Below are 110,589 nucleotides of genomic sequence, written 5' to 3' on the forward strand. Positions count from 1 at the left end.
TGCCAACAACAGTTGCCAGGTAATTGGTAACTACCAGTACTCTTCTTCTGTGCTCTTCTATTAATTTTGTGTGAGCTTTATTCCTATGGAAGGAACTGCAATCGAAATTAAACAGTCGTCCAAATCCCGTCTTTGATAAATAGGTTGAAGCCAGTGCTTTTATTTGGGCTAACAAACGAGAGAACTGAACGTATGGAACACTGCTTTCTAAACTGCGGTTATTACTGCCTGGGGCTATCAATGATGAGCAAGAGTTTCCCGGTCTTGGGGAGCTGCAGGAACTTCCCGCCCGGGGAGCGTGCGAGGGAGCCCAGCGGGCTCAGCCCCGTTCCTGCACGGACACGTCAGGGTGTCCAGGGGCAGCAGGTGGATCCTCCTGTGCTCTGATACCGACCACCTCGATTTTTGAAAGGAAGAGGGGGAACAAGAAATGTTTGGCACTGTTGTTACTTCAACTGTCCGAGCCTCGGTCGCGGCAGCTGTCGCTCTCCGCGCCGCGCTGGCGGCCCGGGTTTGAAAGTAGCGCGCAGCATCACGGCAGCTCGGCGCTCGAGTTTCTCCAGCGTCCCTCGCCCCACCGTCTCCAGCTCCCCCGGCGGAGGCACCGGTGAGCGCTCGGCGCCCACCGACGCTGCCCCGCGCCGGCTCGCCTCGCCGACATGGTATCACCCGAAACCCGTATCCCGCTATGGCGTGGTATTTCCCGGCGCGGGAGGCGCTTCCCTCGGGCCGGTCGCGCCCGCCGCCCCCAGCCCGTCTCTTCCGTGGCGCTGAGAGCGGAGCAGGGGCGCGCCCGCCGCTCCCTCTCTTTGTGTGCGAGCGAGGCAGGGAGCGCGCGCGGGCGGGCCCGAGACACAGCGCGGAGGAGGGCGCGGAGCAGCGTGAGGCCGGGGAGCGGCGCGGGCGGGCAGGCGGCGGTTCTGAGCGCGCCGCGGGGGCGGGAGGAAGGTGGAGTGAGGAGAGCGGGGCGGCGGCGGCAGGGCGGGGGGGGTGGGAGGGAGAGAGAGAGAGAGAGAGAGGAAAGGCGGGCGGCTGTGGCGGCGGATAATGATGGCGTGGTGTGTGCGGCCGCTGGGCGGCTGGGAACGCTGAGGGGAAGGAGGCGGCAGGACCCCCGCCCCCAGGTAGGCTGGCTCGGAAAGTTTGGGGCGAGGGACCGGGGCGGCTCCGCTGCGCGCCCCGCAGGCCCCGCGGCGCAAAGAGCCACCACGGGGAAGCCCCAACTTGGGGCCGAAACTTGTGGCTTCCCCCGTTGCGGGCGGCGCGGGGAGCCCGGGCCCCTCCGTCCTGCCCCGCCGCGGTGCGTGCGCGCGGTCCGGCCCGGGCCCGGCCTCCCCTGGGCGGCAGGAAGGGCTGGCGCTGCCCTCCCCCGCCGCCGCCCGAGCCGGCCTGGCCTGGCCCAGCCCGGGACGGCCCTTAGCGGAGGGGCGGCAGCCGGAGGTTGCGGGGGGGGCGGCCGCCTGCCGCCGCATCCCTCGCCAGAGCCGTCAGGTCGGTGCCCGGGGAGCAGCTGGGTCCGCGCGTCCCGGCCGACACAATGGGCTTTATCCCGCAGAGGGGTCTTGGGCTGCGATTCCCAGCCCGAGTTTCGGATTCGTGTCACACGCCGGCGAGGCCCCGAGTTAATGGAAACTCTCTGTCTCTCTGCAGATGGCTTTCCGGATACCGCGATCCGCGCTGGGGATAACTCCCGATGTGGCCATTCACGCGCTTTGATTTCTTTCTCTCCACGTAGCGTCCCCTGCGTTCCATTTCAATGCGAGCAGGGAGGCTGACTGAGTGAAAGGCTGCTTTTGGGATCTTCTGTGGGATATACACTGCCTGTTTTGGAGGGTGGAAGCTTTGTGCTAGAGAATCGTTCTTCCCATTCTTCTTAAGGAGTGGAGGAAGCTTTCTCTTCAACAATGATGAAAACCGAAGGCAAGGGGGAGAGGACTTTAAGAAGTGCTTCTCCACACCGAAATGCTTACAAATCTGATTTCCATGCTATCAAATGCTCTTTTGATGGTGTAAACAATCCTGACAACGCTTCCAACAAAACAGGCTTGCATCAGAAGCTGAGCACCTCTTCCAATGGAGGGGGAAGTGACACACACAGTCGAGGCAGAGCTGCCACTTACGGTAACAGAGTACACAAGATCAAAAATATGTTTCTGCAAATGGGAAGCTCTTGTGAAAGCAATCCACCGGCTGAGACTAAACTGATTAGCCGGGCCACGGCAGCGGAGTATGGATCTTCTCCAGGTAGTCCATCTTTTCTCATTGTCCAAAAAAATAACCTTCTTAATACAAGTACCAGCCCCAGTGGCAGTCCTGTGGATTCATTGTCCGTGTCTTCTGTTGCTGACAAAGTCATCCGTAGCAACGATGAGGCGGACTTGGACAAAGTAGCCCTGGCAGAAAAATTTTCAGAGACCAGGAAGCTCTTCGAGAGAAATATAAAACAACGGAGCTCAGTGGACAGATATTCCCCCAGCAAATGTGAAAGAAGTGAAGATAAGAGGAGACATGGTTCAGCTTCTGATTGCAGCAATGTGGTGGACCACTTCAGTTTTAATACAGAAGCAAGTCCTCCAGTTGCACTGGAGAAGGCTGAAAATCAAAGTAATGAGGAGTTGAAGCAGCAACATACTAATAGTGGTTCCAAATCTTCCCTCCTGAATGCAGGGCCCATTTCTAGGAGGCTGGAAAGCTTTCTGGGTGACAGTGATACTGAAGAATCCAAAGAAACTTCCAAAAATGATAGTTCTCCAAGTCAGGACCCTTTGAGAGGCCAGCAGACTTTGAATTCGTCTGCTATTGCTGAAGGATGTCTGGAGAAAGGTGCATTCCTCAAAGTGCCTGAGATCTGCGGAGATGAGCCAAGCAAGGCCCTGGGAAAAGACAAAAGAGAGCAACTGGTACTTGAGAGAAGCCCGTGGAATATGGGTAGTATGCCTGCTCAGCAGATATCAGATAGTGTTTGCTCCTGGGTTTCTCCCACAGAGGTGACTTGCACAGAGCTGGTTGCACAAGATGAAACCTCAGGGCATGAAAAAAAATGTTTGGAGAAAGATCACGTTGATGAAGAGAATCAGAAGCTTGTATGTGATGTACAGGAAGGGAAGAGAAGTGACTATGCCTTGGAAGTGGTGGAAGAGTTTATGGATGGCAGCAAGACCAGTTGGGAAGAAGAAGGAGATGGGATGTCTGTAAGAGATGGTCCAGTTCCACAAGTACAAGATGTTCTAGAGCAGGAAGAGCGTACTGAAGAAGAGGAGCAAGTGTTAGAAAAGCAAAGTGAGGACTTCAGTGATTTTGGAATAGAGAATGCAGCTTTTGATGATGACAGGGACACAGAGCCAGAAAACCAAGAGCCTGAAGGCAAAGAAATTTTGGAGGGAGAGGAGGACTATATGTATGACAGCGAATATGAGGAGTTTCCTGGACTTTCTGAAGAGGAAGACCCAGCACCAGACCGAAAAGTCAAGTTCTCAACAGCTCCTATCAAAGTAAGTACATTTGAGGGGTTTTTTTCTTTTTAAATTGTTTTGCAGTCAAAAATACTCAGGAAATAAATTTTGGGTTTTCTGTGGTTTTTTTAGGTTCTAAAAGCATTTAAGAAGTGCAAGTTTATAGCTTTTTTTCAATGCTAAGTATGAGAGAAGTTACTACTTCAGAAAATTTATTCAGAAAATTTAGTTAGTCTCAAGTGATTTCTTAATTACAGCTGCTTCATAAGAGAGTGTAGTGAAGCACATGCGATTTTACTTGCTGGACTTTTTCAGCAGCAGATACAAACACCTTGACCTTTAATACTTTAATTTTTTTAGAATTGAGGCATTGCATTAGGAATTATTATTTTCAGTTTTCCTTTTGGCACAAAAGTTTAAAAAAAATCCAAACACCCCCCCCCCCACCCCCTGAAAACGTTGATATTCAACTTCAGACTTGTTTATGGAATTAACTATAAGAAAATATCAAATTACTGGTTCTTGTATTTTAAGATTCTAGAATTCTCTCCAATAATAATATGTTGTTTGGCTCTAATACTGATAAGGTGAATTAGCCGTAGGAGTGTTAACATGATTGTTTTGCAGTTACGAAGTTGCAGAAGTCAAAGTTATAGGGCAGACTGGCTAATGAGGTGTAGTGTAAGTTCTAACTTGAACAAATTAAAAAGATTTATGTGTCTGATCTTCCCCCACCAAAAATACCCACAAAATAAGTTGCTCCACAACTCAAACTGTTTACCCATAGCCTCTTGCAGACTTGAATAATTCTAGTCTTTGTTAAACTTTGGAAGCAGAATTGGGAGACATGGACAAGGGTGGAATAGGGGACTGTACAGACTTTCCTCAGCATGCTTCTCTTCTACTATCACATGACTGAAAGAAATAACTTTTAATAAACAGCTTTTACACTTTGTTCTTAGAGTCAGGACTCATTTTACTGATCAGAGGGATGTAAAAATTCTGTTGCCTCTTGAACTTCCCACTGCACAGAGCTGTAATTTCCCAGTTTGCTAACGCACACTAGTGATGTACCCCAGAAGATGTTTTGATTGTGGCAAAAAAATTTAGCAAAATATGAGTTTTGTTGGGTGTGGGTTTTTTTTAATAGTCTCTCCATAGACAAGCTGACTTTATATGGCTTTCTTCTAGTTGATGTTGCTTTAGTGGTGACCTGGAGCAGTGAAGGGGAGAGTGCTGCTATTGAAAACTGCATAATGAGTCTGGTTAGGACTGGGAGAGAGCCAGAGGGGCATCAGTCCATTTCTACATGCATTTGTGCACTCAGTATCTGAGCAAAGTGCCGTGTAGAGTCTACTGTAAGTGTGTTAAGTGACTTCCTGCTGTAGGCAGGGTTTTACTGATCATTGCTGATTTCCTACTGGAGCAGTGGCCCTTAACAGACTTTTGCCTTCTTTGCTGTGCCTATGCCAGACGTAGTTGAAAGCCCTAGTAGAAATCTCAGTGTCAACTGTGATGGTAGCTCTTGTGTAGGCAAAACTCAGGTTTTGGTAACAAGCACTGTTGAATTATAGCTGCTTCTCTGAAAGCTACAGGAAGCAACCTGTCTCAGATTATCATTTACACAACAAAGAGATGAATGGTTAGAAGCAACTGGTAGCGGTTTCCTATGAAAAATAACATCGTTCTTGCCAGAATGCCCTACTTGGATTGGCAGAATAAACTGTATTTAGTAGCAATAGGGTTATTGAGATACTTTTTAAGGCCCTTAAATTGAAGCTTGTGATACTTGACTTCTTGTATCCCCCTTCAGTGAAACTTGACTGTATCTTTCCTACATTTGGTGTAGAGATCTCTTTCTGTGTGTCATTTTCAATAGGTTTTCCCTCTTTGTTCCTTTTGCCTAAGCAATGATTTCTGTTCCCATGTCTGCCTTTTTGCTTCATGTTTTCTATGATAATTAGTGGGAATAAGTCCTGTTTATATGGTTTTGGGGATTTGTATTCTATAAAATAAAGAATTCCAACTTTTTATGCCTACCCAGAACTTTCTTTAGTTCTGTATTTTTAATATCTCAATAACCTTTTAGAAAATCCCAGTTTTACCTCACAGAAGGAAATCTCTCCATCTTTCTTCATAGATGGTGCATCTTAAATTGGAAGAGAAAAAAGATCTCAGTGGTAGCTAAAAGAGCAGTGCCATAGTGAGAAGTTTATCCTAGTAGCTTCTTCTTTCAGCTTTAGACTAATAAGTTGAATAAAATGTGAGTGCCATTTTCAGACATTCGTAGCCACTAGAGAAGGTCTGTGATTCTTCTCCTCACAGATGTTCCTGAGAGAGGCCAGGCTGCCCTTGCGTTCTTGCTGCTTTCATTCTGAACCTCTAGTGATTACAAAGAAACCATCTGTGTCTCCTGCAGTTGCTGTTTAGCAGGTATCTAGTAGAGTTGAAGAATTCAAAATGTTCAGAATGTATTGGGCAAGAAAAAGCACATTCTGCAGCATTCTGCAGTGAGGGAGCTTTGACTGTTGAATTTGAAATATGCAAAAGGAAGGTTGGATATGTCTGTTGGTAATGGATAGAACTTAAAACACCTTAAAAATAGCATTTATACTGCTGCAACAAAGAGAACTTGATTAATATTTCTGTTTCAAAGCTTCTAGTCAGTTGTAATATTGGCAAGGTCTTTGGGTAAAAGAAGGAGACTGTGGAGCTCCCAGGGGTAGCTAACACTGTTAGCACTGCATCTGACCTGCGGTGGAGGTCTGTAATTGTTGACATCTGTAGCAGGGCTTGAAAACATAATTTGATCTGATAATTTCAGGAAAGATGGAACATAATTACACAAATACTCTGTTATTTTGTGTTGCCCTGTGCCTGTGAAAGCAAGCACAGATGAAACTTTTAAAAAGAAATGTTTAAATTCCATAGAAGCTGTTGATAAACGACCTACTGGATTTTTTTACTTGCTGTGGGTGACCAGACTCTCTAAGTCCCGTTGCTGCTTGATCTTTCCAGACCCTGGGGAACATTTTATCTCGGTTCTTGTTTTCCTGGAGTAGCTTAGAGAGTGATACAATACAGTTATTAGCAGAACTTTGCAGCCTGGGTTTGTGTTATGGTACATGAGCAATTTTTAGTCTCTTGTTGCCACATATGAAGCCAGTAAGGAATCTAAAGCACACTTGCAGTCCAAGGTATTTGCAAGAGAACTGAATTTGCCTTTGTCTTGAAGTTTTCTGAGTAAACTGTGTAAACAATCAGCATTACACACAATGTAAATAACATCAGGTAATTCTTCTGTCATCCCTTTATATTTCATTTTGCCTTTGTAATGTAGCTGTTAACTTGCTGTCAGTTATGAGATTACCTTGAAAGACTTTAATTAACATAAATGTAATGACTGAGTGCTGTTTGATGTTTGTAATTTTGAAACTTTCTGTTTGGAAAACAAATGCTTGTTTTCAAATTGATTTCTTGAGATGTTTTCACCTCTGACTCTGTCAAACTTTGTCCTCCAAGCCTTTAATAGCACAGTGACTAACTTCTGCAATGATTTATGATCCTTAGAAATTCTGTAGCTCAGGTAAGCTGAAAAGATAGTACAGCTGCTGCTTCTGTTTGCATCTGTTCACTTATCGGTGTTATCTAGTTTATGTTGCATGGGAGTGTCTGTTCCCAGCTTTTTGTGAATAGTAATATATTTTGACCTGGTTTAGTCAAGAAAACAGTTTAAAAAGTAAACAGAACAAACCCCAAACCTTCATAAGGGCATTACTTTTATATTTGTCACAGCTGAGCATAAATTTGTTTCATAGGGAAACTGAAAGCAGTTTCACAGTCTGTGTTGTCCTAACCTGTCTAGTTTTAGCTGCTGCTGAGAGAATGTGGGAATCCTTCATAGTATTGCCATTTGTCTTGCACATCACAGTAAAGCTGTTCTATGAATAGCTGGGCACAAATGGTCGGTGGTGTTCAGCCTTTCCTATTCTTCAACATTTTTAGTACAAAACTGCTTACTGTGGAAGTTAATGAAGAACTAAATGAAGATAACCCTTGAATTAGATTTTGACAGCATACCTGCAAATGCTTTTAGAAGATGCACTTTTAGGACATGGACAAATTTTCTAGGTCAGTATGTAGACTCTGGTGTTTTAACACAATGTTGCAGTGTACTGCTTCAGCTTCATACAGCCTCTGAGTTTGGAACCCTTCGCTTGTGTACTTACAATGCCATACACAACAAGAGGTACAAAATGCACTGCCTGGTTGAAGGTACCCAAACCCTGGGTTCCTTCAGGAATTAGAGAATTTGTGGCTGGTCAATTGTCAGCCATTGCTCAAGCACTTCAGTAAAACACTTCTGTGGCATTAAGAAACAAGTATGTGATGTGGGTGAGGGTTGATGAAAGAAAATAGAGATTTGATTTGAGAGTAGATTTAAACAGAATTGACTTATATGCGGGAATTAATACTTTGTTTCTTGACAGAAGTAATGTGTTTTTCCATACTACTTTGTTTGGGATCTTTTCCAATGTTTGCTTGTTTAAAGTCATAGATTTTAATTTTGAAGCTCTGTTTATCAACATTATGACATTTGTAATGCAACATCAATACAACTTCTCTTCGTATTTTCATCTCAATCTCCCCATGGTGCTTTTTGGTGACTTTTCACAAAAAATAATTCTGTTTTGTTCTGCCTGCATCTGAGAGTATGGCATTCCTGCAACTTAACAGTATGAGAGATTAAAAATTTAGATAATAACTGGAGAAAGAAGGTATATATTTTCATACACATTTGAATTTTTTTGTTGTTTTGGGTTTTTTTGAGAAAAGATAATCTTTAAACCTTTATTGAAAGTTCAGTTTTCATACAAATAAAATGTTTCTTAAGTTAAATGTTTATTAAGCTTAAATGCATTTAATTCCTCTTATAGGTTTACCCGTGTTACAAAGTTCTGTGTTGAATCTTTCTGGTGCCTTTATGGTCCTTGTTTTTTGATGCTGTGATAGTTGTTCAGCTGTTTGGAAAAAAGCTCTTTCAACTCAAGCTGTCTTTGACTTTTTTCTTTTTTTTAATCATACATCTTCTGATTTGATTTTTAGTAAATGTTTGATATGTAATTTTTACAAGAGTAGTTTGATTTGGCATTTCAGGAGTCTTTGGATAAGAGTCCTGTGCCAGGACATGAGGCTGTAGATCAGAAATCTGAATTGGAACAGAAAAAGTAAAGAATTTCTTTTTGTATCCTGGCTCACTGCTGGAGCAGCTTGACTCTTTACATTATTATCTCAGTGTATTTCTAACTGAATTATTCTGCAGATGCAGTTAGACAACATACCAGCTGACCTGCTTAATGTATTTGATTATGCTAGAAAACCATAGAAAAATAAGAAAATGTTGAGGTTATGGAGATCGGGTGAGGTTATCACCTGCCTGTCCTCACTCTCCTTTTCAGTCCCTCCAGCTTCGAACTTCTGGCAATTTCACCTGGATTTATTAGGAAGGAGAGAGGGGTTTGAAAAGGTACTTTTAAAGTACTGATTGGTTTGTGGGAAATTAGCACTTGTATCAGAAGTGCATATTCATGGCCTCACTGAACACAGGGCTGCAGCTTTAGTTTAAGTTACTTGTTCATTTTGGCTTAATGCTAGCTGATCACTATCTATTCCCAGCCTGCATTCCCAGCCTGCACTGTCTTTTACTTTGTCAGAACAGCTGTGGAGAGCAGGAGGGAGAAACTTGATGGTTTCATGGGAGATGATTAGAAGAAACACTGAGGTGGTGGTGGGGATCAGCAAAGATAAGCAGATTTATAGGAGACAAGTTCAGTAGATCAACAGTTGAAGTGCTGAAAGATTCAGTGTCGTTTGATGATGATTAGTGTTGTTAGTATGGGAGAATACATATCCTAGCTGGGTAAAAATAAACCAGAAGTAGCTGAAACTTTTTTGCAGTTTACCTCTGGAGAGATGGAAAAATAATTTATCTCCTTTCCATATTATTCTAACAAAAAGAAAGGTGAACACTAAGAAGGATATCAGTAAAAAGATGCTTGCCTGCATTATCTGAGTACATATTTTGTAATCTTGAGATCATGAGGATTGTGCAGAGGTTATTACAGGGTTCTTACATTTTTATTTAGTAGGAAAGTATTATGCAATATGTCAAATATCCTATTTTTCAGACATTTTCTTTCATCACCCTCTAATGTGACTTGGCATAGTGAATTGACCCTTCTTTTTAGGTCCAGGATACTGATCATTGCTAATGGCAGTATTAATGCAGATTAGTTAATTGAGTTGATCTGGTACCCCCGATGACAGTGTTATTTTGTTGTTTCTTCGTAAGGACTTTACAATACAGGTGGACTATTTTTGTGTTCGCTGTTACTCTTTTGCAGTTCCCCATGGTGATTTGCTTGCTGTTTGGTTTGGTCAGGCCAAGATTTTTGTTTTGGTGAATACTAAATAGATACATGTGTATCTCTGTGGATCACCAGGGGTAAACTGTTGGTACCAAGACACCTGCGAATTTTACAGAGGTTCCTCATTGAGTCACTCTCTTTATACACACAGATAGCTTTCAGAAGCTAATTTTTTTTTAATGTGCTCCCTTTTATGTGGTATTTTGAATAGTTTTTCTTCTTCTGGTCATATGCTACTTATTTTGGAGCCTTTCAGTCTCTTTGTCAGTCAGAGAGCATTGACATCTCAACTTGAGTTGCTGAAGGAATACAGCCAGGTCAGAGCAGAGCTCTTCTGCAGATGGAGATCATGGATTGTCTCTGAAGTTCTCGGAATAGCTGATATGAAATAAAATCAGTGCTCTGAATCTGAATGGATGCTTTTCTTTGTCTTCAATATTTCTTCCACTGGGATTTAAGAAATAAATACTGAAAGTAAATGTTTCTCCTTCTCAAGTAGCTAGCATAACCTGACTGAAATAGATGCCATATTGTCTGTCTTATTCTTTAGCAGGTTACAGTGTTTAAGCTCCTGCAGTGAAAAACAGAACTAAAGAATAAATTTTACTGGTTTTATTGAGAATTTAAGTAGAGAATGAGACTGGTAAAAAACTGATTTATTTATGATGACATTGTCCATATGAAATTGTTTGTATTATAGATATGAAGCAAGATTGCACCTTTGTATTTATGTAAACTGACTTGGTTGGGGTTTTTGATTAAGTCATACCAAGCTGCAGTACCAAGGACATAAGTGTGCAAAGCCTGCCTGTCTACCTGGTTAGTAACAGAAATTGATATTTTGAGTGTAATTGTTTTTAATATCAACCTTTAACAGTTTCCAGCCATTCTGAAAATGTTTTGAAGAGTAAAGGCGTGAGTATTTAAAAAGTCAAATTAAACATGGTATTTCTCTTTGCTACTTCTATGATTATATAGCCTGAATTGAGTTAGATCAGATGTAGGTAATATTGACTTAAAATACACAAAGTAGTGCTAATGAAATACTAACCACGTAGCTTTTGGAAGTAGAGGGAAGAATAGGATAGCAGTAGCAAGATGTCTATTTGAACAGAAGAGGGATACAGTAAGAGTAAACTGTAAGGTGTACATTAGGCTTCAGTCCTACTTCAGTGCTGCTATTTCAAATGATTATTCATGAGCACTTCACATTTTGCCCGGCATCACAAAGGTCTCCGTTTGGAAAGCTGAAGCTGTTTGCTATTGGATAATTTTCCCTGAGCTTTAACTTGTGTTTTGAATGTTGGCTTTATGAAGTGTCAGCAAACAGGCACATTCAAAGTGAGGGCAGGTGAACCAGGTCTGTGATCCTGGCTGGGTGTGCTCCATGCAGGGATCAGTAACGCTCCAGGGCCTCTCTCGGATGTTCAGTGTTGCTGTAACTGCAGGTGTTGCGAGGCTTCCCCACAAATGCTGCAGGATTACATGAGAACTTTAAAGTGATGTCAATGTTGCTTCCATTCTAATTAGCTGGAAGCCCTTCCAGGCAGTTCCTGATTTCCTAATCTTACTGTTTAATTACTTTTGTAATGTTCTGCTTTGCATCAGGCACAAACAAATCTATATACTAGAAATGAATGGTGGAATGGAGGTCTTTAGACTGTGATCTTTTTACTCTGCAGCTCCTCCATGCAAGCACATGGTAAATTAGTGTTTGCCCTCTAACTAATTAATATTCTTCTAAAAGTAACATACATAAGTAGACATTCTGCTGTGCTGTGAAGAGTTTGAAGCATGTGAAGGTCATTGTTGTTTTTCTCTGATAATGCTATTTTCTGTGTTGGCACTAAGATGATACAAGAAGTTTTTAGTTCTGTAATAGTTACAGGAACTGAACAGTAGGATCTTTTAGACAGGCTCTGTTGGTGGTTTTTTTTTGAGTGCTGGTCTTGTCTTGAGGATAAGCATCTTCATAAAAGATGCAAAACCAAGTTTCTCATCTTCACACCAAATTTTTCTGGTGTGAAGAATGTAGCTAGTTTTCTCTGCAGATACATATATATGCTGTTCGAGCACTATGTATGTTTGAAAATTTACCATTATGTGTCTAAAACAATTTAATTCAAATAATTCTTAAAAATTCAGCCTTCTATCAGAACTTTTTTTGATTCAAGTTAATTGTATTCATTCTGAAGGAAAAAGATTTTAACCAAAAAAACCCAACCTTTTCAGCATTTTGCCATTTGTTAGCTTGACAGGATCCAAAAATTATTAATGTTAGGGTAATATCCTGGATATATAACAAGCTATGGGAAAAGGCTTGTGAAATTCACATGGTTTCCATGTAAAATTCATCTGTTTCCCCTGTGTTGAGCCAATAATTTGTGTTTGCTAAAGTATATCTTTTAAAAATACCAGTTGCAGTACTAATAATTTTTAAATCTCTAGCTAGCAGTGGTTTCTGAATAGTAAGATTAGAATTTCTTTTGTCTGTAATGCATTTGATTCAGTGACTAAACCCTGCCAGACACAGTGTAGGGATGAACATGTTTAGCTTTCTCATCAGTCTTCTAAACTGTGAACTTAGATTATTTATTATCCACATTTAAATGTTACTTTTGCTACTTGGCAAGAACAACTTGTTGACCAGTTCTGTATTTTCTGTATTAATATCAGCATTTTTTTCTCTCTCATAAAAGATGAACACAATGTTATGATTCCACATGTACAGAATAAAAATTTCTGTATTCTACCCTTGACTCTTCAGACATAGTTTTTGTAGTGTGCTTTTGCTTTTCTTTCTGTTTTTGCAGTGTTTGGCTTCTGGTTATAAATTTTACTTTTCTTCTGTTCTTTGTAAATTAATGTTTTTCCTCAAAATTATTTTTCTGAAGTTTGGAGAGGGGTGTGTTGTTCTTACTATTTGGAAATGGGGCTATCTTCTTTTAATTGTGCATTTATGGTTTTTAGAATATTACCCAAATGTTCTCATACAATTGTCAACTCTCACTTTAAGACAAAAGTATGAATTCTTTCTCTTAGTGAATTACTCAGGATTGATTTCAAATTGGCTTTTCTTAGAAAGGTAGTATGCATAACTATTAGGATTCTTCATTTGCATAGATATGTTTATGCCATTATTTTATTACTAGCAATTACAAACATTGCTGGAATTTAAGTGACCACTAGTTTTAAATTCTGTTATCCGCTTCTGGTAGATGAACAATTCCTATCATCAATTTTGCATAAAAATGAGCAAATTCCATAAGATTCTAAAATACAATTCTGTTACTTTTAGGTTGGAAAAGTAATAAATCCTTTTTACAAGTTCCAGAGATATTTTAATGCTGGTGGCTCAAGGCTTGCAGTGTACATAATGCTGTTGTTACAGTGCAACTTTGCTTCCCCAAATTTCTAGCACTTTATAGTGTTGTGCAAGCAGCCAGTCTCATCCCTGTGGTAATGTCATTTTTCAGTAGATAATAACTACTTGCATCATCTTCTGCTCTCTTAGACCACTGAGTTGTAAAGAACTAAGAAAATACAGTTGTCACTGTCTCCAAAATGAACTACTGCCATTCTCCACATTTTGCTCAACCATTTGATAGTTAAGATATCTTTTTTTATATTGTAGTCATACTGTTAATACTAGATTATATGTATATGAATTTATATGGGGTTTTTTCTCATGCCTTGGTATTTTATTTGCCCTCAAGAACTCAGATCTTCTCAATAACAAGTTATCATTTGTCCACTCATGAACTTCCTTTTTATTATTAGTTTAAAATTAATCTTAAATTATAATTTGACTGTTTTTGGAGATGCTGCTTTTTTTGTTGGGATGAAAAATAAAGAAACTAGGCCAGTCTTGTTCCAAAGGTTGATCACAAGGAGTTTATTTATTGACCTTTATGCAAGACTTAGGAATAACAGCTTCTAAGGAAGGTTCTTTCATTGTGGAAGACTTAAGATTTCTGAGAGTGGGTTTCTTCCTTCCCTTTCAGCCAAGTGGATCTAATCTTGCTTGCTGGACTGCCCATGCCACATGTCTGGAGTAGGTGTTTTGCAGGGTTTGGGAAAAGTTTGTGAAACTGATCTCAAGTTGTAGTCTGAAGGTGATGCAGTAGGCTCCTCACAGGAAATACTGAATTATATTGGTTGCATTTTGATAATCTGTTTCAAGGACCTTTTTTTGGTGTCTGAGGCTACTGCTCTGCAGAGCTAAAGCTATATACTACTGAATGTAAATTCACAGGGAAAATGTTGATTACAGTTAATGCTGTGGTATTTCTATGATTGCAGTTACCTGTTTAGGTAGTCTCAGCAGAAAATACAACAGTTGCTAAAATATAGTGAAACCAGTGTGAATGAACTTAGTGTCAGTGCTGCATGTTCTTGATTAGGGAGATGGCTGCTGCAGCAGCAATGAGTGCTTTTTGTCTTACACTGAGTGTTGGATAAAACACTCAGTGCCTGCAAAACATTTAGCAGATAAACCTTGTTTTTTAAGATAAATGGGAGTGTGATATTTTTCCTTTTTTTTTCCAAAATTCTTAAAGGCAATTAATGAACATGCTGATATGCCTGTTCTATATAGTTAATTCTTCCTTTCTAGATTTCTGTCTTAATTTGTGTTGTTTGTTTATCTTTTATTTTTAACAATTCAGAAACTCAGCTGGAGTGAATACTAAAAATAGTAATGTATGTAGCAAGGCATTTCCTTTTCCTGGGAAACTGCGTGATTCCCTTGCAAAATCAGAAAACTACATCTGTTTGAAACACTGCAATTGGCAGATGGTGTGGGGGGAGGGAAGAAGAGAGGAAGGATTTGGTGGAATGTAGTCCTAATAAAAAAAGTCACACGATATCAAAGAGGAGCTGACTGATTTCTTTTAACTCTTTGGTGCATTTGTAAGATAAAATCTGTTCAAGTAATTGTTTTGAAACTTAAAAATGTTACATCTATGCAAGCTGGAAACTGTGTGACAGCAGCAGTATTTATTAAATTGATGGTTGTTTAGAAAATTAGATCTCTGAAAATACCACTTTAATTTCCTTATAGATTGTCTTTCAATTGTATGATGTTTGAAAGGAAGTGAGAAGACATTAAAAGAAGTTTTCTGTTACATTTCTTAGGTTTTCAGTACTTACTCAAATGAAGACTATGATAGACGTAATGAAGAAGTTGACCCTGTGGCAGCCTCAGCTGAGTATGAACTTGAGAAAAGGGTGGAAAAAATGGAAGTGTTTCCTGTGGAAATTGAAAAAGGTGCAAGTCAAATCTTGAACATTTGCAAGTGATACTATGGGAACAAAAGATAAAACCATAGCTGTATATTCCTGAAATTTAGGTCTTGAATTTTTGAACATGTGTCTAGCGTTAGATGTGTGGCAAATTCTGGTCTGGTGAATTTAGTGAGTATTAAATGCAGATTGTCATAATGAATTGAATTTAGGAAGGCTACAGGGCAAAAAGGCTTTAAGTAGTATCTACATATAAATATATTCTAATTTTTTCTCTTTTTTGAAGTGAATTTCTATTATCTTTTGTGTAGAAAGACTTGGAATGCTTTGAAACAACTCAATACTGCTAACTGTTACATCATATGTCATACAGCTAATGTTAGATTTTTGAATCCCTTAGGTGACAGGGGTCTGGGCATCAGTATCATTGGAATGGGAGTTGGTGCTGATCAGGGACTGGAAAAACTAGGTATTTTTGTAAAAACAATAACAGATGGTGGAGCTGCTCAGAGGGATGGACGGTGAGTTTTTCATTGAATTGATTATGCTTTTTACAAATTTCCAACTGAGTCCAGCTGATTTCATTAGATATGCTGAATGCTGTGAATAAAAAAAAAAGCTGAATGCAGCTGAGTGATGACTACATTCCTGCTTTATGTTAAATTTTTAAACATGATTTTTTTATTATAGGACATTTTTGCTAAGTAACTTAGATCTACTTACAGCATATATGAGAGATGTTCAAAATGAGCTCATGTGTAGAAGTACCACAGAATCATGTTGACACTCCAGAACACCAGTCACTGTGTAAATAATACAAAAAACATCGAGTCAAATACTGTGTAAATTTGAATTGGTGATCTGCATAGTAACAGAGGATGAGGAGACTATTTTTAAGCAATGAATTTCAATGGAGTCAGAATTTATCATTGTAAATACTAGTGAGTTTTAAGTGATATTTGTCATGTCAAAAATGTTTCAAGCCAAAATACTATTGTTTACCTGATAGCTAAGCATTTATTTATTTTGCAGAATTCAAGTAAATGATCAGATTGTTGAGGTTGATGGCATAAGTCTAGTGGGAGTTACTCAGTTCTTTGCAGCCACTGTACTAAAGAACACCAAAGGCACCGTGAGGTATGTATTTTTTCTCTGAAATAATACTTTCTTTTTGTCGTTTTTCATTCATAGAGAATACAAAACCACAGTATGAAAATTTTACAAAGATATTGTGGAAGGCAACAGTGTAGCAAACTCATTTCCTAAGCATGTCTTAAATTTTTTTGCTGCAAGATAATTTGGTTTTTTCCCTGTAGGTTCCTGATTGGGAGAGAGAAGCCGGGGGCTGAGAGTGAAGTAGCCCGTCTCATTAGTGAGACCTTAGAGCAAGAGAGGTGTCTGTACGAGCAGCACTATGCTCATGATGATACAGAGCAGGTAAAACATTGCTCATGCTCTGCTAGTGGAGTAAACGGTGGGGGTTAATCAAACTGGGGCAAAAAAAGTATAACAGGCAACTTGTTAAAAACAGGAAAAGAAGCACTTCATACACTACTGTTGTTAAGGCACGTGGTTATTGCTTTATCACTAATCCAAAATACGCTTTTAACTGTCAGCTGTACATGATAATTTTGTGCATGTCTTTCTTAGCTCTCTTTTGTGGAACTTTGATGAAGGTGTTTGCAAGTCATCTTTAACACTTACCATAGATATAGGAAATTTAAAAGGAATAGTAACTAGTCAAGAAAAGTTTTGCAGCTGGTTGGATTCCTTGATTGTGTACTTTGGTTATTGCCAAAGTATTACCTTAGTGCAAAAGTGTATGTGTTACAGAATGTCATGATTTTCTCGTTTTGTCAGGATGATGACTATGATGATGAGGAGGAGGATACATATGAGTCACATTTACATGGAAAATCTGTAGAAGTTTTTGATCTTCCTGAAAATGAAGATATTGGTTTACTACTGGATATGGATTCAGCAGAGTCTCTTCTTAAATTTAAAGAGGTGTTGTAGCAGTTTCTTAAATATTCTTTGTGATGCACTGGGGAACATCTGAACCTTGTAGGATTTGGATAGAATCTCCTTCATGTTCCCTCTCGTTGCTGTGGGGTTTTTTTCCAGTGTCACCAATAAATATCTCTGGTAACTGTCCATTGAAATGTAGATCTTCTCTAATTTTTTATATCCAGTTTCCCTATGCATATTTCCATTAAACAATCTTTTGATTTAAATTAAATTTAAAAAGCCCTTGGAAACAGGTGGTAGAACCCAGCCCCAACTCTGTCCGTGTTGTCTGAGTATTGCATTAGATAGATAGGATGGCTTGTGCTTGTTTGCTGCCCAGTGGAATGGATTTAGCTGCAGAGAGCATGGGGGTTATGCAAATATGCCTCTTTTGAATGGTCTCAAGTGTTGTTGTGAGATGTTTTTCAGGAAGACAGGAAATACATATCTAATTTCTTGGTTTAGTCCCTGCAGCCTTCTGAGATATCTGTGTACATAAAAGACTTGGTTTTGTAGATAGGCATATTTTTGGCTTGGAGAGTATTTTTATGGTGTGTCTTTTGGAAGGAATGGATTTGTAAACCCAATAGGGCATTCCAGACTCTGAATCACAACTTAACATAATTGGAAATAGTATGGTTCTCTTTTCCCAGGGTTTTTATAAAGGAGCATATTTGCTTTATTCAGGGCTGTGGGATTTAGTCAGAGACTTAAATGGTACAGACTTCGGCATTTAGGAGTCCAGGCTTCTCTGGTAGATTTAAGTGCCTGTCATTTTCACTCTGGGAGGAGAAAAATATACTGCAAAGAAACTGTTTTATCAGATGCTATTTGCTGCTACATCAGCTTGTTTTTGTTTTGGTATTGGATTGGTATTTTGCAGATCTCTTAAGTTTGTTCTCTTGATAACATTGCCAGAGTCATTGACGAAGTAGAAATTGCAGGCTGCTGATCTCTAGAGAACATTCACAATTTTTCTAGGTTTGGAAGCATTGCCACAAATTGAAGCTTCTTAAGTGCTGTATTTACTTGGGATACAATTATAATCTCATGTAGAATCATTACTGTGCTGTTACTGACATAATCTAAATGCAGAACAGTCATGGATTCACCAGTTTTAATTTGGGATTGGTGCAATGTGCCTTGACAAAAAGAAAATCCCCGCAGGGTTACAGATGGAAAGAGAGATACAAGGAACAATTAATACTTGTTAAAAAAATCTTTATATATGGCTTAAGTGTAGTCTTTTTGATTTCTGATAATCCTATGAAGATTTGTGGTGTAAAAATACATGGCTTAATTTTAAAATAAAGCCAACACATTTATTTTTAAGTGCTGATTGTAAAAATATTTAGTACTGTTAAGTTTTTCCTTTATTCTGTGTCCCAGTTATCATCTTATGTGCATTGCTGCTTTTCATTACCTTGGCACATTGAAACCTTATCATAATCTTTTCAGCTTAATATATAGAAAACAATGGGAGATTTTTAGGGTGGGTATGTATTGTGGAACTTGTTTGAAGTTTAAGTAATTTTTATTTTTTTTAAAATAAAAGCTCATGATGACTTCTCCTGTAAATGACAAATAATTATGTTGACTTTATACCACTCTAACAATGGTTTGGGGAAAAAGGGTATCATGGAGAACTACTTAAAACTAACATTTTCAAATGTAATTTTGTGTGTGCTCATACAGTTTTTTTCATCTGTTCCAGCTACAATTAAAACATGCAGTAACAATAGCTGAAGTGAATCAACTGAAGGAGAAAGTAAGTTTTCAAAGAATATAATTATTGGTAAGGTTTTTTTGTTGGGTGGTTTGCTTTGTGGGTGATTTTTGCTTTGTTTTTGTGGCTACTGATTTTACCAGGAATAGGCTGAATGCAAAAGGCAGCAATCAGTTTATGCCTCAGGCACTCTCTACTTTATGCTGGACAGACATTTCTAAGTGAAAAGCTATGCTCAAATTAAAAATAAAATAAAATAAAGAAATCAACCAAACAAATAAAGCCCCAAAAGTCACATAAAACAACTAGAAAAAACCCCCAAGTCTCCACTTTAAAAGGAACATTTCAGTATTACTGCTTAGAGTAGCTGAATACTGTGGGGAGCTGTATGAAACAGCTCATAAACAAAAATGAGAACATTATCAGTGGATTGAACTTGTCTTATTTGAGATTTGGCCAGACAATGGTTTGTGGCTGTCTTTCTGTTACCAGAAAGTTATTTCTGTTATCCTCTCTCCCTCCTCAAATTTCTGACCTGGTCTGGCAGAGTGTTTTTTTCCAGTAGATTTGTTTTTTGCTGAAGATTGATTCAATGCCTGTGCTTATTCTGAGCACACTCTGTGTTTCTTTTTCTTTTTTGCTGCTTTTTCCACTGATGCAGATTTATACGTGGCCTTTTTCTGAAAATAATGTGTGTGAGCAAGCAGCTTCCTTTATTCTGTTGCCCTTCTGTGTTGCCTTGCTCAGAACGACATATCCTAGGACAACTTGCAGCACATTGCTAGGAACAGGTAGCAAGTGAAGAGGGCATAGTGCTTCAGTTTGCAATAATTCTCAGTAGCAGTACCTATTGGGGTGTTTCATGCACTCTGCAATTGTTGAGGCAAGGCAGACAAAGCTACTTATGACAGTTCCCTTTTTGATTTCTGACAGTGCTCCTCCTCCTCCTAGTATTTTTGGTATGTGGCCCAGCTGGATTGCACAAAAGCTGTTAAAAATGTTGGTGTTAGTACAACTTATGACCCCGTTTTTAAATTCAATAAATTCTTGGTCCTTTCAACATCCTTGTTCCATTGGCAGGTGATCTTAACTGGCTTCAAAAGTAGTGATTTATTTCCTCAGTGGAAGTGGTGTCCCCAGAGAAGGAGGCATGGACAAACTAAGCTGTATCTTGTTTGTTCACTCCTCCAAGGCTTGGAGAGCTTCACATGTTAACATTCCTGTGTGTAATGTGGCTGCTGTCAAGCTGAAGGGGTGCCATCCCTTTCCTTTACTGAGGGGATATTTGATGGTTTTGGACATAAGCTCAAGAAAAGGAAACCCTGCACGTGCCATCATTGATTTGGAAGACTAGGGTCATATAAAGTTACCAGGGAAGATAAGCTGGTTGTGTTATCTTTATTCAAAAAGCTATAGGTAACAAAGTAGTGGGACAGGGAGCTTGTCTTATACAGGTTAAGATTCTTTATCTGCAGTTGCCTTTGAAGGTATTCAAAGTAGGCCTCTCCAGAGATATTAAGTTCTGGTGAGATCTTGAACAATATAAGCTAATAATACAGGTCTTGGTCATTTAATCTGTCTAGAAAGATGCAATACCAATGAGGAAAAGACTCTTGGGTTTCAGTTCTAAACTTGGTTAGATTAGCAAGGGTTGGAAGAGTTGATGTGATTACTTTAAAAGTTGTGTCCTGTTTTCATATTACTGATAAGTATGTAAATATTATTTACTATTCTCTACTTAAAATGTAGAGATCAACAACTGGGTTTTATTTCATCTTTTAGTTTAGATTAATTATGTGTTAATATTTTCAGTTAAAAGTTGTTGAAGCAGAAAAAAATGAATGGAAATTTAATCGAGCCCAACTACAGCAAAACTTGGATGAAAGCAAAGAGAAAATTAAAAAGTTAGAGACCTACTGGTTAGAAGCACAAAATTTATGCAAAACAGTAAATGAGCGTCTTAAAGAGACTCAAGAACAATGTGATGCCCTTGAAAAGAAATACAACAAGGCCAAGAAATTGCTTAAAGACTACCAACAAAAGTAAGTACCCCAAAATACCAGGTCTCTATTTATTGCTTGAGTGTTTTGTGCAACTTGGGGAAAGCTGTCAGCAATACCTAGGGGAATAGGATTTGCTTAACATACTTTCTTTTCATTTATTAGAGTGCAGGGAAGAAGTGGGCTACAAATGCTGAATTATTCCATACCTTACATCACCAACTTCTGGAAAGGCTCTGTGAAAATCTTGCTGATGATTTTGATTTATAGCTAAGGAAAAATTCTTTAATATTTCAATGACAACTTTTAAAAAACAACATCGTTTAAAAGCTGTAATGCATATATACTCTTTTGGAAGGACTACTTGAAATTTGATATGAGGTGTTAGGCAATACCTTTTGCTCTTTGTGAAAAACCCTCAGCTTGGCTGACTTCAATGTTCCAGATAGAGTAGGCATCAAAAGATATTTCATAATAGCCAGATACCTGTGATTTAGTCTGAGTTAGTTATATCTTATAGGAGGAGTAAAAAGAATTTTGAGGGGAATTGAAAGTTTGGGGATATGTATCTCGCCCACTAAAATGGCAGCATGAAAACAGTATCTTCAATCTGTTTAAGGATTTGGGTTTTTTAGTAGAAGTACTATTGCTTATTAGATACATCTGTGGGGGCTACACACGTAGTAGTGTCTAATTGTTCTGTGATCTTCCCTCTTAGCTAAAGAGGAGGTAATTGCAAAATATTTGTAGATGTGTCCTGATAATACAGAACACAGCTGTTGCTTTTGGTAGTTGCTGTGGGCGTGTAATACTCTTGTTCCAAATTTCTCCACTTGCTACTTACTTTTAAAGGCAATTTATTATAATCTTTTGCTCTGTAGTCCACATCCAAAAATGTTACTTTTCACAGTACGTTTTTGTGCTGTTTGGTGAGCTTTTTAAAGGTCTCCTTTCCCCTCTCCTCCCAAGCTTATCCACATGGAAGTTCAAAAGTACGTGAAGATGACTGCTAACATGCTGCTTTCCATTCCCTTGCTGTTTAGCCAATTCCCATTACTCATTTGATTGTCCCTGAAGCTTTTGCATCTGTTGTAGATGTTTTATGCTTATTTTCTGGTTTTGTATGTCATTCCATATGATGCAGGCAAAAACAGCTTTTATTTTTGTTTCCTTCTTGTAGTCATTGTTTCTTTTTTGTAAAATGCAGCCATTGCAATTGCTGTAGGATGAACCAAGTAGAAACTTGAAATGCAATTTAATTTCCAACAAAGAATTTTGCCATAGCTTTTGGAAGGAAAATATACTGTGTGTGCATGTATCTTTGTGGAAGAGAGTAAGATGTAATGATTGGAGTTGTGCATGTATTTCAGGCTTAAATGCATATGCAACTTGCTGCTTTTAAAATGAGAGATGGTTGTAACTTTGCAGAAAAAGTGTTGCCATGCATCCTTTTTCTGTCCAGAGTAAGTCACAGTCATCTGTATTTTCTTTTGAAGACAGTAGAAGCATACAAATAAATACATCATTTTATGACATTATAAGATTAATGAATCAGTTATACCTTGCAGACTGATTTTTGTCACTATTCACTAATGGAATGCTTTTTAGTAAATGCAATTGTGCATATTTCTATTTAACATAGTTTTCTACATTTTTGTACTACTTCATAGACATGTATATATTTCTTTCTGTCCAGAGAAATAGAATTTATGAAGAAAGAAGAAGATCATTCAAAGCTACTTGAAGAGAGAGACCAGAAACATGCAGAACAACTAAAAATCTATCAGGAAAAAGTAAAGCAGTATTATATTTTTAATAAACTTCTGCATTCTTGGAGACATGTATCTCACTTCTGAATTTTAATTCTTGCAGATTTCAGAGCTTGAAAATAAATTGATAGCATATGAGAAAATGCCTTATGTGTTTGAAGGTGGCAGTTTATTGGAAGATGGCTGTCAAAGTCCAGACCAATCTAACGAACAATCAAAGATAAAAGAAAACAATGAAAAAGAAACCAAATCAATAGAGGAAAGAATAAGTTCTTTAGATATGCTGGTTTCTGGTAAGTAGTAGATTGTAGTATTTTTTATTTTTTATTTACATGTAAGGAAAATTAGGAGGCATTATATGTATAGTGGTTTTTTTGTTGTTAAGAGAAGTGAAGTGTTTGCTGTTTCCTTCCAACTGGGTAAATGTTTTAGCTGACTCAGTGTGGATACTTGAGTTTAGGTTCCCCCAGCATTTTCAGTATAGTTGTAATGTATTTCTTACGTGTTGTGGGAAAGAGGAGGCGAATGGAGAGACAACTATTTTAACAGTTATTCAGATTCTGTTAGTGAAACTACTAATCGGACTAAAACACTGAGATATGTCAGTATAAATCCCATTTATTTCAAGCTATAATTTACAGCAAACTTGCTATGATTTTTTTGTCACATAATTTTATGCACAGAATGTAATGAAATATCAGATGGAGCTTTGAATGAGAATGAAATTTTAAAAATATTTGGTAAATTCTTACTTTGTAAAGAGTTTCTGTCCTAAAGAATGATGTTAGGAAAGCACATCTGGGGCACAAATTTTCATCTATTTGAGAACAGAATTCAGTTTTCAATCCATTAGAATTGTATTCTGTTGGATTTTATTATTTTTTAATTGAAGAAGTTGGGTAAAAATATATTTAAAATTAAATAGAAATTGCTATTGCAATGTGTCAAACAGTGCAGTATAATATGAAAATTATTTTCATACAGTAATGGTTAATGGGTAGAGTAATTCTGACTTCGATTCTGAATATTTTTCTGGACAGTGGGTTGTCTACCAGTTTGCTGGGGTTTTTGTTTGCTTTTTGAAAAGTATGTTTCTGTTGCAGATTTTGATGCTTTTGTTGGGGATACTCCCAGATTAGACACCAGTGCCCACAAAGCAAAAGCTCAGCTTGCTTTGAAAGTAAAACGCCAGCCACCTTCTCGGTCCAAGCTGAAAGAATCTCTTGGGGGTGCACAACAGACTGCAAATCTGCAGGTACTGACACTGCTACTGACACTGATGATCGTGTGCTCTGGATACTGACCATGGGTTGAGTTTTATCTGTATTTCCAATTGTAAGTGTTCTTCATGCTTCATTCAGGCTGTGCCAAAGCATCCTTGTTCTATGCTGCATCAAATGAAAAAAACCTTTGAGGGTTCATGACATACATGGGAACTTTGGCATGTTTTTGTGGCACAGTTAATTTGAAGTTAGCAAAGAACTATGTGAGCTTGTGCTGTGCTGCTTCTGCTTGTTGAAAGATTTTGATACAGTGATATGTTGTGAAATATACTCATTTATCTTGTTATGCCTTCATCTGGAACAAGTCAGTTACCAAATTTCTTCAAAAACCAAAGAGTTCTGAAATGCTTCATTATTCTATAAGTCATCATTTGAGTTCACAAGAAGTGTGCCAGTATGTGGGATCTCAGCACATCGTTCCCAATGTCCAGAGATGCCAGGAGAACCCTTGGGGGTCTCGAAAACCCTGGAATGTTGCCAAGAGTGCTTGGTGGCTTGATTTTGATCCATCCACAGAAGTAACAAGAGTCTGAGGACAAGAGAATCACTTTAGAGTAAAAGGTGTAAAAGAGACACATTTAGAGGGTGAGATATAGATTTTAAGGTTTTTGGTACAGGGGGGTTATGGAGACAAGATGGAGAGATCGGGGCGTGTCTTGTCCTTCTTCTTTCTTCTTCTTGTCCTCCATCTCCTGTGATGATGTTGGCACTTAGAGATTGGTTTCTAGTGAAGGTGCACTTGCCAACATGGGCGAAAAGCATTGGGAAATAAAGGTAAATATTGTATACGTAGGTTTTAGTATAAAAAGACATGACCGCCCCGTGGGTGGTCAGAGAGTGCCTGTGACTGCCTGCAGATCAGACCTCTGTTGGGCAGACAGAAAATTTTTGTAGATAAGAAATAATAAACAACCTGAAGACCAAAAGCTGAAGAGTCCAGACTCGTCCTTTGCATCGCGCCCACCAAAGAACCACTCTACCCGTGTCGGGGCAGAGACAGACAGCCGGACCCGACACCAGTAAAATGTTCTCGTGTTTCTGGAAAACAACTGAAGAACTGAGGTATAGATAGGCAATATATGAGAGAGCCTTTAGTAGAAGGAGGACACTGAACTAATTCAGTGAGACTGAAAACTGGCTGCATTGAATTGGCAGGGCTAATATGTACCAGAACATTTCTGATTTGGCTAGAAAAAGTTTTCTTGGGATGTGCAGAAAGATGTGTATAGAGGTGGGTAACACATTCTAAAATCAGATTCATGTGATTCAGATGGTATCCACAAGTATGTAGGTTCAGAAAATTTCCTGAAGAAATTTGCTTAGCATGTCCTTCCACCCTGGTAAAAGAACAGACAGTAAATGAGTATATGTCATGTTTATCAAAAAATAACTTTCAAATTTATTGAAGGATGAAGATTCAGAAGACCATGTTCTCAACAGAGAATCTTCCTCTATGTACCTAACTAAGAGCTTAGAAACAAGTGAAAAATTACCTCTCCCATGCCTGGATGACGCAGATCGAAAGAGTGAAAAACCTGAGAAAAGAGAAAGCACAGAAAGTCCTCTGGAGTCAAGCCCTTCTGCTTCCACACACTCTTCTCCAGTACACAAACCAAACAACGAAAATAGCACAACCACCACTCGGTCACCTCCTCCTGAAGGGATGACTCCAAATTCTCCTCAAGGGTACCTCAAGAATGTTAAGCAAAGAGAAGCAAAAGGGAAAGGGAAGGAAGCCAAGGGTAAGATTTAAGGGTTTATTATTATTTTAATTCTTCAGGATTGAAGTTTTACAAATTTTAGATGTAATCAGTAAAGGTCCTAATACATTTTTGCAAAACACTAGCCTCATAAGTGGCAATGTATTGAAGGGTAAGTCTGATGGATTTCCTGATTCCCAGAAAAATTCATTGTTGGCTTTGTGCTTCCAGACATTATGCAGTGTTTAAACAGGATGCAGATTCTGAGAATTGTGGGAATTGCCACATTACTCATCGTGCCCTCTTAGGATATTTGTCACTAGAAGAAGGTTAAAGGTATTATAATCAGCCTAGTCACTATTAGTCATTATTTGATAGGAATAGTTGGCATTTTTCTTATGAATAATTGAAAAAGGGATCTAATATAATCTTTTAAATGTTTGATATTTTCTGTAATCAGCTAGTACAATTGCATAAATACAGATGACTTTCTGTCTTTGCCCTACAGCTCAGACAAAACCATTCTTTCAATACCTTGAAACAGGATTTGTTTTATACCATCCTTATTTTGTATGTGTCTATAAAGACTCAAACAAAACTAGTCTAAAACAAACACCACTTACTAAGACGTATACCTAATACATCTGTGATTTTGCTTTCTTTTCTCCAGTTTTTTTGTGATGGCAGAAGCATTGTAAACTTTTTTTTTGTAAATTGGCCATGGATTTGCTAATTAATGCAGTACATGAGGATTGATATTGAAAGCTTGCTCTTTGTGAACAAAATGACACTAAATGCTGTTTCTGCTAGATTGTTGCTTTCTAACTGTGTTTAAATGTTTGCCTATTATTTTATTGAATTAATCCTTTCTATTACCTTTTCATCCATTCATGTATCAGTCTGAATTTTAACCTACTGTGCCATGTTTAAGAAATTACCTCCTTCCTTAAAATACTGCCTCTGGAAAAAGAGGTGGAAACAAATGTCAGTATTAAAAGTAATTCTTCTGGTTTTGTATTCAAGCTGATAGGAAAAAAAGCCAGTTTGACTGTAGTTATAAATTGTTGGATGTTATATATTTAGAAAAAGTGCTTAACTAATTACCTGAAGTTCTAATTTTTGTCAGAAACTACTGATTAGATATGCAAAATAAGGGGAAAGCTCTTGACTAACCTGACTGGTCGGGTATGTAATCTTTGAGCTAATCCTTCCTGAAATATATAATTGTTATTTGCTGATGGAGTGATGGGTAGTTGACCTCAGTTTTGTGTACTAAACAGGCTTTTTGGTTGTTATGGTCCTTGAAGGAGTCTGTGTATATCATGTCAGGAGTTGTTTTGAAGGTAGAGCTTAAAATTTACTTTCTTTCTCAAAATGTGAACTGCATCTCTTTGATAGGTAGCTAAGTTAGGAAACACATGATTTGCAACACAAAATGTATTTCAATTATTTTTTTAAAATCTAGTAGCCTGAGAATTTAAAAGTAAGTGCATTTAGGACTTGCGGTAATCTGCCACAGTCCAATGAGAAGAGGTCATGTGGTTCTTGTCACTTAATTTTGCACAGTAATTGAGAAGTTGGTATTGAACATGCTTCCTTTGGCAAAAAATTGGGTCCTAAGAGGTTGTATTCCAGTTTTAAAAATAAGGGCCTTGGAGGAGCTTCAAAGTCGCAGCTGTTTCTTCAGAACAGCCACAGTTTGTATGCCATTTCCAGTGAACTCAGCTTGTCAGGGGCTGTCTGCTCTCCAGGTACTGACCATCATATGGGTTAGGCACAGCTTCTGGAGCGGGCTGCTTGTGTACATAGCCCATGTTTGCAGCAGCTGGCCTGGGCTAGCTACTGAACCAAAAGTAATACCAAAGGAGCATCTGCAATACTGCAAGAGTAATAAAGAAATACTAAATGCTATCTCTTATACTGGTTATGTGGTTGTATGTTTTGAAGTTGACGTTTTGCAAAAGAAAGAGGTACTTTTTTCTAAACCTGTCATAAACTAACTTTTGTTTGTAATTCATTAGAGCAAAAATCTGTGGTAATTTTTACCTTTCTGTAGACTGTATAGAATTACTCTTTATCAAAAGGAGTACTTCCGAATAGTTATCAGCAACTGTTGCCATTTTTCAGTGGCTGGTACAGACAGAATGATGGGAAGATGCCACAGAAAATAACTTAAACTGGCTGATATGGCTGTAGTATTTTCAGTTATTTGTGTGCAGAAACAGTAGTTTTAACACTGTCACCCAGGTCCTAGTATCTGACTTAAAAACTTCATCATTAGTAGCTGAAAATTGCAGGTATTTTTACAACAACATTTTTATTTTTCACCTCTCTATGAAAACAGAAGAAAGGAAAAATGAAGACAGGACAGCAGAAACAAATGAAGGAATTCCACCAGGGAAGTCCAAAAGGAGATTTCCAGATTTTGGGTGAGATTTTACATGTGTTCCTTTGGAAATAAGTGTTGTTCTGTGTTATTTTTGAGAATATTATGTTCTCTAATTAAACCAATGTTGAGGAGTCCAGTAATGCTACTTCATAAGACCTTTGAACATGGGGTAAAGCTTGTTGAAGCCAGCTAACGTTAAAGACTTAGACTGGTACTGCAATAAATGCATCATAACATAAAAATTAGCTGATTTCACACACTGATAGTGTATGTAGTTAGTGACTTTGCTCAAGTTGCCGTGCATTGCTTAGGAGCAGTAATGTAGCAGTAAAACTGTGGTTTTCCTCCTGGTTGTATCCAGTATATGCTAGGCTTCTTTAGGCATTTTCTGTATTTATTTTGGTTATCTGTGGCTTTTGAAAGGGTACTGTCATGATTCTTGAATAGAATATGAGTGCCAGAACTTTTTAAATTGCATGCAGAATTATGCTTTGTGTAACAATATAAATGTGGCTTTTCGTAACTGTTGAAGTCAATGTGAAAACGAACTTGCTGATTTAAAGAAATGTAAATGTTAGTGCTTTATGAAATTTGTGTTTTTTTCACTTCAGTGGATTGCGGAAATCCGGGGGCAAGGGTAAGAAGCAAGAAAAAGAAAATCTAAGAGGTTCTCTGGATAGCAGGTAGGTCTTTTGTTAGTTTATACGTACATGCTGCATTCCTAAAATTTGTAGCCTAAGGACTTGTTTAAAACTGTCATTAATGTTTGATCTTAAAGTAAATTCTTGTATAACAGTGGCAAAAATTCTGTGAAGATTTAATAATACAGAGATGAGCTTCTAATCTCACAGAAGCGAGTAGAGGAGGCAACCTTAAAACTGTATTTTCCTTAGGAAGATGAATGTTGAGTAAATTAAGTTAGCAATTACTTGAAGTTATTTAATTGTGTGAAATACTGCAATAATTTGTGTTGTTATATAACTCATTATTTTCCATGGATATTTAAAGGCAAGTATCAGTTTTCATTGCAAGTATCAGTTTGCTGTGAAACTGGTAAAAATAAGTGGTGTGGTTTGAGTTTGTTCTTGTTTTTAATGGGGTGGTTGTGTATTTGAGGGATGGGATGGGGTTTTTTGCTGTTGTTATTTAAACAGAATTTCGTCTGCTTATCTCAGAGGTTCCCGAGAACTTTTGGATGACTCTGGCAACAATCTATCAGCATCAGATTCAGATTCCCCTGCTCCTACTTGCATGCCTTTCTCTTGGTTTGGAGACAGCCACAAAGAGCCTCAGGTTTCAAGTAGCGGTCTGCAGGTTACTCAGAGTGGGCAGGATGGTTGTGAGCATGGTCAAGAAAAGAACAGAAGCAAGGTAAAGATGACTAATTTGTGCTTTGAATGTTTAAGTGTTGCATTTTGATGAAGTAAAAATATCAGTGGTTAGTGTGTGGAAGCTTAATGACTTAGTCCTTTACCACATCACCTCTACAAACATTGCTGGAGAAGTTTGAGATACTACAGCTCTCACAAGCAGGAATCGTGTGAGTGTTCCTGTTCCCTCCTTCAGTTGCAGCATCAGTAGAGAGCTATTCAGGCTGAAGTAGCATCTAAGGAAGAATCACAGGGCGTGTTTTTTCATGGGTTGGTAATGCTAAAAGTAATGCTAGTTTCAGGAAAACATAGTTTTAGAGCTCTAATCTGTTTTCCAGGCTAGTTCATGGAGGAATTGTGCATAAATAGATGTCAGCTGTCCAAACAGTTGGCCACAAGTTCTTACTGTACTGGAATGTAGGATTGGAGTACCAGACAGATGGGGGAAGATAGTATCCTACTTTTCATTAACAAATAGAATATTAAAAGCCAAGAAACATATCTATAAAACACTTTCTTCCAGGCTTCTGAGTAGCTAATAATCTAATAATTTAGAGCCTTTTAACCAGATCTTGTGAGTGAGGCTACACAGTTCAGTCTATAACCATAGAGTTTAAACTATTTGAAAGAAATAGCTTTAGAAACTAAAAGGTGTAATGTGTGTGCTGTCTGAGTATTTGGTTAAACCTTTTTCAATTTAACACTATTCCCAGCAATTTTACTGGCTGTATTCTCGTTTCCTTTCGATTTTGTCCAATTGAAAATTACAGTTATTTGAGTAAGGTGGTTTATTCTTGAGTTACACACTTTTTCTTCACTTTGGATGGCTAAAATACCCTTTCATGTATTGGTTTTCTTCTGTGCTGTTAGAAAGAAAGGAGTTGCATATATGGAAGAGAAACTTGCCACGTTTTAGTCCATGAAGTCACTGATGTTTTGCAGAGATTGCAGATAACAAGTTTGTTTTCCATGTTTCCAGATGGTGATTGCACTAAAATTCTGTTGTAATACCTTTTTTAAAATACTTTGTTTCACTAGTGTAAATCTGCAGTCCCTGTGATAGTAGTAAATTGTCTGATTTTAGAACCATACGATAACACAGGAACTTAATAAGAGAAGGAATTATTTAATCTCTGAAGTAGAACGGTACTTCACAAAATGCTGCCCAGTGTGCATCAGTCTTGTGTATTTACAGCTCCTGCATTAGTTGCTTCTCTTGGAGCCTGCAGTGGCCAAAAGATGTTTCTGTAAATAACCCAAGAATTTGGAAGGTATATGCATATTCTTGGATACAATTTTTGATTAAATAGTAATGCATGGCTGGTCTCTTAATAGGCTGGTCTCTTGATAGGCTGTAGTTGGTCTCCTAATAGGCTGTAGCAAAGCTGTGAAGAGTTGTTTCCTGTATAGATAAGGAATTAGTGGGTTTGTCATTGATTCAGAGGAACACATTGGTCCCCTCTTCATTGCTCCTTTCTATCTGATTTGAATAAGTTTTGTAAGCATAGTAAAAGTCCCACTGCTGCATTTCTACTATAAGCACCCATAATGTGCTTAAGCAGCTCCTAAAGTTTTCGTATACCTACCATATATACCTACCTTTGGCAATCAAAAAGTTACAGATATTACCAGATTGAGTGCTCTCTTCCTTTCCACATTGTTCTGAAGTAATAGTTTTTTCTTCTTTTTTTCTTACTGGACTATACTTCCCAAGATGATTACTGCATCAACCTTCCAGCTGGTTTCTTGCCTACTGGTTTGGTGTTTTTTGTTTCCTTCTCATGCTCCAGTATGTAATTGTTGTTTGCTGCTCTCTTCCTTAGTTCCAGTTGCAAACCAGCAGCTGGAAGATTATGCAAGTCTCAAGCTATATTCTTGCTTTGTAAAATGGTAGAAGAACAGATTCTCATACATTCATTAATCATAAAATCATACTTTTCCTCTCCAAAGTCAGGCTGGTTTCCCTTTGCAATGTTTGGGGTCTTTTGTGAACATGGTGATGTGACAGTGGTTGCTGCTTCAAATTATGACTAATTGTTTTAGATCTGAACTTAGGGTTGATAATTACATATGTACAGTTACAAGGCTTTGGCTTTTTTTGCTGTGAAAAGACATTAAAACTAACTGCTTGACCACTCAGAAGTGAGTCTTGTTACTAAAACAATATAAAAGCAAAGGACAAAATCACCTTTCCAGAATTCAAGGAAAGAATACTCCTTTTTGTTGATATTAACTCAAAATTTATAAAGAAATATATCATAAATATAGCAATAGCATTTACTCCTTTTATGTTTGTAGTATCCCCTGTGATCATATGACAGCATTTCTTAAACAGGAGGTAAAAGTAGAAAGCCTAAAATAAGAACTTGGTCATTTAAAAAATCTCTGTGGAACCAAGTCCTTGGCATTGTGTATAATTTTTGTAGTTGTGTTTTCGCATTGATGATGCAAGGAATATAATCACATTCCTTATTACCTGGTTTCTGGTTTTGCAAAATTTGCCTCTGAAACTTACTATACTTGAAATGTTTTTGCTTTCTTAAAATGGTTCTGAAGTTAGTTTTAAACTTACAGTTTGACAAAGTAGTGAGTCAGCTTCTTGATCCTTGTGAAAACAAAAACACAGGAACTAAAATCCTGTGTGCTTGCAGACAGTTCTTAAATTAGTCCCTTGGTGTAATTCTCTGATACAATACACACACATAGTGTTTATACCCATTGTTTTTCCAGAATACTACTTAGCTTCTGTAAGTGTGTATGCAGTCTTTCATTTTCAGAGCAAGGAAGAACAGTGTGGTATAAACTACATCCTAGTACCTTAAATGATAGGAAGCATAACTATAAAACCTCTTCTGTCCAGATTCTGTGCTATTCAAGAGTCAAAACCCTTTGCAACTGGCTCTAAATGCTTAAAAGGCAATTACTCCTATTAACTGATTAGGAGCAGAGGGAGAGAAAATATTACAACTGGTGCTCAGATGCTTTACTTTTGGCTATGTTTTTATTATTGTATCTTTTAGTTTTGTTTGTCTGAGTTGTTCTTGATTTTCTCTGTAAAAGTAGGAAGAGTGAACTGAGGGCAGCTAAAAGAAAAGCTCTTAAATAGATTTTCAGTTTGGGTTGAAGTTAATTTGAGAATAAGTTGATGGAAAAAGTATTCAGTTGTTTCTGGTAATAATTTTTACATCTGAAAGACTGAAGAAGACCTAAAATTTAATGTAATTAATAAAATAATCTACATGGTAAATAGAACACCATTTTTCAGTCAAGAAAAGTACTACACAGAGATAGCAGGAAAACTCAAGTTGTGGGGGTTTATGTTTGTTGTGTTGTGGTGGTGATGGCTTTTTTCTTGAGCTTTGGTGTGGTGTTTTACAGGCTGAAAATGTGTATCAATAATTTAGAGTATAAGGGAGTGCACTTACAAAACAAAAATAGAATAATCTGGAAAACAGAGTTCAGGTGAAATTGAAATCAGAACACAAATACAGAAGTGATAAATGAAGGTAACTACAAAAATGTAGTTCTCTTATACAAGCATAACTAAGTGAAGAAAAATATCCTTAAGATCAGCCTTATTTAGGATCTGAGGTTATTTATGCACATAGGGATGTGGTATGGCATCCTTACAAAGTGTAATTGGTTGATTAGAGACTTAGAGAACATTAGAGAAAATACTGGTAAATAACTACTTACTGTTTGTAGGCAGCAAAGAGTAGTGCTGAGACATGCCTCCTACTTTTGCCTTTCTAAAAATGTATGGTTTTGGCAGAATTATTTTTCACTCAGTAACGCAAAATATTCTCAAGGTCACAATCTGAGTTGGAAATGGAGGGAATCAACAGAACGCTACCTTCTGAAACACATTCATAGTGTTTGTGGAGGTTTCAGTTTAATGAAAGTTCATCATGAACAAGTCCAACAAATGCATTTTAAATTGGTTCTCCCACAGTGTGGTATGCCTGGTGAAAAAGTAACTGATGCACTTCCTTGTGTATTCTAACACCATTTCAGGTTATGACCGATTCTCTGCACAAGTTGCTCTTATTGGGGATATTGCTTTAAGTTTGTTACTGCGAATTTCTGAATTCAGAAGTTTAACAAAATACAAGTCAGATGCTTGATACAGTTAGTACATTTCATATGTGTTCTAATGGTAACTGAGTCATACTATTTTTTTTAACCAAAAATCAGAATTACTAGAATGTCACCTAATGACTTGCTTTTCCAAGAAGTGAGTTAATAAAACATTATTTCCACTTGTTTGCAGAGTAGAATTGTCATAGATGATACATACCATAGCAAGCCAAGTTGTGAACTTTCAGGGTTAGTGACAGAACCAAATCTGTCAGGTCGTTCACACACTTTAACCTTCTCTTCAAATGAGGTGAGTTTCAAAGTGTGTATATGTGTGTTGTTGATGTTGTTGTTCACACTACAGCATGTTTCATAGAAACAGATGTGTGTAATGTGAAACTAGATGGCTGTTCCATATTTGAATGTTGAAGAGCACTATAAAGAAGTTGTTAAATGAACTAAGGACATGCACTAGTGAAAGACAGATCAGCCTGTGTGCTCTGAGCCTAATTATATCATAAAAATTGGAATGAACTCACTGATCAAATAGAAGCTTTTAGTTTTAAATATAACGCTGTTCTGTTCCACTGATTTAAAGTAACTTCCTGGGTGAATGAAAACTGCAACATTTTTGACCTCGCCTTCACATCTTGTGCAGGTCTGTTTTATGATAAAATTTCATATCAATAAAAACAAAAGAAAAAAGTCAGAAAACATGGTGGTTCTGATAGGTAGAAATTAGACACCTGAAAGTGAGTTCATTCCCCTAGAGAACTAATTCTTTCGGCTACAGCTGAAACCCAAAGTCCCCACTTTGGTAGCATTCTGAGATGCTGTCTCTTTTGGTGTTTGTCTGATGGACATATTAATAAATTAAATCCTTTCATTTAGGAAAACTCATTAAAAACAGAATATCGTTATCTTATGTAAAATGAATTAGAGGGCTTGCCAGACTGGTGGTTCATTAATGTAATGGGATTTTTATTAGCTGTCTTAAGTCAGTCATTGGTGAAAATCTTACCATATTCCCAGTAATATGTAGAAAGTCACCACAGTCTTACAAACAATGTTATAAATTCACTGACTTAAAAATCTGAGGTGTCAAGAATCATATAACTAGTTTGCAGGTTAAGTTTTTGCAGGTTTGGGTTTTTTTTGAGACTAATAGTCTTAGATCTAATGAAAACCAGAGGAACTCCAGTTAATAATCTATCTTTGCAAGTACTCCCTGCAGTTTTTTGAATGGAATGCTTTGTGAATAGAATGTGTTTCTCAAACTTTCAAATTATAAGGCTTTAATAAAGATGTCTTCCTGAATATTGTTCTTTGATCAGTATTACAAAATTTCAGTAAGATTTGGATTCTAAAACTAAAATGAAAGCAGTTTATGACTAATTGTCCATGTGTAAAGTGATGATTTAAGCCTCTTTTTATTATAGATGAGTTCCAGTGTTCTGTCTAGTTCATATGTCGCTTATTGTCCTGGTTTTGCATGACCAGTGAAAGCTGTTTGTATCTTTTCAGTAATTCCATTGAGTATCAAGGGCCTACTCTGAGGAAAACAAGGAACAAACTCTGAACTGTTTCCTCATTTGGAAAGCAGTATGTGTGAACAAAAATACATAGTTCTGTTCTTTGTGGTTTTTTAAAGTTTGTAGTCTAGATCTGGGAAAAGTAATCAACCTTACAGCAATTTAGGATATTTCAAATCACAGAATCAAAGGGCTTGGAAAAGACCTCCAAGATCATCAAGTCCAGCCTATGACTGGACTTGAACACCACCTTGTCAAGTAGACCATGGCACTGAGTGCCATGTTCAGTCTTTCCTTAAACATCTCCAGGGACAGTGACTCCGCCACCTCCCTGGGAGTCCATTCCAATGTTTAATCACCTTTGCTGTGAAGAAAGTCTTCCTGATGTTCAACCTGAATCTTACCTGGCTAGCTGAAGACTATGTCCTCTTGTCACTGGGTGTCTGGGAGAAGAGGTGGCCCCCCCACCTGGCCACACCCTGTTTCTAGCGCGTTGTAGAGAGTGATAAGGTCCTCTTGAGTATCCTCCAGGCTAAACACCCCCAGCTCCCTCAGCTGCTCCTCGTGGGATTTGTGCTCCACAGCCTTCACCAGCTTCAGTGCCCTTCTCTGGACCTGTTCCAGAACCTCAATGTCCTTTCTGAACAGAGAGGCCCAGAACTGGACACAGCACCCAAGGTGCGACCTCACCAGTGCTGAGTACATGGCAATCACTGTCCTGGTCCTGTTGGCCACACTCTTCCTGATACAGGCCAGGATTGCCCCTGGCTTTCTTGGCCACCTGGGCATGCACTGGCTCATGTTCAGCTGCTGTTGACCAGCACCCCAAGCCCTTTCCCACGGGGCCACTTTCCAGCCACTCTGCCCCCAGTCTGTAGCACTGCATGGGGCTGCTGTGGCCAGTTTGTAGGACCCAGCAGTTGGTCATGTAGAACCTCATGCTCTTGGTCTGGCCCATCCATCCAGCCTGTCCAGGTCCCTCTGCAGGGTTTTCCTACCCTCCAACAGATCGACACTCTGACTAAACTTGTGTTGTCCACAAATTTAGTGAGGGTACACTCAATCCCTTCATTCAAATCACCAGTAAAGATACTGAACAGGATCCTTAACTTAAGCTCTTACTAATTTCTGCCTGATGGTTGTTGTCCAGATTGGTTCATGAGTATGCAGGATGAGTCGTGCTAGCCAGTGTAACTCCAGCTTTCAGAGGAGTGGGCTGTTGAACACTGCCTTATAAATCCTGGAGGTTTTGGGAAACTGGAGATAGAAACACCTCTTAGACACCTACCTAGGGGCAGCACTTTGGGGTCTGCCTCTGCTGTGCAGGTGCTCACAGGCAGTTTGGGCACGTGACTGCCTGCTGAGAGTTCAGTTGTCAGTAGCCAGCTAGTTACAGCAGAGGCACTTCACTCACAGATGGTTAGCAAGCTAGCTTGGTAATCCTTCTAATGTTCCTAATATGCTAAATGGTGTGGTGGCAGTGGTGTTTTCTTGGGCTTTATGTTTTTATCTCCAGAGCTTTTATTTGCTTTCTGAGTCACATGCATTTTTATGCAGGAGCACATGGCTTTCTCACGCTTCCATACCTTAGAAGTAGTTTTAGATCTGCTTTCTGAATTTGCAGCTGATCTCTTTCTTGTGTGTGTAGTGGCTGTTTTGGGGACTCTTAACTTCACTGTACAAACACAACTTGGCATGTTCCTTCTGCCTCTGAATGGACATTTGAGGAAAAAAATGATGCAGAGGTATTATTTAATGACTAATAATCCTTACTCAAAAATCGGTCTTCTTCATCTTATCCTTCTACAGTTTTCACTTTCCTGATATTTTGAAAAATAGTCACAGGTGCTTTCCCTTGTGTAGTAGTGAAAAATTCAAATTTCATAGTATTAAATATCTGTGAGGAGATGATGATGATGTCTGTGTTTTAACACAGATTCAGATGTTGCTACAACTTCTGGTTTTAGGGTTCTGTCTTTACAAATATGAAGTAAAAGGAGTTTGTTAGCAATTGATGATGCTGAAGCTACAATTCATAGCTAAGCCTGTAGAATCCTCCATAGTGCAGTCTGTTAGATGCTCTAATCTGTGCTGCTTGGACAAATTGGTTTAGAGAGTCCTCAAGATTCTGTCAGGGGACACCAATTCTCTGACAAAATGAAAGAATCTGAGTCTCTTTCTTTTTTGACAAGAATACATCTTCAGATACTTTCACTCTGAAATTACAGAAGGGAAGTTCTTGCATGGCTTGCACAGATTCAACAAATCTAGAGTGAGTTCTAACTGGAATAAAACACTTCACACATTTTTTCATGTAAAGGAGATATATAGATACATACACACCCCTATCTCAAATGATAAAAGTACGTAGATACATTAAAAAATATGTATGTGACAGCAATATATTTTAGTATTTCTTCAGTGCCCTTCTCTGGGCCTGTTCCAGCACCTCAATGTCCTTTCTGAACAGAGAGGCCCAGAACTGGACGCAGCACTCGAGGTGGCTGATAGACCACACCTGAAATACAGGTCCAGCCTAAAATACAAAGTGTTTCCCTTTTTTATGTACTATTCATGAACACTTGTTAGTATGAGACAAAGTTGCCAATATATTTTTTTTATTGTAATATCAGGTTGGGAAAGTACTGTTAGGTAAAATTATTTAAAATAAATGTGCATTTTTAAATTCCCCTGCTTATTTATCCAGCTAATCTTCTTTGTATGAAGCATCTCAAGCTTGATAGCTTGGATAGAAGACTCAGTTGTCTTGATACAGATGCTGTATAGAGCACTTCAAGCCAATCCTCTTCTAGAGCCCTTCGCTGTTATTTTATGCAAATTGCTATTCTCCTTTCGCACATCAGTAAGGCAGATGCGTTCATTGTATCTACATAAGCATTTTGATTTGGATAAGGAGTTCATTCTTGAAATAAATATTCTGATTGTTCCCACTTGCCTTACTTTGATTTATCTCAGAAATCAAATCAGATGTGCTCCTACAGTGGTCCTGCTACATTCCAGCTGCTAGTGGCCATTGAGTCTTTGTGATCAGACTCGGGCTATTTGGAAGTGAAAATCCTTTGAAATGCTTGTACTGTGGATTTTCAGACTCAGCAGAAACTGTTCAGCTCTACAAACTCATTCCTATTTTTATGGATTGCCTCTTAATGTAGCCACTGTCCCTTGTTTCACAGACCAGGGAAAGCAAAACCATTTTGAATACGTGTAGTCCTTCACTACATTGGAAATTCAAAAATTCTGTTTCCCCTCATATGTCTTCCATCCTGCGTGCTCAGATCCATTGTGTTGTATGATCAGATCATGTGACAGGCCTACATGTCACTGTCTTTGACTTGTAATCGCCACAATAATTTTGTTACATCAATAAATTCTCCCAAATATTCCATCAAATAAGCTGGATTTTGTGAGATCCCTTTGGCTGGCAGCTGTAGTTGTTCACCTGCGATTTAACATGATCATCTCTCAAATTTGTGACTAGAAAACTCCTTTTTTCCATGTTTTCTATTTACAAATGCATGTAAGACTTGCTGGAAAAGGGGAGCATATTTTCTGCTGTTTGCAAATATCTTGGATTAGAAGTCTGCAAGTCTAATGTAGCCTATTACTCAGTCATGAGCTGGTGAGAGATGATTCTGGATAGTTAATAAAACTTCAGTTAACTGATGTTAGTGATTCAAGTACCACACTGGATTTTCTTCTCTGCAGACACTGAGCTCTGTTGTGTAGCTTTTCTTTTGTGATGAAGTAACAGTGTTTCAGGACAAACAGCAGTACCTTTTCCCCTTGGAAGCAAAATGAAATTGAAGAAGGGTGCCTCAAAAGCTCTGTGAGCTGGCAAAGTGTATTTTCAGTGGAAGTCTACAAGCTGCTGTTTCTGAAATGGTCATCTTCTATTTGGGCAGTCCTTATATCAACCTAATAGCATTAGTTCAAAGAACAGACAGTCTTCTCTTGACAAACGTACAAAATGTAATAAAACTGTACCTAGAACACTCACCAGATTTACTGGCTACTAGAATTGTTTTTATTCTGGATTTCCATCACTTAACAATAATAATAGAGTTGAAGTGTGTGATAATTCTTTATGCAGTGTAAGGTAGCATCTAACATTAAGATAGAGCTACCTTAACCAACTAACTGAGGAAGTGTGTTCATTGTTTGGATAGGTCCAATTTACCATTTATGTTCTGTTTCTGACTTTGTGTTGTATGTTGAAGTGTCTTGTTTATAGTAAATTAGGCAAACTGATCTCAAGAACTTTACTTTTGGAGTAGAGCATGTGTAAAAATGCACTTTGTTAACCAAACTCACCTGACAACTGGAATTCAACATACAGTCAAGTAAAATATTGCTTATGGTGACTTTTCTCAATTGGTTAGGCATTGGATGATGAATTTACAACAACAGGAAAACAAAATCAATGGCACAGTAGACCTATTTCTGAATGGACCACCCAGCAAGTATGCCACTGGTTAATGGGAATGAACATGGAGCAGTATATCACAGAGTTCACAGCTATGAATGTAGATGGACAGCAGTTGATGCAGCTCGACAGTGAGAAGCTGAAGGTATGTGTATTCATTGCTTATTTAGACATATTTTTAAATTACAAAGTCAAATTTCCTGGTTCTGTGGCTTTTTAAGGGATAGCTCTTGTTATTTTGAGTTGCTTTTTAAATATTTGGAGAGTATATAGTTAGGTGTAGTAATTGATTGTAGAATTAAATCAAGAATTTAGATTAATTGTAGATTAATTAATTGTAGAATTAAATCAATTAAATCAAGAATTAAAAGGCTGTTTGTAGCCAGAAAAATAACAAATTTTACTTCCTTGGAAATGAAAGGAAGCATATTTGTCCAAGGAGTCTTGATACATCTGTCACCAATCTCAACTAAGGTCATACCAAAACAAGTTCTGTCCAATTGAAATAGAATTGCAGGATCCAGTTTTAGAAATCTGTTCCTTCAACATTTGCTCTTCAAATGGGAAGGCTGAAATCCTATCTGGTGACATTTTAAATGTTTCAAGTTTTTATTCCTGCTGGAAATACATATTCTGCATCTTCTGAGCCTTTTCTTGCCATATTGCACCTGGAAGCTGTAGTACATATGTATCCCTTATAGTTCTGGTAAATTCCTGCAGTTTTTCTTTCTTATTAGATTATGAGACTGCATTATGGACAGGCAAGATGTGCAGCTAGAAGAGGTTCATTGGTCTGCTCTGGAGTAAGGCAAATTATTATTAATGATCAATAGCAGAATGTGAGGGGCTTAGGGGGAAAAAAGGTGTTCTAACTTCAGTCTCCAAAATGTTCCTGCATTTCAAATAGACATGCAACACTAAATGTCCTGTATTTTATAAAATCGCGTGGGAAAATAGCAGTGGCTGGCCTGTCAAAGGCTGTCCCCAGCTGCGGAGCCTTGGGCGCTGTGCCCAGAGCTCCGTGCGCGCCTGCTGCCGGTCGGGTGGCGGGATCGCTGCTGCCACCTGCCGCTCGCAAGCGGAAGCGTGCCGTCCGCTTCCTGAGCCGCCTCCTAATAACGCACCTTAAAGACCTTCAAATTAAAGAGTTGTTACCGAGTAAAAATTCCACCTGTATAAAAAGAGTTAGGAAGATATCTGGACACTAATACCAATGATGTTATTTTCTGGGAATTCCCAGGGGTTTACATGTTTGTAAAATGCAACACGAAACTGTTATTTCACAGCTGAAGAGCTAGCCTTGGTTTTCTTACCCACCTTGTTACCCAGATGATTATTTGCAGTGTTTCTGCGGCCCTGAATCTTTATTTTTCAAATAAACAGACTATCTTGTCGAAAAGTGAATAACACTTTCTTATACTGTTTATGCACAAGATCTGTTAACAGTACTGTTGAAAAAAATTACTGATGAGGTTTTGTTTTCCTCCTCCAAAGGCTTTGGGAGTTACCAGTCAAAATGACCGATCAACAATAAAGAAAAAAATTAAGGATATTAGAAAAACACAGGAAAAACTGGAAAAGCAGAAGGAAAAGGTTCAAAAGAAGGAGAAAGAAGTTCGCAAGACTGGCAGAGTTGTGGCCACTCTTGAATCAAGCTGCTAAAATGACCATTTTATTTTAGTGCAGACTTGCCTAATCTTGAGGAAGTTCAGCAGATTTGTATATAATTGTACAATTGAGGGAGGAGGGAAAGTGCAACAGTTCAATGTGGTAGGTGGTTTTTTACTTTTTAATTGTGGTCCCTCCCCATTACAGCCCAATAAAATGAAATAATGTTTCCAGTATTTTTATTTCTAGTTGACTCTGCCTGTACTAATGGACAATAATTTAACTTTCTGCCTTAAGTAGTATTTCTGCTTCTAAGGTGTCATATGCCCTTTTCATTAAATCGATGTTTGTGAAAAGTAGAATACTGTTTTAAAAATCATTCCAGTATTAGTCAACTAGCATTTGATAGAGTTGAAGGTGATAGAGGGACAATAGAAAAATCCTGCCAACAAATTCAGTCTGTGACAGTCTGTTTATCTGTTGCCACTAAAGATGTATAGTAAAAATTAAGTTTAAGAAATGGTAATGTCAAATTAATTTAAAAAGAAAGCATGTATTTCGAATTTAGGATTATTTTAATTCTTTTACTTCCAGAACTTCATTCAAAGTTCACTTTAGTAGCACATCATTTTTGAATTCTATGTGTTGCAATTTACTGAGAAAATAACAAGAAATACTAAGTAGTTTTCACAAACTACGTATCCTAAGCATAATACTGAGTTTTCTGTACACTACCCATGTGGTGTTGGGACAAGGTTTAAGCCTATAAATAAGATCCTTTTTAACCTATTTTTCCTAAATAATACATAGTTTTATAGATTTATGCTATGAATAAGATCAATTTGCAATACATGTATTTCTCTTTTCTACATGCGACAAGATTTTTTGCGGACCAAATTTATATATTTGCTAATTTTAAACAATACTGTTTTTCAGACTTCAAATACTGAGGGAAGAATTGTAGGAAAAATTATCACTGACACCCTGGGTTTCTGCCTTGTATTTAAATGTTCAGTTGTAGACTACAGATTATTTCTCTTTAAAGGAGGATTTGATTCTTGACATAGCTTACAACATGACTTGGTGTTTTGTATATTTACATACTATTTTCTAGACACACTACAAGAGCACTTCCTTAATTTAGATTATTGCAGAAATATAGACTAGATTAAGTATCAATTCCACCCTAGAATGGACTAGAACAAAACTTACATAGTTCGTTTATGTGGACCAAGTTCTCCTTTAAATCTATGGACTGTTTTTCATTTTAATTAAATGAATGAACTTCACTGTTGGTGTTTCACATTTATTATTTTTTTGTATAAATGTCTTAAGAATTTCAGCAAAAGGACTGTGTGGAAATGCTTCTGCACACCAAGCATTTCCAAAATAAAGTTTGAAAATCTTGGTAATAAATACTTTTTAAAAGAGATTATATTCCAGTTTTATGCATTCTTTGGTCAAGATTTAACTTATTTACTTTGTTTACAGTAGCTTTCAGTTGTATGCCAGACTTACAGACCTTGAACCAAAGAGGAACACTGCCCTACTGATGAAAGAGAAAGGAATTAGAAGTATGGAATCATCAAATGCTCAAGATCTCCCACGTAAAACCACCATTTAATTAATTCAGTCAAGAAAGTTGAGTGTTTTCACAGCTAGAATACAGAATATTGCTAGAACCCCATATTACCTTTTTTCTTTAAGCGTACTGTTGCACCCTGGGAAGAGTTTTCTCCTGAAGGACACTAGTGGAAATGATGGTTTCAGAGGTTTCCCTGTGTGCAGAGCTGTTACAGGTAAGGAGGGGCCACAGCAGGGATGATAAACTCCCCTGGCAGCCGAGCATGAGAACACTGATTATCAGAGCCCACAGCATTTAACATCTGGCGGATGTTGAACGAGAGGGCTGGATGCACTGAACAAGCTCATTACCAAGCTACACAGTCACCCGACAGAGTTTCATTTTTACAATAGTTTTAATGAATAAATGCAGCAATTCTTTCAAAAAATTAACACAAACCAAAATTAACTTTACAGTGCAAGACTGAGCTAATTTGCATACAAAACTATTAATCTCAGCATTTTGATAGTATACTACTTTTCTGTAGTGATTCACTTCAACTTAATCACTGTGCTCGCAATGACTTCGGTAAAGTAATGAAAATACTAAACACAAAAGTTGTCTTCTGCACTTCCATTTAAAGCAAAAGTTATCAAAGTTCAAAACTTTTTAAACTATGATTAAATATTGTAAATCAAACCACGGTGCATTTGTGTTTTCACCACAATTGTTTGGGGTTGCAGGCAAAGAGATAACTACAAATATAATTACACACCAAGTTGCTCTGGTAATCAGAATTCAATTGGTAGTTAGCTGAGAACATGAAAGAGACTTCATTACGGTAATATCTAAAATACTTCATAGATTTTGCAGAAAACAAACTGTTAGCTTTTCTTCAGAAATACCGTGTAGTTGTCCGATGTTACTAAAATCAGTTTAGTTAGTTAAAAGGTTTAAAGGCTAGAATGCTCAGCTTCAGACCTGATTTTTTAAAAGCCCTTGCTGTAACTTTCATCTTCAGTTTAGCAAAAGCAATAGCTGCAAGTGTCCCTTCCCGCATTCATACAGGCCCCATTTTACACTATGTGGCATTTCTCACATCCTGTTGCAGGGCCAAAGAAGAGAACAGCTCTTGGTTCTCCTCACTTGTAGCCCTACAGACTGAAAGGTGTGCCAGTTATCAACTCACATCCTTGAAAGGAAGAATAGGGGCCTCAAGGTGCCCACAAGCTTGAGTGGAATAGGTAACCTTACTGATTTGGTGGCAATTAACACACAATAATACTCCCTCAGGCTGTCAGTTTAACTGCATACAGCCCAGTCTGTAATGCACTTCTGTTAAAGTTATCTACAGTAGCTTAACCAGGGTATAAACCATTTTGTTGTTTTGCAGAACTTGGCTAGGGAAGTAGCAGGTGATAAATCTTGAATCTCGCTCAGCTGCAGCTAGAGTAGCATGACTTCAATTTCCAACATTCTACCTATCCCCTTCACTTGTGGTATCTCACCTTCTGCTCTGCACAGAGATAGTAAACTCGCAAAAGGCTAGGCTTATTGTTTCTGAGACTGATTATGCATGTCTGCTGCAGAACAAAACCCACAGACTTACATGCAGTTTAATTAACTGAGAAAGGCATTGGTTCCCAATGGCTTTAACTGCATCACTCCAAAAATGCTCAGGAATGACAGGGATTGAGGTGCAACACAGATGCGTATGATTTGAACAAAGCTCATATAGTAGGCGTTAAGTTGAATTCTTAATTGGAAGGACTCTGAAATGTAAGATTCATTCCCCTCTCTCTCTTCCCCTGTATGTTCTAATTTGTCTTTGATTAACATATTCTGGTTATCATGTTTATGTTATAATGTGACTTCCAGTTACTACAAAAACAAGGCCAGAAGCATATTACAAATGCAAAGGTATTTTCAAAAACTGTTAATTCCACTTATTTTTACTTACTCCTGAGAAGACAGTTTATACTGTCAAAGTAATAGAGATGCCCTATTACAGACAAACTTTAAGAATCTGTTTATTAAAATAATTTCATTTACAGCTGTATCTGACATACCCAAGTCTGAGATCTTACAAAGGCTAGAATGTTGATACTGCATTTTGGTATGACCTATCGAATACAGCAAATGCAAGACTAACATTTCTCTACTGTATACAAGCCAATGCTATTTTTTCATTCACAATGATCAGGGCAAGGTAAGTTTTTCACATCTATTATATATTCACATTACAACCAAAGAAATAGAACTGATGCCACCACATACCTGAGATACGTTATACCAGTAGTAGCAGTTAAAAACGCTTTTTAAAAACTTTTATCCCTACAGAGATGTGATTTCTACAGCTGAAAACGCCACCTTGATGTAGGCAGTGTATGTAGGCAACATATCTAACTTTGCAAAATTAAGCTTCAGCATGCTTAAGATAAAATAAAGTGCCATACAGTTGCAAAGGTATAGCAATGAGCTCAATATTTCTTACACAAATTTTTCATTAATCTGTAGAATTGTATAATGGAAGAATGTTCCAGTGAGGTTTTTAATAGTTTTCTAATAAAATTATTTTTAATAATACAAATTAATACCAGATGTGATAGCTGTGGCATTGATCCCTATAAAAACCAATATATTGTTCCTTTGACTTAGCTCTGAATGCAGTCATAAATAGAAAGTGAAACAAATGAAGTATGACCTTTTTTTATACGTGCATGTTTGGGGGTTTTGGTGGCTATTGTTTTTTTTTTTTTCAGAAAAGCCTCATTACACTCAAATTTAGAATTACTTTCACATAACAGAAGTGGCTCAAAATCATAAATCAGGTCTTCTAAATTCCCTTTACAGACAAACCTACTTAGGAGCTGCTGAGGAAAAAGCTACATACTCCGAAAAGTGGTCATGTCCTTTGGCTCACTGCTTGGCACACACCAGTCATCAGCTTCATGGTTTGCTTTATAATGTTTCCAGGCTGCTTTGTTGTATACAGGGAGTCTTTCAATTGATTCTGTTGATAAGGCCTGTAAGGAGAAAAGGCTCTAGCTGATGATTCTTTTTAATTGAAGTTACCATAACAGAACAAGGAGTTCCATTAGCAGTTCAGATTAGAGCTGCTGATAGAGTGTTACATCATACCTTGATGTAAATAACTGCATCTGTACCATAGCCTTCTAAGGAATACAGTTTCAGGTCTCCTTGGAAGTACTGTGCATACAGACGTGATATGGGTAAGCCATAACCAAATCCAGCCTGATCAGGAGAAAACGTATACTTCCATTAATTGCATTAATCAGCGACATTTTCTGTTTAAACTTAATAGGTAAAATAGACAAACTAAGCATGATGTTTAACAGTAACAGGAGTTCAGGTGTTAACTATTATGCCCTCTCCCAAGCTATTATATACCCCAAAACCAGAAGAATGCATGAATGATTGTAATTATGAGAAAACTGATTCCTTGGTCACACAGGGCTGGTAGGTAACACTTCTTGCATTATGGCAGCTTTTTGAAGAGATGCCATTGGAGAACACTCTGCTGTGTGTCTGCATCACGCTCATGGAGCTACTAACCTCAAGTACTCAGAGTTTCTTAAGTCAAATACATACCATCATCAGTATATATAAAAAAGGTTCAAGACACAACATCTGTGACTTAGCAGCTTATACTGAAATTCTACCAAGCCCTGGCTGCAGTAGCAGGACAGAGCCCTGAAGTGTGATTAAGTGTGATTTTTTTGTTTACATACTAAATATTTTGTTTAAATACTAATTTTTGTTTACATTTTAGAGGTAATCTCATTGAGTGTACACAACACTCCTCTGTAAAGATATCATGTTTAGTAAGTTGCAGAGTCATCTACATGCAGAACTACATATATTTTTAAATGATGCAAGGTGGGAGAATAAATACAGGAAAGCTGTTCAGAGATTCTAATTTCTGGGAGCTTAGGCTTTATTTCTTGTGCATTTATTACACTCACGAGACCAAAGTGGATTCTTCATATGCCCTCTCACATCTATGTACCTTCATCCTTGCTAGGGGTTGGTACAATTGACTTCACAAAACAAATGAACTATGGCCTTGATCTAAAGTCACTGCTACAATTATTCTTCCTTTCATTCAGTGGATACAAATATAATTCTGAACCCTGCTCTCACTGGATTGTGTAGCATAGCTAAGTATTCTGCTTGAGGTGGCTGATTTTTAGATTTAGTAGAGAAAAAGAGAATCTTGAACAAATTTTAATAATTTTTGGTATTTTATGCCATTTTTCAGTTATTTTTTGAAAAATACTCTAATTAAGCTTAAATTAAGTAAAATTCAAATATTACTCAATGTAATATCTATAAAATCAGCATTTCATAGCTTTAGCTAAATGGTTTTTGTGACAATTAGACCTATCCAGGATGCCATGGTATAACGGTATTGCATACCAAAGGTGTAGCTCGTGATGTCTCAACACGAGGACGTGGTGCTGTTGAATACATATAGTTGAACAGTCTGTCAATTTTCCTCATAGGAACACCACCACCACGGTCACTCATCTGGAACAAGAAGGAGCATTTAGCTTTATATCCCTGAATACATTTTTATGAAAGACAGCTTCTCTCAAACAATAAGCCAGAAAAAATTACAGTAAAGTATTATTTGAAGGTGTAAGTTACAGATTTTCCTTCTAAGTTACAGATTTTCTTTTAATTCTCATCTTCAACAATGACCAAAGAGAGATGAATCCTTCCCTTTCATCCTTTATCCAAACTATTAAATAAAATACTGCCATTCATAATCTCTTGGAGAAAAGGAAATTCTGCTTGAATTGTGCATTACTTTTATCTTGTTCATCACACACTTTTGTCTGAAGTCACTATCTATACCTTTTGGCAAATGCTAAGTTCTCTGTGTATTTTATCTTTATTCCTCAAGAATACTGCCACATTTAAATATAATTTACTAAAACCTATTACTTGAAGGAGTAAGTCAAAGGAGTTATTTTACTACAGTTTAGTTAGACCTATGAAAAACACAGTGCTTGCAGCTGGTCTTTGAAATCAAAGATGGATGTTGTACAGAAAAAAGAAGCTGCAAACTGTACTTCAGGAGGTTTGTTTTTTGTGGAATATACAATATGTATTTCCTTTTCTTCAGTTGTTTCACACCTGTATAGCTCTGTCATTGTCACTTAGAAAATGTTGATGTTACAATTGTATTAAGATGCTACTTTAGTCATGGTTGCTTCTAAGCTAGGCACAACACAAGCAAGTACAGGATGCTATTGCAGAGCCCTCAGTGTGACTGCAGCCTCTTCACGAGGCAGTATGTGAAATCCCATAAGGGTTTTTCACTTACATACATCATCACATACAATCTATTGATGGAACCAGATCACCAGCTCAAGTTACTAATATGCTTCTCATGACAGGAAAAGAAAATCCTAATCAAAATAACTTTCAGAATAGTAAAAAAATAAAAAAAGAGTACCTTCACAGTTAAATCCTCATTTCCCAATGTGATGTGTACATGAATTGCAGGATAAATGCCTCGATCAGCATGATGTTCCATGGTGGCTCTCATTGCATTCTGTAATTTCCAAGTACAACTTAAATCCTATTCACTTTGTATATTAACTTAAAATATCATTTAGTAGTTATTTTTATCATGTATTCAAGAATCAGAACAAATGTATATTGGTTTAGAATGGTTTTTTATATTCCTAGTTTATTCAGTATCAGTATATATTTAGTTTGTTAGAATATTGAGACTTCAAATATTTAATTTTTTAAAGGAAACATGAATAGTTTAATGTACAGCATTTGTGTTCTAGAATTCTTTATAATGCACATAGTACATGCAATATGGCACAAAGTCCAAGAAAAGTCTAGGACTAAACTGCTGGAGAAAAGGTCTGTAGGACATGTTACATATTTTACCAGATTTGAAAATACACAATTTATGGGATATCTCACTTGCTTCATTAACTTTTATTACTAGCATGAAGACTATTAATGTCTTCATACATTTTAAGATTTAAGCTGTCTATTCAGAAGGTATTCAGTGGCTGGGTTAAAGAGATACATCTTCCAAAGCTGTTCATTTTCTATGAAAATTATTGTTTCTCTAATAGTACGGGGCAGCTGTGTTGCTGCAGTCAAATGGCAAGAAGTTTGCACTTGCAAAAACATGCTGTGATCTAGAATGAGTTTGAAAAGTCAAAGCAATACAGTCTCAGTAAACAAAGATGTAGGAAAGAATTGTATAATTAATGGTAAGTGCACAGACCTTGAAAAGTTCAAAAACCATGTGATAGAGATGTGATGGCACGTACACCACTTGCATAGGCTGTCCTGGTGATTTAGCTGGAGAGAAGAGAGTCCAAATAACTAAATGGCAAATGAGATATCTTTATTCATTCCCATAGTAATTCAGAATGTGAATTTGTATTGTTAAATTTAAAGAAGGAAAATTTAAACAGAAATCTTCAGAAAAATTGTATGTTAATCAAAAGTCTTAATCAAGATTTTCAAATGTTGCTTGCTGCTTTGGAAATTAATCTTAAAACCCACTATGGGATCACTGACTAGGGCATATCATAGTTGTTTTCAAATAACCTCCTCATAGGTACCACAAAGATGGAACAAAAAGTCTTGTATAAATCTTTAATGTGTCACAAGAAATGCAGAGAGGGTGAGATGCAGTAATGTCAGGTGAAGAAACATGAAATCTTAGCAAGGGAAGGAGCCTGCTAAAATTTGTTACATCAACAGCTGTAGAATCAAAAACTTCTACTCATGTCAGTTTTCTGATTAAAGGGAGGAATGGGGAAAGCATTCTGCCAGATTTAAAAAAAAACAGTAGATACAGAGAACACATGAACTATGTGAAAAGCAGAACATTTCACCACCAGCTCCTTTGGAAGAAGCCATCATGATGTTCAAGAGTATGCCTTGTCCACATTCACTTACAATTCAACTCTTCAAGGATAAGTTCTGGAGAGCTCATGTAATATAAATCACAAAGTCTCTTGGCATTTTCATAGCCATCTATAATAAAGAACACAGGAAGTTACATTTCCCTCTCCCACCTTTTTTTTTTCTCCTTTAGAATCTACAAAAATAAAATTTTTGAAAGTACTGGGCACTGTCAGGGAGATTTGTACTTTTCAGAAAAACTGCATTTATAGGAAAAAGAAACAAAATTGTATTTCATGTCCAATAAAACTTCTGCTCCTGGTAGGCAAGAACAAAACAATATATGCATATCAGGATGTGTATTAACTCTTAGTAGGGAGTCCCATGTAAGTTTTCAGGATTCTTATCATCTGAATTTACCTTTAATAACTTCAACAACATTGCAGTTAGGATCGATGCTTCCAATATGTTTTGGATGAGCTGGATTAATTTTCCCACCAAAAAGTAAAGCTGCCAAAAAAAGAAAACCTAATTTAATATCCAGTGTAACTTTATAATTTTAGTTTGTGTCTTCCATTTTGCTAAATAAAAAATTTATAGACAATCTATAATTTCAGTCCTCACCATACTGAAAAGCCTACTATTAATAAATATTTTAGGAACTGTATGAAGAATGAGTTATAAGTGGCAAGGCAAATAGTATACTCCTAAGTGGCACCTTAGTACATATTAAGCACTTAAAGGAAAATACAGTTGACATGGTACAGACATCATTTGCCCTCCTTCCGACACTTACAGTGCTGATTAAGGAGCATTCTGATTGAAATGCGACTCATGTAGAAGCGGTCTAAAAAATACTGCACGTTCTGGGAGGTCACTGGATCAATGCCAAAGCTCTCCTTGTATTCTATTACTCCTTGCGCCATCGTAGGAATTACATCATTGTGGCGATTCCGGATTTTTATCACAGTGTCTGTAAAACTAAAATGAATTCATTGTTACTATTTCACTTTCAAGGGATATTAATCCTCCAGCAAACAGTGCCTGTCTACAAAAATGAAGACTTACAAAAATATCACATCTGCCTGCTGCAGTAAGAAGGCAGGTCAGTCTTTACAGCACATTTCAGGTGACTAACATTGAAACAATCAGTAATCCACTATTTTGAATGTTTATAAAATTATTTATTTATTATCTTGATTCTACCAAGAGAAAGAGAAAACTGTGCTAACTGTTTTCATGCAGAACAACCCATGCCTGTCAAATGGCACTTCTGGTCAGCCAGGACAGACCAGAGCATTCTATAGAATGACATTATGCTGAAGTGCTTAATTTCCTGTTTTAATGTACCCTCCTTTTAGGGACGGGGATGACATTGCTGCAACTCTTCTGTAAACATTTGAGATAGGAAATTTTTTTTCAGCTATTTTTTTTCTGCCAATTCTCCAATACAATATTAACAAGATATATGTGATAGCAAAGCCTTACCTTTGAACAGACCCTGAATCTTCTGAGCTTTTGTCCTTAAAGTCAAGAATCTCCTGAAGACTTTGGACATACCTTTCAATGAAACAAAGAGGATAAAGATCATTTCTAATATGTCTCCCCACATCTCTCTGGTTAGCAATTTGTGGACTTCCAATGTTGCGTATTTCCAAACCATTCTACCTGTCTCCCTGTGAATTTTGTTAGATTCCTTTGAATCCATTTATGATGTTTTCTTCCAAAATTTCCAGAGCAATGCATACCACAATTTAATTAGAATGCATAAAATATCATCTTTGTGTTTTAAACCCAGTAGGTGATCACTTATTTGTAGCCCCTGCGTGTTCCTGTTAGTAGAAAAATCTTTCCATTTGTGCATGATTTAAGTATTTCTGCCATCCCTTTCCTTAGATACGTATTTTCCAAGCTGAAGAATTCTATTTGGTTTCTCCTCACGTAGAAATTGTTCCAACCCTTTGATTATCCCTCTTGGTCTTTTCTGTTCAGGATGGAGCTGCATGCAATTCAGGGGAATAATGGGCTAACACAGTGGTACAATTATATTCCTACCCATTGGTTATTTAGTTCCTAATACTATTTTCCTTCTTGCCATCAACTGACATATGCAGAGAAATATTCCCAGTAGCATCAACATTTCTTTTTCCATTGTAAGGAAGCAAGCATACAGGAGAGGAGGTTCTTCCCTGTGTTCTACTTTGCATTTGCCCAAATGGAATTAATTTCCCATTTGATCAGTGTCATCTAGTATCATGAGAATGTAAGCATTTGTGTTTCACTAAGAATTCATTAAGCTATCTTCATGGATAGCTCTTTTCATATTCAGTCATCTAGTCAATCCCACTTACTGGCAGATGTTGGCAGATAACTTTTAAAGCCTTTACAGAAATCCTTGTGCCTTTAGCAGTTGCCAAGCAATCTCTGTTTTGCTTTCATCTTTAAAAACTTTATGCCTAAGTTCCTTACTTGGATGCAAACTTTACTTTTCAAATAATGTCTTTTTTACTTTAATACATTCATGTTCTCTCTGTTGTTTTATGTTTTGGCTTTGGGAATTTCCTATTGCTTTTTCTTCATATTTTCTATACCTTTACTCTCAGTCTGCAATAACCTGTCTTGTAAATGGTTTCTGTTATGTTTTGCAAACATTTTGTGCCTTAGTTTGCTTCTGTTGTTTTCTTCAACTAGCTTCCTCACTATTAGGTAAGTTCCCTATTAGACACTCTTCTGGTGGATTTTTGTTTAAAAAAAAAAAACTGATTCCTCATACATGAGTGTGTGAAAGACTTAATGATTTTTTAATTGCCTTGGGGTTCTCTAATTGCTCCTTAATGCTTTTTTCCCACATCTGTAAATTTAGTTTCTGGTCACACTGGTATATTTAGCATCTCAGTATTAATACATGATGTTCATGCACCAAGCCTATGAATGTCCTTTCAGTAGAAGAGAGTGATTTCCTCCAACCTGTGTATCTGCAGGAGGTCACCCTTCAAGGAATGGAATGTCACTGTTCTTACCAGCTCTGCACCAGCTGAACTGAAGGTGTTCTTAGGAGGTTGTCTGGAAGCAAGCTTATTTCCTTCATTATGTTTGCCAATCTCACAGGCAGCTCTTGTCGCAGAAACATAAATGAAGTCTTTTCACAAGCATTTTCAGATCCTAAGACCAATATGACATCAGAATGAAGTCAATACTATGGCAGACAACTGCACAAAATTAATTTCTTGCATAAGAGGCCTATACCTTGATTTCAAAGCAGACTCCACCAGGCTGGTAAGCTGGTGTTTCTTTCATGGCAGCAGCCCACTTGTATTTCAAAATTTATGGCATACTGAAACCTTCCTGTTGCAGTAATGAGAATCTTCAAAATATGAACAGAAACCAATGCAACAGTTACAGACCTATACTGTTCAACTTTATTATATGGCTTCTATCCATGTATATTGTTCATTTTATTTGCAGCAAACTCTAACCAGCGCTGATCCAACAATGTCATTCTGAGCATGTCAGAGAAGCAAATGAAACCAGCACAAGCAACTATTTATGAGAAGGATGCTTGAAAAAGTATCATAGTCCCATACACCCTGCTTTTCATCATTGATCTTAGTGAATTATCATAACTCATCCTCAAACACTTTCAGAAAATAAATTCAGTAATAGAGATCTCATTTTCAACTAAATTTGTTATAGTTTAAATTCAGTCTTAGAGGAACAGAAGCCAGGTGAACAAATTCATATGAATAGCGAGAAAGAAATTAAAGTAGGACAGCTACTCTGCTTAGCCATTAGGATACTAATACATTTAAATTTTTACACTTTTAAAAGCTAGAAGTGAAAATGCTGCCTTTTGATAACCGACCTGTCCTTTTGTAAGAACAAGTGTCATCTGTGGGGGTGGCAATTAAATGTGGTTATTAAAATCAAGACCTGCTCGTACTCCCACAAAGCTTGTTTTCCTAGGTGAGAAAAGAGGGTGCAGCATGGGGAAGAGACTAAGAAATGCTGCACTTCATTCTCAGCCAGACTTCTTTCTAGACTTTAAGACTGTCACATAAACAGCATCTGAACTTCCTAACCTGCCCATCTGCTGCAGTGGAGTGTGTACTTCAGGTCTGGTGTTTCACAACATGTATCTCCAACAAATTAACGCCTGTGTTACTGCTCAGTTCACTCCTTCCATTTGGCAAGGGGAAGTTGGGGAAGAAGATTAAAGGAAGGGATGAGGAAAGAAAAAAGGAAGCTGGGACTGCCTTAAACATGAAAAATCTTCACCACATTGATATAGAGCAGTTTATTTTAAAGCATGCAGACTCAGACACATAAACTACAGTGATGAAAGAATGTCAGTTAATTTAAAAAGTGAATAATTTACAAGAAATTCCTCCACAATGGCACTTACCAGCATTAGGCACTGTCTACACATGACCTCTGCCTAGAAACCTTTCATTCTTCTCCCTACTCAGATTGCACAGGAATGACTGTTACCGGCCTTTCCCTTTTCTTGGGTAAAATTCCAAGAACAAATCAGATTGAAGGTATTAAAGTGTAAATACAATTGTTAAATGCCTCATACACTCAAAAAATTACATTTCATAAAATAGTTTTTGTATCTGAAGGCCTTATCTTTGCAATCTTGGGTCAAATATGGAAGGCAGTATAGAGCAGGCAAATGACTCTCTTCCCATGTGCAGCTACAGTCTATATCTAGGCAAAGAATGGATAAAACTCCTACAGAAAATACTGTGGTCTTATAGCCCAAGACCAGACCTGAATTTGCTTACAGAATATTTCATTTTTTTAAGTTAGCTTTACCAGATTTTATTATTTCCTCTTTGACTGTTCTCATTCCTGCAAAAGGAGCAAAAAAAATCCTTAATGTAAACACCATCAGATTATAATGGCTACAGAATGTCTTACAGAAAAATATTGTCTCTGTCTTGCAGTCTTTTTTATTTCTGTTATTAGTTTTTACTTTCTCTGAAGGATTTCTAAAGATTAAATCTGTAAGGATTAAATCCTTAAGCAAAAGAGAGGAAAAAATATTGTAGAAGTTTTCAAGATTATTTTTACCTTATGTTCAGGTACTAAGAGCAAAAAAGTAGCCTATCTTTTGACACAAGGAAATAGTGTGCTTTGAAAATAAACATTGATTTTATGGTAAGCATTTTATCAGTAATGGTAAAATAACACAGGTCAAAGCAAACTCTGAATTGCAAGCTTCTTTGCTTAAAAGTACAGTAGCAACAGAACATATGGTGAAGTTCCTGTAGGAATCTGGAGTTTTAAATGTCAGATACATTTCATTGCCACAAGTGAAACATTGACTAGATGGATGAAGTGATAGCAGATAATTGTGAGAAAATCTTGTTTGTAAGTCTTCCTGCTTATACCAAGTCTTGGGTTCTAGGATTAGTTCTCACTTAGGTTTTATTTGCAAAACTATAAAAAGCCATGAAACTATTAATTAGTTAAATATATAACACGTAAACATGTATGCACACCAAAGTGCCTTGGGTACAGAAACGGAACATACTATAGAATGGCCCCAACCTCAGGCTTTGAAAAGGTGTCTCAGTGTGACTTACACAACCTTTCTCTATTTGCTTTGAAGCAGAATAGAATGATTCCTGTGATCCCTTTTCTTCCCAAGCTGACAGTCAAACCTGGAAGCATTAGAAGTGGTTTTGGCACTAAGATTGAATATCCTGTTACTGATTTACTCAGTTTCAAGACTAGATTCCAAACCCTCCGGGATAGCTCCCGGTGTCTGCATCCTGTTCCTTTTCTCACACACCTTTTCAAACGGCAACATTTGGCTAGGCTGTTTCTGTAGGGCACAGGCCAAGTGACTGAGCAGTGATGACTGTTCCAGCCCCTCGGTGCCAGCTGAGGCTAAACGCTTCACGTGTTTGGAAGATGCCTTTAAAAGGCTGCGTGCTGCTCAGCAGAAAGCTTAACCAGTCTCACCTGTCTGAGTCACTGCTCTAACGCTACCAGTTGTCACAGCTGTTCCCATCCTCTCCCCAGCACTGCGGGTTCTGCAGGAAAATACCCAACTAGCCTGGTGGTGCTAAAAACTGGAGCTTTCAGCTAGATTTCAACCTTGCCACAGTCGCGGTCTCCGGGAACGAGCCAACTGGGCTCCCTTGCCCCAGAAGGAAGCAGAGCCCTTTTCTCCCACAAACGCAGCATTAACAGATAAGCAACAGCCTGGCGGCGCTGACGGGGTGAGGGGTCGTGGCCGTCCCGCTCCTCACAGGCACCTGTGGGAGGAGGGGCAGCGGTTGAGGACGGCTCGCCGAGGACTCACCGAAGTCCAGAAATTGCTTCATGGAGAGCGGCGAGGGGGAGAAACGTGAGTAGAAGTCCACCTGCTGCGGGATGTTGCCCGGGGCAGCGCCGCGCAGAAGGGCGCGCAGCAGCCTCATGGTGCAGCTCCGTCCCCTCAGCTCAGCCCGGCCCGGCCGCCATTTCCCGCCGCGCCGCTCCCCCGGCCCCTGCCCAGGCCGCGGCCGCCTCCGCCGCGCCGCCGGGAGGAGGTGCCCGAGGGGGGTGGGTGTCTCCGCCCGGCCCGGCCCCGCAGCGGCGCGGGGCGGGGGAGAGGGCGGCTCTGAGGGAGCGAGGCGGGGGTGCCCGGAGCTGCCTGCCGGCGCCTGAGGCGGACGCTCGGCTGTCCCCGGCGCCTCGAGGGCCCGACGGGAGGAGGCGACGCTCGCTTCGCGGAGGAGCCCGGCCGCGCACAGGTACGCGACGTTACGGGTGCCGGTGCCGCCGCCTGCCCGGCGAGGGGCTGCGGGTGCGCCCTGCCCACAGGCGGGGAGCCGTGAGGGCTGTGGGTGGGGGTCCGGGACCGCAGGGGCCGTGGCGAGGCCGAGAGATGCCCGTGCACCAGCGGCTCTCGCTGGGCACTGCGGTGCCCGGGGCTCGGCCGTGCGGGCTCGGCGCACCCGGGGCTCCCCCTCGGCCTGAGATGGAGCCGTGGCGGGCGGCGGGGACTCGGCTCCCGGTGTGGGTGAGCCGCGGGCCGGAACGGGAACTGTAGAAACTCACAGAAGGGCCGGCGGGAGGGCAGAGCCTCCGCCGAGGGCATCGGGCTTAAACAGCCGTGCGTCTTCTCACTGTGGCACCTGCGTCTGCCCGGCTGCGGGTGGGCTGCGGTTTCTTTCAGTTACCAGAAAAAAGATAATGAAACAAAAAGCACAGAGGAAGAATAGGGCTTCTGCTTTTACAGATGCACTCCTGATCGGTCAGCAATGAGCACAATATGTCTGTGTTGGTAGAAAAGCACTTGGACTGTGTGTCACAGTGAATCACTTTACTGCCTGTTAAAATGCAACACGTGAGGTACCAAACTGTGTATTGAATGGTTTATTGTCCTGCTCTCGTACAAATATCTAGAATACTAACAAAAAACGTCATTAACAGCGATTATAAGCATTTCTGATAAACTTACTGCAGTATAGATGTTAAAGACATCTTTGACACTAGGCTCTCGTCTCCATCAGATAGATCTATCAGCACAGATAAATGTTGATACCTCATAGTTTGAGCTAGGTGTCTCAAAAGAGAGACCTCCAGACAAAAAAATCCCTGGGCAATTATTATTACAGTCTAAACTGCACACAACGGTGTGGATCAATAGCCATAATAGAGTCTGGGCCCTTCTTGACCTTCACTGCTTTGCTGTTTTGTTACCAAGTGTTTGCCATGTAGTTATTTTCACATCCTCTTAGGTCTGTTTCTGTGGTGATTTCAGTCAGTTCTGTAGTCCATGTTATAATATGGTTGATCCAGCTATTAATTTTTGAGTAATATTTAAATTACAGTTTTGTCTATTCTAACTATTAGTAATGTTTAGGCTGTTAGTTCCAGGTTTCACTATGATCCATCTTTGACTAATGCAATATAGCCATATAGCTCAGCTTGCTATAACAATTCTAGCTACTTATGCCAAGCAAGCACTTAGCTACTTTCAAATAATATGATTTTTTCAATAATTCTACCTTTGTTTTGGTAAGCATACCTGCTTTAATAATTTAGTATTTGATAGGAGTTTAACCTCGTGCCCTAGCAGAGTTTGAAGGCAGGATTCACTCTGTTAGTTACTGCATAGGCCATGATTCACACACAGGCACAGAGGTGTGTACATCTATACCTGTGTTACTCTGAAAAGTTCCCCTTGAGTTCAGTGGAATGCATCAAATCCATTCACATTTGTCAGTGGGCAAGAGTTGCTCCTCGAGGGCTGTAGGGGATGGGCTTTCCTGTATGGCAAAGGCTTGAGGGTTCATGAGCTCCAGGTGGTCCCACCTGGAGAGGTGCTGGTCACAGCCTGCTGGGGTGTGCGAGAGTTCAAAGGGCCTCTCTTGGTACCGGCTCAGGAAATGCTTGGCTTTAGTCAAAAATATATTTCCATCCTAGCCATAAAAACAGTTTTAATGTGCTGGAAATTTTGGGGGAGAAAAGTCCAGTAACAATGGTGCAGTTTCATTAGCACTGCAGCTGAGGGAGGTGACTCCTGAAATCATAGAGCAGGCCTGAGGAGGTGTGGGGGGGAATGCACCATCACAGTTCCCCCATGTCTGAAGTCAGTTCAGGCACTCCACAGAGTGACAGTGTGGTCACCTCTTGCTTCTCTGCCTATAAACAGGTTAATGATATGTTCCAATTGTAATTGGAGAGAAATTTTTGGTTACCTAATTATTATGGTTTTGTTAAATGTTAATAATATGTATCAGGAAGGCCTCTTTAAGAGTGCCATCTATCAAGTTATTCTCCGCACTACACCATACTGAAATACTGTTCAATAAGAAGTTTTATCCTAATTTACCTTTTGTATTTCAGTGGGCAAGGTGCCCTCGTGACCTGCCCTTATAATTACTGTTAACAGTAGATTTTTCCCACAGTGAAGAAACATATATAGTATGGAATGTGCTATAGTTACCATATTGATTAAAATAAAGAAAATAAGTGAGGGTCTCCAGCCTGTGGGTGGAGTGCTGATGTGTGAATCAAATCTGGTTCATGCTGGCAGTGGTTGCTCCTCTGAGAAGGATAAGCAATCTTTTGATAGCTAACCTGATCTCCAGTGGAGATGTGCTGGTTATTATTCCCAGTGCAATTCCTGAAAAGATTGAACAACAGTGGATGATGCCCTGCATTCATTTGCTTTTTCTATTGTGGATATTAGTATTCGTCCCATAAATTTATTAAATCAACTTTTCAATATTGATTGGTTTCCTGTAAACAAACCTGGTACCTGTGACTTGTCTATGACATGAGAGAGGGGATGGATATCCTATGGCATCCACTAGAGCAGTTCTGATACAGCAATCACGTTAATCCCTTCAGTGCTTTGTTGGATTCCTCCCATTTAAGGCTGTCTTATTTCTTGTTCATGTTGCATTGAAATGCAGAAAACATTTGTTTCAGTCAGCCTCCAGATGCAGCTTCCTGAACTGCACCAATAGTGTGTGAGAATGAAGCAGGATTAGACTGCTTTTTTCATCTGGTTTGTAATCCAGCCACACCTTAATCTTTATGCTGCAAACTGAATGGCTTGTTCTGCTCTGGCCAGGAAGTGCTGGCTAGTGGGGCAGACAGACAGCTTGTCTGGCTCTGCAAGGCTTCTACAAATACAGCTTGTTGGCAAGTTTTGCTCATTGCTGCTTGTAGGCCACTCCTGGAACACCAAGGAGTAGCTCATGGTGCTCAAGTTTGTAGTAGTTTGGAACTTGTACTTGAGAATTGCTGTGCTCAAAGCCACTTTGATGGCCTCAGCTGTGAGCCAGCACTAGTTTAAAGCAGTGCCTGCAAGCAGTACATGGAGTCTTTGTAAACTGTTGCAGTTTCTTATGATGGCTCTGGATTGGCTTCATCTTTTAGATGTATATATTACTGTGGTGTTGTTTGGTGTTTCAGCTTTACAGACATGCCTTAAAAACTGGCCCTCTGCCCAAACTTATCTTTGGACAGCAGTCCCCAGGCATAAGATGTGGCAAAGGCTGCCAGAGGTTAAATAAATCATTGTGCATTGTAAGCTAGGGACCATACACAGTCACGTAAACAGAGAGCACTTTTCTCAGAAAAAGTTGTGCAGCATGAGCAGTCACAGAAGTAACTGTGGATAAAAGAATGGTGGATAATTCTTTCAATGCTGTTTTCAGATAAGAACCTCTCTATTTACCTAATGGTGTTTCCTCATCTTGTTTAAACAATCAATCAGATCCTGATCCATGTAAACATGTTCTGTTAGAATACTGGAGAAAATTTTGAATGCTCTTTCTCTCCTAAAACCTGTTTCTCTCATTGATGATTTTCTAGGGGCTTGCTCTGATGTGATCCAGTATGACACTGGCCAGAGCTCTAACATACTAATTTCTGTAAATTCTTATGCAAACCAAAAAGGGGAAATGTATTATTTTCATTATTTTGCATTTTTCCTTCTCATATTCATGCTTATTGGTGTTGTTGAAATTCTGATACATCTGGATCAATAATTTAAATGGGACAGAACAATTCGGACCTCAGAAGAACTGAAAACACAATGTTTAGTTGAATTTCAATTTTATTTATTTTTTAAGTTCTAATATTGCAGAGTGTTACATAGAAAGAGTTTCTTGTTTGTTAAGGCATTACTGGAAGTCATCAATTTTTGGGTGCTGCATGTACTAGTGCTTTTCTCCTTTTCCTTAAGGTCCTCCAAAGTGGTTGCAGCTCAGATTAAGAAAAAACTTACCAGGTATGAGTATCCTAAGAATATTTCTTTTATTTCAGTGGTTTATATGCTTGGCTGCAATGCCTGCAGAGTCACCTGGCCCATCTAGCCAGTTTGTGCACTTAACCTGCACCAGTTGTTTGTTGTTCTTAGATTTGTTTTCATCCTTAGGTTTTTGTTGCTAAGTTGTGCTCTTGCCATGCTTGACAAATTCTTAGGGTAACATTGGTTTGTGTGGCTTTGGTCTCTTTTTTCCGAGGAGCTATGACCCTTATGGGGCTCTTCCAATTTGAGATACTCAGAATTCTATGGATGTCTTTTGGATACAGGAAAAATATACTACACAGCTTCTGAAGTTAAGCATTAACATTTTAGGAGAACAAGAACAGCACAGGATTTTGTGGACACTGCGGACAACTCTCAGCAGCTGTCAGAGGTGGACTGCTGGTCCGGGTGGATCTGTGATCAGGTCCAGGATGGCTGTTTTCATGTTGTTCCTCCTTGCTAAGCTGCAGTTGGGCAGAGTGCCTTGTAAGCAGGCTGGCAGTGATGCACTTCTCAGCTCTATACTGGGGTATTCTGTTGGACCCCTCCACTTCAAGCAGTATCCTGCTAACATTTCTTTTAATCAACTTATCAGTTGCATTATTTCATATGTTCCTAGCAAAAGTATTTGACTCCTCTGTCCCTTCCTTCCCTATCCCCCCAAGACACTGGGATTGAGGGAGAGAATACATAGTTGGCATTGTGTATCAGTGATGACCAAGTACCAGTATCTTGGTCTGCAGCAGCAAGGACACCTCGTCTTGGAAAAATTTGTTCTCTGTGTTTTCTGGGATATTTGAGGCAGGTAGGGCCCTGAAAAGGTGCTGCTTGCAAACAAATGTTTTGCAGAGCTAGAAAAGGAAGAAAGGGGTCTTTCTTGCGATATGAAAAATGCAAACTGCGGGTCCCCAAGCCCTTTATAGTGACAATGTCACACCTTGGCTGGGGTTTAAGGCCCGTTACAGCAGCAATCTTTTGGGATAAGGAGTTTTGTGGTGGTTTTTTTTACAAGGTTAGGACTCTGCAAGGTTTATGAGCCTGTAAAAGGTATATAGTATGAATTATGACTCTGGGGCCTGGAAAGATAGACGTTGAAAGGTATCTGAGGACTGGAATAAAAAACTGAAGCAACCGGTTCCACAATCCCTAGAGGGAAACACACTCGTGCTCTTCCTGTGCCACGCAGCCAAGCTGTCTGGTGAGGCACTGAGGCACGTCCAAGCGTGTCCACAGGCTGGCTCAGAGCACTGGCTGCAGTTGCCTGGTTGTTTGTCACAGCTTGGTCTCCTGGCCTCTGCAGACCAACTGCTGACACACTGGCTTTGTGCTGGGAGAAGCTACTGCAGCTGTTGAACATGAGCAGCTCCCTGGTTGTGTGCAGTCTGTGGAGTGAAGACACACTGCAGCCATGATCATCAGCATTGCAACAAGGCTGCTTTATGGTTCGGTGCCCCTTTCAGAAGTTTCATTTTACTTCATGTACTGATTCTTTATTTGTGTCCAACTGAGCACCCTGTTGCCTTTTTCCAGATACAACTCTTATGGACAGGTGGCTACTGGAACTGAGCTGTGGTGGTCCCTTAAATTGAAAGGTATATTCTCTTATAAAGTTCTGCTGTGCTGCAACAGTTAAGCCTATGGGAAAGCATTGCAGTTTGCCAACACTCTATTTCTGTACCTTGGACGATATAGAGTGTGTATATTTTTGTATAGATAGAACACACATAATCTATAGTGAACACTAAGTTTTATATATCACATATGCATGCATTTTGTACACATACAGCATTAGAGTGCTATACCACTGTATATATTGTATAGACTACATCTAGTACTATTATGTGTATGGTATATATGAGCATACATATAAAGCCCAATATAATAGATTTGCTCAAAACTTACTATGATCAGCTACTTAACTGTTCTGACAATTGATATTTTGTCTTCTTGTAGAGAAATGTTTGTGGCTAGCATGTAGAGTAATTACTTAATAAGAGCAGATTGAGTTCTTGTCTTTGAGATGCACTGAAGGGTCTAGCAACATTTTCTGGGTGTAGTTCTGGAAGCTTCTTGGCCTCAACAACAAGGAGTGGCCTAGCATATATGCAGCTAACCTTTTTCTTCGGGCTTTGTTGCATCAAAAGGCCTTTCAGCAACACTGAGTAAAAGCATCCAGTGAGGGCTAACATCTTAGAGGTGGAGCCACATTGTGTCTGTTGGATTTGGTGGGATTTTTTCCCTGCATAATTTTGGCTTTTCCATAGGGCTTTTTTGGTGGACTCTAAACTACCCTGCAATTGTGTTTTTTCAAATTTCCACTGCTAAATGATACAAATAGGTATGCAAAATCCTTGACCAGTTTTGGGGGATGTAGCCATCTCCAGTACTTACTTAAATACTCGTCTGGCACTATTTAAGAAGATTTTTAGGAGGTTGCTTGCATGGAAGCATGAGTGGGACAGCTGGAGCAGCATGAGTCAAGCATGGAGAGAGGAGCCATGTCCCGGTGGGAGCTGGCAAGTGAGGCTCTCACTCCTACCACTGCAGCAGAGAGCCTGTGAGCCTGACACTGTGCCTTATCTCCTGCTGCTCCTTATCTGCTCCTTGCATGGAGCAGGGCAGCAAGAGCTACAGCAATGCTGAGAGAGAACCTGTTAAAGCCTGCCACTTCCAGCCTCTTCTTCTAGGGAACTTAGCTGTGGCCACCTCAGTTAAGTATGATAAAATCACTATTACCAAGACCATCTTTAATTTAAAAAAATTTATTTCACACTTCTATACAAATATCCACAGGTAATTTCTAATCATGGAATGATGCAGCATTCTTAGCTGGTATAACAAAGTTTGAGATAAAAATATACCAGTGACGTGACTTATTTTTTCAAGAACTTTAACACTGCTAAGACATTCATGTTCTTAGATGAGGGCCACAGTCTGATTTTATACTCGGGTGTATTTCTCAAGCTTCTTATCCCCTGATTAGCCTGGCTTCTGATGCTGCTGAGCCTTTAAGCAAATAAGCTAGGATTCTGGAAGATATTAATACATAATTAATTATGTATTAATATCTAAAGATATTAATACATAATTATTATGTAAGCATTCATAAAGTCAGGGTCATAACACACTGAGATTATCTAGTTTAATAGACTCATCTTAGTTAACCCTAAAGGTAACTTTTTAGGTGACCACACCTTCCAAGAAGGTACATTCAAAGTTAGCAGAAAAAATAAGACATTTGACAACTGCCCTCCTAGCAGGTTTTTACCCTATGAGGGGAAAAAGTACCAAGAGGTTTTTGCATAGTTCATAGTACAAGCAATTAACATGCATACTTTTTGAGCAGAATTTTGTTCCACATGGAATACACAACTGTGAACTAAATCTTTGTTCTTAAATAGTACCAAGGCTTTTAGAATATGGGTAAAAAAGTAAACTCTTTAAATCATTTTCTCAGTTATGTTACAATAACCAGATTACTAATAACATGGTTCTACTTTTATCAACATTCAGGTATTCAAGATGATTCAGTAGTCTCAACGTGGATCAGCTCAGATCCTGACAGTTAAGGTAAGTAAGGCATCTACAGCCTCCAAGTGCTATACAACAGTTGCAGCAGTCAAGGCCTTCTGCCAACCAGGAAGTCCTTATGAAGCTGGAAAGAGGTTTCCAAAGGACTTGTCACTTTTCTTGCAGTGAGGATAAAATGGTATCTAAAACATTACTTCACTTTGGTGTCCAAATTGTTAAACAGTCCACAGTAATATACAAATCATGTTACAGGACCTGATGTTACAAGCATCAGGAAAAAGAAAGCACCCATACACATCATTTGCATAAATATTTACATTTTAGAAAGCATTGGCACCTTCAGTGATTTATTAAAATGCAGTGAAAGCCTCAGGTCTCATAATTTGAAGTTCAAACACAAAAACACAAACAAGAAGAAAAGAAACACAAAAACAAGAACAGTGGATTTAAAAATTCAGTAGTCTTCAGCCTACCAGTTAGTCAAAGACAATGATTTATAATAAAAATAAATACGAAAATGACTAAAATATATATATATACACAAAGTACATCTAATATTCAAGCCTCTCTTAAAAAAAAACCAAAACCTGTGTATATTTGTTGTGAGCAAGAATCACACAATCTGATCTTAAAAAGAACCCAAAATCAAGCAACATGACCCATTGCATGTGTAATTTAAGATGATGCTTTTTGTTAAGCCCTAACTACTGCAGCAGGCAAAGGTTATGACTAAAGCAGACTTGCAGGTCTTCAGTTATACTTGAACAAAGTGTGATAAGGCCACTCTGTGTTTATAAAGCACTGTGCATTGAGGGAACAAAGGAGAACTCATCTTGACCTTAATCATGCATGCCTTAAATAACTAGGAAGAGAGTCAGGATCACAGGAGGATCAGGTCTGCTGTAGTGGTTTTGCTTATTTTGCAGAAAAGACCCCACATCAGCAAAATATTATCTGAAGTGTGGGTTAGATTTAAGGGGGATGAAGAGGCAGTGTGGAAATTAGTAAGGCAAATGAAGTCTGTTGAAGCCATTTTAACTGTGCAAATAAAAGCTTCAATATAAGTAGTAATATCTACAATCAAATGGTGAATGCATATAGTGTTCACAGGTCTAACTCCATCAGTATTCCATGAATGAAAACCTTAACCTCTATCTGAACTTTGTGGATAAACAACATTTTTGCCTAAGAATAACTTTCATTTTCGTTCCATTTGGTGAACCACTGTTTCGTCTCAAGGTCTTGGCTTTTCCCATCTTTGATCTGTCGCTCCTCTTTTCGAATTCTCACAGCGTGATAGCGGGGGACACTGTCTTCGTACCTGGAACGCCGGAAGAACCCGCACTGCACACGGGAGGAAAGGAACAGTTTAGCTGTGAGTTGCTGCCAAAGTACTACAATTATAGAAGCAGTAAATTCTTCCTTCACACAAATAGGCAGGTAAGAAAATTGAGAACAAAAGTATGTAGGCCAAAAATGTAGCATATTTAGCTGTAAAAATGTGAGCCAGGAGGTCTGCGTTAGCTCTTCGGCAGCAGTTAAAGACAAAGGGCATGCTCTGACTATCCATGGTAATCAAATACCTTAAAAAGATTCCCTCAAGTACAAAGCTGTTCATTCATCTAATGAGGACATTTACTGCTACACACAGGAAAGCTGTTTCTCCTGAATCAAAGGTAGGTATGTACTTCAGTGTCCTCCTGTATGATGACATGATTTACCCTTAAGAACCTACAGAAAGATTTCCAGAACATTCAAAAAAAAGTTACCCTAAGGGCCTTGGTTTTCAAAGCATCATTTCCACTTCAGTCACCTAAACTAACTACACATATGCTGTATTAGAAACATGAGTCTTGCTTGCCATGGGAAGTCGCCCTGGATGCGACCTGTACCAGCTTCTTTGCACTCTGCAGCTTTTTATTCAAAGCCGCTGTAAGAAGTGATTGTGAATATCAAGGCATGGACTAAAATTAATTTCCAAAACCAAAGGGAGCTATGGCCACGATATACAAAGATAATGATTTGGTACACGCTCAGCTTTACATCCTTATGGATCACTGATCATCCTTATGGATCAAGATTCAGGTTAAGAGACATTGTGTCATCCAGCTGACATTAGATACTACTGAGGGTAAGAACCACCGAGCAAACTTTTCTTCATAGTATTAAAGGTGCTGCATTTTTTGGTTCTGTTTGGTCAATGATTTGGGAGTTTCTTAATATTAGAACTTAGATAGAACTGAATTTTAAAAAAATTACAGTGAGCAGAGACCAAATCTTTAGCCAACTCACAGTTTCATTAAACACTGTTTTGAAATAATTCATTAAGAATTCCTCCCCCCTCCCCTATTTCAAGCACACTTATGGATACAATGTACATGCACATAAGTGGAATAAAGGTTGCTGGAAGTACAAATCATCATCATGCATCTTGTAACTTCAGCAAAGTGTGTTCTTAGAGAAGTACCTTAGAACTCAAGTAAAACAGATGTTTCCACAGAAATAAATTCTCATTACGAAAATCCTTCTCCAACGTAAGCAACATGTACAGCATGCACTAAAGGTTAGTAAAGCAAATTTATGTATTGTTGCTGCAGTCTTATCTTTGCATCTTAACTCTACAGTGTTGATTCCCATCTTGCAAGCTTAAAGACTTACTTGTAATGGTAAAGCATAAATTAAAAAAAAAAAAAAAAACTGAAGCCCATTGCAACAGATCACCATGTTTTTTAAAAAAGAAAAAAAGCATTTTAGACCAGGGTAAACCTCTGTGTGTTCACATGCACCAAAAGCTGAAAATCTATCAACAGAAGGAGCAAGCAAGTATGATAGCTTGAAATCCAAAAGTTAATAGAACTTATGCAGAAGAAGCTTCACAGTTAGCCACTGCAACCATAGCATGTGCCACAGCTAGAAATTAAAAAATATCATCAGTTACCAATTACAGAAGTAGATCAGTACTATGCATCAGAAGTAAGTCTCTCTTTATCAGATGGCTGAGCATGGATCTCAGCCTTGTGATATGTGGCATCGTAATGATCTTTCTTATTTCTCTTGAAGAAACCACACTACAAGGAAGCAAGGTATTTAGTCATTTTTTGTGGACTGGAATAAGTCAAACCTATTAAAACTGACTTAAGTCTGTCAACTGTCTTCCCATTATCCCTTCACAGGCCAAAGAAACAAAAATTAAAAAGTCATCACAAGAACTCAGCTGTTTCTAGATCTGAGAATTTCTTGGGCTTACTTGATCTATACAATAAAAGAATAAAATAATCTGATTTATTAACAGAGTAACCAAAGAATATTATATCGGAGGCATTTTGATAAATTTGTAGACAATCTGTTCGGGTTTTTTTTAAGAAAAGCTACAATGAAGTATGTCCATAGCAAGTGAAGGTAGCTGTGAAGAGCAGAAAGAACCCCATACAGAAACCTGTTTGTGGACTAGTGCATGGGACAGACAAAACCACAGGGTGTAGAACAAAACCAGTTACTGCTTTGGCCCCTTGGATACAAGCTTTTGTCTTAAACCAATGATGTATCTGTCTTTCCAGTACAATGTTTGTCCTTCATAAAACAGCAAAATAGCATTTTTCACTGTGTGTGCATGTGAAAAATGTTTGTATTTTCATGCACAGTAAAACACTAGTAGTTAGAACCTAACAGCCCACCCAGTATTCATTCATCAGGAGTATTTACAGAAGCAGCTGGGCATTTTTTAGAAAATAAGGAAATCAGAACTATCCAAGGGAAGTAACTTGCAGCAAATAGCTCCTCAAAGCTAACTGCTGCAGTTTCACTGGGAGAAAAAAGTGACAGATAGGATATTCTTCACATCCTCGTCCTTAAATAACCATCTGCTATCCAATAACAGCAAATACTACTAACCTATAAAAACTAAGAATGAAAAGATTGCTCTGTTATACTTGGGACCACAAATAATTGGCATTTTTACAAAGGTAATTAGAAAAAAGACACTTGATTGTTTCTTTTGCAAATAGTTAACCATTTGTTATACCTCTTTATTTCTTTAAGGTTTCTAATATAAAAAAGCAATAATAAGAAATTCACTAGCACACATGGATATGTATTAATCCTGTGCTTTTGGTTATTTTCATCTACTATCAGTTTAATGGTATTTCTGATGTTATGAGAACTAAAACATTTCTAAATAGCTCACATGAAGTTTTACATCCAACTGGAGAGGCTCCCAATGGCTCTATCCACCTGTATCAAACTATGGCCTCTGAACATTTGTCCTCAAGTTTCATCTGGAGCTCAAAATACTTCCTTTTGAGGATGTGAAAATAGAAAAATTATGTAACAAGTCTGCCCATACAACCATTTTAATTCCAAGTGCTGCAGAACTGAGAAACTGATAATGTGTGATTTGTGCAGTTTTGAGTCCCAAATACTTAATTAGTTTGCTATCTTGTCAGTTAGAGACCAGAAAATAAAAAATAACCAGATTAGTAAAAGCTCACCTTCCATAGTAAGAATACCAACAGTGCAAGCATGAGTATTCCAGCAAGGATAGCCACTGCAATGATCCACCACGGAACTCCTGTGTAAAGGGCTACTGGTTTTGCAGGGAATACAGTAACACGCACCTACAGGACAGAAAATGTGCAGGTGGAAGGGGTATTTAGAAGGTACATGTTTAATTAGAAAGCTGCAATTGTTAGAGGAGAGGTAAGACTATATAAAGATGTCTTCTACAAAATGCTTTTCAAGAAAAAGTTCCCACTGGTATCATTTCAATATGGTAATTAATTTTTTCAACCCCATTAAGAGGTAAAAATTAACAATAATTCAAAACTCTGTTAGAAAGTTAAACTTTTAGCTAGTTTTGTTTTAAATTTGTTTCATTCTTGGTCTTTGGAGATAAGGTAGAACAACCACAACTATAACATGTGGTTAGCATTTAACACTGAACCTACCTGAGCAACTTCATTTGTGAGTTTAACATTCTTAGCTGCAGCAGGAACACTGATAGAAGCCCTAACCAGAATGTCAAGGTAATTCATTTTTGAGTATTCCTGTTCCAAAATAAAACACAAGTATTAGACACAGAGCAGGAAAGAACTCTTGACGTTTCAAGAAGGGCAGGTGAGAGGACTTACCTCTAAGAAGGTGCTGTTCCACAGCCTGGAACGCAGCACAAGAGATGCCTTGCTGTCAAAACCCTTCAGGGGACACTTTATATCCACACAGTGTGCATTCACATTGCAGCTCTGCAAATACAGATTTCTGCATGTGAGTAGGATCACATCTTCACAGATTGTTTAAACCTCACCCCAAGATTAAAGATTGGATTATATGCATCATACCTACATGCAAGAACCACTATCTGTTTGTACTGATAGTAATGGGAAAATACAATGAAGATGTTATTACTTGCTTATTTTAAGGTAACTATGCAGATATTCTTTCCTAGTTCTTCCTCACAGTAGATGATCTAAATGTTTGAATTTTAAAAGCATCGATATTCAGATTAAGATAAAAAGAAGGGAAAGGGAGAATTTCTTTCACTCTGCCAAACTCAGAAAAGCCCTCTTTCGAGTGCTGAGAGAGGTATCTGACAAGAATACAACAATATCCTTACCAAGGTCGTGTATTTTCTTTCTGAGAATAAGGAAAATGCCTGGCCGTCTGTAATCTGCTTCTCTGCAACTTCACGCTTTCTTCTTGAGTTATGGGATTCCTACAAGGAAGAAAAAGTAAAAAATCCAAGAGCAGTTTATTGTAAGAATCTTTTAATTCATACAAGCAGTGAAACTAGAGCTCAGTGTTTTCTTCTTCCAAAATCAGCACATGACTGATAGCACTATATAGCCCTACTTAACTACATTTACTGCTAAGAATAAAATTTGAGATTACCAAAAGAAAGGCCAACAGACTATTTTCTTTAATAGGGCAAAGGGAGGTTTAGATTTATAAAGCTTTCAATGCTATTTCCATTTTTATTTCTAGATAAAGAGTATTAATGGTACTCCGTTAAAAGAGTAAGAATGTGCAATGATTAGTAGATGCAGGTTTTTTTTAACTGTATACTAATTACACTCACTTCAAGTTATATTAACTAATACAATGATCTGACAAAAACAGGTTTATGTGCATGCAGTTTTAATGGTGGAAAATAAAAATTCCTCCCATATAATCTTAAGATTATATGAAGGAAAAAAATGCAGTTTAAGTTTTAGGAAAAAGATTTTGCTAGATAGGCACAATCCAGGGCTATGAAAATTGCTTCTTATTGTGGTAAATAAATAAATTTAGGTTCCAGCTCCTTGTCTTCTGGAAAGATATTTAGTTATTTGTTGTTTTTTGAGTAAGAACTCAGATGCTTTTATTACTGAGCAGTTTTCAATAATACTGATGAAATTTGTTAGAACAGTCAGCAGTTTCATCCTGTATAAGAGCCTATGACAGCAGTGCCCATTGCAAAAACAGTCATCGTGTCCTAGCATCTATCCTTTAGCATATCAGCCTCATTAGCTGTTAAGAATTCTCCTGATAGGCTTATTCACAGATAACTGGGCCGGTATAGTGTTAAGATAAAAAGTAACTCCTTCTAGAGGCAAGCTCTCATGTCCTACTCTCACTTGCTGTGGGGTGCTTCCATGTTGTACCAATTCAGCGACAGAAGACAGGGTAACGTACCGCAACACGCAAACTGTTGATTTCACTCTCGGGTTGACAGGAGACTTTTTCCAAGCCTTTGGAGTCTATTTTCATCAAATAAAGCAGCCATTTGCCATTACTAATTTCTTTTGGCCACTGGATGTCCAGGGAAGCAGTGCCAAATGTTTTCAGTGGTCTGCCCAAGTTAGTTACCTATTAAAATAAACCTTCTTTAAACTGTGAAATACTTTTCAGAGGAATTTTCTTCCTGAAAACATTATTGATTTGGACAAGCTTTAAGCATGCAGCTAACAGGAAAGTTAGATCAGATGAAAAGCAGTCAAAATAGTACGAAGACATACTAAAACTAGCATACTTGGGGAGCAAGTAAATACATAGAAGGATTAGAATTCCCTAACATGAACTTTTAGTGGTTGATTTTTAGAAATGAAACTTCATGTGCAACAACAATTCAAATTTAGAGTTAACAAATCGGTCAGTTGCGTAACTGAGGCAAACTGCAAGTTTCTGATGAACTCTGACACAGAGAACAAGCTCTTGCTCTTGTAAGTCTGAAAGTTTTTCCCAACCTCTTTTTTATAAAATTGATAAAATATCAACGCCTAAAGAAGTTTTAGCCCACAGTCAAACTGCATGTTCTGAACAGGAAGTTAGGATTTTGGGCCAAAGAAAGCAAATTCCATTATAGTAACTTTTAAAAGCATTCATATGCATAAAGCACGAAGCTGTGCATTTGATTAAAAGCAGCTGTTGTCATCAATCTAAATTACTTACTCTGAATTCGTACTCTATGAGGTTTCCAATATCATCTTCAGATTTCACTGCACTCTCACCAATGATGTTACCTCCAAAATATACCTGAGAAGGCTTAGCAACTCTGTTCAAGTGGGGGTGGGAAAGGCAAATAATCAGATTTTAATGAGTCTGAAGCACAACTGTCCCCAGACCCCCCAATCTGTCATGCTATCAACACTTACCCAGTGACTGATAAAAGCAATTCAAGAACCACTTTAGCACTGGCTGTAATTGGAGTCAAATTAACTTGAGTGCTTGTTCTACAATGAAAAGGAAACAATGGTGTTTATTTTACAAATTTAGCGGGTTTCTCTCTACTATTAAATTACTTCCGTGAATCAAACAAATAAATAAATTCAAAACGTTTACAACTGTATATCAAAGCAAAGTGCAGGTGCACGCACATGAAGAAAACTTACGTTTCCAGCTTCAGGTTAATGTCTAGGTCTGTTGTATCAACATTAACCTTAGTGGTACTTAAGATCAGATAAAAGGTTACCTAAACAAGAAGAAAGATAAGGAAATACATGAGATCTTTATAAGATATATTGATAAATGAAATTTTATAGAACATTTAAGTGTTAAGTTCTAGAGTTAAAAAGACAGATCCAAATCAGATTTCCAGTTGCAACACACAGGACCTTTGGATGACTGCGGTCAGTCAGAACGAGATCTTACAACTAGAGTAAAGGAAGTGCAACTTACATTAGAATTTCTTTTGAAAGGATTTCCAAGTTCACACTCTGCTTGAGAACCATTTTGGTTAGCACCACATGTCAGCTGTTTTTCCTGATTAAACAGAACACATTTACAAGTAAAAATATGCTGGAAATAGTTTAAAAATTTCAGTAGTTTTTCTCTTAAAAATACTTACAGGATAACCCCTCATCTCTCTGAATGCAGAGTATGTCAGACTGTCTGGAAAAGTTGCAATTAGTTTAGCTTCATATGCATCTTCACCATCTTTTTGTGGATTTTTTACATCAGATGGATTGTTTGTCACGGTTATTTCCAGGGCAATATCTTTCTGGTCTTTCAGAACAAGCACTGGCATGCCCTTTTCACTACAGAAACAGAAAGTACAGGGTTCTGTGCATTAGGAAAACAAATGTGTATGCAAGTTTGCTTCTTATGATTGTTTATCCAAATACAGTTTCCTCATATTGGGGGAGAATTATAGTAAAACTATGAACATGCACAGTCAAACTATGAACATGCATAGTCATAGGTTTTTTCCCCCCACACCAGTATTTCATCTGACAGTGGCCAGCAGTGAAGAGGAAGAACAGGATGATAAATCCCCTCAAGTAATCAGGAGTTTATAGTATTTCTGTACCAGCACTTGCATCTGACTCATGTAGTGAGGAATTTTCTCCAAATCAATCTACTGACCTGCTTTATACTTGTAAAGTATACATGGGTTTGGCTTCGGAGTGTGGCACTCACTGCTAAAAATGTATGACTGCTGGCAGTAAACAAACATTTGTTTGTTTTATCCCTGCTCTAATTTCACTGGCCCTCCAGGAAGGAGGGATGCAGCAGGGTGCTGGGGCATGTGTTAAAATTAAATCATCACTGCATTTCTCTGTAACGACTTCTCTTGGGCTACGAGACCATACTCGATCAAATTGTCATAGAGTCAAGTTTCATCTGCAAAATAATTAACAGTGTCACACAATAAACTACTGCAAAGCTGGTTTAGAATATCATTTCTCCAGGTATTAAATTGGCTTGGTTTTTTTTCTTTTAGCCCTACCCTGCACTACTGTGGCCACTTAGTATCCATTCCTTTCTTCTCAAGCTCTTCCCCTCTGCTCTCATTCCTCACCCTGACAAATCAATACTATTACCAAGGGCTGTGTTTGCCAGACACAGAAAAAAGCTGCTCTCTTTCCCAAAATCCTGTCCTAAAAGTTCTTTTAAGGACTTGATAATAATTTGAACTTTAAAAGTGCATTAATCAAGACTTACAGTGGTAAATAAGTAAACCTGTCTTCATTTCCCTCTCTCGTACAAAACCGGTACTGAAGTTTAAGGTTGCTGTGACATTCATTGTCTTCTCCACATCCTTCTTTTAAGAACTCCACCTAAATAAAACCAAACCAATTTTACTGCCTGACACGAAATAGTAGCTTAAAATTAGATTCCTGAAACACATTAAATAAAGCATCTACAAGGAACTCACAAGGCACTTTCCTGGACAGAGTTCAGATTTTAACCTGACTTAATTCTTGTCTGTCGAGTTTTGCTTTGTGAGATACAGTCCTTGATGCTGGTAGCTTAGAACTTTAAATGTGACTAAAAAGCAGAGTTGGATAATTCTAAATGAGAGGTACCCTTATTATGAGAAAATACATCTTTCTGTCCGATTCTCCAATAAGCATTAAGGAAATGAGCATTTTTAATGGAGATATTCCCTCCCTGCTATGTCACTGCTGCAGTCATTGCTCAAATGCCATTCCAGCTTCCTAACAGTGGAAGAATTAAGAGTGTAGATTATCTTGTTATGTTGGACAAATGTTCCCAACAGGAGACAATGAATTTCTGTTTTTAATCAAAAGTACATTTCCTCCAAAACTTACTGGGGAGAGGGAAGAAACCAAGGAGATATACCATCTTCACTTTTGTTGCAGAAGAACACAGTACATAGTTTGTAACATGTTGTAACAAGTTCAGAATAAAATATAAAATAATAATCCAATAGTTACATGTCCACTGCCACCCCAATTATTTCCTTTGGACATAATTTAGTTTTCTACAGTCTTTAAAACTAAGTTATTTGTAGAAGTACAGATTTTTGTGAGTATGTGATATGAAAGGCTTACTTTTGTGGTCTCTGTTTCAGATTCATTTGAATTTAGAATTGGTATAAGATCTGGAAGTGCACTCTCTTTTCTCTTGGATGGTGACTCCAGGCCAGCAATTTTAACACTGACTGATATTGGAATGGGACGTAGCTTATCTTTAATTTTTTCCTGTTAAAATATTTTAAATTGCATCATTAGTGTACAGTGTAGAGAAGAAAAAAACAACACAAATATGAGATTTTGTACTGTATATAAATTCAACATTTTCTAAACATGCAAGAACACAAAGAGCCCAGCGCTATTGTCCTTTTTTATCTCTGGTTTCCCAATCTGACAATTTGTCTCACCATTAAGAATTCCTATGAACCACAGACAGTAATTCAGGCAGGTGAAATTCACACAGCTGTAGTAAAATCACACACTGGAACAAGGTTTGAGTAACATGGTCTAATAAAAGGTGTCCCAGCCCCTAGCATGGGAGTTGGAATTAGATGATCCTTAGGGTCCCTTTCAACCCAAACTATAATTCATAAATTACAGTTCTTTAATCTGCTGTGATCAAAAGCAGTCTTGGAGGCTAACTCATTCCTGCTGAGCCATGGAGAGGGAATCTGTTTAGCCTCTAGAGCAATACCACCTCTAGGAACCACTACAGCAGCCAAGTCAAGAGAGCACATACCAAGCTTTCTTGCCCTGCCTATTCATCCACTCCAAAACCATTGGCTTAAAATTCTTTTCCTAAACAGTCACTATAAAATTCTGTAACAATTATTTCTGTTGGAAGCAGCTCTCCATTTTTGGCACTCAGTTGCTCTAAATTAGTTCAGCTCTACTGACCTCCGGTTTTTATCCAGACTTTGCAAGAAAGGCAACAGGAGGAAGCATCGTGTGTGCAGAGAATAGTAAACTACGGTGGGTTTCTATTTTTGAAGTTTTATATTGCATATGACTTTGAAATTAAATACAAAATTATATACAAAGGTTCCTTCCAAGAGGCTGCCAAAAAAAGAGTGGATCTAAATGAAAGATAAATAAAATACTTTCCCTTACCTGCAGTATAAGCCTTGTAGTGACACACTCCCATGAGTTCTGTCCCCTGAGGGTTGTACTTGCAGTGAACTGATCAGATGAGTGGTCATTGAAGCGCACCCTGGAGGGCAGGCCCAGCTGCCGCCTCTCATTTTCCACTTCAAACGTGTAATTGATCTCTATGTGAAAAAATAAAGTAGGTCACCATAAAGAAAAAGAATCATTAACATTTTAAAAAGAACTTTAATTTCACAAGATATGATCTTAAGCATTCTTCTAGAAGACTGTTCCAGACAGTGCTGGGCTCACAAACTGTTTTCAGTCATTAAAAAAAAAAAAAAAAAAAAAAAAAAAAAAAAAAAAAAACTTTCTCCATGTCAGTTTTGTCCTGCCACAGTTGAGGGCCAGGTACCCCGTGTGTGAATCTAAAGAAAATTTCTAAACCAAATCCTATTATTCCCTAAGTAAAGCATTCCCTTGGGCATGGGGGCTGGCTGGGGGAGCTGTAATTGCTGTATGGAGCCAGCAGAGGGCTGAGCTACCCGCTGTAAATAGCCCAGCCAGAGCCAGCAGGATTCTGAGGTCAAGAAAGATACACTGGTAATTTTAACACTGAAAGCAGAACTGTGACTAGAGCTGTCCAGCTGTGTGCTGCGGTATGCTTTTCTAGATCTGAACTCGGTGCATCTTTTAATGATTGCTTCACCGATCTAATTCAGTGCTGCAGAGATGGAAACAGCACTGAGTGTGCCAAAGCACTGAGAGCTGCTTCAAACACTTCACCTGCTAAAGGACCAGCACTCATTCAGGCACAGCCTTTGGATTTTAAAAGTAACTGAGAAATTCAAGACAACACAGGAGAAAAAGGGTCATTGGCCTAAAGTTGTTCTCATTTCCTCTCAAAATCCTACACAGTTCTCCAAGAGGTAGTAACAGCAGCATTGTAACAAGTGCTTTACATCTTTATGGCATAGTCTTTCAGTCTTCTCCTATTAATGTAGACTTTTTTATTTCAGTTAATGATTTCCACAAAACCATTTTCATGAATACAGGACAGGTTCATAGGGTAAGCCTCCAATAAGAAATAATGCTCACTAAGGATGTATAAAATTGACATTAAAAAAGGTTTAGGATTCTCTAAAGCAGCACTAACCTAGAGAGGTAAAATGGTTTGGGTCTGTAAAGAAGCCATTTGTTCATTGGCAGTTGCATTACTTAGAAAGCTTTAGTCTGTCATCCACAGAACAGCTTAACACACCAGCATGACTCTAAATACAGACTGTGCAACAGCTGAGCTTAGCACTGAGTCACATTTTAAATTTGTCAGTCACTGTCTGAGATGACTCACTATAATTTGAGTAATATGTTTCCATGATGAACTCTAAAGAAAGAAAAAAAAAAACCAAAAAACAAACCATGTGACAAACAGATCAAAAATGTTTATCTTCAGAACTTACTTATTCTTGGATTTAAATTTCTGGGGTTTGCAGTATATTTAAAACATGCTTTCACATCCATCCTGTAAAAAGTGCCAAGAAATTAGTATTAACTTTTATTAAGGCATGGTCCAACAGAATGAAAAGTTTCAACTGATCAGTCATGACTGTGGTATTTACTGCTTACTAGACTGAATTATAAAGCAAGAAAAATGGTTAATAAGCAATTAAGCATTTGCTCCTATGTGTCTACTCAAGACAAAGCTGTTCAAGCCAAGATACTTGTGTTAGAAGTCTGCAGAAGCAAGGTGACATCAATTTCCAAAAATGCATGTTATGAGAAGGACATATTCCACACCTTGTCTTTAGCAGAGTAGGCTGAAAAAATTCAGGAAGTCAAAATGAACATATGCAGATACATTTGCTTAACCTGCATGACTCTCATATCCCTTCACTTAAACATGATCACTGAATGAATTTTGACAGTAGAAAGCTCAATACACCAAGGCTTCAGATAGAGGAATTTCTTTTTCCATTTACCTGATTTCACCATGGTCCTCAGGATTCTTTTTCTTTAGATCAATTCTATCAGGCTGTACTGTAATGTTTCTTCTAATGCTTATCACAGGCCGAGATCTTCATTTGGGGGAAAAACAGGGAATAAAAGGAAGATGTAAAAAAAAAAGAAGTAGTTTCTGTTAAGATTAATAAAATAATTAATGTGAATATCAGATTCCCTCCACCCCTGCACTGATTTGCAACAAAGACACTCTAAGAAACACAGAGTTTGGCTTTGACACTGGTTAGAAAAAAACCTAAAATATATTAAAAGCTAAGCAAAGGTCAGTGAGAATGACTACAGATCCTGAGTGGGAAGCAGGCTACTCTAATGTGATGTTGTTGTTGTCTTTCTGTACACTTACAAAAACCAGAAAATTCAGTGGGGGTTTCTACCACCAATAGTAATTCAGCCCCCAGGAACAACTATAGGTACTACAGCTCATTCAGGTTCATGTTCACAAGAGCTTTAATTTGGAGCCTGGTGGCTGTGGGAAATGATTATTTCCTGCTTCCTCTGCATGTAGGCTGTAACCATACTTCTGCCTGACAACTTGTCTTTTTTCTGGAAGGGAGAAGACATTTCACATGAACAAATGAATGAGGTGATCCTGTTCTCATTAAAACATTGAAAGGTTGTTTAAAATAGCTGGTAAGCCACCTGCTCCACTTAACTGGGCCACTCCTTTCAACTCTTTGTCACCATAAGAGGTTTTTGTTCTCACCTTGGTAAAAGTTTTTGTCCTGCCTTTTGTCCAGCAAAAGATTAGAGCTCCTTTTGAGTAAGCAGAATGCTAAATAATCTGACCAACTCCTCTACCACCTACTCTGTTCTCTTCCACAAGCCATGTGAGTTGCTTTTCTCAGGCGCTGTTCCAGTGTATTTAAGAACATTACTATTATGTGCACAGATACTATACACCTTAGAGATGGGAGCATAAATTGTAGGAAGGGCTGTTCTGCCTGAGAAGTAAAGTTGTTTGTCCCAAAGCCCTGGTGTAATTAATTAAGGTTCCATATTAATACCTGTACACGTTTACAGAATCTGACAGGGAACCAACAGCAACATCAGGGTAGGAATTTTTATCCAGGTCCATATTTCCAGCAATAGAGTAACCAAAGAAATTGGTGTTTGTTTTTTCACCATCAAGAATCTAAAAAGCAAATAGATTGAGGGAATTCAGACATTTAAAAGTGATAAAGGTAAAATAAGTAACAACTGAACATAACTGTCTTACAGTCAGAGACAAAAGAGGGGAAAAGATACAATGAAGTAGGACCTATGAAATAGGACCTCTGTGTTCAGTTCAGCTAAAGGATACTGAAGTGCCAGGACGATTTGCTCTTCTTCCAAGAAGTTACTTGGCAATAGCAGTGAGTACCAGAAATTACTGATCTGCCGAGAGCTTATGTTTATTACATAATTTTAAATAAAAATGTTTATTACTCTCATGTTTATTTACAGTATTTATGGACTATGAACACTTAAAACAGAAGAAGTATTCTGCAAAGTATTCAAGCAGTATTCTAGGGAATATAATGGAGTTCCATTCCCACCCTGCAAACTGGACACAGTGACCCTCAAAACAAAAAAAAAAAAAAAACCAAAAAAAAAAAAAAAAAAAAAAAAAACACAAAAAAACCAACAACAACCAGCCAAACATTTTAAGAAGGAAGTGAAACAGTAGTAATGAAAGAGAAAACAAAGAAAGTAATTGTTTTCAAAGCACCAGATTTTTTTTAAAAAACCCAGATCTATACATCTTTTTCTTTCTGCACATATTACTGGTGCCAGTGGATGGCCAGAGAAATAAAAATATCTGTTAATAACAAGAATTCCTAATCTTTCCTGTCAGCAATGCAATCTTTGAAGGGCCCTGCGACTTTCCTGTATACCCAACACACCAGTAATAGCAATGGAAAGGAAGATGGATAATAGCCCTGTCGTTCCTTTAATTGTGTTCAAGAATGATTATATAGTAAAGGTTATTTCATTACCTGTGCTGGTTTCGTATTTATTCCATTCTTGGATCCATGATAAATGTATACTTTGCCAAAACCATCGTATGGAGCCCCTACTGCAATATCTGGTGAAAATAAGTTGCAACATCTAAAATCATTCTTGCTCTTTCTGCAGCGTGCAATCAAAGGGTAAGATGTTACAAGTCTGGCATTGGCCAAACAATCTCACACACTTTTATTGCCATGGTTTTCCATTTACCTGGATATCCATCCTGATTAATGTCCCCAACATTTTCTACCGCAAGTCCAAACATGGAGTCAGTGGTTCCATTCAAGCGAAGAGGCTTCACCCCTGCCCATTTGCCCTGGCGGTTCATGTAGATGTACACGGCCCCCCCGATGTCCCCACTTCTGTCAAAGTACTGCGGGGCCCCAACAACGATGTCCTGCCAGCTTAGGATGAAAAGGGAAAAGAAAAGGCAATGCATTTGTAGGAGAACTCTGAAGAATAACTGCCAAGACTGTGAGCTCAAGATCAGCTGCCTAGAGAGCGGCTGAACAAAGACTAAAATGTGCATTAAACTGCTTGGGCATCAACAGCCCCACTGACACTGCAAGCTGGTTTATTCCCTTGATGGCATACAAGGACCTTCTATGGTCTTCTTGGGGTATGAGACTGGTTTCTTGTTTCTTGGTTTACAATAATTGTTTAAATAAAACTCTTCATTAGAAAGGTAGATTCTATCCTGATGGATTATCAAGATGCTCACCATTTCCTCCAGGAAAACATGGAAGGTGGGCTTTGTCATTCCTTATATTTCTAATGTGAAAAACCAAAGCAGAAATAAACAAGATCACTATACCAGCAGCAGGAGTTAATCAGAGCCATACCCATCACTGTTGAGGTCCACAACAGCAACATCATAGCCAAAAGAGGAGGCCAGCCCTTCTCCTTCAAACATGTGCTCCAAGGAAAGCGCTCTCTGATTTTTTTCTTTCTTTAGTAAAACTACTGCTCCGCTGTGGTTCGCTCTTGGGGCACCAGACACAAAAGTCATCTCATCTTGGGAGACAATTCCTTTACCAGAGTCCAAAGAGAAACCTTTAACAGAGAAAGAAATAAAGTATAAATTAACTAAGTAACAACTTGCATCTTAATATGAAAAAATAAACGTTTCCCCAGCTATATTAAAGTGGTATATGGAATATAAGTTTTGTCTAAAACACAGTGTGCTATGGTTGGGAATTCTCCATTTCTGTTTGCACTGGTGGATGTGTATTTGCAAGTCAACACGTTTTTACATTCTTACAAACACTCCTCCATACATTACAGTTAGTGTTTCCCCACAAAACACAGTACTTCATTGCTCACTTGGACCTGCTTTTCACAGATCCCAAACACAGGATATATACAGCTTAGACACAATTACAGCTTTACCACTTCAATATAGCTTGAGTACTTCACCTCTGGCCAAATTATCAGAAAATCTCCTAAGTAAAGTCAGTATCGTTCTATTACAAGCATGCAAATTCTTCTGTACAAGCATTCTCACATGAATGATGTATGCAGTATTTGAGAATCAGCTTACACAGTAATGGTGAAATGGGAAATTTTTAGTTAATGCAGCCCTAAAAATGACATGTCCAAATTAATTTAGTCTTACAATCCATTTGAAAATATGAAAAACCAAGTTAAAGACTATACTGCATATACCCATATAGCCAGTGAAGGCCGAAGTAGAAAAATGCCCACTTTGCAAGGAAGGAAGATACCAGCCAGATGGCAGTCTCCCTCTGAAACACTTCATCACTACTGTGGAAATTCTCAATTACAGCAATTCACAATGAGACAGTTTCAGAAAAAACTGAGGGAGTCCTAGCTGCGGGAAAGATGAGAAGGTTCAGAGAAATGCATGACAAATCAGCATTTCTCTCAAGCCTTGTTACTCTGCTGACTCCCCTTTATCTGAATCCCTGTTTTTTTCATGCTTTACTTATATTTGATATGAGAGGGGATAGAGGGGAGAGGATCATGACAAAGGTCTGGAGATTATGTCTGACCAGATGCTGCCACTTCAAGTGGTCACAAACCTAAGTAGCTATTCATCATTACATCCACTGACTTGTCCACCTGTATGCTGGGAGGCAATGTTTTGTACACAAACTGATCTGGATGAGTATCAGATACAGCTGTCAAAAATAGAAGACCTATAAATATGAGTGAAAGATTGAAGAGAAAAAAAATAGTAGTTAAGCAAAGCACCTATAACCACATTTGCTTAAGGCCTAAACAGACAGAACAGTAATGCCTGGGATGAGCTGGTTTGCCTGGAAGTGGTTCTGATTATTACAAATCAAGGCAGCATCCACATTTAGGAGATAAATGCATTGGTTACGCAACAGGAAAAGATTATATGACTGTTCACAGCAAAAGGCATCGGCCTCCACAGCGCTCCTCAATTCTTATTCCACCAGAAGATGCTATCAGCTTGTCTAATCTAAGCTCTTAGGATGATTTTTCCAGTTAGCTTTACACCCAGTAATTACTGCTGATATTTAACAGAAGTTTATGTTCTCTTTCTCCTAACATATATGTAGCTCTAAGTTTGCTCTCTTCTTGACTTGCTTTTTTATTTTTTACATTAGCAATGCCCTTCCCATCTATTCAGCTTTCCATCACTCACACAGAAATTCCAGTCTCATGTTACCAAAACTCTGTTTGTTGCACATGCCAAAAGCAGTGGATCAACACACCACAGAAATCTGCACTGGAACAGAAGGATTCTTTACACATAATGCCTTTCCAAAAATGCAGCACAGCCTTTTCAGTGTATCTCCCTGGTGTACAGAAAGGTCACTGGCCTAAGGACATATTCCTGCTTTCTTGACTGCACAAGGAGCAAGAGATTCACCTCCTGCAACACACACATCAGTAAAATATAAACAGTACTTATATTATGGCATTTTAAAGGTCTGTTAAAAGCCACTGGAGTTTTAAAAGCATAAAGAATAGAAGAATTGCACTTACCTACCAGGAGAGAAAATCTACAGCCCTAACAGTTACATCCAGAAACTCTAATTTTGATAAACTTTCTGATACTACATAGCAGAGACTGTGCAACTAAGGACTACAGACCCATTCGTTGTACTGACCCATCACAGTGATTGTAATCACTCCTGGAGATTCCATAGGCCCTTGGCACAGCTCTTGAATCTCACATTACAACAGCAGCTCTTCTAGGTGCCTCAGCAGTCTCATCTTACACTTAAAACTGTATAAATGTGGAGGGAGGCTGTGAATTATCCCAAAGAGTTAACATGCTACAGGGTCCACAGTGGAACATCTGCTCCCACTTCAGATCATCCCACCAGGCTGGCATCACAAATGTTTAAGAGATTTACCTAAAGAGATTTACCACATGTACTTAATCCTACCTAAGTAACTGTTAGCTGGAACAGGAACTAGATTCTTATCCTGGCGGCTCTCATCACCAACTTCGTAAGGCCCATCATCAAAGATACCCAGATCATAAAATGTCTGATTCTTTTGCTCTGCACGAACCACCCCTGAAAAAATGAAATGATAAAATAAAAGCAAACAAATGATAAGTGAGAAAAATAACAAATAAATGTTCCCAACTTATATTAATTATGATGAATGACACAGTGGCTGCTGTTAAAATGGGACAAACACAGAACAGTGCACTGGGTTAGTGTTTTGTCTCTGTGTGCCAGAAGCTCACGCTGCTTTACAAAGAAGTCGTACAATGATCTGGAAAACATGGGATACTAAGGAAATTCCCAAAAACCCCCATTGAACTGGTTTGGTCATAAACCACCCTCATCCTGTATTTCTTAGCCTTATAAAGCTTCTCTTAAAAAGGAGGTAAGTACACGGGAATTTTTTAAAAATTACATTTCAATTTGGCAAACACCAGCATTATACTTAGTATTAAGAAGAACAAAGCTATTGTTCAATAAAAAGTGTGCTTCCCTTTCATCAATTGGCATAATTAAGATTTTGGCAAGCACAAACATGTTTTTCCATTACACAGAAGAGTACTCTTAGGACTGTACTAGCACTTCTCAGCAATTAAAGTAAAATGGTGTCTGCACTCAGTATGCTGTTTCAGGTCAGTCAGATTTTGTTGACAGATACATGGAATATTACATTTTCACTAAAGTACACCTTGTGCCAGAGCTTAACACACTGATTTTGCATGGTTCATACACCAGGCACAGGTGTACGAGGTGGAAAAATGCAGTGCTTGGAGGATCAGATGTTCTCAAGAGGAAAGTATTTACAGCTGTTGGTGTAATGAAGTGTGATGGGAAAAATCACTTCTAGAGACTGAACTGGGCATATAAATGCTTCTGAATATAAACTAACAAAGAATATCCAGGCTTTTTTCCCCTTATGTTTTGGACAATCTCCTAGATGACACAGAGTACTTGGCTCTTAGATTATCCATGAAATTTTACATGGACATTCATGGATTTAGATATGAATATATGTAGTATTGCTGTTACCTTCCTGCAACCCTTCAATATTTATTTTGGAATGTACTGGTTTCCACAAACTTCACAAAGAATAAAGGAGAGAATATTGCAGAATAAACAAAGAGTTCAGCAGCTACCTAACATTTGCTCAAATGCAGAAAAAGAGCTGGTCAAGTAACTCATACAAATTTAGTAGTTTGTTCCTGTATGGAAGTGTCCAAGTAAGCCCTCAATCCCACTGTAAGATTAAGACTAATAAAGGGAAAATCTGCTCTACATATGTGCAAAGTTCCATTATTCATAAATACACACAAAGATATTTAAAGAAATTTCAGTAAATGTTGATACAGAAGCATAGCATTTTGTAAAAACAGGGTAAAATCATTACATCCCTATTATCTCCTCTCCCCTTAAAAAACAATTAAAACTCTGGATTCAACCTTTGAGAGCAATCTCAGAGGAAATGGGAAGGGCAGGCAGGAAGGAAGCCAAGTCATACCTTTCCAGTTGTAAGTGCCTGGGGCACCAAACACAATATAATGATAGTCTCTAGTAAAAGTAGCAGCAACACCTTGCTGACAGGAACCAAACTTCTCATGGCCTCTTAAACGACCATCACAAAAACTCCACACTCCATTATCCATATCATCCTTAATAGTGAGGTCCTGGCTCAGCACATAGCACCTTCCAATGATATCCCGGGTTTCCTGCACTGTGTTTACATACTGCCTTTTCTCATAGCGATGTGCACACGTCTGCAAGACAGAAGAAACAATGTGTGATGTGTCTGTGTGTCCTACACGGGTCAGCCCAGAAGGCAGCGCTCATGGAGCAGTGCAGCCCCTCCTGCCAGCAGGGCACCCTGCAGACACACCCAACTGCAGAATGCCACCTTTCCTACAGGCAACACGTGGGAAGGGTTGGGCACCTACAGATACAAGGCAAAGCAGGCTGCTTCATGGTCAAGGAAGGCCACAGGGTTAAATCCCTAAAGCCCTTCCTGATACTAAATCCCTCTCTTTCAGGAAGTAAGGAGAAAACCACCCTCTCTCTCAAAGAAAGAAGTGGCTGTTTCCCAACAGCTCTCAAAGGACTGACACACCCGTGCAGGACACAAGAAGCTGGTTCAACTACCATCTACCCAAGACTATTCAGAACTTGCCCCCTACAGAAAAGTGCCACTAAGCAGAGGCTGAAAGCTTCTCCAGTGGAGGGGAGGGAAGTTGCTCCTACTTCCCCTGTTGGATGTTCCACTTACAGGGTAAATGTCACTGGGGCAGACAGAGACAAGCAAAGTTTGTTTGTCTCAGCTGACAAACCTTTTCTATGGTTCCTGTCAAGGCCTACATGTTATGCAAACACCCAGCTGCTCCACATTAGAGCACTGCAATACTGTCCTGCTGCAGTGACCTCCAGGCTGCTCACACCTCATCTGAAAAGTGCATTCCCCACTTACCACAAAAAGACAAGATAGCATTAGTTGATGACCAATTATTCAGTGAACAGGACTGTTTCCCTGTGTTCCTTCCCACTCTGGGTTCTGAGGCAGACCAAAGCCAGTTATTACTGCCTCTAAATGCTTAAATAACCAGATTCACATCCTGAAGTCACCTGCCCCCAGGTTTGGAAGCAGTGACATTAACCTCCAATTAGATGAGGAAGCTTCACTGCACACCTGTTTTATGATGTATCTGGTATCCTGCAGCACTACTAGAGGTTTTTATTTAACTGAGAATGTTACTTTTTAAACTCTGTCTCTCATAACTCCCAAAAACGTTTTCTGTTTAATATAAAATAAAAAGTATCAATGTATTGTATAAAATAAAGAATAGCACATAGTCTTACTGCAGTGCAATCTAGTGCAGTGCAATGACCACATTAATTCACAGGATCTACTCAGTGGAAGTCCCTGATAAAAGCTAAAGTGAGGCTCATCCTCTTGGAAAACAGGCTGGTGATAACCTGCTACTTCTACAGCCTTATACACTAGTCTTCCCTATTTCTGCAGCTAGTAGTGGTTAAAAGAAAAAATGTGTATGTGACCAAAAAAAAAAGTGTACCCCTTGAAAACAAACTGTCCATCCTAGATTGTTAAAAAGGTTATAGACAAGTTAACTCATAGAACAATAATTTAAAGCTCTTACAACCTCAAATGCCTTATTTTTGCTAAGGAGACATTTAAGTCCTTACCTACAAGAAATCAAAGGAGTAAACTTAGGCAAGTTCCCTTTCAGCAAGCTGCACAGAAACACAGACCATACAGAACATGGACTGGAGACCCCAGACGCTTTTGCAAGTTAGTCCTTTAGCACTTACCACCACATTTCCTCCTGGCCCCTGACTCTGGACAGTTACACCCATCCATTGGTCTTCTTTACTCTCCATCTTTGGGTCAGCTGCAAAGTATCATAAAACAGCTTGAAATATTAACAGTTCACTACATTTTTCTGGTTTGTTTTGGTTTTTTGTTCGTTTGTTTTTTCTTGAAGCCCGTGTCAGGGGAGACTCTTCATACAGAACTTCATACAGACAGTCTGCAGGTGGCGGTGTCTGTACATGTTATCACTAACAGCTTCCATTTTATTAAACTTCTAGCCTATTACTTCATGTTACATCAATTTACAAAACAGTAAGAATCTACCAAGATTTAAGCATCTCATAGGAACTTAGCAATTAAGCTACAACTTAGTGTGATGCAAAAAGTAGTTATGTATAAAACTCTAGAAGAAACTGTCTGATACACTGCCTCAGGAAAGGACAGCAAACAAGAACAATCAGTCAACTGTTTCAATTCAAAACAAAAGCACTGAAAAACTTACTCTCCTCATCAAATTTGACACGCAGGCAATTTGTATTTGGAGATGCAATGTCACAGCTGTACAGCCCTCCTGTTCTGTTGGCTTGTTGGGCTGGAAAGGCCTTTTCCCGAGGAGCTCCAACCAGCAATCTGCAGGGAAAACAAAGTAATTTAAAGGAATATGTAGAAGGAATATTAGAAAAGGCAACAGAATCAGGAAGTGTTTTCACCATGTTACTAGAGGTTTGACATGTCAACATTTGAAGGTGGATGAAAAACTACACCACAGCACTGCTCTTTTAAAAAGAGGAAAAGTGGGGGAGGGGGAGGAGAGAAGCTGTATAGCAGTAATGCAGATTACAATTATTAGACCTGCAAGCCAGTACCTGTATTGTTATTCCTGTTATTGTTCTTGCAATATTCACTGAGAGTGGTTGATAAAAAGTAGGTGTCTGGCGGTTTTGGGAAAACCATCTTTTTTTCAGGGCATCAAATGGGGTATTTTTTGCCTTACTAGAAGAATGAACCATTGACACTTGAAAAATCAAAATTCTGTTATAAAAGCCAGGTTACTTAATTTAAAAATAAAAAGTGTGCACAGAACTCCAGAAGTTTGACATGAACCACGCATCAGTGTGAATTTCAGCATGACTGCAGTAATACAAATGAATCAGCTCATATACTGAGCTGTACTACGTGCTCAGCAGAGTCCTTCCAGATAGAGGACACATTCCAGTCATTACTCTGTGGCTACTTACTCTGCTGTGATTTAATAAAAGAATTTTAATCAAGTTTGAGCTCATTATGCCAAAACCAGGTTAGCTTTTTCTGCAGCTATGCACGCTCCATTTTAGCTTTCTCATTGGCAAGCAAAACCTCTTTCTGCAGGTCAGAGGTAGGGGTAGAGTGAGGGGATGCTCTTCCAGCTATCACCATCTCCTTATGGTGGCAGATGAAACACAGACACTTAAAACCTAGGAACTTTTCCTCTGCAAATGAAGAGTAACAAAAACAAAGTCTTAATTTCTCTTTACCCATGCTCACAGTATGATTCATTTTACTTACTGGGACTTCTCCCTGAAGGTCTGTGGACACAGTCTACTGTAACTACTTTCAATTAGGTTTGAATGTCCAAAATCATCTTCCAGACTGCATATTCAGATAACAAAATAACGCCCCAATGTGAAGAATGCAGAGTGGGAGATGAAAACCCAAGACACTCCAACACACAGACAATTTTATTGATTTTTCCATCCCCATGGTAGGTTTGCCTTGTTACTCTACAGAAAACAGAAGCTCAGCCATACAGTATACTGAAAATAAACATCTCTGAGCATCAGTTCCTGTCAGAGACTTAGCTCTTTATTATTTGAGTTATGATGACTTAGTATCTAATATTTACCATGAGTCCAATGTCAGAGAAAAGCAGACAATTGCTATTCCTCATGTAAATTACAGAAATAGATGATTCTAATTGTTAACTTGAATCCTGATTTTCCCCACACATCTTTTTCAATACATACTATAACCTAACTGGGTTTTTCCTGGGCCAATCAGACTGCACAGGTGTTAATCTACAGAAATGTAACATAATAAACCATTAATATAATTTCATTTAAAATAAGCATCTATCAAGTGACAGTGTTGGGGGAAAAAAAATCTGAATTCTCTCAAACCCTGGCATAAAACTACAATGTTTTTAGCTCTAGTTATAATTAAATCATGTGTTTTCCAATTTCAAACTGAAATTCTGATTTTTAACCAAATGAATCAGTCCAGTTGCTCTATCGATTAGAATTATTTTAATTATTGATTTCTCTTAATTACTTCTTGAAGATACGTGATAATAACTGAAGTCCCACTGCCAATTAAGAGCATCAGCTGACTTAGAGGAACAGATTTACTCCCTTACAGCCATATAAGATTCATAGCCAAGTGTAAGATAATCCCCTAAGATTAGAGCTCCAGGACTGGTGTACGGTGTTGTAACTAAGTGCCCTTACTGAGAGGCAGGCTCGGGGGGTGCTGCCTGCCCTGCAGACACCAGTGACCCCGGCTGTACCTGTGTGTGTGAGAGCAGCTGTAACACACCAGGGACAGCCAGCCCCTGCTCTCCAGACAGGGAGCAGCAGAGCAGCACATCCCTCCATGGAACCCTAGGGCACAGCTACACCCACCATACCTCACTGTGCTGTTACATTACACCCGAACACAACAGATGAGGCAAGAAAAGCTCCGTTTCACCACTTATGCCAAGTACTACTCAAGTCTCAGAAAAGGTATCAAGACATCTTACTGACTTTATCTGCATCTGGAGCAGACCTTTAGATAAGTGTGTGTAGAAAACATGCTTCATAAGCCCACGTATCTCCAAGAAGCAGAAGAAGGTGAGAACTCACTGCCCACACTCAGGTAGGCATCGTGTAACTACAGGTCCGACTCCAGATACACAAACAGTCTATGAACTGTGGGTCTGGCTGCATTTTGAAGAACCAGTCAGATTCTGGAACAGCATGATTTATTGAATGCAACATACAACGTTCCTCTGGACTGAGGGTGAGAGCGCATTAACTGCAGAGGAGCTACATCCAGCACTAACAGTGCCATTGCAATCACAAGTTTAATATCCCAGGTCAACACCCAGCACAGCTGAGGACACAAGGCTTACCAAACAGTGTCCCTACTGGGGGGGGCGAGGAGGACAAACCTGTCCGTCTGTCCCTGCCATTTCGCTCAAATTCTCCTGCCCCACTGGATGCAGAAGCGGGGTACTTTTATATCCTGTTCACTGATACCATGCCAAGTGCTGTGGGTGGGACTGCAGCCAAATCTTCCATTCTTTGTGGGCATATTTGCAGAATATGTCTTGGTAGGAAGCGTACTTGGTTAGCACAAAACATTTCTGGGTATCAGGCAGAAGGAGACCACGTGGCCTACGCCTCACCTGACATTCCCACCCCCAATGCCACAGCAACACAAACCACAAGCCCTCCAGCTGATTTCCACACCTGCACCTAGAGGCACCATGGCATATTGAGCTTTGCTTTTTCTTCACTACTTTATGCTTTTAACAACCAGCATTCAGCAAGAACAGTTAGGTGAACACTGAGAAGAAAGGGTGTAACTTTATTTAATCAGATATGGCCCAAAGGAGTCATTAAAGTCCAAAGTAAAATACATGAGCTTTCCATTTCAACACATACTACAGAATATTAAGCAGTAGGGTGCAGATTTTAAAACCCTCCCTGCTTTAATTGGTAATTCTTGAAATGTTTAGTAGGTAGCCCTGGCTCCTTCTCAGCTAATGAAAACAACAGTAAGAACTGGGAGTGGTTTCTGCTCACAGCTATTTGAACTCCCTCCAATACTGCTCATGAAACTATCTTGGTTGCTTCCAAAAGGAAAGTCAAAGTTAAGATGTGAAAACCATCTCAAAAGAAATCCAGAAATCATCCAACCTCCTGGAAGTATTCCCTCACTCCACAGCAAAATTCCTTTCTTCACTTACAGCCTGGAACTGTCCAAGAGTAACATGATTTTCGCAACATACTTCAGAGAAGAAAAATTATTACCAATTCATTACAGTTCTATTTTGGAAAAAACTCTCAAAAGAAATCAAGCAAAAGGAGGGTGAAGATCTTCAATGTTTTTTGAGAGTAAATATCCTGTTCATCAAAGTAAGGGGCTCCCACTGTGTAAATTATATTTTGATTTAAACAAATACAAAAAATACCACAGTCTGCACCGAACTCAGATACTCTGCTATCTCCCAAAGTTTTCTTCATTCCTTAAATTCTTTCCTTTTCCATGGTGTCCTTCTACCCAAACAAGGCACCACATCTTTGCCAGCCTTTCTTTAAAAGTAAAAGCAAACACACCCGTAGCGTCTGCTCTGAGCCTTAACAGACTGGAGTAGAAATCATGAAAGTGTTTCCTGGGTAAGAAACCATTAACCACTTCCACATAGAGGTGAAATTAAGTAGTCGCTGGTCTAAGTAATTTCCAATTTTGCAGGCTCCACTGAGCACAAGTTTCAAATGGAATACTGCTGTTCTCAGGCAACAATGCTGCCACTGCAGACTTGGCACTTCATTATGTTTTCAGAAAGACCCCACAAGGGGGGCAAATTTGGAAACTGACAAAGCTAAATGCCATGAAATGGCTCGCCCTTGACTGGACAGTTAAGACTTCTACATCCTTTCTCTCTCCTACTTCCAGTGCCCTCTTGGCAAAGAGTTTCACTAGATTAAGCAAAATGAAGAAAATAGAGCCCTCAAGAAGAAAATAGCCCTCAACCTGAGCTGTATTTTCACTCCTCTGCAGTGATGTGGTCTCACCTGTTCTTAAAATTAACAAACACAGAAGATGGATGCATTTAACCACCAAAATATTCCAACCTAACAGAAGTTGGTCAGTGGGACAGCCACTGTGAATATTGGTGGCCCCACCCCTGCTTCATGCTTGGATTTGCCATTCCACAACAGAAACAAGTCACAGGACAAGAGCACCACAGACTAATAAGCACAGAGAGACTCTCCCTTCACACACTGGGCTGCTAACGGGAACTGGAGCTAAACAATGGGCTCCTCCAAAAAAACCCTCCCCACCAAAATACCACCAGTAACTGTGTCAGCAGGGAGCTTACCTGTGATGCTTTTCACAGAGACACCCATCATGGTCAGTGTGTTATTAACAGCTATTCTAACTGACTGAATATTCTCCTGATCTGCTACTCCACAGCTACACTTTGGAACTAGCAGAGCGAAGCTGTGGCCAAGTATATCATTAATGTACTCTGTTGCCTGGAGGCTTGGCACTTGAAGGATCCCAACTTTCATTTTATTTCTTCAGCCTTTTTTAGGAAACAGATTATGACAGAAGCTAGAAAAAGAAGCCAAAAGCCGCACAAGGACTAGGGCAAGCTAATACAAAGCAAAACTGGAACTACAAAGATACCTGTTGTTCTGGAAAGGCCACTTATTATTGACTTTCTGAAAGTCACATGGAAAAATAAACACTTTCCCATCACAGTCCAGAGCCCAGCCTATCTGGATTTGAAACAGGTTTTGCAGATCTCATTTCCATTGGTACAAAGCATTTTTCTTAGAAGAAATGGCACAGTCTGCCCCAAGTTTGTGTTTCAAAATCCAGTTTTCCATTTCAGACACCACTCTCTGGCTTTAATCAACAGATACCTCATAGATTTCATACTGTCAAATAACAAGTGCAACCTGTATATTCCTACAGGTTTAATTTCTCCCTTACAATCTGTACATTTTTCAGATTTAAAAGGAAGAGCACCCGTGCCAGGAACAGACCTGACTACAAATTGGTACTGTAAAATATGTATCAAGACAGTTTTATAATTAATTTATGACAAACCTACAGGAGAAATAATGTTAAAGGGATTTTCACTCAGGTTTTTTAACATGGCAGTGCCTGGTACTGCATGAAATCTTCTTAAAACAACATGTGGTTTAACTCGAAAGTGACAAGCGCACCATTTCAAGAAACTAACCTTGGAGCCAAAATCCTGGCACTCCTAGCTCAGCCCCTGCCCAGAGTCACCTTGTCTGCACTGGAAGGGCTGAACTACGGGAGTCCCACCACAGGCAGCTGGGCACAACCCAGCCACTCTCCTCTGCAGATGCACCAAGCTGCAGCAGGACAGGCACGCAAGAACAGCAGCAGCAAAGCAGCCGGGGTGCGCCAGCAGCCCCCAGGCACCTACAAGCACAGAGGGAGCAGCGTCCGTCCCGCTGTCCCACACCGCAGCCCTGCTCTGCTGCCAAGAGCCCCCCAGCCGGGCAGCGCCCTCCCCGGCCGCGGCCTCGCCCAGCGCCGCCCCCGCTCCGCGCACAACGGGCCCTGCAGAGGCAGCTGCTGTATCGAGGCTGGGCTGCCATCAGTGCCTTGTGGACATGGCTCACTCTACAGGCCTCACCGAAATCAGGAATTACTGTCTCCTGTACTTGGGCTGCTGGCCATTCATGCCATAGAAAACCCCAGAATTCATTTACACTTCTTCACGTTTGCAGGACTTATCTTTGTATCCCCACGAAACGGCATGCACAAAAAAATTCATGAAAAATTAAAGTAGTATCACATCATATATTAAGTACATGTTTTAGAAAACAAACAAGAAAGCAATAAAAATATGGAAACAGTTGCTCACTTTTTTTTCTTTTTTTCTTGGGGGGGGAGGGGGACCTAAATCAGTGCACCCAGTCAGTATTTGAAGGCACTACTTGTTTGAGAACTAACAACCTTAACAGGCATATACTGTTCATTCAATGTGCCAAAAGCCATTTTTTAAAAAAATTATAGGAGTTCTAATTCAGCACAAAACAAATATTTGGGTTGAAATGTCATTCCTCTATTTCCTTCTCAGAATGAAGTACATCAGTTTCATTTATCACCATAATTAAACTATTAAAAGGCATGAAAGAAGTACAGCAAGAGGGATGGACATTTTACTGTAGAATCAATGGGCAATATAATACACTTCTGCAACTAATACAGCCCTGCAGAGTTGAAAGAGCAACTGCTCCTCATGCTAACCCAAGCCATAGTTCCTTCACTCATACATCTATTTATGAGATTCTCCCCTGCTCCTCCTTTTCCAGACTTACCACCATCTCCCTCTGAATTGTAGGGAGAATACCAGGACAGGTAGAAACCTCCTACACTAGATACACGAGCACATAAATTCTGCCCGATTCTAGGTCTGAACAGAAGTTCATCACATTTACTTACAACACACCAAGCAGCACCCCGGGGGGAAGGAAGCTGACCCACTCAAGACCAACACTGGCACCCTGAGCTGAGCTGTCCCCTGCCCAGCTGCCAACCTAAGCCTGTGGACTAAGAGCAGTACCCTGTGGGAGGGGGCTAGGGAACTCTCCATGTGCAGAAAAAGGGTGGACCTTCCTGACAGGTAATCCCTAATAAGAGCTTCAGAGAATGAGTACATGAACAGCCATCACATACACACTTCAACAGCCCGAAGGCACTTGCATGCTAGAGCACAGTTCTAAGTATTCTTTCAGTCTTAAAGCTATCATAGCCCTGGGCTAAATGCCTACAATCGGATCCACAGTTCAAGTAACACTTTTCTTCAAGCCATGAGCTTAATGACAAAGGCAGATGTGTCACTGGGTACATGACGCACTATGCCCCCACGCCTTCAAATTAACCGAAAACACAGGCACTCAAGTCACTTGAAAGAACATCACTCCAATAAGGTATTTTCCTAGGAGAAACAGGTCATAGCCTGTGCAGCTGGGATGCTCAAAGAGCCCTTTTTTTATATTTCATGCAGATACTCAACCACTGATCAAACAGATCAGCAGAACTAAATGACACATTCACAAGAAACTGCTCTTTATACATATCTGTGGAAGAAGAAACCATTATATTTTACTATGAATAGGAATGTTCAAACTGAGAATTTCAACCAGCTTTAAAAACTTAAGAACAAGATTTTTTGCAAAAAAACTTATGTTTGTGACTATGCCAAAAAACCCACTGCAATCTCTTACTCTACATATTGCTACTCCTCCACTTGCACACATACCTAATTTTACATGCATCCCCTCATACATACTTTTTTTTTTTTGCGACTCCCTACATTCTCACTTGAGCAAAATTTAGAATTAGGTTTTTTTTCAGGTATTTTTAACACCCTATGTTCCTGTAAGCTGCAAGTTGTACAAATACTACTGCAGCTATTTCTAGGACTACCTCTGATTTGACAACAGAAGTTTTCTTCTACTATATGCAGGAACACATCTTGGCTGGGAAGAGAAACTTACATCTTCAGCAATATTCACGGACCACACTACATAACTATCAAACATTTCTCTAGCAGAAAAATAAATTGAGTGGATAAATAGATTACAGGGACTTGCAAAATTACACCAAATTTGTAGTAGCAGCTACAAGAGTTGGCTGTATAAGAAAAAAATATACCAAATTTATTTTAGTATCTTTGGCCAAGAAAACATGGTTTTCACTTGAGGGCTTTTCACACTACACAAACATGGATAATTAAAATGGCTTTTCACACACTCTGCTAGACATCACTAACATCTAAGAGCCAGCAGTCTAAACCATTATGCAGCTTCAGCTGCACTGATGACAAAGTGCAAGGCTAACAAATCTTTATAATTCCCTTAGCAGAGTATTGTGAAAGGAGCAGTAAGTAAAGGACACAAAAAATTCAACCTCCCATGATGATGGTGTCCTTGCTATCTGCAACAGCTGCTTGCCACTTTTGACCACTTCCAGGATAAACATGCATTTCCTTCAGACCTTTGACCCACGCATGTGTTGCTGAACAAACAACCCCAGGCAATGCAGGAGTGAGCTGTCTCCAGCATATTTGCCATTCTTTGTTTTTTTAAGACATTTTATAGACCTACTTTTGAGGAAGGTGACAATGACAGATGAATCATGCAGAGACTAAGCACATACAGCTCCATTTCCAAAAGAATGTCATCTTCACTAAAAAGGAAGTAACATTCAGTCTGAGACAATTCTGCCATTCCTATGGACACCAGCTATCAGCAAACTCAACAATGCTGATCATTCCTATCTGCTGCTCTCTATTTCTTAGATCACCTCCAAACACCTTGAAAATAGAAAACAAATGCAAGGAATCCAGCTTAAAAGTAGCCTAGAAACTAGCTAGCTGGCAGTGAAATCCAGTGCAGGATCTCTCCATGTTATCCTGGAGGGACTGGAGTACATTTTTATGCTGTAGATGACATCGTGACAGGGCCCATCCCATAAATCTCTCCTTCTTTTCTCCTTGATTCAGCAGATCTTCTCCCTTCCTAACACAGTCTAATCATCCTCACACACATTAGCTCAACACCTTGAAGGAAATCTACATTAGGAAATTACATATTTTAGATGCAGTTCTGTAAGAGGAAACAAGAAAAACAGGCACTCCAGCAAAAGTGATCAATGCATACTAGTAAATGCTCCAAAAATCACAATGCAAGAAGCAGCACTTTTTGCCTTTCACTGTTATTTTGGTACAAAAATCTGTCTCAGGTACTTCACAGCAGAATACACACAGCCTGTTGTTTAAGCTAAACCAACATAACTGCACTTTTCCAAAGTAACTGCTATGGAATTCTCAAAATAATCTTAGAAAATGTGATACAATACATTAAACCCAAGGGAAGTGCATTTTAACAAGAATACAATACCTTAGATGCAAGAGCTGCAAAAGGAGCCTTATTAACCTATGGTATAGTTCATTTATTTTTAACATACAGAATGATTCCCTTAAAAATGGAAGCAAAACCTTTTTTTCCATGTTCATGTTTGTTTTCTAAGCTACATTTTTCTCCCATTACTTTCAAAGCAGTAATGTGGTTATGTATATTGCAATCAAAAATATTAAGTGCAAATAAAGGAATTATTCAATGTTTTCCAGACTATTCTGCATAGTTCTTTCATCAAATATTCGTGTGCTGTTACCTGCCCTTGCTAAATACAATGATAAGGTGCTCATTTTCCAGCTAATGTTTCACAGTACAGACCACCATCTGCTCATTCAATAATATGGATTTTTACTTACTTGCTCTTAAAGTGACATTTGCCCAATAGCCTTATCTCAGTCTAGTCCTTTCCACAGAATATGCCCTCAAAATGTGGCATTTTTACAGTTATGGCCAGAATGACTCATCTAGACCCAGGCTGGTTCTGAAATATTTAAACAATGATTTTAAATGCAGTTCTTTCAAAATGAATGTGCTATCTCCAATGAGAATTTGCCAGAATGCATTCCTTATAAAACTTACAGCTGCTCTGGCACATGCAGGTGGAATTTAACAGAGGAAAAAGGAATGGCCCATGCTGACTGATGAACAGCTTACTGCTGTAACATGCCAGGAACCCAATATGCTAATTTCATTTATTTGGTGGAGAAATCATACAGCAACAAATTAGATCAGTAAACATTCTTCTTTGTTTGTTAGGCCTTATAAAAAAACCATTTATGAGAAGCCAACCTACCTGTCTGGCTTCTGCCACCGATAACCAAGAACATAACTCAAAATCAGTACTGGGAAAAAAAGCCAGCCTTCTGCAGTTTGCTCTTCCTGTAACAACTACACACCCTTTATGCAACATAAATTTGTCTCACTTCTTTCACCCATGATATTAGCACAATGGATCTTTCTTGAAAATCTGTCCCTTACCACAACAAGTAAACTCTTCAACTACTCCTCCTTCCACACCTCATTTGATTCTGACCTTTGCCACAAGGCATCTATCTTGAACACAAACTCCTCTACTATCACTAAGAAAGCAAATAAGCATACTAAGCAAGTTATCCAAGAATAGTTTGCAGAGACAAAATCAGAGAGACACTCAAGAGAAGAAAATACAAGGAGCAGTGACACAGTAAAATCACAGCCTAATAAAAAAGGAAATTTATTGTAAATGCTTTCTTTTTTAAATTGACAGAAGCACTAACCGAGGACCATCACTATTACAGCTTTTAAACCTGAAGGTATAAACATGCATTGTTTTTAATTCAGTTCACCCAAAGTCTGAATTACACTACACCACCTCTGCATGCAGAAATTGTCATCTTCCTCTGCAGAACAGCATCATCCAGCTCTTTGTTGCTGGAGCAAAGCACCTCTGAGCCCAAGCCCCAGAGAACACTAAAGTACTGGCTAAATGCCACAGAGGATGCACTGCAGCAGCACAGCAATGCCAGCAGACCTGCTGACCTAAGGCAACTTTGTTATGTATTGATATAAAAGCTCACAGTAGAGACATGCAATGTCAGCAAAACCTGTGACAAGTAAAATTTTCTGTAAGATACTGCAATTTTTAGGATTTTATGGCCAGTAATGGTCAGTGTAGTCTTGACATAAAGTGCCTATCCACAGCTTTCAATACAGCTTTTCAGCTGATGGGAGAATCCTGAATGTTAGTAACTACAGTATCTTCCCTTTTAGCCTTACACAATAACAAGAAGCCTACCTGAATTCAGCTCCATACTTCTACTGAACACATTATCAGAATTACTTACAAGTAAGTCTTTGTGGGCCCCTTGCAAGGCAGGATAATTTGTGATTCTATCATTCTAAACCACAAATACAAACTGGCTAATGGGTGTTAGGTTCACACTTGGACTGACCTTAAGGGTCTTTTCCAACCCAAGTAGTTCTAGGATTCTATGATTCTATGAAAGTAATACACAAATTTAGATATTCTTGATGTTTGTGTTTTAATTCAAGATGCTTAAATCATTGTGAATTACAACCAAACTGGAATGGATTTGCTGGACATCTTACATGGAGTATGCATACATACAGACCATATCTCTATATATCCTATAAAATTACATATATGTGACTACATACACTACATATATAGTGAGTAGCTAGTAATTACATTTTTATTCTAATAGTAATATATTTATAACATATAGTAGCTAATAAATGTATAATCAGTGTAGTCCCCATCTAGAAATGCTGGATACACTCACATTTTCATCACAGGACCTCTTACATTTTAACCGTGTTTCTCTTATAGCTATGCCCCAGTCTCAGACCCCTCTGAGTTACAAACCTCCTTCCAGTCTGCAGATGAAATGTGCTGCTGTTGTGCCACCACTCCCCTGCAGAACCAGAACTCCCTTTCATCATATTGATAGATTAAAAACAGAACAAACTTACACAGGGCAATAAGCCCAGCTCCTTTAGAGCTCCATCAGCCTTTTCTGTTGCCTGATTCACTGTGCTTAACAATGAACCAGAACCAAACACAAAAATCCAGGGAGACTGCCTCGGTACCTCCAACAAAAATGTTCCTCAATGCACATAAAGTTTTTATTCAGCTGTCTTTCACACCCACACACCATTAGCAGTCCACTTTCAGTCACCATAAACTAAAGCTTTTCTCCTCTCTGACAGTTTCCAACTCTTCTAACCTGAAGATACTCAAAACCAAAATCTTGTCACTTAAATTTATACTCAGTACCATTTACAACTAATGTCAAAGCAACTGAACAGTCATCTGTTCATAATGCTGAAAGTTAAGTAATTCATTAGCAAACATGGCATTTGTAGCTAAGACTAATAAATTAATTTGTCATTCAAAGCTAATATGAAATCCACAGTATTCTTTGACTAAGAAACAAAGATGGTCAAAAGCAAATACCATGTTTAATCAAAGGCTATTTCAGCTGTACCTTTATTTGTCACACTTCCTAGACATTCTCCACCCTTATCTTTACAGAGGGTTATTGTAATGATTAACACTGAACAATCCTGTGTGAGGAAGAGGGAACCATTTCACTTAACAAATGCTTAAGTGAGGTAAGAGAAAAATTACACATAATTTCATTTGTTTTACCAAGCCTTGCTCCAAGCCATTAGCTCTTGAATACACTCCATGTATTTTACCTTCTCTCATTTTCTTGTTTTTCCAAAGATGGACTGATCTTGCACATGTCTGTGACAACCTCTTTCTAATTTTGTAAAACTGGAGGGGTAGAAGGGTGCTCAAGCTGACAGGTTTCTTTGAAATAAGGGTTCCTGCCAGATGAGATTCCAAGTATCACTTTTAATTTCACTTCAGAATGAATCGGGAGTTTTTGTATTTTTGGCAACTACTTAATGTAACTGAGTTTTGAAATTAGCATCCATTCAAGAAGAAAGGGTAAAATAAATACTTCTATCTGACTAAGAGATAGCTGTACATAAATCCACTTTTGCAGCACAAGTAAGATAGACCAAAATCCATCTGGGAATGCAGAGGTATTGCACCCCTGAGTCCTGCTGTTACAGGTAACAGGCAGCATGAAGGCATTAGACATAATTGTTTCTCAGCAGAAGACCTCAGTATGACCTCTGCTCCCAGAACTTTGTACCTTCCCCAAGTATCCGGACAGCAGATACCATTTGTTCCACCTATGAAGAATCAATCAATTTAGAAATTGCATGAGGTTTCCATGGAAAAGACCACACAAATCCTCTGGTATTGGCTCAACCTAGATCATTTTTAACTGATGTAAAAATGCAGCCTAACATGGAACACTTCTCTTCAAGACTCCCCAACAAACCTCCTGCTTCAGAAGACAGAGCTCACACAAAATGAGCTAAACACAGCTCAGCCCCTAAGAGTTCAGCATGTTTAATGTCTTGTTCTCTTAAAGCCACACACTACTACTCTTACAGACACAAAAATGATGTTCAAAGTGACTACAACATGCCCATTTGACATAAAAGGTTTCATTCCAAGCATACTACCCAGGGTAGCATTCCAATTCCTTATGCTAAAACTCGTGGAGTTGAAAAATGGCCAAGATACCTCATACTCAGAAGCGCATGTCACCATAAAACGCAGTTTGTCTAGTCTGGTTTTGTCTCTAATAGAGACCCTTGCTTCTCATGAAAGCCTGGATTCAGAAAGCCATGTCAAGGCAGATAGCATCTGGCTCTGCTCTTTCCCCACATTGGACTGCCTGAGGAAGCACTTACGAGACATACAATACAGAACTTTCATGCCAATAATCTCTGAGGCATTTCAGCCAAATAGTACATACCAGCTTGAATACTGTGACTGTCCTTGTGTTTCTGCTGTTTCTTTCTTCTCAGTAATTGGCTGTCTGCATATTCCTACACACTCACTCTGCCAGGACTGACAATACAACAGGAGACTAACAAGCTTCAGGCACTGCTTTCTTGGTAGTACTAAAATGAGACCTGTGCAAGCGTAATCCTGTCAAGAATTAAGACAAAGGCCTCCGGAAAGGAGCTCAGAGATTTGCATTTCATTCTTCAGGATGCTATGGGTCATTTTATCTGCTAGATGGAAGATGAAACATGGGTGTATGTGATTTATACTCCTCCATACACTGTAATTTGTATGAAATCACACAAGAATGCAAGTGTGAGCAAAATGAGCCCACAGGATTTTTCAATTTACCACCTAACTTTACAAAGAATATTATTTCTTTCCAGCTTCCTCCTCCCGTTAACTCTATATGGATAATGAGCGTATCTTGCCTTGAATTAAAACTAAATATTTGAGGAGGGGGCATTTATTTAACAGCATTACTTTATGCTCACACTCCATCCAGCACTACTGGATAGGGTGGGGTCCAGCACTGCTCCGCTTTGGACACAAAGCAGCAAGGATGCTGAAGATGTACACAGGAACCTTATTTTGCCTTCGTAATTTCCCAAAAGAAGTTTCATGCATATACCACTAGCCCCGACTTATTTTTCCTAACTTCTTTGTATCACCTCTCATCTGCACTCCCGAGCAGGGTTCCGTCTTGAACAGCAGCCCCTGAGTTACCGAGGGCGGGTATGCCCAGGGAGCCCAAACCCGAGATGCTGGGCAGGCTCCGGCGGCGCAGATCCGCGCTGCCCCGGGCTGCAGCCTGCCGGCGCAGGACAGCGCTGCGGCGGGAAGGGCTCCCAGCGGCGGCTGTCGCTCGCTTCTCCTTTCCAGCCCCGGCTCCCCGCAGGTCCCCGGGCCGCGGGGCCGGCCCCTCGCTCGGCCGCACGTCCCCGCCGCTCGGCGCTGCCCCGGCTCCGCAGCGCCCCGCGGCAGGTGCTGCCCCATCCCTCCGAGGGCCCCCGGCGGCCCGGCCCCGCTCCCGCCGCCGGCCGGACACCCCGCGAGGGCTGCCGACCCCGGCCCGCCGCCAGGGGAAGTTTCCCGGCGGTGGAAGGTAGGAGGGTCCCGGCGGGCGGCCCGGGACGGGGCTGGGCGGGGCGCGGTGCACTTACAGCCGTTTCTCCTGCGGCTGCAGCTGCCGGTGCATGGCCAGGGAGAAGCCGAAGAGGCTGCCCGTCTCCCCGCTCCAGCTGATCACGTTGTCCGTGTCCAGGTTGAAGGCGCCGGCCAGCCCCGGCAGGAGGGGCAGGTAGAGAACGAGCAGGGCCGCCATCCGCTCTCGCCCGGCACTGGAACCTGCTGCCAGCGCCATCGCCGCTCCCCGCGCTGAACGCGCCCGTCGTGCCCCGCCGGCTCCGCGCCGGGCCCGCCCCGCCCCGCCCTCCGTGGGTGCCCGGCCCCCGGCACAGCACAAAATGTCCCCGGGCTGGGCCCCTTCCCCTGGGAGGGGCAGCCGAGGGCGTCGCCCCGCCCGTGAGTCGCCCATCACCTCCCGGGGCCCCCAGGGGGCTCCCCGCCTGCCGCGCCCCCGCTCTTGTATGTCTTTGCCCTTCGCGACACAAAATGAAGCCGTAGCGAGGGGCGGGTCACGGCCGCAGGTGAGGACCGGGCCGTAGCCCGCGCGCACCGTTGGGGAAAAGGGCAGAGAGCTCCCATGGCGGGGGGCGGGATGTGTTTGAGACGTCAGACCGTGTCCCCCTGCGGGGCTGAGACCGGTCTGGCTGCTGCTCAGCGGCATCATGTCGGTCCGGGTACCGACCACGGGCATAACATATTGCCCAAGTGTGCTAAGGTTGATACAGAACTATGGACAGCATGACCCCAGTATTTAGTGTGTATTCCCCAAACAACGTATGCAAGAGAAGAAGAAAAAAAAAGAGGAAAAAAATAAGTATCTCTCTTTTCCAGAATATTCACAGACCACATGAGAACAGAGACTGAAGACTACCTGAATCTCCTCCTCCAGCATTTCTTATCTCTGAACACATCTGAAAATTTCTTACTCCTACCTTGTAATTGTTCAAAAACAGTATGTGGGTTTGGATCCCAGGTCATTTTCTCTTATGCTTTCACCCATAACTCCAAAAGCTTATTTGCCAGCATACCTTATCAACTTAACCCACTCTAGAAAAAGAAAGAGGTTTTGGTTTTTGAACAGAATCTTGGTTTAGTGCTCTGGATTAGGGAAGCAGATGGAAATTTTTAAAACCTCACAAATTCCAAGCAGCATAACAATACTCAGTTGTTCTTTTCTACTGATATCCAGGGTACAAAGAGAGAAGCTAAGATTCCAGAAAAACTAAGAAAAGAACAATTGAGACAGAGCACTCAAATATGTTGATACTCCACATAACTCCTGAAACAATACTCTGCTCCCACGGAGTTAATCCAAGCTACTTTTTCCAGAGTAATTATTCTAGGATAGCTCCGTGTATAGACAAGTCTTTGGCTCAAGTCCAAAACACCCTTGATCAAAAGAGGGGAAGAAAATGCACCAGAAATGTGTTTCTAATGTGGAAACAAAACATTTTGTTAAATTAGGCTCCCAGATATTTATTGCTAATAGAGTCCTTCCCTGCTTGCTCCTCCATGCCCAACTCCTTCAAAGTCTTAATCCAGTGTTCAATCACTGCCACAGCAGAAAACTGTACTGGCATAAATACTGCCCTAGTTTCACTAAAGGACTTAGTGAAGAGGGAAGGGTACCAGACTAATTACAAGCTGTTTTACTACAATCCACGTATTTCACAGTAATTAGTAAAGATTTGAAAACAAGTTCTTTAAAACATTGTTGACATCTGTACCAAAGTCTTAGCAGTTTGCCTTTTGGGACAATCAAAACTTGCGTGCTTCTAATACTCTTACAGTAACTATAGTTACTTTTGAAGTAATGCTTGTACTCAACAACTTGCAAGAAGTCACAGAAGTACTTTAATCCAGAGCTTCCTGAATGATACTGGCACATTAGGTTTATCTGACTGCTCCCCCTCCCTCTAACCAGCGCTGCCTGAGCATGTTGTACCTGTTTGTTCATATCCGCAGAGATTGCTGAGGGGAGACAGAATTTTCTCATCTCCAGATGCAGTAACAAGCATTCCAAGACACAGTAACATTAATAATTGTCTCAAGAGACCACAGCAAGAACAACAAAAATAGAGTGTCTACAGGGTGGAGCAAAACTGCACATGAACAGCTTAGAATTACCTTGGATGGTCTCCCATCATTTTGTACTATTTTCATTTGCTCTAGATGAGGAGAGAGGAAAAAAAAAAGGTTTTATAAATATGTCAGTTTCCTTCCTTTGCTCTTCCTCCAAAACAAACATGCTGTGAGTTATCTGTAGCTAACACATACTTCAGGAATTCCTCTTTTGTACAATCCTGGTATAAAGGGGGACCATATGAAGATTAGGTATGATGGCCAATTAAACATGAGCACTCTGTTATGCATAATAACAGCCATTCTAAGAAACGCAATGGCCAGATCAAAGCAGTTTCTCCTTTTTGTAACAAATGCTCTGCTCTTGCTGAGTTTTCAAGCTGTCTGCTTGCTAATGGTGTGTTGATACTCATCTGAAGGGCTACAAGATGTCTGCATGTTGTGTCTATGCAATGAGCAAGCCTCAATGTGCAGACACACTTATTACTGCCAGCAATAATTTCCTCCTCTGTACAACCGTGTAGCTAATTACAAAGTAAAAAAAATTCATTTCTGGAAAATAAAAGAGGTGGAATGCAGAAGCTACAGCTTGGCAAGACATTTTAAGGGTTTCCCTAGAAGAAAGGCAAGGCACAATGTTTTACATTTCTGAAATTCTATCCTTTGTACCAACAATATACTACACAAAGAAATACACAATTTGTGGATGTTCAGCTGTGCAGCTTTAAGGCAGCACATCAAATGGTCCTGAAAATACAAAATATGTAAACATCCCCATCTCATTTCCTTTTAAAAAATTGCTTGATTTCATAATATCTTAATTTATGTAATTCCAGATGAAAAAAAAATGATACCACCAAAAAGGTTTGGTTCACTATACAAGTTCCAAAGATACAATATTGTTTCAATTCAGAAATATAAACTAGGTTTAAGTGTTAGTAGCCTGAATGCTTGGATGGTTTCTCCTGAACACAATATGCATGCCATTCCTATAACTGCATGTTCTAGAAAAATTATTTATATTTATTGAACAGATGCATCTTAACAGCTACAAGAAACACCTGCCAATGCAGCCAGGTTATCAGACTATCTTTGCCAGTATGTCCTCATAGATGTTCTTGGTTCCCTAACAATCATTAGAAATAGCAAACAGCAGCACAGGAGATAAAGGGACTCAGAATGGTAAGTGAAATAAACTGCTCAACACTACATAAGCAAAATGTTTTGCTTTAAACAATCTAAACCCAGAGCATTAAAATAGTTATATTTACACACTTTGTATTCTGACTTACACAAACATAACACTGATTATATTTATGTCATTTATAACTGGATGAGAAATGTCTCAGTCTCTTTACTATCTTTTCCGAAAGGTTACCAAAATGCAGCTTTTTTACTAGTTGCTCTATTAAAACTACACTTCCAAGTGAAGATGTTAATATGTTCCTATGATGTCTAAAACAACAAGATGACATTCTGCCATCCTTTACTTGCTTGTAACGTCAAAATATTTTACCTTGGTAGACATAGTATTACACAAATAAAAATATGGGCTAAAGGAAATATTTCAGTCCAGACCTGGAATTTTGGTGAATACTGAGACCAGTGTATACAGCAGTTCTTTCAGTCTTTTACATCTAGAGAATGTTTTTCCACCCAAGTTGTCAGGTACATTCCTTAAGTAGTTTTAGAATGACGAGAATTGTTTGGAGAGTAAACATCTATGTAAACATGCACGGAGGCACTTCATGAGTGTAGCTGGGCAGAGATCAGAGAAACACTGGTGACAAATGGGAATCAAGCAGGATAGTTTGGATTTCTATGGAAGGAATTAAAGATGCACCTTCAAAATTACTTATAAGCAAGGCATAAAATTGCAGTGATTTTGAATGTATGCCTGTGTTTTAATTCACTAGTAGCATATACCACTATGTAAGATTTTCCCCACCATAGGGTAAGATGAAGCTGAACCATCATTATAGACATCACAGGCACCTGTGCAGCCCCATTCTGTGGTTCTCTCTGAAAGACATTTATATTCCCAAAGCTCTTACATTACCACAGCTGAAATTTGTATCACTGATTGCATCCCAGACCCATCTATACCATTCATGCTTTCCTTGATCTGCCATATGTCCTGCACAGGAAACCTTGCCTCTCTTGGAGAGCTTTTTAGTAGTGTAGAGAGACATAACCTGATATCAGATGCAAACTTTTGTGTAGTTCTAGCCAACTCTCCCTCAATGTGCATCTTCCAACTAATTTGCACCAAAGCAGCCAACAATGGCTTATAAGGAAGCAGAGATCCAAAAGATAAAGGTATTTCTTGGGTAGGTATTGGCAGGAAGGGAAGAGAGAAGGCTTACAAGCAAGCTATTCACAGGATCTCCCTGGAGATTTTCCCCAGGAATTTTGTAAGCAAGACAAACCTTCACAGGACATATTTTAACCCCATCAAGAGCCAGAAAGGATTATTGTTCAGGACACTTTCACTCTGCTAGCTCACAGAGACCTGAATAAAGAGTCTTTGGCCATCGCCCAGAACACAATTCCACACAACCTTGATAGCACTTACCTCCAAGAACTGCACTGTGTGCTGGTGCTGGACAGGACCTGGCCTGGGACAGAACCTGCAAGGCACAAGATCAGGAACTTCAGTCACTCAAGGCCTCTGGTCTCTAGGTCACAATCTAGCTTATTGTAACAGCACAGCTGAGACCCCGAGCGCCTCTGGCAGCAAACAGCTGCTTGGTCATTTGCACACTTGGTACACCTGTTCTCACATCAGGTCCTGGATCACACCCAGCTGTGAGGCCAGCCAGCTGGCTCTTTGGCTTCCATGGGGGAGGTAAAACTCCCTCAGATTGCACGGAGGCTTCCAGTGATTTACAAGAACCATGCAAAGAAATTCAACTTTTTTTTTTTTTTCTAATAGATTTAATGTTTTCTATAGCCATTGTCTTTAAAAATTCTGCCATTTTGGTACTACAGCCAGCTCATTTGCATGTGCCCACCAAACTGTATCTGCCACTGATTCAACAGGACCTGTTGTCAAGACATGTTTAAATGTGGTTTCAGACAGCTGCAGACAAAGCCAGCAAGGGCTGCTTCTCTGCTTAAGGTCTAAAGCTAGCAGTCTGAGAAAGAGACTTCCTCTACTTCCTTTACTTTTTCTTTGCTAACAGAAAACATGTCTTCCTTTTTTCTTTTTTTTCTTTTTGACAAAAATAAATCTAACAAATATATTCACTTTTCCCTTAGTGAATAGTTAATTCACTAATAGTGAATCAGATTAACATCCTGATTTCTGAAAAACAAACTGGACAAGACAGACTAGAGCACTACAGAAATCTCTTTCTAGTTCTTTTGGATCACCACCAGTTCTTTTCTGGAGAACTTATAGTTTTAATTAATCATAGTCTTCTAAATCAATCCATAATGAGTAAATTCAATCTTTTGTTATATTAAGTCTCACTTGCTAACATACTCACTAACAATGATGAAAATGTTAATTATGCAAAGGCTGTTAAAAAAATTTCTAAATGAATTCTTTAAAGGCCCAGTCTACTCAGGATCTGAGCTACTGACTGAAGGAAAAGTGAGTTGTTCTCTCTCCCTGCTTTGCCTGTATATGAACAGCAGTTATGTGGAGGCTGATACACACTGCAGTTCTCATAAGCTCCCTGCTGAGCAATGCAACCTTTAATTTCTGGAGTTTCATCAGTTTTCTATAGAAACGAAAGATTCTTCTACCCTCATGCCCATCTACCTGTACCATTTTATATGAAAAAACTATCAGATACTTTAACGTTCTCATTTAGTCAAACAAATTAAGAAATTAAAATCAACAAAATAAGACAATCTGTTATCCAAGGAAGAATTTTTTTAAATACTCCTTTTTTATCCAACCTTGAACCATTTATAGCTATCAAAGGAAAAAAGACTGAGGATTGTCTGCATATGCAGCACTTTCCAATTACCTGCTTCTGTTTAATTATTAAACAACTACATTAGGCTCAACAGGAAGAATTTTTTTTTTCAGAATAAGACTGCTCACACATGAGTTAATCAGAAACAATTTCAAGCAAGCACTACAGAAGTATTCAGACCAAAAAAAATAGTTCCTGTGCAATTCCAGTTTTATTCAATGAAAATATTCATTGCATGATGCTACCATGACCAGGCAGGCTTAGTGAGTGAACTGCAAATCTAATCAGTTTGGCAAAGGGTTTTATAGAAGTTGCTGTGCTGGCTTCGCTGACTTCAAGTGATTTTTTTCCTTTGTTCATTTGTTGCAAACAACTAAAATCTAGGTCAAGGAAGGAAAGGTCATTCATTAATTATGAAAGTGCAAATTTTTATACAGTATTGGAAAGGTTTCAAAAGCAGTTTTGAATTCTGTATTCATTGTGTATTCTCACCATTTTCCCCCATCTTTCTATATATCTAAATTTAGAGCACCTTCATATGAAAGGTAAAATAATTGTGCCTTGTAGGCAATCAAAATTTAATGCATTGAGTTTTAAACAATTATTTTGGTAACATTATGAATCGGTAAAATATTTATGGCACAAACACATTTCCACATTTCTGTACTCTGTAACTGCTCTAGTGTTTATTTTCAGACCATCACTTCATCGGTCATACTCTCTAACTTAATTCTGTCAGGGGTAATTTTTTTCTGGGAGTTCTAAAAGGTTTTGAACTTTCATATAGTAATCACATTTAAATAAGCCCAGTCTTATTTTATGTGATAAGAGGAATTATTCTAAAATATGCATTATAACAGCTATATATATATTTTTTTCAACTGCAATCATCAGTCCCTGTGTGGTGTGCTGGGAGTGCTCTGCCTTGTTTGTTTACATGTCTTTCACACCAGAAATCTCAAAGACACACCCCAAACCTATCCAAGCTCATTCCACACATCTGGGAACACAAACAAGTGAGGAAGGTAAAATGATACAGTCCAGGAGAGATGCTCTCAGTTTTCACTAGGGCTGTACCTTTCCTGTCACTTCCTGCATGACACATATGTATTGCTTTCTTTACTTGTGGGTGTGTATTTTTAGGACACACCAGACAAATACTATGTTTTCTAGCATACAAGCAAGTAAACTGCTGTGAAGTTCTGACCACGCAGAGTGAAGTACATGCATCAGTTCCTGTTACTCAGCTTCTTATAAAGTCAGTCAGCATCTCCAAGGATCAAGGTCCACTTTTAAGCAATTGAGCAACCTAATTGGCAGGTAGATCAAGGACTAATTTGCTTATTGACTGCAAATAAAGGTACACTAACCCATTTTACCATGGAACTGCTCTTAACAGTAATAAAATTGCTCTTGCTGTTTACTGCTGGTGCTCTGCAGATTACAGAACTTGTTTGGACATGTGTTCATCCAGACCACTGTATTTATGGACAGTTTCTAATTTATATAACCCAATTTGTATTTATATTATTGGCCTCTACAGCACAGTAGAAACAAGATATGCAAATAAATTGTACACTGTGTGAAAAGGGACTTTCTATTTCAAACTCCCCTGCCCTGCTATTTTTATATGATCAGATGTGAATTAACATTTTATAGTCATCTTTTATAGTCATTCATGATTTTATAAACTTCTGTCATATCCCAGTTCAATAATCTCATCTTACACACAAGCCTCATTGTCCAATTCATGTATCAAATAGATATCATTTTAAACACTTTTTAACAGTTTTTAAATGCTTTGAGCATTCTTTGTACTTTTACATTATGCCTCTTGAGACAGAACTGTCAGAATACCACAAAACATTCAAGATAAAGCAAAGACATGGATTTAGAGCAGTAGCATAATTATACACCCTGCTTCATATGGTATTCCATCAGTAATTCCTTATTTTTGAATTTCCTAATTCTCTTTCCATTGAGATGATGGTGGATTTACCACAGGGAGACCAAGATCCTCAGTGGAACAAGTTAGTACAAAGTCAATTTTTTAATTGAAGCAAGTTTCTTTGTACAATATGAACCTTAGTCTTGCTATTTTATTTCTCAGTCATTTATACAGAAACTTTTCTTTTGAATCAGCTTTAATTTTGACCCACAAAAAATGTATAGAGGCAGTAAAGACTAGGTCCCTAATGCTCACATCCCTTCTTAGGTTTCCAAACATAGCAAATGGCATAAATTCCCCTGGGATTTCTCACTGGGAGAAATAGTAATTCCTCCTATTTTCTTCAGTCATCTCTAATCTACAAAAGGATCTTCTCTTCATTGCATACCAGTTTGAGTTCTTGAGGGCTCAAAGCAACTTGAAAAATCCAAGGTGATTGTGACAACTGACTCAGCTTTTTATCTACAGGGTCATTGCCTGCTTGAAAGAATTCCAAGAGGCATGATGTCCCTTTGCAAATTCTGTATTTTCCATGTTTCCACTAATACTGCACTCATTACAAATCCTATTACGTTCCTGGATTGAAAATCAGCTTAGTTTCTGTAGTTTCTCCCAAATACCCTATTTCAAACTTTCTCAAATGTACTCCCCTTTACTCCTCTGGTACATGATAAACAGTTAGAACTCCATTCGGGGGAGGTCAGAAATTTCATAAATGCTCTCATTCGAATCTCAAGGACAGTAGTAAATCCATATAAAATTCACAATTAAGAAAATACTGCATTAACTGATGATGTACTGAGGAAATAGGATGAACACACACAGATTTTTTATTTCCATGCTCATAATTATGCAATTATATCTGTTAGAACATGTGTAATTGACAAAGTAGAGCCTAAAAAAAAAGGCAGGCTGCTATCTGTTGCTTATCCCCAGTCTTATCAAGCTGTGATCTCAGGAACTGAAGGAGCAGCAAGAACCCAGAAGTCATGTCTGCCCTTCTGAAGGTTATGACTATTTCCTCCTCCCTTTGCCCCTCAAGTTACCAGCAGGCTGTAAGTCTCCTCAGTATAAATGCTGCCAAATCCATCTTCTCTTTCCAAGCAGGCTGCTAGTAGCAACTGACTCATTGTTACAAATCAACTAGCAGCATGAAAATCCCTTCAGAGAGCAAAAGTCCATTAAAGTCTCTCGTTTTCTTGAGCGTGTGCTCATCTTCCAACAATGGCATTAGCAAAAGGGAGTCATTTTTCAAGCAAACTAATTTTCTGAATTCTCCATGGTTTCCTATGCTGTATTCTACTGTCATCTTGTTCCTTATTTCATGACAGCAATCTGGACTGTGCCCCAGCACACTTACTTGTTCTTTTCTTATTCACATAGCGACTCAGAACAGAAGAACTTCTCCCATGTTTTACAAGAGGATCTGTCTCTTTCATGTTAAAGAAGCTGCATGACTACAATAAGCCAACACCTAAATATTTGTGTGCCCTGTCTCCACATGCCTTCATTAGAGAGACATAACCTTAGGCATTATTCATATGAATGCACATTTATG

The 110,589-nt window shown here is 39.0% G+C and overlaps 3 protein-coding genes and 1 long non-coding RNA gene across 10 annotated transcripts; 2 read left to right on the forward strand and 2 right to left on the reverse strand.

Annotated features, from left to right (window-relative positions):
- Positions 1-752: 752 nt before the first annotated feature.
- LOC129122459 (neurabin-1-like) lies at positions 753-42,461 on the forward strand. 5 transcript variants are annotated; one of them, XM_077181394.1, is made up of 19 exons: positions 753-881; positions 1,651-3,491; positions 15,017-15,149; positions 15,525-15,645; positions 16,157-16,261; positions 16,441-16,561; positions 16,985-17,131; positions 18,846-18,899; positions 20,670-20,899; positions 22,554-22,650; positions 22,730-22,919; positions 23,730-23,881; positions 25,318-25,651; positions 27,954-28,038; positions 28,610-28,681; positions 29,174-29,369; positions 33,639-33,755; positions 39,378-39,566; positions 40,916-42,461. In XM_077181394.1, exons 2-19 carry the CDS (start codon positions 1,905-1,907, stop codon positions 41,081-41,083), a joined length of 4,098 nt encoding a protein of 1,365 aa, XP_077037509.1. In that variant the 5' UTR covers positions 753-881; positions 1,651-1,904; the 3' UTR covers positions 41,084-42,461. The 5 variants fall into 5 exon arrangements, 4 of the variants coding, with proteins under 4 accessions (XP_077037509.1, XP_054492318.2, XP_054492319.2 ...); XM_054636343.2 differs by lacking the exon at positions 753-881 and adding an exon at positions 995-1,124; XM_077181395.1 differs by lacking the exon at positions 753-881 and adding an exon at positions 1,247-1,491.
- A 528-nt stretch (positions 42,462-42,989) lies between these two features.
- PDK1 (pyruvate dehydrogenase kinase 1) lies at positions 42,990-56,086 on the reverse strand. The gene is made up of 11 exons (XM_054636044.2): positions 55,819-56,086; positions 52,526-52,667; positions 50,994-51,065; positions 50,302-50,486; positions 49,926-50,015; positions 49,560-49,637; positions 48,877-48,953; positions 48,079-48,177; positions 47,034-47,144; positions 45,735-45,848; positions 42,990-45,619 (listed from the first exon to the last, which is right to left on the reverse strand). The coding sequence occupies exons 1-11, from the start codon at positions 55,934-55,936 to the stop codon at positions 45,479-45,481; spliced, it is 1,227 nt and encodes a 408-aa protein (XP_054492019.1). The 5' UTR covers positions 55,937-56,086; the 3' UTR covers positions 42,990-45,478.
- Positions 56,087-63,016: 6,930 nt separating this feature from the next.
- On the reverse strand, positions 63,017-101,377 carry ITGA6 (integrin subunit alpha 6). 3 transcript variants are annotated; one of them, XM_077181397.1, is made up of 26 exons: positions 101,108-101,377; positions 86,356-86,483; positions 85,853-85,932; positions 84,036-84,291; positions 82,472-82,603; positions 81,128-81,244; positions 79,928-80,138; positions 79,296-79,489; positions 79,073-79,161; positions 78,101-78,228; positions 77,057-77,152; positions 76,538-76,599; positions 75,102-75,259; positions 74,070-74,219; positions 73,216-73,331; positions 72,119-72,308; positions 71,950-72,033; positions 71,664-71,743; positions 71,427-71,504; positions 71,224-71,326; positions 70,468-70,641; positions 69,410-69,508; positions 68,928-69,038; positions 68,745-68,843; positions 68,289-68,414; positions 63,017-65,145 (listed from the first exon to the last, which is right to left on the reverse strand). In XM_077181397.1, the coding sequence occupies exons 1-26, from the start codon at positions 101,305-101,307 to the stop codon at positions 64,987-64,989; spliced, it is 3,420 nt and encodes a 1,139-aa protein (XP_077037512.1). In that variant the 5' UTR covers positions 101,308-101,377; the 3' UTR covers positions 63,017-64,986. The 3 variants fall into 3 exon arrangements, with proteins under 3 accessions (XP_077037512.1, XP_054492018.2, XP_077037511.1); XM_054636043.2 differs by lacking the exon at positions 81,128-81,244 and having other exon boundaries at positions 101,108-101,375; XM_077181396.1 differs by lacking the exons at positions 63,017-65,145; positions 81,128-81,244 and adding an exon at positions 66,740-66,869 and having other exon boundaries at positions 101,108-101,375.
- LOC129122327 (uncharacterized) lies at positions 63,728-79,071 on the forward strand. The gene is made up of 2 exons (XR_013183066.1): positions 63,728-63,840; positions 65,094-79,071. It is a non-coding gene; the product is annotated as an uncharacterized LOC129122327 (long non-coding RNA).
- Positions 101,378-110,589: the final 9,212 nt, after the last annotated feature.

Source organism: Agelaius phoeniceus, chromosome 7 (genome assembly GCF_051311805.1).
Source record: "Agelaius phoeniceus isolate bAgePho1 chromosome 7, bAgePho1.hap1, whole genome shotgun sequence".
In the NCBI taxonomy this organism is placed as follows: domain Eukaryota; kingdom Metazoa; phylum Chordata; class Aves; order Passeriformes; family Icteridae; genus Agelaius; species Agelaius phoeniceus.

Coding starts and splice junctions, on each gene's coding strand:
- LOC129122459 (XM_077181394.1), top strand. CDS start 1,905: ATGATGAAAACCGAAGGCAAGGGGGAGAGGACTTTAAGAAGTGCTTCT. Junction 17,132..18,845: donor CTCTTCTTAAATTTAAAGAG/GTGTTGTAGCAG, acceptor CATCTGTTCCAG/CTACAATTAAAACATGCAGT. Junction 33,756..39,377: donor TAACCTTCTCTTCAAATGAG/GTGAGTTTCAAA, acceptor TCAATTGGTTAG/GCATTGGATGATGAATTTAC.
- PDK1 (XM_054636044.2), bottom strand. CDS start 55,936: ATGAGGCTGCTGCGCGCCCTTCTGCGCGGCGCTGCCCCGGGCAACATC. Junction 49,638..49,925: donor TGTTGTTGAAGTTATTAAAG/GTAAATTCAGAT, acceptor TCTTTATTATAG/ATGGCTATGAAAATGCCAAG. Junction 45,620..45,734: donor ATGCAGTTATTTACATCAAG/GTATGATGTAAC, acceptor TTCTCCTTACAG/GCCTTATCAACAGAATCAAT.
- ITGA6 (XM_077181397.1), bottom strand. CDS start 101,307: ATGGCGCTGGCAGCAGGTTCCAGTGCCGGGCGAGAGCGGATGGCGGCC. Junction 86,484..101,107: donor CAGCCGCAGGAGAAACGGCT/GTAAGTGCACCG, acceptor TTTTCCCTGCAG/ATTGCTGGTTGGAGCTCCTC. Junction 84,292..85,852: donor GGCCAGGAGGAAATGTGGTG/GTAAGTGCTAAA, acceptor TCTGTCTTGCAG/ACGTGTGCACATCGCTATGA.